General features: G+C 41.0%; 1 protein-coding gene across 4 annotated transcripts; it reads right to left on the bottom strand.

Annotated features, from left to right (window-relative positions):
• Positions 1 to 29,511: 29,511 nt before the first annotated feature.
• Positions 29,512 to 117,698, bottom strand: LOC307095780 (charged multivesicular body protein 1B2). 4 transcript variants are annotated; one of them, XR_013813230.1, is made up of 10 exons: positions 117,561 to 117,698; positions 82,075 to 82,172; positions 67,733 to 67,879; positions 64,841 to 64,909; positions 64,657 to 64,764; positions 60,245 to 60,288; positions 56,857 to 56,929; positions 56,383 to 56,439; positions 46,322 to 46,409; positions 29,512 to 30,148 (listed from the first exon to the last, which is right to left on the bottom strand). XR_013813230.1 is itself a non-coding variant. In XM_079765306.1 (9 exons), the coding sequence occupies exons 1-8, from the start codon at positions 117,574 to 117,576 to the stop codon at positions 56,395 to 56,397; spliced, it is 600 nt and encodes a 199-aa protein (XP_079621432.1). In that variant the 5' UTR covers positions 117,577 to 117,698; the 3' UTR covers positions 43,966 to 46,409; positions 56,383 to 56,394. The 4 variants fall into 4 exon arrangements, 2 of the variants coding, with proteins under 2 accessions (XP_079621432.1, XP_079621431.1); XR_013813231.1 differs by lacking the exon at positions 29,512 to 30,148 and adding an exon at positions 43,967 to 44,599; XM_079765306.1 differs by lacking the exon at positions 29,512 to 30,148 and having other exon boundaries at positions 43,966 to 46,409.
• Positions 117,699 to 144,179: the final 26,481 nt, after the last annotated feature.

Raw genomic sequence — 144,179 nt, 5'->3', positions numbered from 1 at the left:
AAGGGGCCAAAGAGCCACATGTGGCTCGTGAGCTGCAGTTTGCCAACCACAGACCTAGACAAAATGGACATATTCCTAGAGAAGTAGAATATTCTAATACTTAATCAAGAAGAATAGAAAAATCTGAATAGGCCAATAATTATGGAGGACATTGAAGCAGTGATAAAAAAAGCTTCCAGCAAACAAAAGCCCTGGGCCAGAATGCTTCACAGGGGAGTTTTACCAAGTATTCAAAGAAGAACTAAAACCTACCCTCCTCACTATTCCAAAAAATTCAAGCTCTTTCTATGAAGCCAGCATTACCCTAATCCCAAAACAAGGCAAGACACTACAAAGAAAGATAATTACAGGCCAATATCCCTGAAGAACATAGATGCTAAAATTCTCAAAAAAATTCTAGCAAATCAGATCCACCATTACATTAGAAATATCATACATCATGACCAAGTGGGATTTATTCCAGGGATGCAAGGATGATATAACATCCACAAATCAATAAATGTGATACATCACATAAACAAATTGAGAGATAAAAATCACATAATCATATCAATTGATGCAGAAAAAGCATTTGACAAAATCCAACATCCATTTGTGATAAAAATTCTTAGCAAAGTGGGAATAGAGCGATCATACCTCAATATAAAAAAAGCCTTATCTGACAAAACTATAGACAACATCATACTCAATGGGCAAAAACTAAAACCATTTCCCCTAAGAACCAGAACAAGACAGGGGTGCCCACTTTCACCACTCCTGTTCGACATAGTACTGGAAGTGCTAGTTATAGTGATCAGACAAGAAGAACAACAACAAAAAAAAGACATCCGAATTGGGAAAGAAGAAGTAAAATTTCCATTATTTCCTGATGACATGATATTGTACATAGAAAACCCTAAACACTCCACCAAAAAGCTACTAGACTTAATAAGTGAATTTGGCAATGTAGCAGGATATAAAATTAAAACCCAGAAATCTATAGCATTTTTATACACCAACAATGAACTCACAGAAAGAGAAACTAAAAAAAAAATCCCATTCACCATTGCAACAAAAAAATTAAGATACCTAGGAATAAACTTAACTAAGGAGGTAAAAGACCTATATGCGGAAAACTATAGGACACTGAAAAAAGAGATAGAGGAAGACATAAACAGATGCAAGAACATACCATGTTCATGGATTGGTAGAATCAACATCATCAAAATGTCCATACTACCCAAAGCAATCTATAAATTCAATGCACTTCCCATTAAAATACCAATGGAATATTTCACAGACCTAGAACAAACTCTCCAAAAATTTATATGGAATAAAAAAGACCCCCAATAGCTACAGAAATCTTGAGTAAAAAAGAACCAAGTTGGAGGGATCACAATACCAGACATCAAGTTATACTACATAGCCACTGTTCTCAAAACATCATGGTACTGGTGCAAGAACAGACACATACCAATGGAAAAGAACAGAGTATCCAGCAATCGACCCAAACTAGTATGCTCAATTGATATTTGACAAAGAACAATGGGGTCAAGACAGCCTCTTCAATAAATTGTTTTGGGAAAATTGGACAGATACTTACAAAAAAATGAAACTTGACCACCAACTTACACCACACAAAAAAATAAAATAAAATAGGACAAAAGACTTAAATGTAAAATGGGAAACCATAAAAATCTTAGAAAAATAAATATGCAGCAAAGTATCAGCTATAGCTCATAGCAATATGTTTACTTACACAACTCTTAGGACAATGGAAACAAAGGAAAAAATAAACAAATGGGACTACATCAAAATAAAAAGCTTCTGCACAGCAAAAGGAACCTCAACAAGGCAACAATAGAGCCCCCTGCATGGGAGAACATATTTGCCAATGTGACATCTGATAAGGGTTTAATCAGCAAAATATATAGCAAACTCATACAACTTAATAAAAGGAAGATAAACAATACAATAAAAAAAATGGACAAAGTGCCTTTATAGACACTTTTTGAAAGTGGATACACAGAAGGCCAAGAGACATATGAAAAAACTAGAGGCACAATGCACGAAAATTTGTGCAAGAGTAGGCCTTCTTTCCCTGGCTACCAGCACGGGCCTACCTCCAGCACCTGGGACCCAGGCTTCCCTCCTCCAGCTGCCAGCAGGCACCTGGGACCCGGGATGCTTCCCTCAAGCCACCCACAGGCACCCAGACCTGGGCTGGCTTCCCTCAGGTGCCCACAGGCACCCAGGACCCGGGCTGGCTTCCTTAGGGATGCCTGCAGGTACCCAGGACCCGGGCTGGCTTCCCTCGGTCCCCAGCTTCATCAGGAAGGACATACAGAATGACATCTGGAAGGACGTCTGGTCTAATTAGTATATTGCCTTTTTATTATTATAGACTAGAAACCCGTTGCACGAAGTTTCGTGCAATAGACTTTCACCTGGCTGCCGGCACCAGTTTTCCGCCAGCAGCAGTTTTCCTCTGACCACCCGAATCAATTGTCTGATTATTATGGCTAGAATTTCTAGTACTATGTTGAATAAGAATGGTGACAGCAGACATACCTATCTTATTTCCAATCTTAAGTGGAACACTTGCTATCGCCCATTGAGTATGATGATAGCTGTCATATATGTCCTTTATGTTCAGGTATGTTCCCTCTATTCCCACTTTGTGAAGAGTTTTTATCATAAATGGGTGCTGTATTTTATCAAATGCTTTTTCTGCATTTACTGATATAATGATATGGTTTTTATTGTTCAATTTGTTTATGTAGTGAATCACAACTTTTTAATGGATATTGTACCAACCTTGCATTCCTGGATTAAATCCCACTTGATCATGATGTATGATATTTTTAATATATTGCTGGATTCAGTTTGCTAATATTTTGTTGAGGATATTAACATCTATGTTCACCAGAGATATTGGCCTGTAATTGGTAGTTTAATGCTCTCCTCATAAAATTAGTTTGGGAGCCTTCGCTCCTCTTGAACTTTTTGGAATAAGTTGAGGAGGATAAGTGTTATTTTCTTTTTGAATGTTTGGGAAAAAATTCACAATGAAAGCCATTTCATGCAGAGCTTTTGTTTGTTGGAATTTTTAAATTATTATTACTGCTTCAATTTCACTACTTATAATCTGTCTATTCAGATTCTCTGATTTTTCCTGATTTAGTTTTAGAAGGTTGTATGTTCCTAGGAATTATCCATTTTTCCAGATTGTCCAATCTGTTGGCATATAGTTGTTAAGAATATTTTCTTACAATCTTTTGTATTTCTTTGATGTCAGTTGTTAGTTCTCTTTTATTTATGATTTTATTTATTTGTGTTCTTTCTCTCTCTTTTTTTCATAAGTCCGGCTAAAGGTTTCTTAATCATGTTTATCTTTTCAAAGAACCAGCTCTAGGTTTCATTGTTCTTTTTTTTTTATTGATTAAGGTATTCTATATGTGTCCTTTGTATTATTTTTTAAATGTATTTCATTTATATCTGTTCTTTTAAAAAATGTTTATTGTTGCAAGTATTACATAAGTCCACTTTTTTCCCCATTGACATCTTCCAGCCCGCCCCTGACCCCCACCCTAGGCCATAACCACCCCATTGTCTGTGTCAATGGGTTATGCATATATGCATAAAAGTTCATTGGTTGATCTCTTCCCATCCATCCTCCCCTGCCTTCTTTCTGAAGTTCTACAGTCTGTTCCATGCTTCTATGCCTCTGGGTTTACTTTTGTGCATCAGTTTATTTTGTTCATTATATTCCACATAGGAATGAGATAATGTGATACGTATCTGTCTCTGCCTGGCTTATTTTGTTTAGCATAATACTCTCTAGGTCCATCCATGCTGTTGAAAATGGCAAGAGGTCTTTATTTTTTACAGTAGCATAGTATTTCATTGTGTAAATGTATCAAAGGTTTTTTATACACTCATCTACTGAAGGGCACTTAGGCTGTTTCTAAATCATAGCTATTGTAAATTATGCTGCTATGAACATAGGGGTGCATATATTCTTTCTGATTGGTGTTTCTGATTTCTTAGGATATATTCCTAGAAGTGGGATCACTGAGTCGATTGGGAATTCCATTTTTAGTTTTTTGAGGAAACTCCATACTGTTTTCCACAGAGGCTGCGCCACTCTGCATTCCCACCAGCAATGTACTATGGATCCCTTTTCTCCACATCCTCGCCAACACTTGTCATTTGTTGATTTGTTGATGACAGCCACTCTGACAGGTGTGAGGTGATATCTCATTGACATTTTGATTTGCATTTCTCATATGATTAGTGACTTTGAGCATTTTTTCACATGCCTCTTGGCTATCTGTATGTCCACTTTGGAGAAGTGTCTATTTAGGTCCTTTGATGATTTTTTACTTGGATTGTTTGTCTTCCTTTCGTTAAGTTGTATGAGTCCCCTATATATTTTGGAGATTAACCCCTTATCAGATGTATCATTGGCAAATATGTTCTCCCATGCAGTGGGCTCTCTTGTCATTTTGTTAATGATTTCTTTAGCAGTGCAGAAGCTTTATAATTTGCTGTAGTCCGATTTATTTTCTCTTTAGTTTCCATTGTCCTAGGAGATGTATCAGTAGACAAATTGCTAAGAGAGATTAGATTTTGCTACTTTTGCTTTCTTCAAGGAATTTTATGGTTTCACATCTTACATGTAAGTCTTTTATACATTTTGAGTTTATTCATGTGTATGGTGTAAATTGGTGATCTAGTTTCATTTTATTTTTGCATGTATCTGAACAATTTTCCCAAAACCATTTATTGAAGAGACTTTTTAAAAAATAAATCTTTATTGTTCAGATTATTACAGTTGTTCCTCTTTTTTCCCCCATAGCTCCCCTCCACCCGGTTCCTACCCCACCCTGTGCCCTTACCCCACCCCACACACACACACTGTCCTCATCCATAGGTGTATGATTTTTGTCCAGTCTCTCCCGCACACCCCACACCCCTTTCCCCCTGAGGATTGTCAGTCCACTCCCTTCTATGCCCCTGATTCTATTATATTCACCATTTTATTCTGTTCATCAGGTTTTTTATTCACTTGAATTTTAGATTCCCTTGTTGATAGATATGTATTTGTTGTTCATAAGTTTTATCTTTACCTTTTTCTTCTTCCTCTTCTTAAAGAATACCTTTCAGCATTTCATATAATACTGGTTTGGCAGTGATGAACTCCTTTAGCTATTTCTTATCTGTGAAGCTCTTTATCTGACCTTCAATTCTAAATGATAGCTTTGCTGGGTAAAGTAATCTTGGTTGTAAGTTCTTGCTATTCATCACTGTGAATATTTCTTGCCACTGCCATCTGGACTGCACAGTTTCTGATGAGAAATCAGCTGACAATTGTATGGGTACTTCCATGTAGGTAACTAATTATTTTTCTCTTGCTGCTTTTAATATTCTCTCTTTGTCTTTTGCCCTTGGCATTTTAATTATGATGTGTCTTGGTGTGGTCCTCTTTGGATTCCTTTTGTTTGGGGTTCTCTGCACTTCCTGGACTTGTAAGTCTATATCTTTCACCAGGAAAGGGAAGTTTTCTGTCATTATTTCTTCAAATACGTTTTCAATATCTTGCTCTCTCTCTCTTCTTCTGTGACCTCCATAATTTGGATATTGGTATGCTTGAAGTTGTCCCAGAGGCTCCTTACACTATCTTCATATTTTTGAATTTTTTTTTCTTTTTGCTTTTCTGGTTGGGTGTTTTTTGCTTCTTTGTATTTCAAATATTTGACTTGATTCTTGCGATCCTCTAGTCTGCTGTTGGATCTCTGTATATTATTTTTTTTTAAATTTCTTTATTGATTAAGGTGTCACATATTTGTCCTCATCCCCCCATTCCCATCCCACACCCCTCCACACGGATGCCCCCACCTCCCTGTTGTCCTTAACCATTGGTTAGGCTCATATGCATGCACACAAGTCCTTTGGTTGATCTCTCCCCCCTACCCCCACCCTCCCCTACCCTCCCTCTGAGGGCCGACAGTCCGATCGATGCCTCCTTGTTTCTGGGTCTGTTCTTGTTCATCAGTCTATGTTGTTCATTATTTCCCCTAGATGAGTGAGATCATGTGTTACTAGAAATATACTTATAAGAACCGAATGTGAGATGAGCAATAATAGTTATGCTGACAGGCAAATGAATCAGTCTGTAGTGAGTTTCTTTCTGGACCAACAGTTCTTTTGAGACCCAATATCAATGTCCACCAGTTCCTTATGTGTACATGTCGGTACTGACTTTTCAGTTCTGGATGGTGGATAACTGGTGGTAATGCAGGTCCAACTTCCTCTGGTTTGGTCTCGCCCGGACCCAGGGGCACAGCCTCACCCGGACCCAGGTGCGCACGGCCTCACCCGGTCCCGGGGGCGCGTGGCCTCACTTGGATCCAGGGGCACGCGGCCTCCCCCGGACCCAGGGGTGCACGGCCTCACCCGGACCCGGGGGTGTGCGGCCTCACCCGGGCCTGGGATCCAGCCTCTCCCAGACGCAGGGGCACGTGGCCTCTCCTGGACCCAGGGGCGCGCGGCCTTACCCGGGCCCGGGACCCAGCCTCATTTGGACCCAGGGGCGCGTGGCCTCTCCCGCACCCAGGGGCATGGCCTCAGCCGGACCTGGGACCCAGCCTCACCCGGACCCAGGGATGCATGGCCTCACCCGGACCCGGGATCCAGCTTCCCCCGGACCCAGGGGTGCACGGCCTCACCCGGACCCGGGGGTGTGCGGCCTCACCCGGGCCCGGGATCCAGCCTCTCCCAGACGCAGGGGCACGTGGCCTCTCCTGGACCCAGGGGCGCGCGGCCTTACCCGGGCCCGGGACCCAGCCTCATTTGGACCCAGGGGCGCGTGGCCTCTCTCGCACCCAGGGGCATGGCCTCAGCCGGACCTGGGACCCAGCCTCACCCGGACCCAGGGATGCATGGCCTCACCCGGACCCGGGATCCAGCTTCCCCCGGACCCAGGGGTGCACGGCCTCACCCGGACCCGGGGGCGCGTGGCTTCACCAGGACCCGGGGGCGCGCGGCCTCACCCGGACCTGGGACCCAGCCTCACCCAGACCCAGGGGCGCATGGCCTCACCCGGACCCGGGATCCAGCTTCACCCGGACCCAGGGGCGCGCGGCCTCACCCGGACCCGGGGGCGCGTGGCCTCACCTGGACCCGGGGGCGCACGGCCTCACCCGGACCCAGGGGTGCGCAGCCTCACCCGGGCCCAGGATCCAGCCTCTCCCGGACGCAGGGGCGCGTGGCCTCTCCCGGACCCAGGGGCACACGGCCTCACCTGGGCCCGGGACCCAGCCTCATCCGGACCCAGGGGCGCGTGGCCTCTCCCGGACCCAGGGGCGCGGCCTCACCCAGACCTGGGACCCAGGCTCACCCGGACCCAGGGGCGCATGGCCTCACCCGGACCCAGGATCCAGCTTCACCCGGACCCAGGGGCGCGTGGCCTCACTCGGACCCAGGGGCGCGTGGCCTCACCCGGACCCGGGGGCACATGGCCTCACCCGGTCCCAGGGGCTCACGGCCTCACCCGGACCCAGGGGTGCATAGCCTCACCCAGACCCGGGGGCATGTGGCCTCCCCGGGCCCGGGTGTGTATATTATTTTTTATATCAGTGTATGCTTAATTTCTAGTTGGTCCTTTTTCATATCCTCAAGGGTCTCACTAAATTTATCAGCCGTTTCTAGAAAATTCTTGAAAAACCTTATAACCGTGGTTTTGAACTCTATATTCAGTAGTTTGCTTTACTCCATTTCTGTCATTTGTGACCTGTTTCTTTGTCTCCGAATTTTGGCTGTTTCCCTGTGTTCATAGAGTGGCTTTGTGTGCTAGGTGTCCTATAGGGCCGAGTGGCTCTACCTCCCCAGTTACCTAAGGTGGACACTCTTGGTGCACCCCTTTGTGGGCTGTTTTCACAGTCTTGTTGTAGTTAAGCCTTGATTGTTGTTGGTATCATTGGGAGGAATTGACCTCCAGGCAAATTGGCTGTGAGAATCAGCTGTGTCTATGATGGGAGAACTTCTGTGCCAGAGACACCCTTATGGGGCAAGACTTGCTTCAGTGGGGCTTTGGTGCTCACTGAGTCTGCCCCCTGAGTGTCCCTTATGGATCTGAGGAATTGTAATCTGGATGGTCCCACTTTGACCACTGGGTACACTGGCTCTTGGATCTCTAAGGATCCAGCCTACAACCAGGAATGCTCAGGACCTACTCAAGAAGGCAAATAATCCCTTCCACTAATATTTACAGGGTAAAATAAGATTGTTGTTAGAGTAATTAATTTGACAGTAAAATAGTAGTCAAGTTTTCAGGCAAATTTAAATTGGCTAGTTGAAACAAGAGAATATTCTAGAAAAATTAATTGTACTGGACAAAAAGTTGTTCCTAAAGTGTTAACTAAAATTTTTATTGGTACTTCATCTCATGATAAAATTGTGCACCATGTAATGAACTTAAAACAGTAATATTATAGTGCAAAAAATTAAAATTTAAAAGCCATCAAGATTACATTATAAAATTTTCAAAAGCCTCCTAACATTTAAATCAAAAAAGGAGGGGATAGTAGAAGAATATCATGTAAGGAAAAATATCCTGTAAGTAAATTACATCTAGAAAATTAATACTTTAGAAAATTAATTGTAAGGCTAAAAGCAAGACACCCATGAAAAACACACAAGTTGTCAAAACAAGCCAGAGGAAAATTATTTGGGCAAAAAATGCAATAGGATCCCAAGTCAAATTTATAGAAAATATTCCTTTATTAACTTTTGGTCGAGAATATGTTTGTATATTTTCAGAAAACAACTCCGAGACCATGTGGATTCCAGCAAGAGAGGAATGGACAGGACTACTCCAGCCATGAAGACAGAAGAGAATCAGTCCAGAGATGGAAGACGCTGATGTGGCCTTCCCATACTAGCAGTTAGCAGCTGTGCATCACTGAAGGTTGCCCAGGACCAAACCAGAGAGAGTCGGACCTGCATTACCACCATTTGTCCACCATCCAGAACTGTAATGTCAGTGTTGACATGTACACATAAGGAACTGTTGGACATTGAAATTGGGTCTCAAAATAACTGTTGGCCCAGAAAGAAACTCACTACAGACTGATTCATTTGCCTATCACCATAACCATTATTGCTTTTCTCATTTTCGGTTCTTATAAGTGTATTTCTAATAGCACATGATCTCACTCATCTAGGGGAAATAATGAACAACATAGACGGATGAACAAGAACAGAACCAGAAACAAGGAGGCATGGATCAAACTGTCGGGCCTCAGAGGGAGGGTAGGAGAGGGTGGGGGTAAAGGGGAGAGATCAACCAAAGGACTTGTGTGCAAGCATATGAGCCTAACCAGCAGTTAAGGACAACAGGGGGGTGGGGGCATCCGTGTGGAGGGGTGTGGGATGGGAATGGGGGGATGAGGACAAATATGTGATACCTTAATCAATAAAGAAATTTTTTTAAAAAAAGAACTTCACAGGTAAGAAAAAACTAAAGGAGTAGATCACCACCAAACCAGTATTACATGAAATTCTGAAGCGTATTATTTAATAAGAGGAAGAAGAAGATAAAAAGAAAAAATATAAACAATGAAGTGGCATTAAATATATATGTATCAACAATTGAATCTAAAAATCTACTAGTAAATAAATGAACAAGAAATCTGATGAACAAAATAAACTGGTGAATAAAATAGGATAAAAAACATGGAACAGACTGACGAATCTCAGAGGGGAGTGGGTATGGATGGGTAGAAAGAGATTAACCAAAGATCTTACTTATGGACACAGACAATAGATTGGTGAAGGCCTGGGGTGGGGCAGGGCAGGAACCGGGTGAAGTGGGGACAATGGGAAGAAAAAGGGGGGACATCTGTAAAATTAAAAAAAAATAACCTCTTTGTGTGTGTCAATATCAATTGGCTATTGTAATATGTAGCTGCCTAACTAGATTATTGCCTTTATTTACTTCTCTTATTCAGCCTTCATTTGTTTCTAGGCTATTGCTCCTAATATTGAGTTCTTTATTTGTGCCAAAATCATTTTTATGTCTCTAATACTCCTCACTTCTCACAGAATGAGGTTCAAAGTCCTTACATTGATATTCAAGTCTCCCGTTCCTCAAATTTGATATCATTTCAATTTTCTGAGTTCATTTCTTAGAGCTCCTTCACAAACAAAATGAATTACCTGCTATTCAAAAAACATACTGTGCAGTTCACTGTCTCTGTATGTTCTGGTAGAATTTGATTTCTCTTTCTGCTCTGCATTTTGTAACTCTTATCCTCTCTTCAATTTCCTTCTTGTAAATGGCTCTTTTAAACCTTCTCTGATTATCAGTGGCATATATCTTCTTACCCCAGAACTGCCCTCTCTTGCTTCTGAACTCCTTGATCACTTTATCTTCCTGTGTGTTTTTCTTATTTGTGTGTGTGTGTGTGTGTGTGTGTGTGTGTGTGTGTTGTTGTTGTTGTTGTTGTTAATCCTCACTGAAGGATATTTTTCCACTAATTTTTATAGAAAGTGGAAGGGAGGGGGAGAGACAGAGAGAGAAACATCAATGTGAGAGAGACAAATCAATTGGTTACCTCCTGCATGCCCCCCAACTGGGACCTGGGATCAAGCCTGCAACCAAGGTATGTGCCATTGCCTGTAATCAAACCCGGGCTGACATTCGCTAAACCACTAATCAAATCCAGTTAGTTTTGCTCACTTTATCTTAATGTTTCTTGTTACTTTACACTTTGTACATTGTATTCTAGTTATTTGTGCACATGTTATATTCCTCCTACTGCATTGTGACCTTCATAATTATGATAGGAAATATTAATACTTACTAATGCTTATTGATTTCTTATAGCTAAGAATGACTGAAAAGTAATATGAGACCAAGTATGTAAGAAAGGCTGAATAAGTGTTATCTATCATTAATGTTATTATTGTTGCTGCTCGTGTTTTAAACAAATACTCCCAAATTTATCCACTGCTTTTTAAAAAATACGCACCTTCAGAAGTCAAAACAATCCAGCCATGTTTTCATCATTTCAAATTTTTGGTGTTTATTTTTCTTTTGTGGATTTTTTTTTCTTGGACCTGTCTTCTTTTTAAAATTCTTACTGGTAGGCAGTAATCTAAGAGCCACTTTGCTTGATTGAATCCTGGCTTTGCCACTTCATAGTTATGTTACCACTCTGTACTTCAGTTTCTTTAACTATAAAATAAGGATAATAATAGTGCCTCCTTTATTTTTAAAAAATATTTTTTAATTTATTTCAGAGAGGAAGGAAGAGGGAGAGAGAGATAGAAGCATCAATGATGAAATGGACACAGAAAATAGATGGGTGAAGGCCTCAGCTGGGAGGTGGGGGGTGGGTTGGGAGAGGTCAATGGGGGAAAAAGGGACATATGTAATACTTTAAACAATAAAGAATTAAAAAAAAAGAAGACCCAGCTTTGTGGGGGAGGAGGGAAGAAACATCAATGATGAGAGAGAATCATTGATTGGCTGCCTCCTGCATGCCCTCTACTTGGGATTGATCCCACAACACAGGCATGTGCCATTGATGGGAATGGAATCCAGGACCCTTCAGTCCATAGGCCAATGCTCTATCTATTGAGCCAAACCAGCTAGGGCAATAGTGCCTACTTTATAGGGTCAATACAATTATATAAATGAATGAAAAAATGGCGCATAACAATGTTTGCAACATAATACTTACTATATAACTGTTAGCTATTATAATTATATTTGGAGTAATACTATGAAACAGGCACTTTGACATATATTGTCTCATTGAATCCTGAGAATAACTCCGTGAAGTTCCTCTGCTTGCTGTCTTTGCCTCTCAGGTACTTATTCATCCTCTATCAATGACCCTTCCCCTTTGTTTCTTTAACAAAATTATTTTGTCTTTTCTATTTTTAGAAAAAAATGAGTGAACTATGCGCCCCTGGGTATGAGTGTGGCCACATGCCCCTGGGTCCGGGTGAGGCCACGTGCCCCTGGGTCCGGGTGAGGCCACACGCCCCTGGGTCCGGGTGAGGCCACGTGCCCCTGGGTCCGGGGGAAGCTAGATCCCGGGTCCGGGTGAGGCCATGTGCCCCTGGATCCGGGTGAGGCTGGGTCCCGGGCCCAGGTGAGGCCACGCACCCCTGGGTCCGGGTAAGGCCACGCGACCCTGGGTCTGGGTGAACCTGGATCCCGGGTCCGGGTGAGGCCGTGTGCCCCTGGATCCGGGTGAGGCTGGGTCCCGGGTCCACGTGAGGCCGTGGGCCCCTGGATCCGGGAGAGGCTGGGTCCCGGGCCCGGGAGAGGCCACGCGCCCCTGGGCCCGGGTGAGGCCATACGCCCCTGGGTCCGGGTGAAGCTGAATCCTGGATCAGGGCGAGGCCGTGTGCCCCTGGGTCCGGGTGAAGCTGAAACCTGGGTCTGGGCGAGGCCGTGTGCCCCTGGATATGGGTGAGGCTGGGTCCCGGGTCCGGGTGAGGCTGTGGGCCCCTGGATCCGGGTAAGGCTGTGCGACCCTGGGTCTGGGAGAGGCCACGCGCCCCTGGGTCTGGGGGAAGCTAGATCCCGGGTCCGGGCGAGGCCGTGTGCCCCTGGATCCGGGTGAGGCTGGGTCCCGGGCCCGGGAGAGGCCACGCGCCCCTGGGTCCGGGTGAGGCCATGCGCCCCTGGGTCCAGGTGAAGCTGAATCCTGGGTCTGGGCAAGGCCGTGTGCCCCTGGATCTGGGTGAGGCTGGGTCCCGGGTCCGGGTGAGGCCGTGGGCCCCTGGATCCGGGTGAGGCCACTCGACCCTGGGTCTGGGAGAGGCCATGCACCCCTGGGTCCGGGTGAGGCCACGCGCCCCTGGGTCCGGGGGAAGCTAGATCCCGGGTCTGGGTGAGGCCATGTGCCCCTGGATCCGGGTGAGGCTGGGTCCCGGGTCCGGGTGAGGCCGCGCACACCTAGGTCCGGGTGAGGCCACGCACCCCTGGGTCTGGGAGAGGCCACGCGCCCCTGGGTCCGGGTGAAGCTAGATCCCGGGTCCAGGTGAGGCCGTGTGCCCCTGGATCCGGGTGAGGCTGGGTCCCGGGTCCGGGTGAGGCCGCGCACACCTAGGTCCGGGTGAGGCCACGCGCCCCTGGGTCCGGTTGAGGCCGCGCACCCCTGGGTCCGGGTGAGGCCATGCGCCCCTGGGTCCGGGTGAAGCTGGATCCCGGGTCCGGGTGAAGCCACGCGCACCTGGGTCCAGGTGAGGCCATGCATCCCCTGGGTCCGGGTGAAGCCGTGCCCCTGGATCCGGCCGAGACCAAATCAGAGGGAGTCGGACCTGCATTACCACCATTTGTCCACCATCCAGAGCTGAGGGGTCAGTGCCGACATGTACACATAAGGAACTGGTGGACATTGATATTGGGTCTCAAAAGAACTGTTGGTCCAGAAAGAAACTCACTACATACTGATTCATTTGCCTGTCAGCATAACTATTATTGCTCGTCTCACATTCAGTTCTTATAAGTATATCTCTAGTGACACATGATCTCGCTCATCTAGGGGAAATGATGAACAACATAGACTGATGAACAAGAACAGAACCAGAAACAAGGAGGCATCGATCGGACTATCGGGCCTCAGAGGGAGGATAGGGGAGGGTTGGGGGAGGGGGGAGAGATCAACCAAAGGTCTTGTGTACATGCATATGAGCCTAACCAATGGTTAAGTTCAACAGGGGGTTGGGGCATCCGTGTGGAGGGGTGTGGGATGGGAATGGGGGGATGAGGACAAATATGTGACACCTTAATCAATAAAGAAATTTAAAAAAATAAATATGAGTGAACTAATTTTTTCAGTAACTTTTATAATGTTCAACATAATGTACAACCAGGAATATGGTTTAATTCATTATCATTCATTTTTTAATTATTTTCAAGTCAGCTCAAACCTTGAGTTTCCTCACATTTTTTTCATTTAAAGCACAGTCTTAAATTCCTTAAACATTACCTAGATTGTATACAGGGTGTTCAATTGTCCTATTAATAGTATCTCAGACTTGTTACACGGTTTTCCATTTTGGCACATGGACTCATATTTCAATGAGACAGAGGTCACAACACAATTTTTTCCTTCCTTTTTGAATTTCTTTGGAGATGAGGTCAAGGAGCGGTGAAAACTAATTCAGATAGGAAATAGCCAGCAAAAATAATTTTCAAGTAACAAATTATCCAGACGGAGTGGAGTAGAGAGTATATGCTATATTATGATCATTTTCTTTCCCCACTAGTAATGTATCAAATGAAATTAAACAAGTAGAAATTGGCCTTCATGCTAGATAAGCTTTCTGACTATCCTTCTACTTCACCGTGTCTCGCTTTAATCCACTACCCAACATTTATCAAATATCTGGAAGCATCCAAGAGCAGTGCTTCATAATTCAGCACTGTAATTTACTGTCTAATTATTTCAGCTCCTGTTTATCTCTCATTTGGCTTTCATGTGGGGTAGCAGTGGTCAATCACCTTAGGAGCTGTGTGTAGGCCCTCCAGCTTCCATTTGTGATATCAGTCTATCCTTCTCCCTTTCCCCACAGACCTGCAAGATGTGTTCCTGTTCAAGAACATTGAAATGATCATTGATTTGCAGAAGCCCATTCTTCAGTTTCATTTAGGAGGTCATCTACCATGTTTGCTGCTCAATGTCAAAGGAATTTAAATTAACACATCATAAGTGTAGCAAAATCTCTAATGTTCAATATAGTTACCAGCTGTCTTGAAGCTTCTGGAACATCCAGTTCTTGGCTCAAGAATAATGGAAGAACTCTGCCAAGTTGTTTCTTTTTCTCTCAATTTCCTTTCTTCACCAGCATGATGAAAAATGGTTCAATTTGTGCACCTGAGATCCATACAATAATATGATCAAAGGGAGAAAAGAGTGAGTTCCTTTTGAAAGCAAAGCAAACTCTGAGAACCATTTAAAATATATATATTTTTTATTGATTTTTTAGAGAGAGGAAGGGAGAGGGATAGAGAGTTAGAAACATCAATCAGCTGCCTCCTGCACACTCCCTACTTGGGATGTGCCCGCAACCAAGTTACATGCCCTTGACAAGAATTGAACCTGGGACCCTTCAATCCACAGGCCGATGCTCTATCCACTGAGCCAAACCGGTTAGGGCTCTGAGAACAATTTAATGAACACCATGTTATTACCAAATCATGGACTAAACAGTGTGTCTGAGTATTGGTCGACATCCTTCATGCTATTTTCGGCCAAGAACAACTTATAAATCTGTAGCTTTCCCTGACTCCCAAGGTTCTTTGCAAAGTACTAAGATGATGTACATTTTTAATGTGTCAAATTGGGTTTTTAAATAATATTATATCTGGAAAACATTCCCAAGTTAAATATATACTCTCTCTATCTCTATGTGGTATCTATCCACATCTGAGATTCTCAATGCCCCCTTATTGGACGTGGTTCAAACAACAGTCAGTGCATTTTACATGAGGGTGAATGTAATAATGTATCTTTTTAAAAAAAGAAAGAATAAACAAATAAATTGTGATTCACTGAGTTCACTGAAACAGACACACCATATTTTGACAGTTCGTGTCTGGCAACATCTGGATCACTTTTATATTAAGAGAGTATTTAAGATGCATTGTGAATTAGCTTAAGGAGATAACTGCATTTGCTTCATTTGCTTGAAAATTTAGAAAAGCCATCATCTAAAGTGTTTTTTTTTCAACAAAATTAGAGTTTAAAGAAAAATATATCAACAGTACTTTCTCCTCAAATTTAGGATTCATTTTCCATAGGTTTCAAGTAAAAAAAAAATCCTTCAGATTAAATGCCATTACACTTACTTTTTAAAAAATATATTTTACTGATTTTTTACAGAAAGGAAGGGAGAGGGATAGAGAGTCAGAAACATTAATCAGCTGACTCTTGCACACCTCCTACTGGGGATGTGCCCGCAACCAAGGTATATGCCCTTGACCAGAATCGAACCTGGGACCTTTCAGTTTGCAGGCCAATGCTCTATCCACTGAGCCAAACCGCTTAGGGCTACACTTACTTTTAAACAATAAAATTAGAAGCAGAAGTCACAGGGTTTTGTCCCAGTCCTGTCAGTTTTCACCTGTATGGCCCTGGGACATGAAAATGTGAGCTATTGCTACAGCCTACTGTTTTAGTTGAAGAAAAAATACTGACTTTTTTCCAGATTAAAAAATGTTTTTAAATTTATTTCTCTCTTTTTGGTTTTCCTACTAAACGATTTGAGAGTGAGCTGCAAAAATTATAACTTTTCACCTTAAATATCAGTATTTCTAAAAAAAACAAATACAGTATCACATATAACAATAGTACAATTATCAAAATCCGGACAATTAACATTGAAGAAATTCTAGGATCCTGTGAATAGTCCATATTCAATATTGTTGCTAATTATAGGAAAGACTACTTTTAAATTACCTAAATAGAAGGAAGAAGTAGAAAGTACAGGTCAGAGAAGGAGGTATTATTGTAATAAGAATTGTGTGAATTTGAAAGGCTTCAGTTTGTCTCAATTTACCCTCATTTAAAATATTCCCTATAGTATGGGCAAATGACCCTCTTTCCCTTTTTTAATTTCTTTCTTCTCCTTTCCCATCAGCTAGAGTGATATTTTGTAGCAAGGAAAGGGGGCAACTTCTGATTAAGTAAAAATATCAGATAAAATTATTATTGTTTAAAGCTTAATTACCACATTGGTATTAAGAATTCACTGAGGCTCTAGCCTGTTTGGCTCAGTGGATAGAGTGTTGGACTGCAGACTGAAGGTTCCCAGGTTCAATTCCAGTCAGGGGTACATGCCTGGGTTGTGGGCTTGATCCCCAGTGGGGACGTGCAGGAGGCATCCAATCAATGATTCTCTCTCATCATTGATGTTTCTATTTCTCTCTCCCTCTCTCTTCCTCTCTGAAATCAATAAAAAATATATTAAAAAAATAATTCACTGAGGAGTGCCATCAGAGGAATGGCAATGTGAGAGAGTCCCTTGTCCTTTCCTTAAATTTCAACAACTTAACCAACTATAATTCAACAAAGAAATCCCTACTCAATACAGACACATGCCTGAGAGACCCTTGCATTGAAACATCCAAAGGTGGGCAACCGAGAATAAATGAGGTGACAAGAAGGGATGAAAGTGCAGATGGCCCACAGACACAGCCATGTATCTGGGAGTTCACCGCTTGGCCAGCTGGGAGGGGGAATGAAAACCAGCAGTAGTGGGTGCTTCCTCTGGCCAGGAGGAACAGAGAGCTGTGGGGAAGGGGGAGCTGTCCAACAGGGTGAGCAGCAAAGGAGCAAACAGTGTATGAATCAGAAGACTCCAGACAGAGCATGAAGTTATTGCTATGCAGTTCTCCACAATTAGGCTGGTGATGGTGTTTCAGAAAAAGAAACAGAACCACAGAGGCCTACAACCACTTGGACTCCCAAAACTCACTTCCTATTGCCCTTGGAGTGGGGTCCAGGAGCATATTATCTATAAATCAAAAACTATTACAGTATAGCCAGTGTATCCCTCTGTGACCAATCCCCAGGAGGGGTACTGGGGCAGAACTCCACAAAGGGCATGGGTCACCATTACTGTGAGAGCAAAACAAACCCAACCCCCAAGCAGCATGCCTGTACTGTCCTACAGAAGCTGCTGATATTCAAGACTGAAAGATCATAGAGGTAAAAAATCTTGCAATTCAGCACCATCTACTGGAAAATAGTAGAAAAACCTCTTCAGAGGTAAATGCATAGGCAAAGGAGGACAATAAATACCATGAATAACACAGTAACAAGGCTGACCCAAAAGAAAATGAAAAATCACCAGAAAACCAGCTGGAACACATGGAAATATGTGATATAAATGACAGATTTCAGATTGAACTTCTGAAAATATACAATGAGATGCAAGAAACTACTGGCAGGCAATTCAGTGCACTCAGAAAACATATAAATTAACCAAACAAGTACTTTACTAAAGATATTAAAACTTTAAAAAAGAACCAATCAGGTATCCTGGAAATGAGCTTGCAATTAAGGTGATTAAGAGTGAAGTACTGAGCATAGAAAACAGAACCAACCAAATGGAGGACAGAATTAGTGATATTAAAGATAGGAATTAAGAAATGATGCAAAGGAAATAAGAGAGAACTATGAATAAATAGAAATGAAATAAATCTATGAGACCTATCTGACTCCATCAGAAAAAGCAATACTAGAATTATTAGAGGCCCGGTGCACAAATTCATGCACCAGTGGGGTCCCTTGGCCTGGCCTGTGGGATCGGGACGAAACCAGCTCTCCAACATCTCCCAAGGGGTCCTGGATTGTGAGAGGGTGCAGGCCAGGCCAAGGGACCCCACTGGTGCACAATCGGGCTGGAGAGAGACACGGGAGGTTGGCCAGCCAGGGAGGGACTGTGGGAAGGCTCCAGGGCATGTCTGGCCCATTTTGTTCAGTCCCCATTGGCCAGACCCCAGCAGCAAGCTAACCTACTGTTTGGAGCATCTGCCCCCTGGTAGTTAGTGCACATCATAGCGACTGATTGACCCGTCAACTGTCTGCCCCCTGGTGGTCAGTGCACATCATGTTGAGCGGCCTTAGCATATCATTAGCATATTATACTTTGATTGGTTGAACGGCTGACTGGTCGACTGGACACTTAGCATATTAGGCTTTTATTATATAGGATAGGCATTGTAGAAGAGGAAAAGAGAGAGCATGGAATGGAGAGTATTCAAACAAATAGTGCATGAGAACTTCCCAAAATGATGGAAAGAACTAGATCCTCAAATCCAAGAAATAAACAGAATGCCTAGTTACCTCGATCCAAAGATGCCCTCTCCAAGGCACTTGGTATTAAAGCTGTCAACAATTAATGACAAAGAGAAGAAAGTGATGGCAGAATAGGCAGATGTGTTGTGCACTTCCTCCTGGGGCCAGGCAGAAAAAAACAACTACATTGGAGAACATCCACCCTGAATTAACAAATTAGATAGAGCTGAGGAGATAATTTTCAATAAGGAAGGGCAGAGGATGCCTGTATAATGCACTTGCCAGCCATAACCTTTATGGATTTACCACCGTGCTCTGGCAGTGAGTGGTGCAGTATCTCCCAGCAGCCTCCCAGATGTCTGCAGTGAACGCTCACCAGAGTGACCTCCTCAACAGCCCACTGAGACCCAGTGTCCCAGGATCCAGCTTCAGGACCCTGACATGAGTGCAATCCTTGGGGACCCCTGTGCCCCACCCACATCCTGGGCCCCAGAACCATGTGCCAGTATGACCTGAAGCCACCTGGCACTCGCTCCACCCAAGCCCTAGGACCTCCAGCTGGGGAAACCCAGAGCAACCCAGTGCATGCCCCATTCAGGCCCATAGGAGAGCTCTGACTGTGAAATCTAGAGCAACCCATGCCTGCTCTATTCCAGCCCCCAGGACAGTGCTGCCAGGGATACCTGGAGCAACCCAGGGCGTGCCCCACTCTAGGCCACAGGAGAGTGCTGCCAAGGTGACCCAGAGCAATCCAGTGTACCCAGCCATGGGCCACAGGACTTCGCTGCAAGTGCGCTGCCAGAGGGACCTAAGGCACCAACCTGCCACAGGTATTGGGACAACACAATGAATTGCATGCCAGAGGGCTCTGAGTCATCATAGGAAGTCACACATCAGAGGAACTGTGCACGCACCCCTGCCACCCCAAGCATCTGAAGTGGAAAACTGAGGGAACAGATCCATGGGAGAAGGGGATATAGCTCAAAGCAGAAACAATAAAGGTGTGAGACACGAGGTAGAAACAGACTATGGACTAATGGTTTCTGAACTCTCAAACCCCAAGCAGGGTGCACAGGGCAAGAAAGATACAGCAAAAGTGTGGAGACAAAGAAACAATCCCCAAAGGAAAGAAAAGGAGGAATCACCCCCCCCCCCCAAGGAACTAAATGAAATGGAGGCAAGCAATATGTCAGAAAAAGAATTCAGAGTAATGGTCATGAAGATGATAAACCATCTGGATGATAAATTCACCAACATATGTAAGAATCAAGAGGAAATAAAGAATGATATAAGTTCAATAAAGTACATAATAGAAGGTTTCAACAGAAGACTAGAAGCAGTGGAGGACCAGATCAGTAAGTTAGAATACAGGGTAGAAAAAAAAAAGAAACACCACCCAATCTGAACAGCAATTGGAGAAAAAAATTAAAAAGCAGGAGGAGAGTTTAAGGGAGCTTTGGGACAACATGAAAGGAAGCAAAACCCATATAATAGTTTTTTCCAGAAGGTCAAGAAGAGGAATAAGGATTAGAAAACCTATTTGAAGATATAATGACAGAAAACTTCCCTGACTTGGGGAAGAAAAAAGTAACACAAGCACAGAGTCCCAAACAAGATGTACCCCAAAAGACCAACACCAACACATGTCATAATTACCATGGCAAACGTTAACAACAAAAACAGAATTTTAAGGGCTACAAGAGAGAGATAGAAAGTTACCTACAAGGGATCTCCCTTTAGACTATCAAATGATTTCTCAACAGAAACACATCAGACAAGAAGGGAATGGAATGAAGTATACAAAGTGATAAAAAGCAAGGTACTGAATCCAAGAATACCCTATCCAGCAAGGCTAGCAATCAAAATTGAAGGTGAAATCAGGAGCTTCACAGACTAAAAAAGGCTAAGGGAGTTTATTACCACCAAGCCAGCAATGCAAGAAATGCTAAAGGGAATGCTGTAAAAAGAAGACATAGAAAGGGAAGAAATAACACAGGTATAAAGAATAAAAATGGCCACAAACAAGTACCTATCAATAATAACCTTAAAAGTAAATGGATTAAATGCTCCAATAAAAAGACATCAGGTGGCTGAATGGATAAGAAAACATGATTCATATATATGCTGTCTATAAGAGACCCACCTCAGAACAATGGACTCAGACTGAAAATGGAGGGATGGAAAAAACAACAAAGCTCAGGTAGCAATACTTACATCTGAGAAAATAGACCTCAAAGTGAAGGCCATAAAAAGAGATAAGGAATGCCACTTCATAATACTAAAGTGATTGATACAAGAGGATATAACTCTGGTAAACATATATGCACCCAAATACATAAAAAATAAACTTCTGGAAGATATTAAGGGACAAATCGACAGCAATACAATCACAGTAGGGGACTTTAATACCCCATTGACATCACTGCATAAATCTAGATAAAAAATCAACAAGGAAACAGCCTAAATGACTCACTTGATCAGATGGAGCTAATTGACATCTTTACAACATTTCACCCCAAAGCAACAGAATATACATTTTTCTTGAGTGCATATGGGACATTTTCAAAGATAGACCACATATTAGGACACAGGCTGTCTCTTCAAATTCAAGAACGTAGAAATCATATCAATAGCATCTTCTCAGATCACAATTGCATAAAATGAGAAATCAAGTACAATAAAAATAAAAGAAATCAAACACTTGGAGGCTAAATAGTATGCTATTAAGCAATGATTGGGTTACCAAAGAGATCAACGAAGAAATAAAAAGCATTCTGGAAACAAATTAAAACAGACAACATCCAAAAATCAAAGGGACACAGCAAAAGCAGCCCTGAGAAGGAAGTTCATAGCACTACAGGCCTACCTCATAAAACAAGAAAAACTGGTAGTAAATTATCTAGCCCTACAACTTAAAGAATTAGAAAGAAAGCAACAAGAAAAGCCCAGAATAAGTAGAAGGAAGGAAATAATAGAGATCAGAGTGGATTCCTGGTCAGGGCACATGCCCAGGTTGTGGGCTAGATCCCCAGTAGTGGGCGTGCAGAAATCAGCCAATCTATGATTCTCTCTCATCATTGATGTTTCATACTCTCTCCCTCTCCCTTCCTCTCTAAAATCAATAAAATCATATTTAAACAACAACAACAATAGTAATAATCTACTGTTCAGGATAAAAAATATTTGGTAAATTTAATCCTACTAAGGGAATGGTTCTCAAATTAGGGCATGCATCACAACCAATTACAGTAGGTCCTCGGGTTACGTTGGAGATCCATTCCTACGGCACGATGTAACGCGATTTTTGCCATAAGTTGGAACCCACCTACATAAGCACCTATGTCACTCAGATGGAGCACATACACAGCAGTAATGAAGTGAAACAGTAAAAAAAAAAATTAAAAGAAGGATAACAATCCCTGACCTTTACTTGTGGTAAATAAATAATAAAAAACATAAAGCACATATGTACATACGTCAAAATGACAGAACTTTTTAAAAAATATATTTTATTGATTTTTTTACAGAGAGAAAGGGAGAGGGATAGAGAGAAACATCGATGAGAGAGAAACATCAGCTGCCTCCGGCACACCTCCTACTTACTGGATATGTGCCCGAAACCAAGGTACATGCCTTTGACTGGATTCAAACCTGGGACCTCTCAGCCCGCAGGCCAACACTCTATCCACTGAGCCAAACCAGTTAGGGCGGAACTTTGTTTTTATATAAATAAATGGGAGATGGTGATGTAACCACGAAACAACGTACTTCAAGTCCAATGTAACCCGAGCACTGCCTGTATAGGCTTGTTAAAACAGATTACTTCTTCCACCCATACTTTAGATAGCTAGATAGATGATAGATAGATAGATAGATAGATAGATAGATAGATAGATAGATACATAGATAGATGATAGATAGATATACATAGATAGATAATCTTTATTCAGATGTATCCATATTCCCCCTTGCCCCACCACCCAATTCCCACCCTACCCCAGGTATTTACCACCTTATTGTCTATGTTCATGGGCAAGGCATATATGCATATAAGTTCTTTGGTTAATCTCTTCCTTTTCTTTTCTCTGAGATTCATCAGTCTGTTGCATGCTTCCATGTCTCTGGATCTCTTTTGTTCATCAGATTCCACATATGAGTGAAATCTTGTGATACTTGTCTTTCTCTGACTGGCAAAAATTTCACTTAGCATAATACTCTCCAGGTCCATCCATGCTGTCTCAAAGAGTAAGAGATCCTTCTTTCTTACAGCTGCACAGTATTCCATTCTATAAAGGTACCACATCTTTTTTATCCACTCATCTACTGATGGGTGCTGGGGCTGTTTCCAGATCTTAGCTATTGTAAATAACACTGCTTAGGTCTGAGGTGGCACCAATAATGTGGAATTCTAACAAATTTCCAGGAGATGGTAATGCTACTGATTTCAGCATTACACTTTGAGAACCACGGTTTGAACTTTACTAGTTAAGTTCCCCTCCAAAAGAGTGTTAATGTTTAATAAACCTCAAATATATTATTACAGTGGAATTTAACTCAGTTGACAGATAGTGTGGAGATACTCTGGGGCAACAGACATCCTTCCCTGTGCTGTTTTCAAAACAGTGGACAGCTGTCAGCCTGTTCCCTGTATCCATTAGTCTGTCTCCACTTCGTTCATTTATTTTGTTCTTTATATCCCACATATAAGTGAAATAATATGGTATTTGTCTTTCTCTGACTGGCTTATTTCACTTAGCATAATGATCTCCAGGTTCATCCATGCTGTCACAAATGGTAAGAATTCCGTATTTTTTACAGCTGCATAGTATTCCATTGGTTAAATGTACCACAATTCATTTTTATCCACTCATATACTGATGGACACTTGGGATATTTGCAGATCTTAGCTATTATAACTAATGTTGCAATGAGCATAAGGTTGCATATATTCTTTTGAATTAGTGTTTCTGTTTTCTTTGAATATTCCCAGAAGTGGGATCTCTGGGTCAAAAGGCAGTTCCATTTTTAAATTTTTGTGGAAAGTCCATACTGTTTTCTGCAGTGACTGCACCAGTCTGCATTCCCACCAAGAATGCACGAGGGTTCCCTTTTTCCACATCCTTACCAGCACTTGTTGTTTGTTGATTTCTTGATAATAGCCATTCTGATAGTTGTAAGGGAATATTTCATTGTGGTTTTATTTTTTTATTAAATTTTTTCTTTATTGATTAACATATTACATATGTGTCCTTATCACCCCATTGCCCCCCACTCATGCATTGTGGTTTTAATTTTCATTTTTCTGACAATTAGTGATGTTGAGCATCTTTGCATACATCTATTTGTCATCTGTATGTTCTCTTCGGAGAAGTCTCTATTTCGTTCCTCTGCCTAAGGTTCTGGGCTAGGTGAGAAGGGTGAAAGAATTAAGCAAAGAAAAAGAAAAGATTCATGGACATAGACAATAGTATGGTGATTACCAGCAGGAAGGAGGGTGGGGAAGGTAGAATCGAAAGTGGGGAATAAATGGTGAAGTAAGAAAACTTGACTTGATGTGGCAAACACACAATACAATATACAGATAATGTACTGTAGAATTGTATACCTGTAACCTGTATAATTTTATTAACCAGTATAAACCTAATAAATTCAATTTTAAGAAGTATTCTATTTTTGGGGGGTGGAAGAGGTCAATAGGGGCAAAAGTGGGCATATGTAATACTTTCAACAATAAAGATTTTAAAAAATAGTGTTATAATACTAAAAACATAGATATACAGGGTATTCAGAAAATCATGTGCATAATTATAATATGGAAAGGAACTATGCTTTTTTTAATAGCTTTTCACATGGCAGAATTAGGACCAGTGTATTAAAATTTATATTTAATAAGATTTTTTAGAGAGCTGTTTTAAAATGTATGGCCCAGACCAGAAAGATGGCGACTGGCAGGAAGGTAGGGAGAGAGAGAGTGTGAGTGAGGAACCCATAGAGGAGTGTGTATATGTGTGTGGTGTGTGTGTGTATGAGCTAGGGTCAGTTAGATTCTGCAGGTCTTCCAAGGGGCTGCCTAACCGGGCAGTCCAAGACGGCGGAGCCCCGCGCACAAAGCAGACAGGACACTTCTCGGCAGCTGGTGCGGACTCGAAGACCACGTCATCTTGAGAAACAGAGCTGCCTGAGACTAGGATCCTGGCTTCAAACACAAACCAGGACCCTGCAGCCACTGGGGACAGAGAACTGCTATCACAGCTTCAGACCAACAGACAACAAGAAGCCAGACTTCCCGGCAGATTTCCGTGAGTCAAAGAGCCTATCCCCCTCCCCACAGGCTTGCAGATAGCGCCATAGTAATGGATAGACCCGCCCCTCGCCCAAGCTGCAGAGCTTTGCACAGGGAGGCGCTCCCCTTTAGGGAATTTGGCGCTCGGGACAGAAGCAGCTCCCCTTCGGGGAAATCTGACAGTGCACACAAAGGGCTCCCCTTCGGGGAATTTGGGGGAATTTGGCTTGCGGGTTACAGCTCCCCTTCAGGGAATCTTAGAGCGCGCACAGAGGGGCTCCCCTTTGGGGAATTTGGCACGCAGGATGGACTACGCCACCCTTCGGGGAATCTGGGAGAGTGCACGGAGCCAGCTCACCTTCAGGAATTTGAGAGTGTGCGAAGCCCTAGCCAGTTTGGCTCAGTAGAGAGAGCACACACAGGACACAGCTCCACTTCAGGGAATTTGGGACGCTGGACACAGCTGCCTGGGATCCCTGACTCACAGTGCATTCACACTAAGAGCCAGTGACCCCAATTGTTGGTGCATGCACACACAGGGACCCTGATTCTCAACGAGAAACCGCACAAGGCAACAGAGACTCTGACACTCGATTCTTGGTGCAGACACAGGGAAACTCTGACCCCTTGCACATGCTAAGGATCTCATTTTCGGCACATACCAACAGTATGGTGCAGACAGGGCCCCTGATTCTAAGTGTGCACACGAGAACACACGGAACACTGGGGACACTGACCCTAGGCAAGTCTGGTTCCCAACAACCAAAGGCAGCAACACGTCCTAGTGTCAGAGCATTTCAGTGAAACTCGGGTGGAGCGAAGTCCCCACAGCACACGGCCGAGGTCCATGCAAACGGAAGCTTGAGCTTTCTGGTGATAGCCAGAATGGGGAAACGAAATAACTCACAGAGGAAAGAAAATGTGGAGTCGCCAAGAAAGGAAATTAGTGAAACTGTAGCTTGCAACATGACCAAAAAAGAGTTCAGAGTAATGGTTGTGTAATTTATACATCGGATGGATGAGAAAATCAACAACTTATGCAAGAATCAGGAAGAAATGAAAAGTGATATATCTACAATCAAAAACACCATGGAAGGTTTCAACAGTAGACTACAAGAAGCAGAGGACCGAATTAGTGAGTTAGAAGATCAGGTACAGAAACAAGCTCAATCTGAACAGCAATTGGAGAAAAAAAATGAAAAAGCAGGAGGAAAGCCTAAGGGAGCTTCCGGACAACATGAAACAAAGTAACATGCGTATAATAGGGCTGCCAGAAGGACAAGAAGAGCAGCAGGGATTAGAAAATCTATTTGAAGAAATAATGACAGAAAATTTCCCGGATATGGGAAAGATAAAAGTTACGCAAGTACAGAGAGTCCCAAGCAGGATCAACCCCAAAAGACCCACACCAAGACATGTCATAATTTCAATGGCAAGTATAAATGATAAAGAGAGAATCTTAAAGGCGGCAAGAGAGAGACAGAGAGTTACCTACAAAGGAACACCCATCAGAATGTCAAATGATTACTCAACAGAAACACAACAACTAGAAGAGAATGAAAAGAGGTATACAAAGTGTTGCAAAGCAAAGGACTGAATCCAAGAATACTATAGCCAGCAAGGCTATCAATCAAAATTGAAGGGGAAATCAGGTGCTTCAAAGACAAAAAAAGGCTCAGGGAGTTTATCACCACCAAACCAGCAATGCAAGAAATGCTAAAGGGAATACTGTAAAAAGAAGCAATAAACAGGTAAGAAGGAATACAGACACAAAAATAGATATGACTACAAAAAAATACCTTTCAGTAATAACTTTAAATGTAAACGGACTTTAAATGTAAACCTCTATCCAGGCTCATCAAGAAGCAAAGAGAGAGGACCCAAATAAACAAAATCAGAAATGAAAGAGGAGAAATAACAACAGATCTCGCTGAGATACAAAGGATTGTTACAAAATATTACGAACAACTCTATTCCGACAAACTGGACAACCTAGAGGAAATGGACATATTCCTAGAAAAATATAACCTTCCAAAAATCAATCAGGAAGAATCTAAACAGCTTAATAGGCCAGTAACTATGGACAAAATTGAAGCAGTCATCAAAAAGCTTCCGGCAAACAAAAGCCCGGGGCCTGACGGCTTCACAGGAGAGTTTTACCAAACATTCAAGGAAGAACTAAAACCTATCCTCCTCAGACTATTCCAAAAAATTCAAGAGGAAGGAACACTTCCAAGCTCCTTCTATGAAGCCACCATCACCCTAATATCAAAACCAGATAAAGACAACACGATGAAAGAGAATTACAGACCAATATCCCTCATGAACATAGATGCCAAAATCCTCAACAAAATTCTAGCAAATCAGATCCAGCAGTATATCAGAATGATCACACACCATGACCAAGTAAGATTTATCCCAGGAATGCAAAGATGGTACAATATCCACAAATCAATAAACGTGATACATCACATAAACAAATTGAGAGATAAAAATCACATAGTCATATCAATAGATGCAGAAAAAGCATTTGACAAAATCCAACACCCTTTCTTGATAAAAACTCTCAACAAGGTGGGAATAGAAGGCTCATACCTCAACATAATAAAAGCTATATATGATAAACCCACAGCAAACATCATACTCAATGGACAAAAACTAAAAACATTTCCCCTAAGAACAGGAACAAGACAGGGATGCCCACTCTCACCACTCCTGTTTGACATAGTACTGGAAGTATTAGCCATTGCAATTAGACAAGAAGAAGAAATAAAAGGCTGGAAAAGAACACGTAAAGCTGTCTTTATTTGCAGATGACATGATATTGTACATAAAAAATCCGAAAGACTCCGTCAAAAAACTAATAGACTTAATAAATGAATTCAGCGATGTAGCAGGATACAAAATTAACGCCAAGAAATCTATGGCCTTTCTATATACCAATAGTGAACTTACAGACAGAGAGACTAAAAAGGCAATCCCATTTACCATCGCACCAAAAAAATTAAGATACCTAGGAATAAACTTAACTAAGGAGGTAAAAGACCTATACACGTAAAACTACAGGACACTGAAAAACGAGATAGAGGAAGACGTAAACAGATGGAAGAACATACCATATTCATGGATTGGTAGAAGCAACATCATTAAAATGTCCATACTACCCAAAGCAATCTATAGATTCAATGCACTCCCCATTAAAATACCAACGGCATATTTCACAGACCTTGAAAGAACTCTCCAAAAATTCATCTGGAATAAAAAAAGACCCCGAATAGCCACAGCAATCCTGAGAAAGAAGAATGAAGTAGGAGGGATCTCAATACCAAATTTCAAGCTGTATTACAAAGCCACTATTCTCAAAACAGCCTGGTACTGGCACAAGAACAGACATATAGATCAATGGAACAGAATAGAGAATCCAGATATTGACCGAAACCACTATGCTCAATTAATATATGATAAAGGAGGCATGAACATACAATGGAATAAAGACAGTCTCTTCAATAAATGGTGTTGGGAAAATTGGACAGATACATGCAAAAAAAATGAAGCTAGATCACCAACTTATGCCATACACAAAAATAAACTCAAAATGGATACAGGACTTAAACTTAAGATGGGAAACCATAAAAATCCTAGAGGAATCCACAGGCGGCAATTTCTCAGACATATGCCAAAAGAACTTCTTCACTGATACTGCCCCTAGGGCAATGGAAGCTAAAGAGAAAATAAACAAATGGGACTGCATCAAAATAAAAAGTTTTTTTACAGCAAAAGAAACTATCAACAAAACAACAAGAAAGCCCACTGCATGTGAGAACATATTTGCAAATGGTATCACTGATAAAGGTTTAATCTCCAACATCTACAGGCAGGTTATACAACTTAATAAAAGATAAATGATCCAATAAAAAAATGGGCAACGGACCTAAATAGAATCTTTTCAAAAGAAGACAGCAGGAAGGCCAAGAGACACATGAAAACATGCTCAACGTCACTAATTATCCAAGAGATGCAAATCAAAACAACAATGCGGTACCATCTCACACCTGTCAGAATGGCTATCATCAACAAATCAACAAACGACAAGTGTTGGCGAGGATGCGGAGAAAAGGGAACCTTCGTGCACTGCTGGTGGGAATGCAGACTGGTGCAGCCACTGTGGAGAACAGTATGGAGTTTCCTCAAAAAACTGAAAATGGAACTCCCATTTGACCCAGTAATCCCACTCCTAGGAATATATCCTAAGAAACTGGGAACACCAATAAGAAAGGATATATGCACCCCTATGTTCATAGCAGCACAATTTATAATAGCTAAGATCTGGAAACAGCCTAGGTGCCCATCAGCAGATGACTGGATCAGAAAACTATGGTACATCTACATAATGGAATATTATGCTGCCATAAAAAAGAAGGAATTCTTACTATTTGCAGCAACCTGGATGGAATTGGAGAACATTATGCTGAGTGAAATAAGCCAGTCAATGAAAGAAAAATACCCCATGATCTCACTCATTTATGGATAATAAAGAACATTATAAACTTGAACAAAAAGATAGATACAGAGGCAGTAAAGCATCAAACAGTCTGTCAAATTATAGCAGGAAGGTTAGGGAGAGGTGGGGAAGATAAGAGATCAACCAAAGGACTTGTATGCATGCATATAAACATAACCAATGGACGCAAAACTCTGGGGGGTGAGGGCATATATGGGAGTGGGGTGGGGGGGCAATGGTAAGATATGTACACATATAATACCTTAATAAAAAAATTGAAAAAGAAAATAAAATTGAGCTATCAGCTGTTATAAATAAATAAATAAATAAATAAATAAATAAATAAATAAATAAATAAATAAATGTATGGCCCACTCTGGGAGGCAAGAGGCAGCCCATTACTGGAAGAATCCAAGTCGTATTGGTTGATTGCAGCTCTTGGTTCTTTTTAACTTGGGCAGGTCTTCCCCATCATTAACTGCATGTTATATGATTTATTTTTTTCTTTCCAGCAGTATTTTATGAGAGCTGTCATTTCCACTCCTTCACATTCCCCTGCAATTTGGAAAAGATAGCAATAAATAGGCACATGTTTATAGAAGGATTCAATAAATGTGTAAGCATATGTTAAGGCTTACAAAGCACATCAAGAAGATTGGGATCTGATTACTTCCCACTGAAAAGTGTTAGAGAAATTAAGGTGTTTTCCAGTGTGACTGGGGCGGTTATGGCAAATAGACTGAGGCTGGCTAATTTATGGCCCCGTCTTGAGAGCTACTGGGGTAATCAATTCTGGGATGACAGACTAAACCCAGTGGGTAGATTGACAAAGTTTGTCTCCAGCATACATTTCCTACATTCCCTTTAGTGACTCTGCCAGGGACTTCCCTCACATTGCCCAAACCTGGTATTCCAATTCTCCAACACTCTAGTTCTGAGCAGTGGGCATTACATGCATTAACCCTCACCCCAGTCAAAACCTATTTTGACTTAATTTCTATTTCTCTAATATCTAGGCTAAGCAGTTGACTTGCTGCTGTATATAAATAAAGAAATTCACACTGAATGTGTGAATATTTAATAGAGCTTAATGGAATATTTATTTCAAGGATTTTACATAAAAAGAAGCAACTCAAATGAATGTGTCAAATAGTGAAAAGACAGACATTGTGACTGATGGCAAAGTTTTATTGGTTTGACTTGTTTTAATATATATGTGATATTGAACCATTTCTCACATCATAGGCTCTCCATTTTGGGGATCAGGTAAGACAATTATCTTTTTAAAAAATATATATTTTATTGAGGTTTTTTTGTTTTGTTTTGTTTTGTTTTGTTTACAGAGAGTTAGAAACATCAATCAGCTGCCTCCTACACACCCCCTACTGGGGATGTGCCCGCAACCAAGGTACATGCCCTTGACTGGAATCGAACCTGGGACCCTTCAGTCCACAGGCCGACGCTCTATCCACTGAGCCAAACCAGTTAGGGCAATAATTACCTTGATAGACAGAATTTAAGCAATAGATGCTAACATTGTAGTATGGAGATAGCACTTTTTGAGATTGTTGTGATAAATATGAGGATGTTTGTGACATTCCCGGTACATAATAAGTGTTCTTTCTCAGGAAAGCAACAGACTCTGACACATGATGAGGAAGAAGGGTGATGGGTATTAAAAGGAAAGTTTGGACACCAGAGACAAACTTATGCCTTCTGGGCCTGATCTTGGATTTCAGTATTGTACTATTAAAATAATGGAAAAGGTGTAAGGACTCAGTACCATAAAAATGTTAATACACCAAAATATGGTACAACTATAAGTGGGCTTAGAGTCAGTCAATGTACAGGAAATGGCATTTAGGGTGTTTCTTATGTTCACTGTACTTTTCTGAGGATGTTCTTATCCTTAGGTGATCATCCCACTCAGATAGCATACATAATGGACTTTTCAATTGGCTATGAGAGTCTAAAATGAGAGTTTCAACCAGCAGGAGGCCTAGTGGAATGATGATCCCATCAGATCCTCTCTTGAATTTGGTGGTGAGGGAGAGGGATTAGGGGCATGATACACAGAAAACCAGATTGGTATGGCATTAATTGGTGCTGACTGGAGCAGTAGAAACAGGTAAGAGTAAGTTGATAATGGTGATCATTGCATCACCACAATGCTATAATATTAGAGGCAGGAGCAAAAGATATGTTTTTCATAATCCATATATCTTATTAGACTTCTAGAGCTCTATTGTATCCTGAGTATGTAAAGATTCCAATTATCTAGGACGCTTAGTTGTATGATTATAAAAATGGTGTTCTGACATGTGAATTTCTCTACATATCATTATAATAAATTCTCTTTAGCAGATGTCATCTGAGCTTATTTGGAGTCACTGAAAATGGAAAGAACTAAAAGAAATGCTTTGGTGTGAATTTCAGCCCTGCCCCTTATTAATTTCTTCATCTGTAGTATAGAAGTTGTGAGGACTAAAAGAGTTATGAATACATGGTAACATTTAGAAAAGTGTTTGGTAGAAAAATGGTGGCCAAATAGGCAGACCTTTCTTGTACCTCCTCCCAGAATCAGACTGGAAATAAAACTAAAGTGGGGAAAATACACCTGAATTACCAACTGAGGTCCAGCTGAGGAGTAGACATATATCAAGGAAGGACAGAAAACACCTGGAAAGCAGTAGGAGGGGCGAGGTCACGATGAGGGGCTGGCTCAGCTTCCAGGGGCAGCAGGCCAAGAGTGAGGAGAGAGCTCTCAGACACAGAAGGCTCGGTTCGCTCCGAAGATTGAGGCCCGGAATCCAGGCTGGGCTCCACAGCCCAGAGAACCAGAGCCTAGACTAGCAGCCCACGTAACATCCAGCTGTGAAATGCAGCAAGGCTGCTGGCCACAGTGGAGTCTGGAGATAGTAGACCTGAGCTGGTCAGAGAGAAAACCTCAGTTTCTGTTTTGTTGTTTTGTTTTGTTTTAACCCAGAGCACAGTTTTATTTGCAGCTACTCACCCAAGGCTTTGGTGCAGGGAGGGTGGTGCAGACTTGAGGTGCCTAAGGTGAGGATGGGGTAGGAAGCATTGGAGGGGTACATAGAAAAGCAGCAGCTGGGAGTCCTGAATTCAGTCATATCCCCAAACCAAAACAGCCATTTTTCATGAGAGGAGCTAGTCACTCCCAGAAGCCACAGCTAAGGACCAGGGAAAAACCCTGCCCTAGGTGATACTACCTTCCCCACCTACAGGAGCCCTGCCTGCCATACCCTACATTTTGACCTGTTCAGAGGACACAATAGCAGAGGCAAACCTATGGGTTTGAATAATCTCAGGAAACATCAGTGACTGGATTGGGAGTGGGGTGCTCTGCCCGACTATCCAAGGAACCTGACTGGTACTTTCCCCACAAGGGAGAGCTGATAGAAACTACAGATTTTCAGCTGGTCCCACTGGAGTGCATACAAGGATCTCTACCCACCTGAGGGTAGAGTAATATTCTGGGCCACTGACAGAGGAGTAGCTCTGGGACAGAGAAACACACCCACCTCTCTCCCTAAAATCTGAACTGCGCTCCCCCCTCATGGGAGACCCAGAGGTCTAGACTCCTGTTCCACCTAAAGCCCTTTTAGAAAAAGACATTTGAGTAATTAAGATTGACAGCTGGCTGGTAAGCGAAGGTGGGCAGAGACAGAGCTTAGGGAAACTGGGGAAGCTTACTGACCCAGCCCTAGGACCTATGCTGCTAACAAACCTACTTTAGAGGGCAGCTTGGACCCTCCTGCTTGCAGCCAAGTCCTGTGGAGACAGACACAAATTGTGGATCACTTGGAGCTTCAAGCAGGTTGTTGAAAGCCAAAGGAGGACAGTTTCTGACAGTGGTTAGCACCTAAGTACTGCAGGGAAGCCCATAATTGGCAGTCAACAGTCAGCCATAGTCATCTGAAGAGCAGGATCCAAAGGGAACTCCTATGAGGCACTAAACTCTGCTGAAAACCACTTCCCTTTTTCTTTTTTCTTTTTCGTAATTTCCCTTCCCTTTCTTTAACTATGTGCTTTATTGATTAATTTGTTATTATTTAGTCTCTATTGTTTCATTCATATATCTAATTTTCCACTTCCCTTTCCTACTAATTTTTTTCTTTTCTTTTTTGCCTGCTTACTCATTTTTTTTTTCCTTTTCTTATTTTGGGTTTGTCTGCTTTCTTCTCTATATTCCTTTTCAAAAATTTTCCTCCTTTATTTCAAACCACTTTTCTTCCCATTTTTCTTACTCTAATTCTTTATTCTTATTTTCATTATTTCACCTCTGCCACTTCATTAATTTTGTTTGTGTGTTTTCTCTTTGTATTTTTCCTTTCTTTTCTTCTATCACTCATGGTCTCTTTTCTCTTTGTTAATTCTCTCTTCTCTGGTGGTTGCTTTTGTTGTTGCTGTAGGGGTCTTGTGTATGTTTTTGTTTTGTGTGTTTTTTTTTTGTTATGTGTTTTGTTGTGTAGAATTTTGTTCTGTTCTGTCAGAACCTCCACAACAGCTCACACAATGTGGTGAGTGGTAAGTCACATAGTCAGCCTGAGAGCAGATTCCACTGATGAACAAGACAATAACATTCAAGACCAAATTACAACAGAAGAATCAAAATAACTCAAACAAGGGCATTCTTAGAGCACCCATTTAGGAGTGCTAAGAGACTGCATCACTGGGTCCCACAAAACACCTACTACATAAGACCACACCACAAAGTCTGGGAGGCATAGAAGTTTGATCTAATATAGAGAAACAAGTACAAAGTGAAATTAAAATAGGGAGATAAAGAAAAAAATCCCCAAATGAAAGAAAAGGAGGCATCAACAGAAAAAGGAACTAAATAAAATGGAGGCAAGTAACTTATCAGATAAAAAATTCAGAGTAATAGTAATAAGGGTGCTCAAATAACTCAGTGAGAACTACAAGTAACTTAATCAGAATTATAAGGGTCTTAATGAGAGGTACACCAACATGAAAAGGGAACCAGAAACAATAAATAAGAATCAATTGGAAATGAGAAATGATATAGTTGAAATAAAGAAGACCCTGGAAGGATTCAACTGTAGACAAGAAGCTGAGGACTGAATCAGCGAATTAGAAAACAAGGTAGAAAAAAAAACAACACCCATTCAAAGCAACAAATGGAAAAAAATTAAAAAGCAGGAAGAGAGTCTAAGGGAGCTTTGGGACAACATGAAATGTAACAACATTCTTATGAGAGGGGTACCAGAAAGAGAAGAATCTGAGAAAGAAATGGAGAACTTGTTTGAAGAAATAATGGCAGAAAATTTCCTTAAACTGGTGAAGGAAAAAGTCACATAAGTTCATGAAACACTGAGAGTCCCAATAAAGAGGAATCCCCAAAGACCCACACCCAGCCACATCATAATTAAAATAGCAAACATCAATGACAAAGAAAGAATATTAAAGGATGCAAGAAAGAGACAGAAAGTTACCTGCAAGGGAACTCCCATCATCCTCACACTCCGCCTTATAAGAATTGGGCTGGCTCAGGTATAGTACCACTTTGAGATTTATAGTAACAGGAAGCCTTCTTGGTCAGTTAGAAGAAAGATAAATTCAGGACCCTTACAACTGGAATGGTGTTCCTATCCTTACCCTAAGTAATGCCTGTTCTTCATGATGCTTACAATGAGTGCAAAACTAATGGGTATAATGAATTTGGCTCTGGATTCAATTTTCTCTCTTTTGTAAATAGTCAGTTCTACCTGGAGAATCTTAAAAAAAGCACACTCAACTGGTAAATCTCCATAGGTGTTTTGTTTTTTTCCCCAAATAATGGGAATCTATCTTTCCATTACTTGGAAAAGCATCCTCCATCACATTTCATGCCCTTCCCCCCAGTTTTATTGAGAAATAATTGACATGCAACACCGTATAAGTTTAAAGCATACAGCATGATGGTTTTATTTACATATATTGTAAAAATGATTACCATATTTGGTTCAGCTAACACTCACCTTCTTATATAATACAATAAAATAAAAAGAGGGAAAAAATCCTTGCAATGAAAATTCTTAAGATGTATGCTCAACAACTTTCCTATATATCAGAAAGCAGTGTTAGCCATCATGTTGTACTTATTTATCTGTAGTATTTATTTGTCTTATAATGGGAGGTTTGTGCCTTTTGACCACATCCCTCCAATTCCTCTCCCCCCACCCTCTGTCCCTGTGAACCACAAATCTGATCTTTTTCTGAGTTTTATTTTAACTCCACGTATAACTGGAATTATAACAGTATTTGTCTTTCTGTCTGACTTATTTCACTTAGCATATTGCCTTCAAGGTCTATCCAGGCTGTCACAAATGGTAGGTTATCCTCATTTTTTTATGGCTGAATAATATTCAATTGCATATATTTACCACAATTTCTCTTATTCATTCATCCATCCATGGACACTTACAAGTATGTCATTTCCATGTCCTGGCCATTGTAAATAATGCTGCTATGAACACGAGAGTGCAGATGTCTTTTTGATTTAGTATTTTTGTTTCCTTTGGATTCCCAGAGTAGAATTGATGAATTATTTACTAGTTCTATTTTTAATTTTTTGAGGATCCTCCATACTATTTTCCACAGTGGCTGTAACAATTTACAATCTCACCAGTAGTGCACAAGGGTTCCCTTTTCTCCACATCCTAGCCAACACTTGTTTGTTGATTTATTGATGATAGCCATTCTGACAGGAGTGAGGTGATATCTCATTGTGGTTTTAATTTGCATTTCCTTAATTACTAATGATGTTGAGCATCTTTTCATGTACCTGTTGGCCTTTCCTATACCTTCTTTGGAGAAATATCTATTCAGGTCTTCCCTCCCTTTTTAAATTGGATTATTTGGGTGTTTGTTGTTTTTTGTGTGTTTTTTTTTTTTTGCTATTGAGTTGTATTAATTCTTTTTATAATTTTGATATTAACTCCTTATCAGACATATGGTTTGCAATTTTCCCATTCCAGAGGTTTTCCTTTCACTTTGTTGACGGTTTCTTTTGCTGTGCAGAAGCTTTTTAGTTTGATGTAGTCCCACTTATTTTTTATTTCGTTGCTTGTGCTTTAGGTGTCATATCCAAAAATCATCACCAAGACCCATGCCAAGGAGATTTATTCTTGTTTTATTCCAGGATTTTCATAGTTTCAAGTTTCATGTTTAAGTCTTTAATCCATTTTGAGTTAATTTTTGTGAGTGCTGTGAGATGTGGGTCCAGTTTCGTTCTTTTACATGTGACTCCAATTTATCCAAGTACCATTTATGGAAAAGACTGTACTTTCCTCATTGAATATTTTTGGTCCCCTTATCAAATATTAGTTAGCTGTATATGCTTGGATTTATTTCTGGGTTCTTCATATTATCCTATTGGTCCGTTTGTCTGCTTTTATGCCAGCACTATACTGTTTTGATGATTATAGCTTTATAGTATAGCTTGAAATCAGGAACTGTGCCACCTCCTGCTTTGTTATTCTTCCTCAGGGTTTTTTTGTTTGTTTTTTGCCATGTGGGAATCTTTTGTGGTTTTGGGTAAATTTTAGGAGTAATTTTTTCTACTTCTTTAAAAAATGCCATTGAAATTTTGATAAATATTGTATTGAATGTATAGGTGGCTTTTATAATATTTACATTTTAACTATTAATTTTTCCAATCCATGAACATGAGATGCCTTTTCATTTATTTGTATCTTCTTCAATTTTATCAATGTCTTATAGTTTGTAGAGATTTTTTTACCTCCTTAAATTTATTCCTCAGTATTCCATTGTTTTTGATGCTATTGCAAATTAGAGCAATTTATTTCTTTTTCAGAAAATAGTATATAAGAATGCAACTGATTTTTGCATATTAACTTTATATCCTGCAACTTTACTGAATTCATTGATTAGAACTAAGTTTTTGGTTGTCTTTAGGATTTTTTAATATATAAAATCATGTAACCTGCAAATAAGTTGTACTTTTTTCAATTCTGATACCTGTTTTCTTTCCTTATTCCTCTCGCTAGGACTTCTAGTACTATGTTGAATAGGAGTAGTGAGAGTGGGTACCTTGTCTTGCTCCTTATCTTAGAAGAGAAGGTTTCAAACTTTCACCACTGAGTATAATGTTAGGTGTGGCTTGTCACATATGGCCTTCATTATGTTGAGCCATGTTTGTTTTGTGCCTAATGTTTGTTTGTTTTTAAATCATGAATGGAGATTGAATTGTTAAATCCTTGTTCTGCATTTATTGAGATAATCATATGATTCTATACTTTCATTCTATTAATGTATCACATTGACTGATTTGACTATGTTGAATCATCCTCCACCCCAGGGATAAATCTCACTTGATCATGGTGAAAAATACATTTAATGTGCTGCTGAATGTGGTTTGTTAGTATTTTATTAGCATTTTTGCATCCATATTCATCATGGATATTGGCCTGTAGTTTCCTTTTCTAGTAGTGTTGTCAGAATGATTCTGGCCTCATTAAATAAGTTTGGGAATGTTCCCTCCTCTTTGATCTTTTGGAAGAATTTGAGAAGGACTGGTGTTGATTCTTCTTTAAATGTCTGGTCAAATTCACCAATGAAACCATCTGGTCCTGGGATTTTCATCACTGGAAGACTTTTGATTACTGATTCAATCTCTTTACTAATAATCAATCTATTCAGATGTTCTATTTCTTCCTGATTGCACATTTCTAAGATTTTTTTCCCTTTTCTTCTAGATTGTCCAGTTTGTTTCTAGTAGCCTGATATTAGTCTTTCAACTTCTCTGGTACATGTTTTAATGTCTCATTTTTCATTTATAATTTTCTTGATTTGGGTCCTGTCTTTTTATACCGTAGTTAAGTCTAAGGTTTTATCATTTTATTTTTTCAAAGAACCAACTCTTAGTTTGATTAACCTCTTTTATTGTTTTTCTGTTCTCTAATTTGTGTTTGCACTGTTCTTCATCAGCTTTCTTATGCTAATTTTGGGCTCATTTTGTTTTTATTTTCCAGTTCCTTAAAGCATACTGTTAGGTTGTTTATTTGGGATCTTTCTTGTTTCTTAATGTATTTATTGCTATGATCTTCCCTCTTAGAACTGCTTTTGCCACATTTCACAAGTTCCGTGGGTGTGTTTTTTTTTAAATATATTTTATTAACTTTTTACAGAGAGGAAGGGAGAGGGATAGAGAGTTAGAAACATCAGCCGCCTCCTGCACACCTCCCACTGGGGATGTGCCTGCAACCAAGGTACGTGCCCCTGACCGGAATCGAACCCGGGACCCGTCAGTCCACAGGGCGACGCTCTATCCACTGAGCCAAACTGGTTTAGGCTGTGTTTTTTTTAAATTAAATTTACTGGGGTGATATTGGTTAATAAAATTATATGTTTCAGGTATACAATTCTATAAAATAAAACATTATCTGTATATTATATTGTATGTTCACCTCCCCAAGTCTCCTTTCATAACCATTTATCCCCTTTTCACTCTTCTACCTACTCGCACTCTTCTTTCCCTCTGATAATCACCATACTGTTGTCTGAGTGATTTTTTGTTTTTGTTTTATTTTTATGACCCCAATTTTATTTTTTAAATTAAATCTTTATTGTTCAGATTATTACAGTTGTTCCTCTTTTTTCCCCCCATAGCTCCCCTCCACCCGGTTCCCACCCCGCCCCCTGCCCTTAGCCCCCACCACTGTCCTCATCCATAGGTGTATAATTTTTGTCCAGTCTCTTCCCTCACCCCCCACACCCCTTTCCCCCCAAGGATTGTCAGTCCACTCCTTTCTATGCCCCTGAATCTATTATATTCACCACATTATTCTGTGCATCAAATTTTTTATTCACTTGATTTTTAGATTCACTTGTTGATAGATATGTATTTGTTGTTCATAATTTTAATCTTTACCTTTTTCTTCTTTCTCTTCTTAAAGAATACCTTTCAGCATTTCATATAATACTGGTTTGGCAGAGATGAACTCCTTTAGCTTTTTCTTATCTGTGAAGCTCTTTATCTGACCTTCAATTCTGAATGATAGCTTTGCTGGGTAGAGCAATCTTGGTTGTAGTTTCTTGCTATTCATCACTGTGAATATTTCTTGCCACTCCCGTCTGGCCTACATAGTTTCTGTTGAGAAATCAGCTGAAAATCATATGAGTGCTCCCTTGTAGGTAACTAACTGTTTTTCTCTTGCTGCTTTTAATATTCTCTCTTTGTCTTTTGCTCTTGGCATTTTAATTATGATGTGTCTTGGTGTGGTCCTCTTTGGATTCCTTTTGTTTGGGGTTCTCTGCACTTCCTGGACTTGTAAGTCTATTTCTTTCACCAGATGTGGGAAGTTTTCTGTCATTATTTTTTCAAATAGGTTTTCAATATCTTGCTCTCTCTCTTCTTCTGGGACCCCCATAATTCGGATGTTGGTATGCTTGAAGTTGTCCCAGAGGCTCCTTATACTATCTTCATATTTTTTGATTCTTTTTTCTTTTTGCTTTTATGGTTGAGTGTTTTTTGCTTCTTTGTATTTCAAATCTTTGACTTGATTCTTGCAATCCTCTAGTCTGCTGTTGGATCTCTGTATATTATTTTTTATTTCAGTCAGTGTATGCTTAATTTCTAGTTGGCCCTTTTTCATATCCTCGAGGGTCTCACTAAATTTATCAGCCTTTTCTAGAAAATTCTTGAAAAACCTTATAACCGTGGTTTTGAACTCTATATCCAGTAGTTTGCTTTCCTCCATTTCTGTCATTTGTGACCTGTTTCTTTGTCTCCGCATTTTGGCTGCTTCCCTGAGTTGACAGAGTGGCTTTTTGTGCTATGTGTCTTATAGGGCCCAGTGGCTCAGCCTCCCCAGTTCCCTGCAGTGGACACTCTTGGTGCACCCCTTTGTGGGCTGTGTGCACAGTCTTGTTGTAGTTAAGCCTTGATTGTTGTTGGTATCACTGGGAGGAATTGACCTCCAGGTTGATTGGCTGTGAGGATCTACTGTGTCTACGATGGGAGAACTTCTGTGCCAGAGACACCCTTATGGGGCAAGACTTGCTTCAGTGGGGCTTTGGTGCTCACTGAGTCTGCCCCCTGCGTGTGTCCCTTATGGATCTGAGGAGTTGTAATCTGGATGGTCCTACTCTGACCCCTGGGTACTCTGGCTCTTGGATCTCCAAGGAGGTGCTAATTTAGCCTCTGCCTGAGGCCACCCAGCAGGAGCTATGGAGAGATCTGCAGATTCCTCTTCTTTGTTTGGGTTTTGGACGTGCCCAGATGAGGCCCAGCTGTGAAGCAATGCAAGCTGCAGTGTTGTCTTGGGCCTTCTTTTGGATGTTCTGGGTCTCTCTGACTCAGCTGCAGTTTGTTAGGTAAGTTTAGATTTCAAAGGACCAGGGCATTCATATGCAAAAGCCTCTGCACATAGCTTGGATGGGATGGAGTCTCAGGGTGGAGCAAACAGCAATGGCTTCCCGTCAGCCCTGCCCTAAGAGGCCCCTGGGTCTCAGTGTCCCTCAGTAATCGCTGCAAGCACCTCTGACAGAAAGCCGCCCTCGAGTTCCGCCCGATGCCAGACAGTCCAGTTTCTCCCCGTATGAGTCTGGGTCCCCAGAGTCTCATCCAGAAGTGGAGTTCAGAGCAGTCAGGAGCTTGTGTCTCCCTGCAGATTGAAAAAGCCAGCCACATACTCAGTTGCCAGGCCTCTCCATATGTGCACCTCCATACCTCTGCACTTTACTTCTGCAGCTCCTCTGAGTCTCAGGGTGGTTTTCTCTTTCCTTCTAGTTGTAGAATTTCCACTCAGCCAGCCTTCCTGTGGTTCTGGATGATATCCTTTTTATCTTTAATTGTAGTTTTGAAGTGGTTGTACGAGGCAGCAAGTTCAGGTGTTTACCTATGCTGCCATCTTGGTTTCTTCTGATTTTTTTTTCTTAATCCCTTCACCTTTTTCACCTAGCTTCCAACCCCCATCCTCTCTGACAGCTGTCAGTCTGTTCTTTGTATTTCTATTTTGTGTTTTGATTTTTGTCTCAAATTTTTTTTTTCATTTTCTTTTTATTGTTGCACTGGTTGTTTAGGACAGTGTTATTTAGTTTCCATATTTCTGTGAAGTTTAGTTTTCCCCTTATTGATTTTTAGTTTCATGCCATTGTGGTTAGAGAAGATACTTGGTATGATTTCAATTTTAAGTTTGCTAATACTTGTTTTGTGGCATAACATATGGTCTATCCTAGAAAATGTTTTATGTAAAAGAATGTATATTCTGTTGTTGGATAGAATTCTCTGCATATGTCTGTTAGGTCCACTGGTCTATAGTGTTCAAGTTCACTGTTTCCTTATGGATTCTGTCTGCATGATCTATCCATTCTTGAGAGTGGGTTATTAAAGTCCCCAACTATTACTGTATTACTGTGCACTTCTCCATCTAGCTATGTTAGATTTTGTTTTGTATATTTAGGTATTCTAATATTAGGAACATAAAAATTTACAACTATTATATCTTGTTGATGTATTGACCTCTTTATTATATAATGACCTACTTTGTCTCTTTTTACCATTTTTCGTTTAAAGTCTATTTTGCCTGATATCAGTATAGGTACTCCTGCTTTTTTTGGTTAAAATTTGCTTGAAATGTCATTTTCCAGTCTATGTATCTTTCAAGACTAAAGTGAGTCTCTTATAGATAGCATGTTATTGGGTCTTGGTGGTGATTTTTTGGTTTGTTCTTGTGTTTTTTGTGTTTTTGTTTTGTTTTTGTTTGTTTTTTTTACCCATTCAGCCACTCATATCTTTAAGTTAGATATTTTAATCTGTTTATATTTAATGTAATTATTGATAGGTAAGGCTTTACAATTAACATTTTGTTGTTTTCTGGTTGTTTTGCAGATCCCTTGTTCCTTGTTTATCTTTCTGTCTTTTTTTTGTGTGTTTTGATATCTTTAGAAATCAGTATGCTTGGACATTTTTGTCGTGTTATTTTGTATAATTACTAGAGGATTTTTCCTTGTGGTTTCTATGAGGCTTATATAAAATACCTTAAACTTATAATACCTATTTTAAATTAATAACTTCAACAGAATTTATAGACTTTACACTTTTACTTCTCCTCTTGTTACAATTTACATTTTTGTATTAACTATTAAACTAGAGATGTAAAGTAATTATGCACTTCTATTACCATATTGCAGACTATATATCCACCATTAACATGAGATTTGTACATTTTTATGTTAACATTCTTTTACTTCCACTCAAAGAACTCCTTTTAGCATTTCTTATAAGGATTGAAAAAAATAATATTGTTTAAAAACCAACAATATAGGAGGTGGGACTGTGATTTGGCTCCTTGCTTGAGTGTGGGCAAACCTGCCTCTAAGGCAGGCAAATTAATTGTTTGAGAATCCAAATGAGGCAGATTTGCACCCTGCCAAGTTCCCTGGTCAGAGTGCACCATGGACTTTGTTCTGAAGATGAGCAAAGCAACTGGTTGTGATTACTACTTTGGCACTGCGGGTAGGAACTTGGTCTGCCAAGATTTTTGTGCTGGTTGTTGCAAGCCCCTACCCCCTCTGTGACACTCAGATTCACAGTGATTGAGCCCCACACATTCCTCTAAATTCCCTGTGATGCAAGATTTGAGTAGGGGTTCCCACAAAGCAACCTACAATGCTGGGAGGGGGGGGGGCGGGAGCTGATTGGTCCCTGGGTTCTCGTTTCCTAATGGAGAAAGCAGAGGTTCAGGGGAGACCTCTCTGCATGGTGCTGGCATGGGGAATAGGCAATGTGGTTAATGTGGAGCCACTTCTCTTACTCTTCTAATGCAGTCTGTCTTGGTCTCTGTGGTGCGGGAGTGGAGGGGTGCTTCAGCCTCATACCCATGTTCTAGAATTCTCTCCGTGGTGTTTTGTCCTTGAATAATTGTTATTTTTCTGAGGGGACACAAAGTCAGGGGCAACCTATGTTTCCATTTTGGGGATCTCACTCTCCCATTACATCATTCATTTAATCTCAATAGCTCTTAGACTTTGTTTTATTGAATCTAAAGAAGAAATGATTAAAAGTCCATATAGAAAGGCTTTGTTAATTATTGTGTTACTTCGACACCAAAACCCCTTTTGTAAGTGATATAAAATCACCACATGATAACATTTTCCAAAATTTTTAATCTTTTTCCTCCCAATGATTTCATGTAATTTTTATAAAGCAAAAGCTAAATATGTCTATTGCTGACATGATCAAGTTTAAATAAGATTTCTTAGAAATAAACAGAGTTCATTTTATAACCTTTCATTTGGAACATGGGACCCAACTTCATATTAATAATCAAGCAACATATAAAATGAAGACATTTTCCTTTCTAAAGTTGAGAACACATAAAAAATAAAATTGAGAACATAAAACAAGTAACTTATTTTAGTAGACATAAATTTCCTTGGACTTTTCTAACTGAAGGTTGGAAGGTTTTTAGTGATCTAGTCAGTGGTGAATATATACTTATTAAATACCACAGGCACATTAGTCATTTATTTGTAGTCAGGCATTTTCAAAAACATCATACCTGCTACTACAGTAAGAAAGTAGTATATTTACAAGAATATAAACAGTATTCATCAGTTGGCTGCACAGATTTTATTTTTGCAATTTCAGGCTAATGATTTTTACCAATTTATCTTTTTGCTTGGAAACTTTTTCCAGTTTAGGTTTTAATCTCCAAAATTTACATAGAACTCATACAACTTAACAAAAGGAAGATAAACAATCCAATGAAAAAATGGGCAAAGGATCTAAATAGACACTTTTCGAAAGAGGACATACAGAAGGCCCAGAGACATATGAAAACATGCTCAAAGTCACTAATCATCTGAGAGATGCAAATCAAAACAACAATGAGATACCATCTCACACCTGTCATAATGGCTATCATTAACAAATCAACAAACAACAAGTGCTGGCGAGGATGTGGAGAAAAAGGAACCCTCCTGCACTTCTGGTGGAAATGCAGATTGGTGCAGCCACTGTGGAAGACAGAATGGAGTTTCCTCAAAAAGTTAAAAATGGAACTCCCACTTGACCCAGTAATCCCATTTCTAGGACTATATCCAGTTTAGAAAATGAAAAACTTGAGTATGAATAAAACTTAGCTGACTTTGTAACAAATTAATTCCATTTGTTAACTTATGGAAAATGGCTATGATTTCCAAATGGGAAGAAATTTATATTTTTCTGATAGCTCAGATGGGTCAGGGGAAAAAATCAATTCTTTCCTAAGAACACTCTGATAAACACCTCTTTGTCTCGAGGTGAACTACCTCTAAGTCAAGAATTTATTAGTATCTTTCACCTAAATTGTGGATGAAGTATAAAAAGATTTGCTTTGTGATTCCAGTTAGAACCCAGGTGTAGTAGTGCCATGAGCACTAGATTTGAAGTGAGACACATTTGTAATAAAATCCTAGCTCTGCTTTTTAGTAATTGTATAAATCTTGGTAATTTGTTCAAGCAACATTTCCTATTCTCTAAATATCAGGATAACAATAATCTACCAGCTCATGCGATTCTATTGATGATTAAATAAACCACAGTATATCAAAGTACCCAAAACCATTCTTAACACACAGTAGATGGTCAACAAATACAGTAGATCTAAATCTCTTTGTTCTCCCCTTCAGTAAAAATGGTGGTGGAGCGAACTAGATGTTCTCTAGGTTTCCTGAGACAGAAGATTCTAAGACCAATAACACCTTAATAAGGCATCTGGAATTATTTTGGGGGTATGGAAGAAAACAGAGAATAGAGGGAATGTACCATACTACAGCAACTCACTTCAATTTACACAACAAATATACAGCAGGTCCTCAAATAATGTTTTGTTTCATTATAATATTGATGCAATGCTATAAGAACTTAACTCCTGTTTATATCAGTTAGCCTATAGTACTGATTTTCAACCTTTTTCATCTCATTGCACACATAAACTAATTACTAAAACTCTGTGGCATACCAAAAATATAATTTTCGCTGTTCAGACAAAAAAAAATATAGGTATAGTTTTGATTCATTCACACCGGATGACTATTGTTGTATTGTTGTCATTTTTTATTTGACAATCTAAGGGAAAAGAGGTCAGTGCCCCTGACTAAATAGTCAGGTATTGCATATTTTATAAATTCTTGTGGCACACCACTTGAAAATAATTGGCCTATATATAGTAAAATAGGTTTTGTTAGATCTCTTTTTGCTTAAAATTGCAGAAGTACTTATGAGTTTAAATACGGACCTATTGTACTCTGAAAAGATTTGTAGAAAGGGAATCAAGGCCCAGAACGGGGTTAAAGAATAATCCAAGTTAGAAGATAATATCAGAGCTGGGGCTACAAACCCATATCAATCACTGAAGATTGGATCCAGGGCTTTTTCCCTCCACTGTCTACACTAGAGCCAATTTAAAACTATCTTGGAGCTCTTATCTATCAACTTAAGTAAATGCATAAAAAATTAGGCTGTTTGTCTTTGGCATCTTATCAATCACTGTGTTCTTATTTTCTTTATAGATATAATACCTTTAGATTCGCTTCAGATAGTCTGGAAAGAGGTTCCATTCCCATAATTTTCTAAATTATAAAGAAAACACATGTCTTATCATAATTTACCTGTCCTATCTCCTGTTCTTGTTTCCTCTCTGTGCAATGACTGGTAATAAATTAACCAGACAAAATAATAAAGCCCATGATGCTTACCTAAGTTGATTCACAGGTGCCAGAAACCAATTCTAGGATGTCAGCAGGGCTGAATCATCTGGAGATGGCTGAGGGCATTTCCCCACACCTAAAAGATTTGCACAGATGAGTGCTTGCTGCCAGACAGCTAAGGGCATCTTAATCTACATGTTACTGCCTCCTGCTGGCCAAACACCTGAACAGCTGAAGGCAGTTTATCCCAAACCTGATAATCTGACAATGAATTCTATGTACTAAACCTTGGCCTTTGAAGTGTATATCTACCTTGCATTAGGACAATTTGTGTTAATAAAAAGCAAGGGGTCCTGAGACAAGGAAGAACTTAATTCCTTTAAATAAGTCTTCTCTGACCCCCATAATGCCTTCCAAAATTATGTTTCATCTCTGGACTCTTTGTTAATTTACACACAGCGCTTCTCCAGATTTCTGAAATCTTCTATATGCTGTATTAAGAACCCTGCCATTAATTGGCATCCAAAATATGGACATTTGGAGAAGAAGAATTTGCCTGAGCGGATAAAACAACACTGGTATGGTGGTAAGATTGAACTATGTGTAAACCTTGTACCAAGCTCTGGAAGTCACGAAACCAGAGTGGGCAAGAAAAGTCTTTTGTTTTAAGTCAGATTATAATGGGGAAGAATTCGGCTAAAAGGCAAAATTCATCTTTAATGTGGTTTCTTGTTCAAATTAAAATCCTAATTCGTATTTGGAATCACAAATCTGTAATAAGAAATAAAGCCCCACTGCCGAATCTGCCTCTGGTGCAGAGAGATTCAAAGGCGGCTGGAAAGGGTGGAGCTATCAGCTCTCTTGCAAAGAGATTCTCTAATACTTTGTTTAAAAATTACCAAAGAACACGTTGGGATAAGCAAATGATGGCGAAAATTACTCTAAGGGCTAGTCATTACTTTGGAAAGAGAAATAGGAAAAAATTTAAAAATCTGTCTTTTTCTATTAAGCATGCCTTTAATTGGGAAAAGAAACATGGCCGAATCAGTTGTTGAATTCCCCCCCCCCCAAAACAAGCAGGATATGGGGGAAGGGAGACACGTGGTGATCCTGTATGGACACACACTCCCCGAGTATGTTATTTTAAAAAGTCTCCTCATCATGAAAAGTTTTACAAAATTTAGAAATATGTCTGGGATTTCTGTGCATGTGTAGAGAGAGAAGCTAGCTAAAAACAAATGTGCACAACTGTCCAATTTCGGATTTTAGAGTTTTGAGCTAAACTTGACTCTCTTTACAAATGCTACAGAATAAAACCCCAAAGACGGTTTTTTCCTCAGAAAGATGGCGGATTTGACCCAGGAAATGATACAAACTGGTTCTAGCAACAAGACTGGTATTTCCATAATGAAAGGTAGTTTATTTAAATAATAATGGACCGCATTCAAAAGTTAACCTTAAAGCCACCAAGAAAATCAGTAAGTTGTCTCTGTTACAAAAATTTGCCAAAGAAAATGCCTTAAAATAATTATAATTGGATTTGAATCTCAAAAAATTGTTGAAACATAGATAAATAATATGTTAATTATAAAAATATAAGTAGCCCAGGTGAAGGCTGGCTATACCATTTGTTAATTAAGAAGGCTGACTTCCCATGGCAATCTCTAAGGAAGGAATGTGACGATTTTGCATTTAAATAGCTACAGACTTCCTGCAAACTCATTTGGCAGCTTAAAACTTTGGTAGTTTGCTAAATTAATTAAACCATAAAATTTTTAAATAAATTTGCCTTATGAAAAATCTAGAGGACAGAATTAAAGCTATTGATTGATTATGTCTTGTATTTTTAAAATTTATTCTTTAAAATATAAAGGTGTTACTAATCTGAGAAATGCTGAATATTTGACTTGCCAGCTTTAAAAGTTTAAGGTTCAAATTAAATTGAGAAAAATTATATAGTTGTGGTAACTAAATACCTAAAATATAAAAATTTATTTTTAAGAAAATAGTTTTTGTATTTTCTCTGAAATAATTAGGAATTCAAAATATATTACTTATTGGTCTAATTGAAAAAGAGGATTAATTCTATGATCCCAACTGAATTTTTTTAAAACAAAAACTAGTTTAAATTTAATTGATATCCTTTAAGATAATTATAAAAAGTATATAATCTATAAATCATATATATATTTGATGGTCTTTCCAAGTTACATTTCAAGGCTATAACCGATAATAACTTTTAGAGCATTTCACGGGCCCTGAAATGTTTTCAAAGAATTTTTTCTCTTCTTAAAAGAAAAATTTTTTGAAACTAAACTGATTTAATATACTTGAAAACACATGGAAAACTTTATCAAATAAAAATTAATAACTATATTTTACTTATATACATATATTTTAAAAATTATGAAGGTTTTGACCTATAAGAAGGGCAAAATAAAATAACAATATATTTCTTAAATACAGCCAAATTTTTCAGCAATGGAAATTTAAAAGACAATAAGCCTCTAGCCGCCTGGAGGTGGGGCAGCGTTTGTGCCTTGTGAATCAGATGTATAAGTTTACTAAATTTACTTGCTTTGCTTTTTTAATAAAGATCCCTACTTTAATTACTTAATAAATTAGCTTTTCAAAATATAATCAAGGTCTCATATAAATTAAGTTATATGAGAAGCCAATATTTTTATAATCAATTGGATCCTAGTAAAGTCTAAGAAAATTACTGAGGCCTCCCATAATCCCTCTGTATATGCAAATAAGCCAAAGGGGATACTCTTTAAAAATATAATTTTAAGCTTAATAAAAAGGAGAAATTTTAAAATTTTGAAATCTCTTCTGCTAATATTTACAGGGTAAACTAAAGATTGTTGTTAAAGTACTAATCTGACAATAAATAGTAGTCACCATAAATGTAACGGGAGTTGTTTAATGTGACTACATGGCCAGGCAGTATTGGTAAGCATCCAAAAATCAACCATGTTTGTTACATTCTTTTGCTTGCTGTAAAAGAAAAAGATGAAAGCTTTTAAGAGGAACTCTAAAAGCTGGCCTGGAAATTATTCTGGAAGGAAATAAAGAGACTTACTTCAAATGCCTGGAAAACTATAATTAAAAGTCAATATATTGGGCCCCATAAAGAAAATTAAGTAATTTGTGGTTTTGCCTTCTTAAAAAACCTTATGTAAAGTTACTGAAAGACTAATAGCAGAAACTTAATGTCATTTACTGTCCATAACCTAGGACAAGTAAAGTTTAAAAATTAACCTTAGCCGAAACTGGTTTGGCTCAGTGGATAGAGCGTCGGCCTGCGGACTCAAGGGTCCCAGGTTCGATTCCGGTCAAGGGCATGTACCTTGGTTGTGGGCACATCCCCAGTACGGGGTGTGCAAGAGGCAGCTGATCGATGTTTCTAACTCTCTATCCCTCTCTCTTCCTCTCTGTAAAAAATCAATAAAATATATTTTTTTAAAAATAAAATAAATAAAAATTAACCTTATTTCAGATTGATTTAAATTGTCTAATTGATATAAGTGAATATTCCAGAAAACTTAATTGTACTGGGCAGGTAACTGTTCCTGAAGCATTAACTAATTTTTTACTGATGGTTCATCTCATAGTAAACTTGCTTAACATGCAATGAGTCCAAAACAGTCATGTTTCTGTGCAGAAAATTAAAATTAAAAATTATCAAGACTGCACTGTTAAGATTTCCAAAGGCCTTCTAATAATATTTAAATGACAAAGGGGGGGGGGGAAGTAGAATAATCCCCTGCAAGAAAAATATCCTGTAAGTAAATTACATCAAGCCTTAATTGCTTTAAATTCTTTACTTTGAAAATTATTTTTCATTTGTAATGCTAATGGCAAGACACCCATGAAAACACAAATGGTGTCAAAATAAGCCAAAGGAAAATCGTTTGGGCAAAAATGAAAGGACCCCAAGTCTAGTTTATAGAAAAGATTCCTTTATTAACCTTTGGTCGAAAATATGTTTGTATATTTCCAGAAAACTCCTCCAAGCTCCTGTGGATTCCCCCAACAATGGATCCCAGAGAGGAACTGACCATATTTCTCCAGCCACAAAATAGCAGTGGCCCCCAAGACAAGAGGAGAAACAGCCCAGAGATGAAGACAGTGAAGACGCCTTGCCATACTAGCAATCAGCAGCTGGGCTTCACTGCAGGTTGCCCAGGACCAAACCAAAGAAGGTTGGACCTGCATTGCCACCGTTTGTCCACAATCCAGAACTAGCATATCATTGCTGGCATATACACATAAGAAACTGTTGGACATTGAAATTGGGACTCAAAGAACTGTTGGCGCAAAAAGAAACTGACTACAAACTGATTCCTTTGATGCCTGACAACAATTTAAAGGGTCTTGATAGAACTCTATCTTTTCCATTGAATTTAAAAATCTTAATACATACAGTCTTGTTAAATTTATAAAATCAAAGAGGGTGAGATGGCAGAAGCCAATTCCAGCATGTCAGCAGGGCTGAATCATCTGGAGATGGCTGAGGGCATTTCCCCACACCTAAAAGATTTGCATAGATTATTGCTTGCTGCCAGACAGCTAAGGGCATCTTAATCTACATGTTATTGCCTCCTGCTGGCCAAACACCTGAACAGCCAAAGGCAGTTTCTCCCAAACCTGATAATCTGACAATGGATTCTGTGTACTAAGCCCTAGCCTTTGAAGTGTATATCTACCTTGCATTAGGACAATTTGTGTTAATAAAAAGCAAGGGTCCTGAGACAAGGAAGAACTTAGTTCCTTTAGCTAAGTCTTCTCTGACTCCCCATAATGCCTTCCAAAATTATGTTTCATCTCTGAACTCTTTGTTAATTTACACACAGTGCTTCTCCAGATTCTTTAACCTTTCTAGATGCTGGATTAAGACCACTGGCATTAACAGGAATGTGAAAAATTTTAGGAATAGGATCAAGGATATAATTTTTGTCAAGGACACTTTTTATGACCTCTTTATAATAATACTAGAGGCCCGATGCACAAAATTCATGCAAGGGGCTCGGTCCACACAGCCATGGTGGCTGCCTCGGCCCTCGCAACCCTGGCTTAGTCCGGAAGGTTGTCAGGAGGATGTCCAGAAGGTCGTTCGGCTGTCCGGTCTAATTATATTATGCTTTTATTATTATAGATCCAGAGGATTAAAAATGGTGGCAGAGTAAGTGGATGCTGCACGGACATGCTCTCAGGAACAAATTGGAATTACAACTAAAATACAGAAAAGTGTCCTAAATAATCAGTGGAAAACTCACAGGAGAGAAACCTGACACCCAAGGACTGAAAGTGGAGACCAAATAGAGACTGGTAGGAGGGACGGAGGTGCGAAAGGGCTGCTAGGCACCCACAGACAGCAGCTGAAGTCATGGAGAGATATCTCAGTGGTGGGGGATTGCCACTGAGAACTATGGGATCTAATCCCCAAGTTGGGCCCCCCAGAAGGGATCACCAAAACTGAGGAGGGTACCCACATAACATCTGGCTGTGAAAAGCAGTGGGGTGCTGTCAGGGAGTGACAGCTGAAAATTCGGGCACCCTCTTAAAGGGCCAATGCACAAAATTTCCTGAGGAGCCAACCACCTTGTGATCCAGCAGAGGGAGGGAGAAGTGGACTGGAGCTGTAAGAGCAGAAGCAAGGATTGGGGATTTGGGGAATAGAGCTCAGAGGGCAGACACTCCAAGTTTCCTGGACTGATTCATTCCCTCACACAGCAGAGAACATCTTTCCCACACAGACATTTTCCTTGCTTCGGGGGAAGACAATTAACACACACCCTATTGGAAAATACCTTGCCCCGAGGTCACTTAAGAGATTAAAAAGAACAATTAGCCTCCAGGCAGAAGCAACTGCCCCACCCTATTAAAAAAAACTCTTGACACACAGGAGGACGATTGCCTGGAGGACAATTCAAGTTGGAATCCTATCAGCCTGTAGGCAGAGGCAGTCTCTGGAGGCTTTCAGTCTTTGTCTGATCTAATTAGTCAGAAACAGCCTTTAATACTATCCTGCACTAGTGATTGAGAGGTGTAGAGGATCTACCTAATACATAGTCACAAACCCAAACAGCCAAAATGAGGAGACAAAGAAACAAACCCCAAATGAAAAAAACTAGAGAATTCTCCAGAAGAAGAGACAAATGAAGCAGAGATAAGAAATTTATCTGAAACAGAGTTCAGAGTAATGATGGTAAAATAATATCCATACTGTCTGTAGGGTGCAAGTGCAGTAAAATGTTTATGAGCATTTGACTTTACATATTCTATCAAATGATATAGTCAAATACTTAGGAAAACATCAGGAGGAAATTTGTTGATTTTTACAGAGAGGAAGAGAGAGGGATAGAAATTTAGAAACATAGATGAGAGAGAAACATCGATCAGCTGCCTTTTGCACACCCCCTACTGGGGATGTGCCCGCAACCAAGGTACATGCCCTTGACCGGAATCGAACCTGGGACCCTTGAGTCCTCAGGCCAACGCTCTATCCACTGAGCCAAACCGGTTTCGGCTCAGGAGGAAATTTGATAAGGAACTAACACTGAAGGTAAATGAAAGGTGCTATGATATCCACTTTTCAAGACAGTATAATCTGGAATGTGTTACTTTTCAATTATCAAATCACTTATCAAACTAGAAATGTAATTTATACTAACAAGACCAGCAATCTGGTCTAAGAATAAATTGCAAAAAATAAAATTCTGCTATATGTATAAGGTAATCAATAAATCCAAAAGTAAAACCTGGTGTCTATCAAAGAACAATATATATATTTTTTAAATCTGATATGGCTATTAAGCAAAACTATGAACATTTATTTTTAGATCAGAACAATATATTTTTCTAGACTTAATTAATCCATATTCACAATTAACACTTTTTATTGAATTTAAAAGAACAAAAGCTACAATTCCCACCAAAGGAAAATGAGATAACTATTTCATAGATATTTTAGTCTGTAATAATCTCTTCTATGCCACCCAGGATGTTCCAATATGAACAAACTTACACTTTCAGTAAAAAGGACAAAGCATCTATATATATAAAAGCCTAAGTGACCATCGCAACCAAGTGGAGGACTGAACAGGCTGTGTGGGGTGATCAGGCCAGCAGGGGTGTTAGTGAGGGGCTACCAAACGACCGAGGAGCAGGCTGCGTGGGGCAAAAAAGCCGGCAGGGAGGGTTAGTGAGGGCTGACCAAATGACTGAGCAGTGGGCTGCGTGGGGTGACCAGGCTGGCCGGGGGTGGTAAGGGACAACCAAACAACTGAATAACAGGCTTCATGGGGTGACCAGGCCAGCAGGGTGGGCAGTTGGGGGAGACCAAATGACTGAACAGCAGGCTGCGTGGGGCGACCAGGCCTGCAGGGGGGGGGGGCAGTTGGGGGCAACCAGGCCAGTGGGGGTGGGAGGCAGTTGGAGCCAATCAGGCCAGCAGGCAGAGGCAGTTAGGGATGATCAGGCAGGCAGAGGGGCTGTTTTGGATGACCAGGCCAGCAGGGGGCAGTGAGGGATGATCAGGCCAGCAGGAAGAGGTGGTTAGGGGTGATCAGGCTGGCGGGTGGGGGCAGTGAGGGGCAATCAGGCAGGCAAGCAGGTGAGCGGTTAGGAGCCAATAGCCCAGAATTGTGAGAGGGTTGTCCGACTGCCGGTTTAGGCCCGATCCCTGGCATCGGGCCTAAACCGGCAGTTGGACATCCCCCAGGGGTCCCAGATTGGAGAAGGTGCAGGCTGGGCTAAGGGAACCCTCCTCCCCTGTGCATGAATTTCGTGCACCGGGCCTCTAGTGAATTATAAACAAAATGGAAGATTACCACACTGAAGTCATACCATTTAGTCAAGTACCAAGAAAGTTAAGTAGGTTTAACTGAAACTTAGCAAAAGAGTAATTTCTAATTTCATTACCCAGTGAAAATAATTGTCATTTATACACTCTCATTTACAATAGGAAACATATGTGAGTGGTGAATACTTAGGAAAAAAGTCTCCATAATTGCACTTTGAATGACTTAACAATGGGTCTGCTCTTCAACAAAACTTAATGAAATATAAAAATTCATTCATGAATCAATCATGCAGTAAGTAATGAAAAACACTTTACCTACTTAACATAGATTAGTAGTATACCAGCTAAAATATAACTTGGTTACTTCTCCACATTTGAGACTGTTATAGGAGAAAATTGCAAGCATTTGTTCCTTTTAGTTGTGTAAAACAGAACTATTTCTGGAGAGATGAAAAATTGTACAATTGGCCATCAAATGCTTTCCCCCAAGGATCCTGGCCTTCCAGAGTTTAGTCTTTTTTTGACGTTAGGACTTTTCTGTGTTCCAAGCTCCTACATTGTACACCCAACTTCCATTGCTCTGGAAGTTATTCTCATGGCTAGCAAAACATTTTATTACAACATTTAGTTCTATTTCATTTCTTCCAGTTATTAAAGAGTTTTTTTTTTCTTAAAAAGACAAATACATTTAACCAGGGCTTATGGTAGTTGTAACTTGAATTGATTCAATTTTGTTTTCTCTGTTACTTTTTGTTGGTTGCTTTTAAAATCTAGGCTAAGATTTTCAAAAAGCAATAAACAATCATATGAAAAATGTAAATGATATTAAAGCCTTGTAAATTAATCTTTCAAAATACAGTGTATCAAGGGTAGAGTAAAAATAAGGAGAATCATTTAAAATGTGTGTCAATTTCATTTGAAAGTATGAAAGGTTAAATTTCTCTGAGTCTTAACAATAGTGATTTAGCAAAGAAAAAATTTAAAAACTGAGCAAACTTTAATTTCTTTAATTTAATGGTGTATATTTTTTCTAGTTATATTGGAAAATTATCCATGATTTTTTTTTTAATTTCAGAAATTCAGGATAATAGTAATTAAATTGCTGGAAACCAAGATCAACAGTAATTAATATAAATGTGAGAAGTCCTTCAGAAGGCTGACCTGGGCTCCTTTGATATTCACAGGGTGAATTTGTATTTTATTACCTACTGCTGACTCAATGGCCCAAAGCAAACTCCCCCCTAACCTGATAACCTTACTATTTACTAAACAATCACCTTTGATATGTCTGTTTGCATTCCTAAAAGGCAATTGTGTATTCTAGTAAATAAAAGCAGACAGGAAGGGAGACTCAGTGGAACTTGACTACTACAGTTAAGTTTTCCCTGGCTTCCCCCCATAATTTCAAAATTTTTATTTCTTGTCTTGTGTTTTAATTTGCGCATCAGCTCTTTCTCCAAGCCTTTGAACCCAAAACCCACACTGACCATGGCTTGTCACATTAAATTACTGGTTAAAAAATCCAATAATAATCTAAATTTAAAAGCTGATTAACACAGAATAAAAGTCAACTGCATTTGTGCTTGAACAGCAAAAATAAACACAAAACATAAAAGAAAAAAATAGCTTTGTCTCCCTGTCTGGTGTGGCTTGGTTGGGCATCTTGCCATGCACCAAAAGGTTGCTGATCCGATTCCCGGTCAGGGCGCAAGCAGGAGGCTACCGATGGATGTTCCACTCTCACATCGATGTTTCTCTTCTCTCCCTCTCCTTTCCTCTCTCTCTAAAAATAAAAAATGCATTTAAAAAAAATAGCATTGCCCATCATATGACACTAAATATGGTATTTTTGGCTATGTAAGCATGTTAAGTAAACTTGGTCCCCCTGCTTTTATTTTTATGCATCACATGTGAATGCAGAGATTTAAAACAACTTTGAATTAAAAGAAACCAAAATATTTATTCTATACTTTCTTCTGTAGTACTTTGTTGCCAGATTATTTATGCAATTTTTGAGGAGAATGTTTCATATACAACAAATTAATGCTAGCTTGGTCAAAGTCATCTAAAAAAATGTCCCTCACATTTTACAATATAATATACAAAACTATAAAATATGCCAAGGTGGAAACTCTCTGGAATTTCTTAAAGTATTAGAAAGTACAACATGGCAAAAGAAAGCATTATAAATAGCATTTAAGCATTCTGTAACATATGGTGCTCTTAATGTAACTAGAGTACAACTTATCTATATATACACATGAAGTTTTTCAGAAGTAGGTGAAGTAAACAAAAGCACCAGTTCTTTAAATTACACTTGATCACGTAGACGAGCAAGTCTCTGTGATAGTTCATCCTGAAGAAAGTTAAAATTTAAAAGTTAGAAGGCTGCAACAAATATAAATCACTAATATTTTAAATAGCTCATATTTTAAATAAGATTAAAATATTGTCTAAAAATTCACACAAAAACTAACATTAAGAATATACTTTTAAAAACATTTCAGAATAAATTGAGAACTAAATAAAGCAGAAGCTATGAAGGGAAGCAATTCAATCTTTAAATAAAATGTGCATGCAAAGAGAAAATGTTCATCATTGAGGAGTAAAGGTTAACTAAACACAGTTTGCTAATTTATGATGATGTCATATTATAGTAGAAAGCACTCTATAAAAAAGATATATATACATTACTTATGTATAAATATATATACAATGTCTATTTAATTCACACATCAAGTTCATACTAATCAAGACAAAATACAACTTCTACCTGTTCCATGGAAGCAACACTGGTGCCAACAGATCCTGTCTGACCCTGTGGTAGTTCCATATTGAGATCAAGGCTACAATTTTAAAATAATTAGCATAAATAGATGTTAATATAGGCATTTTACTCCTTATATAATTATAAACGTAATGAAACAGGATTATTGCAAATTTGAATATTCTACCTAGCATTTTACCTTAATTTAAATAAGATAAAACTGGTTACATTTTATAAATGTAAATAGAAAAGCTAATAAAAGGAAGGAAAATTATTGGTCATCTGAACAAAAGACAAAAATAAAAATCATACAATGTATTCAATTTACTGAGGTTACTATATGACTCCTATTATAAAGGTAATTTAATATGCCAAAAAAAGATAAAACAGATTAGATAAATGTAGCCTCAGGATCCATATCTAACATTTGAGTTAACTTCAAGTTCAGTATTCTAGCTCCTGAGCTACCCTTAGCAGGAATCATTACTTGCATCCATCTCACACAATTGAAGTTTAAAAAAATTAAGCTCACTTGCCCAAGATCCACCCTAGTGATAAATAGGATTTGAACTCAGAATTTTCTGCCTCCAAGGCCTGTGATGTTAATCTATATTTTACCTACTCCTCTAAGATATAAGCTAGCCTTTCTGCTTGTATCTATACCAGTGTATGCCAACATCAGTTTGAAAACACTACAGAGAACACAGTAACTTTAAAAGTCATTAGGAGAGTCTATAGACAGATTGTTACTTAAAAGGTAAAGATATGCTATACTAAAATTTTGTCGAGGGAATCACAAACTCAAACAGAATTCGGATACTTAAATATCTTTAAGGATGGGCATCAGTATTTCTACATCAGTGATTCTATCTATTTCTACTGTTCCAGTCGCCATCCATTATTGACATAACTCATTTCTCTTGATTTTGGCCCCCAACCTTCCCCCCACACCCCTGTCCCCAGAAATATCAGACAATGCCTGGATGCATTTTTTACTGTCACAATGGGGTAGGGATGTTATCTTTTGGGTAGAGATCAGAGATGTTGCTGAACATACTACAATTTATTGGACAGCCCCAAGGATTATGTAACCCAAAATGTCAATAGTGTCAAGGTTGAGAAATCCTGTTCTAAATCTTCTCAAAAAGTTATCTAATAAACTTGATTTCCATTGAGGGTCAGAAAGGCTGTAATGTGGCAATATTCATTTTATAAGACCTTTGCTGTACTTTCAAGCCCAATCTTCTTATTTAGTTTTTGGTAAGAACAGAAATAAGTCCTTAGCTTCATGTTACTAAGATGGAGTCTTCTGATACACAATGCTTTGGTCTCTTAACTACTTAACAAAAATGACCTACATCAGGAAACAAAGCAAAACAGTGTACAACTTACTTGCCAGTCCTATTGTCAAATATGGCAAATCTGATTTATTAACCTGGGTTTTAATTCACTATTGACATATTAGTTATTTAAAGAGCTGATAAACTTATCTGTTCATTCTAATCAGGTATTAGCTTACACATTAAAATAATATTCATCAACTCTATTTTCTAGGTGTCTTCAATTCTTCCCTTTCCAGGAGAAAAGGATAGAGTATATAGAGAAAAGGATAGAGTATATAAACCCTATTTTAATTTATTACTCTACCTTTGAGGATAAATTATAAAACTTCAGTATCACCTAGTTTTCATCTTTATTTTTGAAAAAAGAAAATTCTTTACCTACAATCGTCTCTTGAACTAAATATAGTGGAACCTTGGTTCTTGAACTTCATTTTTTCCAGAAGTCTGTTTGAGAAGTGATTTGTTCAAAAACCGAATCATTTTTTGCCCATTAGAAATAATGTAAGTTGAATTCATCTGTTCCAGACCCCCCAAATGATTCCCCGTTTTAACCTTTCTTAATTGCCTGTGATCCTTTTTTCGTACTTCCACACCCTTAACAACATCAGCACTCTTGATGGCTGCTTTATGTTTTAAAATTGTGCTAATTATTGATTTCCCAATGCCATACTTGGTAGCCAGATCAGACACTCTATCATACTATGACATTACAGTTTTTTCTTTTTTAAGCTCTAACATTGTTTTCACAACTTTCCTTTTCACTTTGCTGCTATCACTAACCTTCTTAGGACCCATGATGACTTACTGTATACATTTAATAATAATAAGCAGTAACAAAAGCAAAAAAAAATATTCACAGCACAATTTCCTGAGATCTTAACAATGCAAGGTTTAGCAGTAAACTGACTCATACTTGCACATTCTCTCCTTTGTTGCCCGAGAGACACATGACTGATCATACAGGTATCTGCATGAAAGGGTTGTCAGGTGGAGAACTGAACTTTTAAAATTTTGTATGACAAACAGACATTTTTTTCATCAACAACTTGGTCAAGAACCAAACTGTTCGAGATGGAAGATGTTTGAGAACTGAGGTTTGATTGTTATATACTAGAGAATACTGATATAACATGACTTCTATAGCACAGACATTATCATGGGCAAGTCATTCCCCTCAAACAAAAAAGGGCCTGAAATAAATACCGTATTTTCCGGCGTATAAGACGACTGGGCGTATAGAAGATTTTCCTGGGTTAAAAAGTTGTCTTATATGCCAGAAAATATGGTAGTCCATTAATAAATACCCTATTTCTAATAACAGTACAACACAGGGTGTCAATTACTTATTTAAAAATATATATATGATCACCCTAGCAGGTCTGGCTCAGTGGTTAGAGTGCTGGCCCACAGACTGAAGGGTCGCAGGTTCGATTTTAGTCAAGGCAATGTACCTCCATAGCAGACTCAATCCCTGGCCCCAGTCTGGGTGTATACAGGAGGCAACCAATCAATGTGTCTCTCTCACAGGATGTTTCTCTCTCTCTGTCTCTCCCCCTCCCTTCCACTCTCTCTAAAACTCAATGGGAAAAAATATCCTCAGGTGCTGCCATCTTTTAAAACCCTTGGACATTTTGCACATCTCGCTCAATTTGCAGGACTCAAACTGGGCTTAACATAGAATTGTTTTTGAAAGACACTTTTTGTAAAAAGAATCCAAATATTTGCTATATCTGATAAATAAGAAGGTATTGAGAAAATGTTTGAACACTCCTGCCTCTCTCAATTACCTTCCTCCATTTCTTATTACAGAATAAATGAATGTACTGCCAGAGATTTTTAAGAAAATACTAGAATGATCTGAACAAAATCACATTCTTATGAGCATAGCAAAGAGATGGATATTTCAAAGGCCCTTCCAACACTAACTTCTAGAGTCAAAACCCTAACTCTGACCATCGGTGGCAATGACAAATATTTTTATCCACACTACAAATTTTAGGACTGCCAGATATTAAATCAAGATTAACTAAATCCCCTGAATAATTTCTTACCCAGCTTCATCTGCCATTTCTTGAAGCAGCATATCCACTTGGCTCTAGAATAAGAATATGAGAATTTGTATTTTAATGACAATTGCTTTTTGGGTGGTTTCTGTTTTTGATTTTGTTTAAAAAGGGGAAACTGGTCTGCAATTTTTAAAATAAAAACTTTTTAAAAATATTTTTTACCACCAGAGGGAGCTGATTTCAAAAATATTTATTTCAGAATAATGTTAAATAATAAAGCCTTAAACTATAAGGTTATGTTAAAAATATCAGCATGGATGGCACTGGAGAAGATTATGCTAAGTGAAATAAGCCAGTCAGAGAATGACAAGTTCCATATGATTTCACTCATATGTGGAATTTAATGAACAAACTGAACTACCAAGCAAAATAGAGACGGACTCAGAGAGAGCAGGCAGACAGCTCTGGTTGGAGGGGAGGTGGAGTGTTGGAGGGGATGGAGGGTTTGAGCAAAAAAGAAAAAAATAAGAGAGAACTCATGGACATGGACAATAGTGTGGTGATTGTGTGTGGGGGGGGAGGGTGTGTGGAGGTAGAAGAGGGCATAGAGGGGATAAATGGTGATGGGGAAAAAAACTGAGTTCCCAGGCATTTATGCAGTGATATTCACATATAATTTGAAACCTGGGTAATGTAGCTCTCTTTAAGAAAGTGAACCAATATATAAAGCTCTTTATTTTTTTTTTTAGAAAGTATTTTTATTGATTTCAGAGAAGGAGGGAGAGGGAGAGATAGAAACTTATCAATGATGGAAGAGAATCATTGATCAGCTGCCTCCTGCATGCCCCAGACTGGGGATGGAGCTTGCCACCCGGGCATGTGCCCTGACTAGGAATAAAATCATGACCTCCTGGTTCATAGGTCAACGCTCAACCACTGAGCCACGCCAACTGGGCTATAAAGCTCTTTTCTAACTCACTTTGCTTATATTTGAAGTGTAATAGATTTGAATTTTATATTAATTACATTTGTTCTTTCTGCTAGTTGATACAACTTTTATATTAAGGATTACTCTTTAAAAATATTTAGAGATGAAGAAAATATAAGTATATTGAGATATTTACTACAGTACAGGAGTTCTCAGGAAATAGAGTCTGATTAATCAAAACAACTCTTGTTTTTTACTTAGTTGTTAAAAAATATTTTGAACATATTGGTGGGAGTTCTAAGATATAGTCCAAGTGCTACCATTAACAAGGTGTATGATTTTAAGCAACTCACTAATCTTGCTGTTGGGCCTTAGTTTCTCTTGTTCTCTTTCATTCACTTATTAATTTTCATTTATTTTTCTTTTTTATTGAATTTATTGGGGTGTCCCTAAAGTACAGGAAAAGTTCAGAAAATAATAGATTGAATACTTATGTGCAATTACATTTTGTTGTCTTTAGTATATCTAACAGCATTATTTATGTTTACTAGAGGCCCGGTGTATGAAAATTCATGCACTGGAGGGGGGATCCCTCAGCCCAGCCTGCCCCCTCTCACAGTCCAGGAGCCCTCAGGGGCAGGAGGCAAGCTGGTGATCAGGGGAAGATGATGCTCCATCACCCCTCTGCTGCTGCCACTGCCACCAGTGCAAGTCTCAGCTGGCCCTGGTTACCTGAGCCTCAGGCTGGCCCTGGGCTGCTGGGGGGCTGAGGGGACTGGGGGATTCTGGAGGCAGGTGCACGGAGCGGCTGGGCCCACCTGGGGGCAGGCCTGGCCTTGCCACACGCCTGCCACCCCAGCGGGGCTGAGGGGACTGAGCGCCACCATCTTGTGGCTGTGGGAGCCACCATCTTTGAGGGCATGGCAGTCAATTAGCATATTTCTTCCTTATTGGCTGTTGGTGCCACCATCTTTGAGGGTGGGGTAGTCAATTAGCATATTCCCCCTTATTGGCTGTGGGCACCGCCATCTTTGCAATGGTGTGAGGGTCAATTAGCATATTTCCTCTTTATTAGATAGGATAAGATTTACTTAATAGTATTATACTATGCATACTATTCTGCAACTTACTTTTCTTATTCAAACTTGTAAGATCTAATTCTGTTGAGATCTAGTTCATTCACGGTCACTCATGTGTAATACTACAGTATAGAAATACATTCTATTTCATTTATCCATCAATTGCTGGACATTTAGATTTCCCCCCTAATTTGTCCCAGTTATAGATAATGGTGCCATGAACATTCTCATGTATAAGTATCTTTGTACATACACATGGGTTTCTTTGTGAATATATTTGGAAGTAAAAATACTATCTTATAAGTTACATGTATTTTCATATACTTTGATTACTTCAACAAATATTAATTGAGAACTATTTTATGCCAGATATCACTTTAAGTGCTAGGAATGCATCAATGAACAAAAATGATAAACATCCCTGCCTTTTTAAAAATTGATTTTTAGAGAGAGAGAGGAAGGGGAAAGAGAAGAATAGGGAAAAGGGTGGAAGAGAGAGAAATATCGATTTGTTATTCCACTTATTTATGTATTCATTGGTTGATTCTTTTATGAGCCCTGATCAGAGACTGAACCCACAATCTTAGTGCATAGGGACAATGCTATAACCAACTGAGCTACCTGGCCAGGGCTATCCTTGCCTTCCTTAAGCTTACATTCTAGAGTGTGCACATGAAGGGGAGCAAATAAAAAGTTTTAAAAATTATATGGTATATTAGAAGGTGATAAGTACTATGAAGAAAAATAAAGCAGGGATGTGGAGCATATAGGGAATGGTGGGTATGCTCTTGATGTACTTTTAAGTTGGATGGTTAGGAAGACCTCATTTAGAAAATGACAAAGAACTGAAGAAGGTGGGGAGTTGGCAATGAGGATATCTGCTAGATGGAGGAAGAACATCCAGGCAAAGGAAACTGAAAGAGGAACAGCTTTGAGACAGAAATGTACTTGGTGTGTTTGAGAATTAATAAGGAGGCCAAGTGCCTGATAGAGTGCTAAGCAGTAACAGGAGATAAGGTCAGAGAAGCAGGGAGGAGCAGATCCCATAGGGTATTACAGGCAATTGTAAAGAATTTGTTTTTTATTTTTAGGGAGATGTGGAGCCACTAGAGGATTGTGAGCAAAATATTTGCATGATCTGACAATTTTAACAGGATCACTCTGGCTGTTATGTTAAAAACAGACTGTAGATATTACCAAATTGCCTTTCCAAAGTGGATATTCCCATTTAAATTTGAACTGCTCATTAGCAGGTTATGAAAATGTAGGTAACTAAGTGTGTTCAACCAGATCCCTTTCTGTTTCTGTTGGAATGTTTTTCATATATTTGACTATCCCCAGCACCTAGCACAATACCTTAAACACAAGGTGTTCAGCAAATGTTGGGTGAATAAATCTGAAGATTTTTTCAGAAGTAAAAGGCATTTTCATATCATTGGTTCCAAGCCCTAGATTTTATAGCTACATATACTGAGGCCCATGGTTGTAAATATTTTAAGGTTCCAAAGTTAATTAGTGGTAGAGTGGGGAATAGAAATCCAAGTGTCCTGACTTCAAGTCATTTTTCCAATTTACTTGTGTTTCCTAAACTTGTGGGCATAAGAAAAACTTACACTGAGAAGATGCTATCTGAACATCATGTAATCACCTGGGGATCACCAATTCAAGACAGAGCTTCTCAAACGTGGTACATAAAAATAACCTGGGAATCCTGAAAAATGATTCTGATTCAATGGCTGTGGAGGGGGTGGTCTAAATTTCTGCATTGCTAATGAGCTTCCAGATGATACAAATGTTCTTGATTCCTGAACCACATTTGGGGGATCAGGGCTCTAAAGCAAACATGTCAAACTCAAGGCATGGGGCCCATCAGCCGCGAGTTTGACATGCTTGCTCTAGAGAAAGTATAAAAGTAAAGGCTAAATATATATGCTCACTATAGGATATACACATGAATTCTTTCTTTCTTTACTCTAAACCTAAATATAAGCTTGTTCTCTTATTATTTATCTTTTTGTGAGAAGAGAATTAGATATCAATGTACAGTTGCTGATTTTAGAATTAAAATTAAAATATCAATGTACAGTTGCTGATTTCTTCCTAACCTATTCTGTAAATTACATTTTCTCCATATTAGCAAAGTAGTAGTACTAAGTTCTTTCTTTGTTCATTTGATTAACCAGGTAGAACCAAGTTCCAACCTCTCTAGACATATAACCTAGTATAACTTTTAGAATTTCAAAATAAGATAGGGAATAGCATCTTCCAACATGTCCTCAGGAATCCAGGGGCAAAGCATAACTTCCTACTTGCATTTTGGGGATACACCATGTTTACTTCACATTCTAGAGATGATTTTGGCTCACAAAGCCATTATATTATGAACTCGGGTAATTTTTTTTTTCATGTAATTTTTAAGAAGTAATTCTAAGTAAAGAAACTATTCTTACTTGTGGTGTTGTTAGGGTTGTAGTACTACTCATTGTGTCTTCCATTTGTTGTGTTTGAACATCCAGAGTTTCAAATTGGTGTTCAAATTTGTCCATCAGGGCAGAAATCTATAAAAAGAAATATGGTCATGAGAAAAATTTATACAGAAAAGATGCTATCTGAACATTAAATATATTTTTTTACCTTTTCAAGGTTCATACTCCTCAAAGTAGCATCCATAGATTTAACTACACCTGCCATGGACTTGGTTACCTATTGGAAGTATTAAAAAAATAAAGATTAAGCATGCTGTAAGTAATCTCAAACTCCAGGTATTCTCTTAAATATATTATTTACAGATCAACCTATAAAATTTGCCTAACTTTTCTTTAACAGTAAAAGTACAGTATGTATGTTTGGTCTTTGATTCTTCATTGGAAGACAACTCATAAATCTTACTTTAAAAGCCACTGTCAAAATCACTTTCCTTACTAAGTACTTTGACTAGGTCTCTCTTGCCCATAAAGGCCTTTACTAGCGATCTACAGCACCTTCCATTGGATTTAGATTTCTGGAAACTCCTAATACTCTCATTAAACTTAAATCAAGAGTTCCCAACATGACCAAGTGGGATTTATTCCAGGGATGCAAGGTTGGGACAATATCTGCAAATCAATAAATGTGATACATCACATAAGCAAATTGAGAGACAAAAATCATATAATCATATCAATTGATGCAGAAAAGGCATTTGACAAAGTCCAACAAACACACTTTTTGAATAAAAATGCCCAGCAAAGTGGGAATAGAAAGATCATACATCAACATAATAAAAGACTTATATGACAAACCTACAGCCAACATCATACTCAATGGGCAAAAATTAAAACCATTTCCCTTAAGAAAAAGAACAAGACAGGGATGCCCACTTTCACCACTCCTGTTCAACATAGTACTGGAAGTACTAGCCACAGTGATCAGATAAGAAGAAGAAATAAATGACATCCAAATTGGAAAAGAATAAGTAAAATTGTCATTATTCACAGACAACTTTAGGGTGTTCTATGTACATAGAACACCCTAAAGACTCCATCAAAAAATTATTAGACTTAATAAATGAATTCCGCAATGTAGCAGGATACAAAATTAATGTCAAGAAATCTATGGCATTTTTATACACCAATAGTGAACTTACAGAAAGAGATTTAAAAAAAACAATCCAATTTACCATTGCACAAAAAATTAAGATACTTAGGAATAAACTTAACTAAGGAGGTAAAAGACCAATACTCAGAAAACCACAGGATGCTGACAAAAGAGATAGAGGAAGACATAAACAGATGGGAGAACATACCGTGTTCATGGATTGGTAGAATCAACATCATTAAAATGTCCATACTACACAAAGCAATCTATAGATTCAATGCACTCCCCATTAAAATACCAACATCATATTTTACAGACCTAGAATGAACTCTACAAAAATTCATCTGGAAGAAAATAAAGTCCCCAAATAGCTGCAGCGATCCTGAGAAAGAAGAACAAAGTAGGAGGGATCTCAGTACCAGATATCAAGGTGTATTACAAAGCCACTGTTCTCAAAACTGCCTGGTACTGGCACAAGAACAAACATATAGACCAATGCAATAGAATAGAGAACCCAGAAATCGACATAAACCACTATGCTCAATTAATATTTGACAAAGGAGGCAAGAACATAAAATGGAGTCAAGACAGTATCTTTAATAAATGATGCTGAGAAATTTGGTCAAATACATGCAAAAAAAAAAAAAACCACAACTAGACCACCAACTTACAACATACACAAAAATAAATTCAAAATGGAAAAGGGACTTAAGCATAAGATGGGAAACCATAAAAATATTAGAGGAATCCACGGGCAGCAAATTCTCAGACATATGCCGAAGCAATATCTTCACCGAAACAGCTCCTAGAGCAATGGAAACTAAGGAGAAAATAAACAAATGGGACTACATCAAAATAAAAAGCTTCTGCACAGCAAAAGAAACCATCAACAAAACAACAAGAAAGCCCACTGCATGGGAGAACATATTTGCCAATGTTATCTCCGATAAGGGTCTAATCTCCAACATTTACAGGGAAATCATACAACTTAACAAAAGGACGATAAACAATCCAATCAAAAAATGGGCAACGGACCTAAATACTTTTTGAAAGAAGACATAAAGAAGGCCAAGAGACATATGAAAACATGCTCAAAGTCATTAATCATCTGAGATATGCATATTAAAACAATGCGGTACCATCTCACACTTGTCAGAATGGCTATCATCAACAAATCAACAAAGGACAAGTGCTGGCGAGGATGCGGAGAAAAAGGAACCCTCGTGCACTGCTGGTGGATATAGACTGGTGCAGCCACTGTAGAGAACAGTATGGAGTTTCCTCAAAAAACTAAAAACTGGAACTTCCATTTGACCCAGTTATCCCACTTCTAGGAATATATCCCAAGAAACTAGAAACACCAATCAGAAAGGATATATGCACCCCTATGTTCATAGCAGCACAATTCACCATAGCAAAGATTTGGAAACAGCCTAAGTGCCCATCAGCAGATGGGTGGATTAAAAAACTGTGGTACATCTACACAATGGAATACTATGCTGCGCTAAAAAAGAAGAAACTCCTACCATTTGCAACAGTGTGGATGGAGCTGGAGAGCATTATGCTAAGTGAAGTAAGTCAGTCAGAGAAAGATAAATATCACATGATCTCACTCATTTGTGAATTATAATGAACAACATAAACTGATGAACAAAAACAGATCCAGAGACAGAAAAGCATCAATTAGATGCTCAAACCTCAGAGGGAAGGTAGGGGAGGGTGGGGGTAAGGGGGAGAGATCAACCAAAGGACTTGCATGCATGCATATAAGCATAACCAATGGACACAGAAAACAGGGGGTGAGGCTGAGGGCATGATTGGGGGGGCGGGCAATGGGGAGATAAGGACACATAGGTAATACCTTAATCAATAATAATAATAATAATAATAATAATAAAATTATTACATGGAAAAAAAGAGTTCCTACTGTTTATAGATATTAAGCCTTACCTTGCCCATTGTTACTGCAGTTTGAACTCTGGCTGCCACAGCATCAACCCTAGCACTCATTCTCAAGAAATTAATTGCTTGGTTCTTCTGGCGGATTGCATTTTCAGCATGTATTCTTGCAACTTCAGTATTCCCTTTCTGAATAGCCTGTTTCACACAGAGCAAGAAGTAAATAGTGGTGAAGACAATTTTTAATAATATTTAAGAGTTTTCATAATTAGTTTTTAAGGAAATAAAATGAGAATTTATAGTTCTTTAAGTTTAAAATCATACTTTAAAAATTCCTCACAATCCCATCACTGAGCCATTACCACTGTTAATATTTTATTTAGTGTTATAGTATTCCAAGTACATAAACCTATTTATTACAATATAAATTTATTATAAAGTAAATGCATAAGACATACTGTTTTTTCATTTAATTTAAAAAACACATCTTTTTAAGTCAAATATACTATAACTACTTCAACATTTCTAAAGGCTCAATGTACCACTAAGCAGGGCTTTCCTTGTGACTGGTACAAACACTACAGAGAGTACATAAATTTACTTTGGATGTACACAAGACAACCATCTTCACTTTAATTATGCATTTATTTAAATGTATTATTTGAAATAAATATAACTAACACAGATCTAGGCTTTTCTTGCACTAATAGCTTTGGCCAGGGCTAAAGTTAAAAGTCAGTTTAGAAGAAAATATTAAATAGCTCAGATAGACCTCCACAGAAGCAAAATGGAGAGGGTACAAAAGTAAAAAAAAAAAAAAAATGAGAACATGCATAGATTAAGATCCTGGTGGGCACATAGTACAATATACAGATCTTGTACCATAGAAATATTCACGTGAGGGAAATCGAAGATGGCTGTTGATGGGAAGGCAGGCTGCAAGATAGTGTGTGAGTGAGAGAACGAAAGGAGAGTGTGTGGACATAGGGGGAGTGTCTATTTGTGAGTGAGGGACAGCTATATTCCAAGGGACTGTTGGGGACTGCCAGACCGGGCTCCCCTGACTGGGCAGCCTCCACCGCTGCTGAAATCTCTCCTGGAGTGACTGGCTCTGCCACAGAGACTGTGTCATCTTGAAGGGGAGAGTGGCTGTGATCATAAAGCCTAGCCTTACCTTCAAGTGGGAAGAATCAGATACCTGCCGGGACCCTACAACCACAACACGCAGGGACCAGCTGCAAACCCACGAACACCGGGTCTCAAGCAGCACGAATACATGGACTAGAACAAGCTCTGCACCTTCTCACGGAAAGGTCAGATTTCTCCCAGAGAAAGGTGAGGTCTGCGATCTAGACTGGAGGGAGAAATGCGCGCAGTGGGCTCTAAAGCAGTGGTTCTCAACCTTTCTAGTGCCATAACCCTTTAATACAGTTCCTCATGTTGTGGTGACCCCCAACCATAAAATTATTTTTGTTGCTACTTCATAACTGTAATTTTGCTACTGTTAATGAATCGTAATGTAATATCTGTGTTTTCCGATGGTCTTAGGCTCTACAGCAGCAATTCTCAACCTGTGGGTTGTGACCCACAGGTTGAAAACTGCTAGCAGGGTCTCCCAAGACCATCTAATGGTTGCAGCATTAGAAAGGTTGAGAACCACTGCTCTAGAGGTACAGAGGAAGTCTGCGCCCACAAAATCCGCAGCCGTTGGGGCCAGTGTAGTTCTCAAATGTGGAAGGGGGTCCACAGGGCTGCTGGCAGAAGGGAACTCTAGAAATCAACCCATAGCTGGGCTGGGCACAAAAAGGCAGCCTGAAGTGTTACCAGTATACCAGCTGCGCTGTGCCAGGGGAAGAAGACGTGCGCAGAGACACACGCAGAGTTGCGTGTAGTGCCACGGTGAAAAAGTCGCGAGTTTGCGTGCTTACTCTGGCTCTTTTTTCTCTTTAAATCCTTGCTTTTAATTACTAAGCCCAGTACATTGGATCACCCAATTAAAAACACTCTCAGAGACTGCAGGGGAAAGTTGTTTTTGTGGAACCTGGGGATCAGAGCGGGGATAAACAATCAGACAACCAGCTCTGGGGCAGTCCATTCCCCCAAACCAGTATTAAGTGTGGCAGGGAAAACAAAATCTAAATACTGGGTAGAGAGGACTTATAGCCCCGGATGTCAATACAGTAACACTGCCACCCAGGGGATGTGTGAGAAATTGACTCTTGTGTAAATACAACTAAAGACAGGCTGAGAAACAAAGAAATACTGACTGCTTAAAAATAGGATTGTGGTTTATGACACAGAGGAGCAGTGGAAAACAGGGAACTTCAATACTGTCCTGACTACCTGACAGGAAACAGGCATGCCAAACAGAAGAGTAGAGGAAGTGAATGACCTTCACTACTGCACATTTTTATTTTTTATCTTTTACTTAAGAAAATAATTTTTTCTCACTTGATTTTACCTTTTTAATTATTATATTTTTATTTTTAAACAGTATTATTACTACTACTAGAGGCCCAGTGCATGAAATTCGTGCATGGGGGGTGTCCCTCAAAATGGCCTGCACCCTCTACAATCTGGGGCCCTTTGGGGGATGTCTGACTGCCAGTTCAGGCCCAATCCCTGTGAACATCCCTCTCACAATCCGGGACCACTGGCTCCTAACCGCTCGTCTGCCTGTCTGCTTGATTGCCCCTAACCGCTCTGCCTGTCTGCCTGATCGCCCCCTAACCGCTCCCCTGCTAGCCTGATTGATGCCTAATTGCTCCCCTGCTGGCCTGATCGGCCCCAACTGCCCTCCACTGCTGGCTTGATAGCCCACAACTGCCCTCCCCTGCTGGCCTAATCACCCACAACTGCCCTCCACTGCAGGCCTGATCACCCACAACTGCCCTCCCCTGCTGCGACCTGCCTCTTCTGCTGGGATTCACCTCCTCCACACAAGGTGGCGGAGATGTGGGGACCGGCCTCCTCCATGCTGCACAGAGCCATGGGACCCCCAGGCCTTACAACACGGAGCAGCCACCAGGCCACTCCTCCACTGTGCACATGGCCATCTTGTGGCGATCATTTTGTGACGGCGTCACGCGAGGGCCTCGCTCAAGGGTGTGATGCCATCTAGGCTTTTATTATATTGGATTATTTTACCTTTTTTTAAAGTTTCATTTTATTTTCTCTTTATTTTATTTTGAGATTAATGTTCTACATTCTATTTTCATTTTTCCTTTAGCATCATTTTACTCTATCTCAACTTTACCTTTATGCCAACACTCTCTTCCTCACTTTTCCCCTTTTGCTGTCCTGTTTCTCTTACCCTATTCCTGCTTTATATTTTCACTATTCTTTGATTTTACCCCGTTAAAAATTCATCCTACTTATATATCTAATTTCTGATCCCCTGCTCCAAGTCCATACACACTTCTCTATTCTCTTTCTTCACTATCCAATTTTTTCTCTCTCTTCCCATTTTTCTTGTTTGTTGTTGTTTTTTTGTTTTGTTTTCTTTTATGGTTTTTGTTTTATTTTGTTTGGTTTTGCCCTTCTTTCTCTCTGTCCTATTGTTGTTGTTTCTTTGATTATTGATTAGATTGTGGGTGTTTTTTGGTTTGTGTGATTGCTTCTCTCATTTTTTTTTGCTTCTGTTTTTCCTCTCCTTGCTTGTTATTAGTTGTTGTTTGTAGTTTGCATTCATCTCTGGATGTTAGTTGTTTGCATTTTTTTGGATTAGTTGTTGTTCTATTGCGTTTTATCCACATATAGTTTCCCCCCTTTTTATTCTCTTTCTTTTCTCTCTTACTTTTTTTCCTTTCCTCAATATCATTTTTGCACTCTCTCTTTTTATTATCCCCTAATTTTCTTTTCTCTAGTGGTCACCTTTATTTGGGGTTATCAGTATCGTGAATACATTTGTGTTCAGTGCCTTGTGCATTGCGCCATGTTGTGTTGTATTTTGTGCCTTTCAGGCAATGCAGGGGAGGCAGAGCTACATAACCAGACACCCGGAGAGAAGAGATCACAGGTAGACAAAGAAACAGACCACATACGAAAGAAACGGAGGCATCACCAGAAAAGAAAGTAAACTAAATAGAGGCAAGCATTATGTCAGAGAAAGAATTCAGAGAAATGGTCATAAGGTCGCTGAAAAGGTTAGAAGACAAATTCAACAATATGTGTAAGAACCAAGAGGAAATGGAGAACCAAGAAGAAATGACAAATGACATCACTACAATAAAGAACTCAATAGAAAGCATCAATAGTAGACTAGAAGTAGTGGAGGACCACATCAGTGAGCTAGAAGACAAGGTAGGAAAAAATACCCAAGCAGAGCAGCATCTAGAAAAAAAACTTAAAAAACAGGAGGAGAGCCTAAGGGAACTTTGGGACAATACGAAACGAAACAACATCCGCATAATAGGGGTATCAGAAGGAGAAGAAACTGAGTAAGGAATAGAAAACCTGTTTGAAGAAATAATGACAGAAAACTTCCCTGATATCAGGAAGAAAAAACTCAAGAAGCTCACAGAGTCCCAAACAAAATGAACCACAAAAGACCAATGCCAGGGCACATTATAATTAAACTAGAGGCCCGATACACAAAGATTCGTGCAAGAATGGGCCTTCCTTCCTCTGGCTGCTAGCACAGCCTTTGCTCCGGCTGGAGCCGCCTTTATGCCTTTGCTCCACCCAGAGACACCTTTCTGCCTTCCCACACTGCCCAGAGGCCTGGAGTGGCTGGGACGGTGCAGAATGCCTGCATCATTGCCATGGCAACAATGCAAGTATCCCGCCCCCAGCTGCTCAGCACCTGTGTATACAAATTAACCTACCATCTTTGTTGAGTTAATTTGCATACTCACTCCTGATTGGCTGGTGGGCGTCACGAAGGTACAGTCAATTTACATCTTTCTCTTTTATTAGTGTAGATTGGCAAACACCAATGACTAAGTAAGAATCTTAAAAGCATCCAGAGAGAGACAGAAAGTTACCTACAAAGGATCCCCCATCAGACTAGTGACTGATTTCTCAACAGAAACACATCAGGCCATAAGGTAATGGAATAAAATATATAAAGTCATGCAAAGCCAGGGCCTGAATCCAAGAATACTATACCCAGCAAGGCTATCAATCAAAATTGAAGGTGAGGGGTCGGAAGATGGCGGTGGGCAGGATGGAAGTTAGGGAGGGTGTGAGTGAGTGAGGGGGTGAAAGGAGACTGTGTGGATGTGAATGGTGTGTGTGTGAGTGAGGGAGGGACAGTTAAATCCGGCAGGAGTAGCAGGGGCTGGCAGACCAGGCTTTCTTGGACAGGGAGAGACTACCACTGCTGCCGGCACTCCCCAGACTGCGGGATTTGGGCACAGAGCCCACACCATCTTGAAGGGGAGAGTGGCCTCTTCTAGGAACTCATCAACACCACCACCCAGACAGGCCTTGGACACTGCCCGAGACCTGGCAGCCACTCCAGCTAAAATCCTGCTGCCCCACCCACAGACCCACAGACCCTGGGACCTCCACCTCCAAGGATGCATGCTCCCGCAGCAGTAAGTGCAACTCCCCCCTCCCCAGTGGCTGAACTCCTGATGTCACAGTCGCGCTTCTCCAGCACCATAGTTGGTTTTTCAAGAGCACATGCTGCCTGAGCCCACCACTCCACAGGCTGCAAGCGAGTGCTCCTGTGGGGCACACTCTTACCCAAACAAGGGCTATCTGGCCCTGGCAGTAGAAATTCTGGATTCCCCCTTCCTGGATACCTCCCCGCAGCCACCTCGGTCTGCCAGGGCTCCTCTGGGTGCCTGAGCACACCGCCACTTGGCCCATGCAAACCCAACCAAGGGCATAAGGCCCCAGCAGTGGAAATACAGACTTCCCCCACTCCCGGCTGCCTGCCCAGGGACGCCTCAGTCATGTGGCTTCAGTACAAGGGCCTATCTGAGTGCACCGCCCTGGCCATCAGCCCCATGGTACCCCTTGGAGCCACCCCTGGGCGCACGCAAATTCAACTAGGGGCACAGCAGCAAAAACTGAGTATCCCCATGCCACAGCTACTGATATCTGGATGCCACAGTCGTGCTATGCCAGCGTGCAGGCCCCCTCATCCCAAGGCCTAAAAGGTGGCTCTTGGGTGCCTCTGTGAGCCCCTGCTGGGCACGCTCTTATCCAAACAAGGTCCCACTGCTCCAGCAGTAGAAATTCTGGATTCCCCCTTCCTGGATACCTGCCCACAGTCATCTCCATTGTGCGGCTTTAGCGCCAGGGCCCCTCTGAGTGCCTGAGTGTGCTGCCACTGGGCGCAAGTGAACCCAACCAAGGGCATAAGGCCTCCGCCAGTAGAAATTTGGACTTCCCCCACTTCCAGCTGCCTACCCACGGACACCTCAGTCACGCGACTTAAGCATAAGGGCTTATCTGAGCGCGCTGCCCTGCCTATTGGTCCTGTGGTACCCCTGTGAACCACCACGAGGTATGCGTGAATTCAACCAAGGGCACAGCAGCAAAATCTGAGTTTTCCCACTTCACAGCTGCTGACCTCTGGACACTACAGCCACGCTTTGCCAGAGCACAGGCCTCCTGAGCCCAAGGCCACAAAGGCAGCTCTTGGGTGCCTCTGTGAGCCCCCGCTGGGCACGCTCTTATCCAAACAAGGGATCACTGATCCAGCAATAGAAATTATGAGTCCCCCCTTTCCAGATACCTGTCCACAGACTCCTTAACACACGGCTTCAACGCGAGGGCCACGCTGAGTGCACCACCCTGGCAAACTACTCCTGGGTGCCTCTGTGAGCCGCCACTGGGTGCGCATAAACCCAACCAAGGGAAGAAGGCCCCCGGTAGTATAAATTCAGATTTACCCCACTCCTGGTTGCCTACCCAGAGACACCTCAGTCACGCAGCTTCAGCACAAGGGGCTCTCTGAGTGCACCGCCTGGCAAACAGCCCCGGGGTACCTCTGTGAACCATCACTGGGCACACTCAAATTAGACCACCAAACACACAGCAGCAAAAACTGAGTCTACCCAATTCACAGATGCTGACCTTCAGACACCACAGCCACGCCTTTTCAGAGCGCAGGCCTCCTGAGCCCACTGCCCCAAAGGCGGCTCTTGGGATTCACTGTGAGCACTCGCGGGTCGCATTGTATGTATACAAACAAGGGTGCACAGCCACAGCAATTGAAATTTTGACTCCCCCCTCCCTTCTGGCTGCCTGCCCATAGACACCTCGGTCACGCCGCTTCAACGCAAGGGCCACGCTGAGTGTGCCACCCTGGCAAATGGCTCCTGGGTGCCTCTGTGAGCCATAGCTGGGCGCACACAAATCCAACCAAGGGCACAAGACCTCAGCAGTAAAACCTGAGTCTTCCCACTCCACAGTTGCCAACCTCAGGACACTGTAGTCACGCCTTTCCAGAGCACAGGACTCGTGAGCCCCACCACCCTGACAGACGGCTCCTGGATGCCTCTGTGAGCCCCCGCTGGGCACGCGCGATTTCAACCAAGGGCACAAGGCAGCAAAAATTGGGACATCCCCCTCCCCAGCTGCTGACCTCAGGACACTACAGTTGCGCCTTTCCAGCACGCAGGCCTTCTGAGCCCGCTGCCCATATAGGCAGTTCCTGGGTGCCTCCTTGAGCCCCAGCTCAGCATGCTCATATCCAAACAAGGGCGCATGGCCCTGGCAGTAGAAATTTGGACTTCCCCCTTCCCGGCTGCCTACCCACAGACATCAGACATGGCGTTGCATGGTTTCAGCACACAGGCCCCCTGAGGACACTGCCCCAGCAGGCGACTCCTGGGTGCCTCTGTGAGCTGCCACTAGGCGCACTTGTATCCAACCAAGGGCTCAAGGCCTAACAGCAGAAACTCGGATTTCCCACTCCTCAGCTGCTGACCTTGGTCACTGCAGTTGCACCCATCCAGTACGCAAGCCCCCTGAGGCCACTAAACTGGCAGGCGGCCCCCAGGTGCTTCTCTGAACTGCCACAAGGCACAACCCCGGCCACTGGAATCCAGTCACAAGGGCCTCCTGAGCCCATTGCCCCACCAGATGGCGCCTGGACGCCTCTGTAAGCAGCCATTGGGCATGCATATCCAACCAAGGGTGCACATCCCCCGAAGCAGAAACCCGGACTTTTCCCTCCACGGGGCTGGTGGCACACCACAATCACTCCAATCCAGTGTGTGGGCACCATAATATCACACCCCCAGCAGAAGGCGCCTGGGCTCCTTTGTGTACTGCCACTGGGCATGTGCCTCTCCAACCAGGGGCACACAGCTCCCTCAGTAGGATCCACGACATCCCGCTCCCAGCTGCCTACCTCTGGACAGCTTGGTGAATTACTGAGGACTTGCCTCCCTGGACGAGGTCACATTATTTCAGCCACAGACCTTGAGATTCCCACATCCCCAGCCACAGGATCCTGAACCCTCTTGTGATTCAGAGCAGGAAATCACTTTGGCCAGAGTCCCATTGCCTCAATCAGAGACTAGGAGACATCTGCTCCCCCCTGCACTGTCCTGGGCTCAGTGCCACTCCCAATGAGTTGCAGAGTGATGCTAATCCAGCAGGAGTCACACCACACTGGCCAAAGTCACAGTACCTGAGCCTCAGACCCCGGGACTCCTTCCTTCCAGACTTTGGATTCTGGGAACCCACAGTGATAACATACTGATAACACAGCGAGACCTCAAACAACCTTTGCCACCAGAGCCGGAACCACAATCACATCCAAAACAATGTGCACAACGAAGCTGGGGGAGAGTCACATTGCCAACCTAAGACGAGAATTCATCCACGAATAAGAAACTAACATTCAAGATCCAACTACATCAAGAGAACCCAAATAGGTCAAGTAGGGAGCTCTGCAAGATCACCAAGACATCTTCAGAACATTTCACCACAAAGCCACAGAATATATATTCCTCTCAAGTGCAGGGGTCATTTTCAAAGTAGACCATATATTGGGACACAGACAAAGTCTCTTCAAATTCAAGAAGATAGAAATCATATCAAGCATCTTCTCAGAGCACAATGGCATAAAATTAGAAATCAACTACAATAAAAACAATAAAAAATCAAACACCTGGAGGCTAAATAGCATGCTATTAAACAATGACTGGGGTAAGAAAGAGATCAAAGAAGAAATAAAAAGCATCATGGCAACAAACGACAATGAAAACACAACAATCCAAAATCTATGGGACACAGTGAAAGCATTCTTGAGAGGGAACTTCATACCTAGTCTACAGGCCTATGTCAAAAAAAAAAAAAAAAGAAAAGAAAGAAAAAAGAAACAATGGTAATAAATTATCTAACCCTACTACTCAAAGAGTTAGAAAGAGAGCAACAAGAAAAACCCAGCATAAGCAGAAGGAAGGAAATAATAAAGATCAGAGCGGAGATAAATGACAGAGACCAATACAACAACAACAACAACAAAAAAAAAAAAATACAAAAGATCAACAAAGCCAAGAGCTGGTTCTTTGAAAAGATAAACAAGATTGATGAACTCTAGCCAGACTCACCAAGAAGCAAAGAGAGTGGACCCAAACAAACAGAATCAGAAATGAAAGATGTGAAGGAACAACCGATCCCACAGAAATACAAAGGATTATTTAAAAATACTATGAACAACTCTATTCCAACAAAATGGATAACCTAGATGAAATGGAATATTCTTAGAAAAATACAAGCTCCCAAAACTCAACCAAGAAGAATAAAAAAAACCTGAATATGCCGATAACTACTGAAGAAATTGAAGAAGTCATCAAAAATCTTCCAGCAAACAAAAGCCCTGGTCTGGAATGCTTTACAGGAGAGTTCTACCAAGCATTTAAAGAAGAACTAAAACCTATCTTCCTCAGACTATTCAAAAAAAATGCAAGAGGAAGGAACACTTCCAAGCTCTTTCTATGAAGCCAGGATTACCCTAATCCTAAAACCAGATACAGACACCACCAAAAAAAGAGAACTACAGGCCAATATCCTTTATGAACATAGATGCTAAAATCTCTAACAAAATTCTAGCAAATCGAATTCAGCAATACATTAGAAAGATCATACACCATGACCAAGTGTGATTTATTCCAGGGATGCAAGGATGGTACAATATCCAAAAATCAATAAATGTGATACATCACATAAACAAATTGAGAGACAAAAATCACATAATCATATCAATTGATGCAGAAAAAATATTTGACAAAATCCAACACCCTTTCTTGATAAAAACTCTCAGCAATGTGTGAATAGAAGGATCATACATCAACATAATAAAAGCCTTATATGACAAACCTACAGCCAACATCATACTCAATGGGCAAAAACTAAACCAATTTCCCCTAAGAACAGGAACAAGACAAGGATGCCCACTTTCACCACTCCTGTTTGACATAGTACTAGAAGTACTAGCCATAGTGAGTAGATAAGAAGAAGAAATAAAAGGCATCCAAATTGGAAAAGAAGTAGTAAAACTGTCCTTATTCGCAGATGACATGATACTATACATAGAAAAGTCCAAAGACACCATCAGAAAACTACTAGACCTAATAAATGAATTCAGTAATGTAGCAGGATACAAAATTTAAACCCAGAAATCTATGGCCTTTTTATACACCAATAATGAACTCACAGAGAGAAATGAAATAAACAATCCCATTTACCATTGCACCAAAAAAATTAAGATACCTAGGAAGAAACTTAACTAAGGACATAAAAGACCTGTACTCAAAAAACCACAGGACATTGAAGAAAGAGATAGAGGAAGACATAAACAAATGGAAGAACATATCACGTTCATGGATTGGTACAATCAACATCATTAAAATGTCCATACTACCTAAAGCAATCTATAGATTCAATGCAATACCTATTAAAATACCAATGGCATATTTCAAAGATCTAGAACAAACTCTCCAAAAATTCATCTGGAATTAAAAAAAAAAGACCCCGAATAGCTACAGCTATCCTGAGAAAGAAGAACAAAGTTGGAGGGATCACAATACCAGACATCAAGCTGTATTACCAAGCCAAAGTTCTCAAAACTGCCTGTTACTGGCACAAGAACAGACATATAGACCAATGGAACAGAATAGAGGACCCAGAAATTGACCCAAGCCATTATACTCAATTAATATTTGACAAAGGAGGCAGAAGCATACAATGGAGTCAAGACAGTCTCTTTCATAAATGATGCTAGGAAATTTGGTCAGATACATGCAAGAAAAAATGAAACTAGATCACCAACTTACACCATACACACACACACAAAAAAAACAACTCAAAATGGCTAAAGGACTTGAATGTAAGATGGGAAACCATAAAAATCCTACAAGACTCCATAGGGAGCAAAATTGCAGACATACACTGAGTGGCCAGATTATTATGATCTCTGAACACATAATAATCTGGCCACTCAGTATATATACATATATACTAGAGGCCCGGTGCACAAAATTCATGCACGGGGGTTTGGGGGGGTTGTCCCTCAGCCCAGCCTGCACCCTCTCCAATCTGGGACCCCGCGAAGGATGTCCTGCTGCCGGTTTACAGGGAGGTTTACAGGGATCGGGCCTAAACTGGCCGTCGGACATCCCTCTCGCAATCCAGGACTGCTGGCTCCTAACCGCTCACCTGCCTGCCTGCCTGATTGCCCCTAACCACTCTGCCTGCCGGCCTGCTCACCCCCAACTGCACCCCACCGCTGGCCTGCTCGCCCCCAAATGCCCCCCCACCAGCCTGATCACTCCCAACTGTCCCCTGTGCCAGTGTGCTGTCCCCAACTGCCTCCACCGCCGGTCTTCTCGCCCCCAACTTTCCCTCCCCCCCCCGCATGGGTGGGGTCCGGCCAGCCTGGCCAGGAGGAAGGGACATGGGCGGTTGGCCAGCCTGCCTGTTGGTCGAACTCCTGGTCGAGGGGACAATATGCATATGAGCCTTTTATTATATAGAATATACACTGAGTGGCCAGATTATTATGCGTTCAGAGATCATAATAATCTGGCCACTCAGTGTATGTCATAGCAATATCTTTACAGACAGAGATCCTAGGGCAAGAGAGACTAAAGAGAAAATAAACAAATGGGACTACATCAAAATAAAAAGCTTCTGCACAGCAAAAGAAACCACCAACAAAACAACACATTGCATGGGAGAACATATTTGCCAATGTTATCTCTGATAAGGGTTTAATATCCAACATTTACAGAGAAGTCATACAACTTAACAAAAGGAAGATAAACAAAGGACCTAAATAGACACTTTTCGAAAGGACATATTCAGAAAGCCAAGAGACACATGAAAACATGCTCAAAGTCACTAATCATCAGAGATGCAAAACAAAACAACAATGAGGTACCACCTCACACCTGGCAGAATGGCTATCATCAACAAATCAACAAATGACAAATGCTGGAGAGGATGCGGAGCAAAAGGAACTCTCCACTGCTGGTGGGAATGCAGACTGGTGCAGCCATTGTGGAAAACAGTATGGCTTTTCCTCAAAATTTTAAAAATGGTACTCCCATTTGACCCAGTAATCCTACTTCTAGGAATATATCCCAAGGAAACAGAAACAGCAATCAGAAAGGATATATATACCCTTATGTTCATAGCAGCACAATTCACCATAGCTAAGATTTGGAAACAGCCTAAATGCCCATCAGCAGATGAGTGGATTAGAAAACTATGGTATATCTACACAATGGAATACTACGCTGCTATAAAAAAGAAGGAATTCTTACCATTTGCAGCAGCATGATGGAACTGGAGAGCATTATGCTAAGTGAAATATGCCAGTCAGTGAAAGAAAAATACCACATGATCTCACTCATTTATGGATAATAAATATTATAACCTGATGAACAAAACGATAGATACAGCGGCAGAGATGCATCGAACAGACTGTCAAATTACAGTGGGAAGGCTGGGAAGGGTTTTGGGGGGGAGTTAAGAGATCAACTGAAGGACTTTTATGCAAGCATATAAGCATAACCAATGGATGCAAGACACTGGGGGGGGGATGTGAGGGCCTGTGCTTGGGGGTAGGGGAGGCCGGGGGAAGGTCAGTGGGGGGAAAAAGGAGACATATGTACTACTATTTGTAATACTTTAAACAATAAAAAAAGAAAGAAATATACACTTGAAACCTATATCATGCTATTAATCAATGTCACCCCAATAAATTTAACACAAAATTTTAAAAATCCCTTAATGCTGGGAATTTAGTTTCTTTCCAATTCTTCAATAATATAAAGAGCAATGTAATAAAGATACTGGAACATGCAATTTCACACTTTCCTTTTTTTTCTAGTCAACATCCATCACCACACACAGTTATAATTCTTTTCTTGTGAGAACTATTAAGATCTATTCTTTTAACTTTCATATATACAATACAGTATTATTAGCTATAGTCACCATGTTGTACATTAGGACCCTAGGACTTAATTATTTTATAACCAGAAGTTTGTATACTTTGACCATTTTCTCCCTTTTCACTCACCTCCCATCCCCCTCCCCTGGATACCACCAACCTCTTCTTTATCCATGAGTTGTTTTTAAGATTACATATAAGTAAGATCACATGTATTTGCCTTTCTCTGTTTGATTTATTTTTAGTTAGCATAATACCCTCAAGGTCTATACACACTATTGCAAATGGAAGGATTTCCTTCTTTTTATGGCTTTTTATTGTTGATTTTGCTTTGATCCTTTTAGTGTAAAGTACACCATAGCCATGAGTACAACTATTGGCAGTTCAACCTCCTAGCAAATACACAAACACAATACACATTAATACTATACACTACTTAGATATAAAACTTCAGAGACTATAGAAATTAAAATGAACCAAAAAACATTAAATTTTATTCTTACATATAGGCTTTGTACTTCTAAGAGTAGTTTGGGTTACAAACCAAAGGACAATCTTTAGACGTAGGTAACAGAACAGTTATACTCTGTATGTGAGCCACACTTGAACATGTAAGTAGTAAAAAACAAAAAGGAGCCATTATTAACTATGTCAGATAATAAATAATTTATTTAAATATATATTTGGTTTAGAATACTAAAGCCAGAAATCTTTCTTTTTTTAATCTTTATTGTTGAAAGTATTCCAAATGCCCCCCACTTTTTCCTTTTCTCCCCCACCACCCAGTTCCTCCCTGCCCCAGGAATTCTTCAGTCTGTTCCATGTTTCCATGTCTCTGGTTCTATTTTATTTATCAGTTTATTGTGTTCATTAGATTCCACATATAAGTGAGATTACGTGATATTTGTCTTTCTCTAAGCCAGTAATCTTTCCTCAATGTAAAATGAACTGAAACATTCACTTTTGCATGATTAATTGTGCTATCATGAATTTTAAAAAGATAAAAATAATAAAAGTAGCTTACCTTTTTAATCTTAGCCTTTTCAGACTTTTCTTCTTTATCACATTTCTTGGCATTCCTATTAAGCTCTTTTGCAGCAAACTTCAAGTTAAATAAGTGTTCTATAAATATATGTTAAGGCTACTCCAAAAAAGTCATTTCCCAATAACTAACTGCAAATGAGATGTTAAATTTATAAAAATTATCAGATAAAATTGTTATTTAAACCAACTATTCACAAAGTATTAGAGAAAACAGAAAAACTTTTATCTATTACACATTTTTTTTTATTTAAAAACTTCATTACAAAGATGGCTGCCAATGGGACGGCAGGCTGCAAGATAGTGTGTGAATGAGAGAGCTAAAGGAGAGTGCGTGGACATGCGGGGAGTGTCTGTATTTGTGAGTGAGGGACAGCTATATTCCACAAGACTGTTGGGGACTGGCAAACCAAGCTCCCCTGACCAGGCAGCCTCTACTACTGCTGAAATCTCTCCCAGAGCGGCCAGCTCTGCAGCAGAGACCGCACCATCTTGAAGGGGAGAGCTGCTGTGATTGGAAGCCCAGCCTTATCTTCAACGGGGGAGACCTCGGATACCTCCCGGGACCCTACAACCACATCACCCAGGGACCAGCTGCCTCAGCTGCGAAACCATGAACACCGAGACTCCAGCCTACATGATTGTGGGTGCCTAAAAAGTTTGTCTAGGGCAGGCGTCCTCAAACTACGGCCCGCAGGCCACATGTGGGTGTTTTTGCCGTTTTGTTTTTTTACTTCAAAATAAGATATGTGCAGTGTGCATAGGAATTTGATTATAGCTTTTTTTAAACTATAGTCTGGCCCTCCAATGGTCTGAGGGACAGTGAACTGGCCCCCTGTTTAAAAAGTTTGAGGACTCCTGGTCTAGGGAGATACAAAGTGGCGCCAAATTCACGGATGGGCCCTGCGCCTTCTCACAGAGCAGATAGAAGGAACAGCTGCATTGAATAACATCCACCTGGAATTGGTGAATGAAACACAGCTGGTGAGGCAATCCATGGACGAAAAGGTCAGAGATCACCTAGAGAAAGGTGAGATCTGGGATCCAGGGTAGAGGGAGAAATGCGTGCAGCAGGATCTAGAGTCTCAGAGGGAGAGTGTGCTCCACCAAACCCGTGGCCCTTGGGATCAGTGTAGCCCTTGAAAGTGGAAGGGGGTCCACTGCTGGCAGAGAGGGACTCTAGATATAAGCCCACAGCCATAAGAATCTGTGCCCAGAAAGGCAGCCTGAAGTTCTATACCAGCTGTGCAGTGCCGGGGGAAAAATATGTGAGTCGGTGAGGTTCCTTTGTCTTTTTTTTTTTCCCTCCATGCTTTTGCTTGCTAAGTCCAGAACATAGGATCTTCCAATTAAAAACAGTCACCGAGAATGCAGGGGAAAGTGGTTTTTGTGGAAACTGGGGATCAGAATAAGGAGAGATGAACAGGAAACCAGCTATGAGCAGTCCATCCCTCCAACCCATTATTAAGTGTGGCAGGGAAAGAAGAGTCTAAATACTGGGTAGAGGGGCCATTTAGTCCCAGATATTAATACAGAAACACTGCCACCCAGGGGTTGTGTCAGAAATTGACTCCTGTGTAAATACAACTTAAGGCAGGCAGAGAAAGTGAGCAGAGAGATCCCGCCTGCTTGAAAACAAGGTTGTGGCCTATGACACATAGGAGCAGCGGATCGCAGGAAACATCAACACTGTGCTGACTACCTGACAGGAAACAGATGTGCCAAGCAGAACAGTAGAGGAAGTGAATGACCTTCACTATTTCACTTTTTTGGTTTTTTATCTTTTACTTAAGAAACTCAATTTTTTTCTCACTTGATTTTACTTTATTATTATATTTTTATTTTTAATTATTGTAATAACTACTATTAGTTTACCTTTATTAAAGTTTTATTTTATTTTTCTTTGTTTTATTTTATTTTGGGATCAGTGTTCTACATTCTATTTTTCTTTTTCTTTTAGCATTATTTTATTCTATCTCAATTTTTCTTTATGCCAACACTCTCTTCCTCACTTTTGCCCTTTTTCCTCCTGTTGCTCTTACCCTATTCCTGCTTTAGTTTTTCTCTATCCTTTCTTTTTATACCCTGTTAAAAATTTATCTAACTCATATATCTAATTTCCTATCCCCTGCTCCAAGTCCATGCACACTTCTCTCTTCTCTTTCTTCACTACTGAAATTTTTTCTTCCTTTTTTCCCTTTTTCTTTACTTCTGTCTTGTAGTTGTTGTTTGATTGTTAGTTTGTTTCTTTCTCTCTTTTTTGCTTCTGTTTTTCCTCTACTCGCTTGTTCTATTCTTCTACTCCTAGCTTAATTAATTCCAATCAACAACTCATGCCTATCTACTCTCTATCCTCCATTTTAAATAACATATGAATACATAGATAGATTAAAGAAAGGGATATACGGGCCCCTGGATCCGGGTGAGCCTGGGTCCCGGGTCCGGGTGAGGCCGCGGGCCCCTGGATCCGGGTGAGCCTGGGTCCCGGGTCCGGGTGAGGCCGCGGGCCCCTGGATCCGGGTGAGCCTGGGTCCCGGGTCCGGGTGAGGCCGCGGGCCCCTGGATCCGGGTGAGCCTGGGTCCCGGGTCCGGGTGAGGCCGCGGGCCCCTGGATCCGGGTGAGCCTGGCCCCGGGTCCGGGTGAGGCCGTGGGCCCCTGGCTCCGGGTGAGCTTGGGTCCCGGGTCCGGGTGCGCCTGGCCCCGGGTCCGGGTGAGGCCGTGGGCCCCTGGATCCGGGTGAGCCTGGGTCCCGGGTCCGGGTGAGGCCGTGGGCCCCTGGATCCGGGTGAGCCTGGCCCCGGGTCCGGGTGAGACCGTGGGCCCCTTGATCCGGGTGAGCCTGGGTCCCGGGTCCGGGTGAGGCCGTGGGCCCCTGGATCCGGGTGAGCCTGGGTCCCGGGTCCGGGTGAGGCCATGGGCCCCTGGATCCGGGTGAGCCTGGCCCCGGGTCCGGGTGGGGCCGCGGGCCCCTGGATCCGGGTGAGCCTGGCCCCGGGTCCGGGTGGGGCCGCGGGCCCCTGGATCCGGGTAGGCCTGGCCCCGGGTCCCGGGGGGGCCGCGGGCCCCTGGATCCGGGTGAGCCTGGCCCCGGGTCCGGGTGAGGCCGCGGGCCCCTGGATCCGGTTGAGCCTGGCCCCGGGTCCGGGTGAGGCCGCGGGCCCCTGGATCCAGGTGAGCCTGGCCCCGGGTCCGGGTGAGGCCGTGGGCCCCTGGCTCAGGGTGAGCTTGGGTCCCGGGTCCGGGTGAGCCTGGCCCCGGGTCCGGGTGAGGCCGTGGGCCCCTGGATCCGGGTGAGCCTGGCCCCGGGTCCGGGTGAGGCCGTGGGCCCCTGGATCCGGGTGAGCCTGGGTCCTGGGTCCGGGTGAGGCCGTGGGCCCCTGGATCCGGGTGAGCCTGGCCCCGGGTCCGGGTGAGGCCGCGGGCCCCTGGATCCGGGTGAGCCTGGCCCCGGGTCCGGGTGAGGCCGCGGGCCCCTGGATCCGGGTGAGCCTGGCCCCGGGTCCGGGTGAGGCCGTGGGCCCCTGGCTCCGGGTGAGCTTGGGTCCCGGGTCCGGGTGAGCCTGGCCCCGGGTCCCGGTGAGGCCGTGGGCCCCTGGATCCGGGTGAGCCTGGCCCCGGGTCCGGGTGAGGCCGTGGGCCCCTGGATCCGGGTGAGCCTGGGTCCTGGGTCCGGGTGAGGCCGTGGGCCCCTGGATTCGGGTGAGCCTGGCCCCGGGTCCGGGTGAGACCGTGGGCCCCTGGATCCGGGTGAGCCTGGGTCCCGGGTCCGGGTGAGGCCGTGGGCCCCTGGATCCGGGTGAGCCTGGGTCCCGGGTCCGGGTGAGGCCGTGGGCCCCTGGATCCGGGTGAGCCTGGCCCCGGGTCCGGGTGGGGCCGCGGGCCCCTGGATCTGGGTGGGCCTGGCCCCGGGTCCCGGGGGGGCCGCGGGCCCCTGGATCCGGGTGAGCCTGGCCCCGGGTCCGGGTGAGGCCGCGGGCCCCTGGATCCGGGTGAGCCTGGCCCCGGGTCCGGGTGAGGCCGCGGGCCCCTGGATCCGGGTGAGCCTGGCCCCGGGTCCGGGTGAGGCCGTGGGCCCCTGGCTCCGGGTGAGCTTGGGTCCCGGGTCCGGGTGAGCCTGGCCCCGGGTCCCGGTGAGGCCGTGGGCCCCTGGATCCGGGTGAGCCTGGCCCCGGGTCCGGGTGAGGCCGTGGGCCCCTGGATCCGGGTGAGCCTGGGTCCTGGGTCCGGGTGAGGCCGTGGGCCCCTGGATTCGGGTGAGCCTGGCCCCGGGTCCGGGTGAGACCGTGGGCCCCTGGATCCGGGTGAGCCTGGGTCCCGGGTCCGGGTGAGGCCGTGGGCCCCTGGATCCGGGTGAGCCTGGGTCCCGGGTCCGGGTGAGGCCGTGGGCCCCTGGATCCGGGTGAGCCTGGCCCCGGGTCCGGGTGGGGCCGCGGGCCCCTGGATCCGGGTGGGCCTGGCCCCGGGTCCGGGGGGGCCGCGGGCCCCTGGATCCGGGTGAGCCTGGCCCCGGGTCCGGGTGAGGCCGCGGGCCCCTGGATCCGGGTGGGCCTGGCCCCGGGTCCGGGGAGGCCGCGGGCCCCTGGATCCGGGTGAGCCTGGCCCCGGGTCCGGGTGAGGCCGCGGGCCCCTGGATCCGGGTGAGCCTGGCCCCGGGTCCGGGTGAGGCCGCGGGCCCCTGGATCCGGGTGAGCCTGGCCCCGGGTCCGGGTGAGGCCGTGGGCCCCTGGATTCGGGTGAATCAGTGCCCCTGGGTCCGGCCGAGACCAAACCAGAGGGAGTCGGACCTGCATTACCACCATTTGTCCACCATCCAGAGCTGAGGGGTCAGTGCCGACATGTACTCATAGGGAACTGGTGGACATTGATATTGGGTCTCAAAAGAACTGTTGGTCCAGAAAGAAACTCACTACAGACTGATTCATTTGCCTGTCAGCATAACTATTATTGCTCCTCGCACATTCAATTCTTATAAGTATATCTCTAGTGACACATGATTTCGCTCATCTAGGGGAAATGATGAACAACATAGACTGATGAACAAGAACAGAACCAGAAACAAGGAGGCATCGATCGGACTATCGGGCCTCAGAGGGAGGATAGGGGAGGGTGGGGGGAGGGGGGAGAGATCAACCAAAGGTCTTGTGTGCATGCATATGAGCCTAACCAATGCTTAAGTTCAACAGAGGGTTGGGGCATCCAAGGGGAGGGGTGTGGGATGGGAATGGGGGGATGAGGACAAATATGTGACACCTTAATCAATAAAGAAATTAAAAAAATAAAAAAAATAAAAAAAAATAAAGCGTTGGATGCCAACGACTTATCATCCAGTAAAAAAAAAAAAAAAAAAAAAATTAAGAAAGGGATATATATATATATATATATATATATATATATATATATACATTTTCATTTATATATATATATTTTAATATATATACATTTTTTCTTTTTTTGTATCTTGCTTTTTACATTTTTGCTTATACACTCATTCTCTTTCTACCTCCTCTATACTGAATTGTGGCTATTTCTCAATTCATTCAATTCCTTGACCTTACTTTCTGGAAATAAGCTCTGCATCCTCAGATTTATCTGGGTGTTTGTTGCTTGGGTGTTAGATGTTTGCATTTTTTGGATTAGTTGTTGTTTTCTCCCCATATACATGTATTTTTCCCCCTTCTTTTTCCTTCTTTTTTTTTCCCTCTTACATATTTTTTTCCTTTTCACAATATCATTTTTGCACTCTTTTCTATCCCCTAATCTCTTTACTCTGGTGGTCACCTTTATTTGGGGTTATTAGTATCATGAATACATTTGTGTTTAGTGCCCTGTGTGTTTTGTCTTGTCGTGTTGTATTTTGTGACTTTAGGTCAACACAGGAGAGAGAGAGCTACATAACCAGACTCCTTGAGAGGAGGAAGAATGGGGAGATAAAGAAACAGCCTGCATGCTAAAGAAAAGGAGGAATCACCAGAAAAAAGAAGTAAAGGAAATTGACACAAGCAATATGTCAGAGAAAAAATTCACAGCAATGGTCATAAGTACACTAAAAAGGATGGAAGACAAATTCAACAATATGAGTAAGAACCAAGAAGAAATGAAAAATGATATCACTACAATAAAGAACACAATAGAAAGCATCAGCAGTAGACTAGAAAAAGCAGAGGATCACATCAGTGAGCTAGAAGACAAGGTAGGAAAAAATACCCAAGAAGTGCAGCATTTAGAAAAAAACTTAAAAAACAGGAGGAGAGCCTGAGGGAACTTTGGGACAACACAAAACGAATCAACATCCATATAATAGGGGTGCCAGAAGGAGAAGAAACTGAGCAAGGAATAGAAAACCTATTTGAAGAAATAATAACAGAAAACTTCCCTGATATTGGGAAGAAAAAAACTCACACAAGCCCAAGAGCTCAGAGTCCCAAACAAGAAGAACCCCAAAAGACCGACACCAAGACACATTACAATTAAATTAGCAAACACCAAAAACAAAGTAAGAATCTTAAAGTCTACCAGAGAGAGAGAGAAAGTTACCTAGAAGGGATCTCCCATCAGACTATCAACTGATTTCCCAATAGAAACACATTCAGCTAGAATAAATGGAATGAAATATATAAAGTCATGCAAAGGAAGGGTCTGAATCTAAGAATACTGTACCCAGCAAGGCTATCAATCAAAATTGAGGGGAAAATCAGGAGCTTCACAGACAAAAAAGGGCTAAGGGAGTTTATTACCACAAAACCAGCAATGCAAGAACTGCTAAAGGGACTGCTGTAAAAGTAAGAAATAGGAAGTGAAGAAAAAACAAAGAATAAAAATGGTGACAAAAGAAGTACCTATCAATAATAATTTAAATGTAAATGGATTAAATGCCACAATAAAAATCCATAGGGTAGTTGAGTGAATAAGAAAATATGACCCACATATCTGCTGTCTACAGGAAACTCACCTCAAAACAAAGGACTCACACAGACTGAGGATGAAGGGATGGAAAAAGGTTTTCCAGGTGAACAGAAATGAAAATTTAAAAAAGCTGGGGGTAGTAATACTTATGTCTGACAAATTAGACCTCAAAGTGAAGGCCATAACAAGAGCTAAGGAAGGCCACTTCATAATACTAAAGGGAGCAATTCAACAAGAGGATATAAATCTGGTAAACATATATACACCCAATAAAGGAGCATCAAAATACATAAAAAACTTCTGGAGAATATCAAGGGAGAGATTGACAGCAATACAGTCATAGTAGGGGACTTTAATACCCCACTAACACCACTGGAAAAATCCTCTAAACAAAAAATCAGCAAAGAAATATCAATCCTAAATGACTCACTAGATCACATGGAATTAATTGACATCTTCAGAACATTTCACCCCAAAGCCACAGAATATACATACTTCTCAAGTGCACATGGGTCATTGTCAAAGATAGACCACATATTGGGAAACACAGACAAAGTATCTTCAAATTCAAGAAGATAGAAATCATATCAAGCATCTTCTCAGATCAAAATGGCATAAAATTAGAAATCAACTACAATAAAAAATCAAACACCTGGAAGCTAAATAGCATGCTATTACACAATGACTAGAGTACCAAAGAGATCAAAGAAGAAATAAAAAGCATCATGGCAACAAACGACAATGAAAACACAATAATCCAAAATCTATGGGACACAGTGAAAGCATTCTAGAGAGGGGACTTCAAAGCTCTACAGGCTTATCTCAAAAAAACAAGAAACAATGGTAATAAATTATCTACCCTGCAGCACAAAAAGTTAGAAACAGAGCAACAAGAAAAGCCCAGCATAAGCAGAAGGAAGGAAATAATAAAGATCAGAGCGGAGATAAATGACATAGAGACCAAAAAACAATACAAAAGATCAACAAAACCAAGAGCTGGTTCTTTGAAAGGATAAACAAAATTGATGAACATCTAGCCCAGCTCACCAAGAAGCAAAGAGAGTGGACCCAAAAAAACAAAATCAGAAATGAAAGAGGTGAAGTAACAACCGATCCCATAGAAATACAATCGATTATGACATAATACTATGAAAAACTCTATTCCAACAAAATGGACAACCTAAGATGAAATGGACATATTCTTAGAAAAATATAAGCTCCCAAAACTCAATCAAGAAGAATGAAAAAACCTGAATAGGCCTATTAACTACCGAAGAAATTGAAGCAGCAATCAAAAAATCTTCCAGCAAACAAAAGCCCTGGTCTGGACTGCTTTACAGGAGAGTTCAACCAAGCATTTAAAGAAGAACTAAAACCTATCCTCCTCAGACTATTCCAAAAAATTCAAGAGGAAGGCACACTTCCAAGCTCTTTCTGTGAATCCAGCATTACCCTAATACCAAAATCAGAAAAAGACACCACAATAAAAAAAAGAACTACATTCAAATATCCTTGATGAACATAGATGCTAAAATCCTCAACAAAATTCTAGCAAATCAAATTCAGCATTACATTAGAAAGATCATACACCATGACGAAGCGTGATTTATTCTGGGGATACTAGGATGGTACAATATCTAAAAATCAATAAATGTGATACATCACATAAACAAATTGAGAGACAAAAATCACATAAACATATCAATCGATGCAGAAAAATCATTTGACAAAATCCAACAACCTATCTTGATAAAAACTCTCAGCAAAGTGGGAATAGAGGGATCATACCTCAACATAATAAAAGCCTTATATGACAAAACTACAGCCAACATCATACTCAATGGGCAAAAACTAAACTCATTTCCCCTAAGAACAGGAACAAGACAGAGATGCCCACCTTCACTACTCCTGCTCGATATAGACTGTAAGTGCTAGCCATAGCGATCATTCAAGAAGAAGAATTAAAAGGCATCCAAATTGGAAAAGAAGAAGTAAAACTGTCCTTATTCACAGATGACATGATACTATACATAGATAACCCCAAGGACTCCATCAAAAAAACTATTAGACCTAATAAATAAATTTGGCAATGTAGCAGGATACAAAATTAAAACCCAGAAATCTATGGCCTTTTTATATAGCAATAATTAACTCAGAGAAAGAGAAATGAAATAAAGAATCCCATTTACTATTGCACCAAAAACATTAAGATACCTAGGAATAAATTGAACTAAGGACGTAAAAGACCTGTACTCAAAAAACCACATGACATTGAAGAAAGAGATAGAGGAAGACATAAACAAATGGAAGAAAATACACCATGTTAATGGATTGGTAGAATCAAAATCATTAAAATGTTCATACTACCCAAAGCAATCTACAGATGCAATGCAATCCCCATTGAAATACCAACGGCATACTTCAAAGATCTAGAACAAACTCTGTCGGAGACCTGCTCAGACAAAGAACAGGGTAATCCTGAAAGTAGGAGACGGTGACGAAGAAGAAGAAAGAGAGAGAAGCAAAAGCGGGGGTCAGGAGGTCCAACAGCAGTGATGCTGCTGAAGGCAAGTTTATTCACAGAGAGCAGTACATTTATATCTCAAATTTTGGCTCCCCTCCTGAACTCCCGGGCGTCGTGCTATAAGTCTGGGCAGCGAGCCACACGCACCTCCTTGTGGAGACAAAGCAATCCTTGAGTCATGGACTCTCAATCCAATCTTCCTTGAGCAAAGTTCACTCCAAAAACACTTAATTTCAATATCTGTTACTATTACAGTTTGCTTAAATAACATTCATGTGACCCCTTTCCAAGGACAGGCAATCACGCAGCTGCCTTGGAATAAGAACACCAGTTAGAGACAGACCCTTTTCAAGGCCCGTCTATCCAGTGCCCTTATAGGAAGGCCCCATGAATTTTTCCCACAAAACTCTCCAAAAATTCATCTGGAATAAAAAAAGACCCCCAAGGAAATCCATGATGGCGGCAAAGTTAAACAAATGAACTGCTCCGTGCACAGCAATTTCAAAAATGCAACTAGAGGACAGAGGGTCTGCCACCCAGAACCACAGGAGAACTGGCTGAATGGTGGATTTACAACTAAGAGGGAAGAGGAAAGAGCAAACGCAGAGGGGATGAGGTGCGGAGGCGCGTGAATCGGGCTGATGGCGGGGGAAGGGACGCACGGCTTTTTTTCCAACCCGAAGGGAGATAAGCTCCCCATCACTCTGAAATCCAGTTTCTGGGGACGCGCAGGAGACCCAGACACCTACGTGGAGAAGCTGGACTCTCGGCCATCGTGTTGGAAAGTGAGAGCGACTTTCTTGCAGAGGTGCGCCCAGCAATCAGTGTTTACTGCGCTGGAGCACGGGATGCGGGGACTTGGAAACGTAGAAAGGCAGAAAAGGCAGACTTGCAGCCATTGCTGTTTGCCACACCCTAGCCTAGTGATGCCCTGAGACCCCGCCCCGCCCTGAGACCCGCCCCACACATTCTACAAACCCGCCCAGGCTCCAAACAGCAGCTTTTGCATATAAATGGCCTGCCCTGTGGCAGCTTAAACAAATAAACTGCAGTTCCAGTCAGACTGCTCCAAAACCACTCAAGCAGGAGGAGAAAACTGCAGTTTTTGCTGTAACTCCTGCTGAGTGGCCTCAGACAGTAGCTGACCTGCACCCCATTGGAGACCCAGAAACGAGGGTATCTAGTGGTCGGTGTGAGACGACACCAGATTTCAACCACTTGCATAAGGGATACATTCAAGAGGCAGACTCAGTGAGCGCCAAAGCCTTACTGGAACAAGTCCCGGCCCATAAACGTGTCTCCTGCACAGCAACTCTTCCTTTATAGATACAGCGGGTCCTCACAGCCAATTGGCCTGGAAGAAAATTCCTCCCAGTGACACCAACAACAATCAAGACTTAACTACACAAAGGAGGACCAAGATGGAGGCATAGGGCGGACGCCTGATTGTTGCCTACCACAACAATTTTGAAACTACAACGGGAAAACAGAGCAGACACAATCCGGAACCACCGGAGGGCTGGCTGAGCAGATGCTCTACAACTAGAATAAAAGAGAGGGGTACGCGGGATGATGCTGATGCCCGTGAGCCAAAGATCACACTTTAAGAACTACGGCTCTGGCGACACAATGGCGGCCTGGAACGTGCTCGGCACAGTTCCCCCGGCAGTCTCCGGCTGAGGGGATGGCTCCACTCGCTGCTGAGCACAGACAAGCCCCTGGGAGACATGGGGTGGGAGACCCCGTGCTTGCTGACCTCCGAGTCGTTCGAGAATCTCAGTGCCCCGAAAGCGGCCAGGTGCGCACGCCCGGCGACCGGCCGCCGCTGCAGGCCCGAGCGCTGACGCAGCGACCCCGGACCAGCCCGCCACCGTGCACTGGGTGCGCCGGAGCTTCGCCGAGCCCGCTGCCCAGCGAGTTCCGTGGCAGCCGCCCCGGAGCTTTGAGAAAATGGCCGGAGGAATTGCTGAGAAGGAATTGACAGATGAGAGATGGGATCGGGAAGACGAGGCCCCGCTGGGTCCTGGATCCAGGAGTGCTCGCCCAGCGACTGGTCGCTGCTGCAGACCCGAGTGCCATCGCAGTGACCTTGGACTAGCCCGCCGCCGAGAAACAGGTGCACCGGAGCTTCACAGAGCCCGCCGCACATCAAATTCCGAGGCAGCCGCCCCGGAGCTTTGATAAAATGGCCGAAGGAATTTCTGAGAGGGAATTGACCGACAGGAATTGGATCAAGAAGACGAAGCCCCGCTGAGTCCTGGGTCCGGGTGAGGCCGCGCGCTCCTGGGTCCGGGCGAGGCTGGGACCCGGGTCAGGGTGAGGCTGAGTACCGGGTCTGGGTGAAGCTGCCCGCCCCTGGGTCCGGGCGAGGCTGTGCGCCCCTGGGCCCGGGTGAGGCCACACGTCCCTGGGTCTGGGGGAGGCCTCACACCCCTGGGTCTGGATGAGGCTGGGTCCCGGGTCCGGGTGAGGCTGTGCCCCTGGGTCCGGGAGAGGCCACGCGCCCCTGGGTCCAGATGAAGCTGGATCCTGGGTCCGGGTGAGGCCGTGCGCCCCTGGATCTGGGAGAGGCTGGGTCATGGGTCTGGGTGAGGCCACCCCCCTGGGTCCGGATGAGGCTGGGTCCCGGGCCCAGGTGAGGTCGTGCGCCCCTGGGTCCGGGAGAGGCCATGCGCCCTGTGTCCGGGTGAGGCCACGTGCCCCTGGGTCTGGGTGAGGCCACGCACCCCTGTGTCCGGGTGGTGCCGCGCCCCTGGGTCCGGGAGAGGCCACGTGCCCCTGGGTCCAGGCGATGCCGTGCGCCCCTGGGTCCGGGTGAAGCTGGATCCTGGGTCCAGGTGAGGCCATGCGCCCCTGGATCCGGGTGAGGCTGGGTCGTGGGTCTGGGTGAGGCCGCCCCCCTGGGTCCGGGAGAGGCCGCACACCCCTGGGTCCGGGTGAGGCCACGCGCCCACGGGTCCGGGCGAGGCAGGCGCGCCCCTGGGTCCGGGTAAAGCTGGATCCCAGGTCCAGGTGAAGCTGGATCCAGGGTCCGGGTGAGGCCGTCCGCCCCTGGTTCCGGGTGAGGCCGGGCGCCCCAGGGTCTGGGCAAGTGCGCGCACCCCTGGGTCCGGGTGAAGCTGGATCCCGGGTCCGGGTGAGGCCGCGCACCCCCGGGACCGGGCGAGGCCACGCGCCCCTGGGTCCGGGTGAAGCTGGATCCTGGGTCCGGGTGAGGCCGTGCGCCCCTGGATCTGGGTGAGGCTGGGTCCTGGGTCTGGGTGAGGCCGCCCCCCTGGGTCCGGGAGAGGCCACGCGCCCCTGGGTCCGGGTGAAGCTGGATCCCGAGTCGGGGTGAGGCTGTGCGCTCCTGAATCCGGGCGAGGCTGGGTCCAGGGTCCGGGTGAAGCCACGCACCCCTTGGTATGGGAGAGGCCACACGCCCCTGGGTCCGGATGAGGCTGGGTCCCGGGCCCGGGTGAGGCCATGCGTCCCTGGGTCCGGGTGAGGCCGTGCGCCCCTGGATCCGGGTGAGGCTGGGTCCCAGGCCCGGGTTAGGCCACGCGCCCCTGGGTCCGGGTGAGGCCACACACCCCTGGGTCCGGGTGAGGCCACGCGCCCCTGAATCTGGGTGAAGCCGTGCCCCTGGGTCCAGGCGAGACCAAACCAGAGGGAGTCGGACCTGCATTACCACCATTTGTCCACCATCCAGAGCTGAAAAGTCAGTGCCGACATGTACACATAAGTAACTAGTAGACATTGAAATTAGGTCTCAAAAGACCTGTTGGTCCAGAAAGAAACTCACTACAGACTGATTCATTTGCCTGTCAGCATAACTATTATTGCTCGTCTCACATTCGGTTCTTATAAGTATATTTCAAGTAACACATGATCTCACTCATCTAGGGGAAATGATGAACAACATAGACTGATGAACAAGAACAGACCCAGAAACAAGGAGGCATCGATCGGACTGTCGGGCCTCAGAGGGAGGGTAGGGGAAGGTGGGGGTAGGGGGGAGAGATCAACCAAAGGACTTGTGTGCATGCATACGAGCCTAACCAATGGTTAAGGACAACAGGGGGGTGGGGGCATCCATGGGGAGGGGTGTGGGATGGGAATGGGGGGATGAGGACAAATATGTGATACCTTAATCAATAAAGAAATTAAAAAAAGACCCCAAATAGCCACAGCAATACTGAGAAAGAAGAACAAAGTTGGAAGGATCACAATACAGATATCAATCTATATTACAAAGCCACGGTTCTCAAAACTGCCTGGTATTGGCACAAGAACAGACCTGCAGACCAATGGAACAGAACAGAGAACCCAGAAATAGACCCAAGTCATATGCTCCATTAATATTTGACAAAGGAGGCAAGAGCATACAATGGAGTCAAGACAGTCTCTTCAATAAATGGTGCTGGGAATTTTGGTCAGATACATGCAAAAAAAATGAAACTAGATTACCAATTTACACCATACACAAAAACAAACTCAAAATGGCTAAAGGACTTAAATGTAAGACGGGAAACCTTAAAAACTCCACAAGACTCCATAGGCAGCAAAATAGCAGACACATGTTGTACCAATATCTTTACAGACACAGCTCGCAGGGCAATGTAGACTAAGAAGAAAATATACAAATGGGACTACATCAAAATAAAAAGCTTCTGCACAGCAAAAGAAACCATCAATAAAACAAGAAAACCCACTGCATGGGAGAACATATTTGCCAATGATATTTCATATAAGGGTTTAATCTCAAAAATTTCCGGAGAACTCATACAACTTAATTAAAGGAAGACAAATGATCCAATCAAAAAATGGGCAAAGGATCTAAATAGAAACTTTTTGAAAGAGGACATACAGAAGGCCCAGAGACATATGAAAACATGTTCAAAGTCACTAATCATCCCAGAGATGCAAATCAAAACAACAATGAGATACCATCTCACACCTGTCAGAATGGCTATCATCAACAAATCAACAAAGGACAAGTGCTGGGGAGGATGTGGAGAAAAAGGAACCCAGGTGTACTGCTGGTGGGAATGCATACTGATGCAGCCACTGTGGAAGACAGTATGGAGTTTCCTCAAAAAGTTTAAAATGGAACTCCCATTTGACCCAGTAATCCCACTTCTAGGACTATATCCCAAGAAAACAAAAGGCCATTCAGAAAGGATATATGCACCCCTATGTTCATAGCAGCACAATTTACAATAGCTAAGATTTGGAAACAACCTAAGTGCCCATCAGTAGATGAGTGGATTAAAAAACTGTGGTACATCTACACACTGCAATACTATGCCGCTATAAAAAAGAAGGAACTTTTACCATTTGCAACAGCATGGATGGACCTGGAGAGCATTATGTAAAGCGAAATAAGCCAGTTGGAGAAAGATAAATATCACATGATCTCACTCATATGTGGCATATAATGATCAACATAATTTTTTGAACAAGAATAGATCCAGAGACAAATGGTAGGGGTGTGGGTTAGAGAGCAACCAAAGGACTTGTATGCATGCATATTAGCATAACCAATGGACACAGACACTGGCGCGGTGGGGACTTGCCCAGGGTGGGAATGGTTGGGGTGGGGGTCAATTGGGGGAAAAGGAGACATATGTAAAATTTTAGACAATAAATAAAAATTATAATAAAATAAATTTTTAGAATATATTAGAAATAATCATTATTTACAGATTTTTAATACTTCCTACAACTTTTGTGATATTATACAATTTTAGTACAGTTTTGGTAATATTATTATATGTAAAATATTTTTTCTTGAAATATTAATTTTATTGCATGTAATATTATATTTAAAATCATTTTCTTGCAATATTAAGGTTTATTGCATGTAACATTATTATACTTAAAATCATTTTTCTTGAATTTAAAAAAACTACTAGACATAATAAATGAATTCTGCCATGTAGCAGGATACAAAATTAACACACAGAAATACATGGCTTTTTTATACACCAATAATTAGCTCACAGAAAAAGAAACAAAACAAAACAAAACAAAAATCTCAATTTACCACTACACCCCAAAATTAAGATACCTAGGAATAAACCTAACTAAGGAGGTAAAAGACCTGTACTCGGAAAACTAAGGACATTGAAAAAAGAGATAGAGGAAGACATAAACAAATGGAAGAATATACTGTGTTCATGGAAGAATCAACATCATTAAAATGTCCATACTACCCGAAGCAATCTATAGATTTAATACAATCCCCATTAAAATACCATCGGCATATTTCACAGACCTAGACAAACTCCCCAAAAATTCATATGGAACAACAACAACAACAAGACCCCGAATAGCTGCAGTAATCTTGAGAAAGAAGATCAAAGTTGGAGGGATCACAATACCAGATATCAAGTTATATTAGAAAGCCACTGTTCTCAAAACTGCCTGGTACTGGCACAGGAACAGACATATAGACCAGTGGAACAGAACAGAGAACCCAGAAATTGACCCAAACCATTATGCTCAATTAATATTTCACAAAGGAGGCAAGAACTTACAATGGAGTCAAGACAGACTCTTCAATGAATGGTGCTGAGAAAACTGGACAAGTACATGCAAAAAAAAAAAAAAGAAAGATACTAGACCACCAAGTTACACCATACACAAAAATAAACTCAAAATGGATAAAGGAGTTAAATGTAAGAAGAGAAACCATAAAAATCTTAGAAAAATCCATAGGCAGCAAAATATCAGACACAGGTCTTAGCAATACCTTTTCCAATACAGCTCGTAGGGCAATGGAAACTAAGGAGAAAATAAACAAATGGGACTACATCAAAACAAAAAGCTTCTGCACAGCAAAAGAAACCATCAACAAAACAACAAGAAAGCCCACTTCATGAGAGAACATATTGGCCATTGTTATATCTGATCAGGCCCTAATCTCCTAAATTTATAGGGAACTCTTAATAAAAGGAAGATAAACAATCCAATAAAAAAATGGGCAAAGGACTTAAATAGACACTTTTCGAAAGTGGACATACAGAAGGCCCAGAGACATGAAAACCTGCTCAAAGTCACTAATCATCCAAGAGATGCAAATCAAAATGACAATAAGATACCATCTCACACCTGTCAGAATGGCTATCATCAACAAATCTACAAAAGATTAGTGCTGGCACGGATGTGGAGAAAAAGGAAACCTCATACACTGCTGATGTGAATGCAGACCAGTGCAGCCACTATGGAAAACAGTATAGAGTTTCCTCAAAAAGTGAAACATGGACTTCCATTGGACCCAGGATTCCCACTTCTAGGAATATATCCCAAGAAACCAGAAACACCAATCAGAAAGGACATATGCACCCCTATGTTCATAGCAGCACAATTTACAATAGCTAAGATTTGGAAACAGCCTAACTGCCCATTGGCAGATGAGTAGATTATAAAACTGTGGCACATTACACAATGGAATACTACGCTGCTGTAAAAAAGAAAGACGCCTTACCATTTGCAATAGAATGGATGAACCTGGAGAGCATTATGCTAAGCGAAATAAGCCATTCAGAGAAAGATAAACATCACATGATCTCACTCATTTGTGGAATATAATGAACAACATAAACTAATTAACAAAAATAGATACGGAGACAGAGAAGCATGTAACACACCATCAATCTTCAGAAGGAAGGCAGGGGAGAGGGTGGTGGGTAAGAGATCAATCAAAGGACTTGTATGCATGCATATAAGCATAACCAAGGAACACACACACTAGGAGGTGAGGGCATGAGCTGGGGGGTGGGGATGGCCGGGGAGAGGTCAATAGGGGAAAAAGGAAACATATGTAATACTATATGTAATACTTTAAACAATAAAGAATTTAAAAAAATTAATACAGCCCTAGCCAGTTTGTTCAGTGGTTAGAACATGAGCCTGGGCTCAGAGGGTTTGCAGGTTTGATGCCCAGTCAAGGGCACATACCTGGGTTGCCAGTTCGAACCGCATCCCCAGTTAGGGTGTTTGTGAGAGGCAACCAATTGATGTGTCTCTCCCACAATGATGTTTCTTTTTCTTTCTCTCTTTCTGCCCCTCCCTCCCTTCCACTTTCTAAAGATCAATGGAAAAAATATCCTCGGTTGAGGATTTTTTAAAATGATAAATAGTATATTTACAAGTTGTTTAAATAATTCTAAATGTCTGTGTTCCTCTACATAGCCTCAAAGTATCTTTGTGTATACATATATAAAACTGACAGCCCACCCAGTATGAGCATTGACCCAGGAACCAAAAGGTCACTGGTTCAATTCCCATTGAGGCACATGCCCAGGTTATGGGTTTGATTCCCTGTAGTAAGGGGTGTGTAGGAGGCAGCAGATTGATGATGTTTTTCTCTCATTAATGTTTCTAACTAACCCTCTTCCTTCCTCTCTAAATATCAATAAAACCATATAAAAAAAGGAAAAGAAAACTGACAAAGTGAAAATGATCAAGCTTGGGAGATTTTAACAAAACTATCTCAGTAATTGACAAAATTAAGAAGGGAAAAGTTACAAAATACCCTATTAAGCCCTAGCCGGTTTGCCTCAGTGGCTAGAGCATTGGCCCTCGGACTAAAGAGTCCTGGGTTAAATTCCGCTCAAGGATTTGAACATACCTTGGTTCCTGGCTCAATCTCTGCCTTTGGTTGAAACTCCTGTGGGAGGCAACCAATCCATGTGGACTCTCTCACATCAATATTTCTCTCTCTGTCTCTCCCCCTCCATTCCAGTCTTTCTAGAAATCAATGGAAAAATAGCCTCCGGTGAGGATTAACAAACAAAAAAATACCCTATTAAGAACCTTAATTTAATAAACACATAGAGAATTATAGCCAATCCTGTACCCAATAATTTGAGAATACACATAATTTTCAAGTATATGAGACATTATGAAAACTAATCATGTATTAGGTCAAAAAACAAATCTGAAATAACAAATATCAGATGGACTTGCTGTATTACCACAACTCCATGATGAAGTAATTAATATGGGAATTGTCTTCACAATTTTTCTGTAAGAATTTAAAGCTGTTCTAAGATTAAAAGTTTATTAAGGTATATATTCAGAAATTAAAAAAACAATCCTATCTAATAAAAGAGTAATATGCAAATTGACCATACCCCGCTACACCCACAAGCCATGCCCACCAGCCAATCAGGAGTGAGTATGCAAATTAACCCAACCAAGATGGCTGCAGCCACAGAGCAAGCAGGAGGCTTGGGTTTCCCGAGTAATGGGGGAAGCCAAGCTTTCCGCACACCCTGGCCAGCCTAAGGCCTCCACTCAAGGCCAAGATATAATTTATCTTCAATTATAGAAGATAAATCCCAACAGAAATGGCTGTGGCCACGGAGCAAGCAGGAGGCTTGGCTCCGCTCAAGGATACAAAGTTTCAATTATAGAAGATAAATAAACCCCAGATATCAGGGCCTCTGCTTGGGTCGCTGGGGGATGTGGCCAGCCTGCAAACCACCAGAGGCCCCTTGCCCAGGCCGCCCCATGCCCCAAGGGAACCCCCACCCTGATCTGGGACACCCTTCAGGGCAAACCAGCTGGCCCCCACCCATGCACCAAGGCTCTAACCTATCTATTAAAAGAGTAATATGCAAATTGACCATCACTCCAACACACAAGATTTCTGCCCCCATGTGGTCAAAGATGGCTGCCCCCATGTCGACACAAGATGGCCACCACAAGATGGCCAGCAGGGGAGGACAGTTGGGAGGGACCAGGGCTGCAAGAGAGGGCAGTTGGGGGCGATCAAGCCTGCAGGGGAAGGCAATTAGGGGTGACCAGGATGGCAGAGGAGGGAAGTTGGGCGCGACCGGGCCTGCAGGGAAGGGCAGTTGGGGGAAACCAGGCCTGCAGGGGAGAGCAGTTGGGGGGGACCAGGCCTGCAGGAGAGGGCAGTTAGGGGTGACCAGGCCTGCAGGAGAGGGCAGTTAGGGGCAACCAAGCCGGTAGGGGAGGGCAGTTAGAGGCAATCGGGCTGACAGGGGAGGGCAGTTGGAGGTGACCAGGCCTGCAGGGGAGAACAGTTAGGGGCAACCAGGCCGGCAGGAGAGGGAAGTTTGGGGTGACCAGGCCAGCAGGGGAGGGCAGTTAGGGGCAATCGGGCTGGCAGGGGAGCAGTTAGGCGTTGATCAGGCTGGCAGGGGAGTGGTTAGGGGGTGATCAGGCTGGCAGGCAGAAGCGGTTAGGAGCAATCAGGCAGGCAGGCAGGCAAGCGGTTGGGAGTCAGCAGTCCTGGATTGTGAGAGGGATGCCCGACTGCCCAGTGGGATCGGGCCTACACAGACAGTCGGATATCCCTTGAGGGGTCCCAGATTGGAGAGGGTGCAGGCTGGACTGAGGGACGCACACACCCCTGTGCACGATTTTGTGCACCAGGCCTCTATTATAAAATAACTGCTCACTCCCCAACACTGTTTTCATATATTCTGTTCCTAAACTTTAAGTACATAGGCACACCTCAGAGATACTGTGGATTCAGTTCCAAACCACCACAATAAAGCATGTATCAGTATAAAGCAAGTCATAATCTTTTTGCTGGTAGAGGGTCTTTGCCTTCAATTTTTAAAAAACGCAATATCTGAATCACAATAAAGTGAAGGATAATAAAACGAGATATGCCTGTACTCTTTAGAAACAAAATTTGAAGTTTAGTATCAGTAGCCACTTACTCTGAATTCCCATGCTACTTTACACTGAGTGGCCAGATTATAATGATCTCTGAACGCATAATAATCTGGCCACTCAGTGTATACCCTATATAATAAAAAGTTAATATGCAAATTGTCCCCTTGACCAGGAGTTCAACCAATAGGCAGGCCGGCCAACCGCCTATGTCCCCTCCCCCTATCCAGGCTGGCCAGTCCCCACCCATGCACAAATTCATGCACCGGGCCTCTAATATATATATACTGAGTGGCCAGATTATTATGCATTCAGAGATCATAATAATCTGGCCACTCAGTGTATATATCATGATGAGCATTTTTTCTGTACTTTTTTATAACTCCATGTCTAATTCTTCACCTAGATTATGGACACCTTGAGAATAAGAATGAGTCCCACAGGGACAGGCTTGAAGGGGTCAAAGTTACCATCTCATGGTATCTATATACTCTTAATTAACTTCACCTTACATTTAAAATACATTTTTATACAAAAATCATGTAACTTTAATCCTCACTCCCCCCAAATGTACCAAAAATGTAAAATTTTTCTAGGGGATATACCAACAATATGTAATACTTGCAACAATAAAGATTTAATTAAACAAAAAAGAATGAGTCCCAATCATCCTTATATCATAAGCCTAATGCAGTGCATAATAAAAGTACTCACTAGCTTTAAGTAAATGAATAGTAAAAAAGTATTTTTCAGGGGAAAATGATATACTGGGGGAAAAGCACCACTGCTGCTGGACAAGAGAACTCAATTACCCATTTCCACTTAAATAAGTTTATGTTAATACTAGAGGCCCAGTGCACGAAATTCGTACATGGGGGGGGTCCCCTCAGCCCAATCCGGGACCCCTCGGGGGATGTCCTACTGCTGGTTTAGGGCCTAAACCGGCAGTCAGACATCCCTCTCACAATCAGGGACCACTGGCTCCTAACTGCTCACCTGCCTGCCTGCTTGATCACCCCTAACTGCCCCCCCTGCTGGCCTGGTCACCCCAAACTGCCTCCCCTGCCGGCCTGGTCGCCCCCAACTGCCCCCCTCCCGCCAGTCTGGTTGCCCCTCACTTCCCCTCTCTGCTGGCTTGGTCGTCCCTCATTGCCCCCCCCCCCTGATGGCCTGGTTGCCCCCAACTGCCCCCCCCATCAGCCTGGTTGCCCCACACAGCCTGCTGTTCAGTCATTTGGTCGCCCCTCACTGCCCACCCTGCCAGCCTGGTCGCCCCACGCAGACTGTTCAGTCATCCATTCAGTTGTTTTTGTTGTGACGGTAACTTAGGATTTTACATATGTAGATTAATACAATGCTGTTTATATTATTAGGATTCCATATAATATTTCATTCAGGAAAAAAAAGGGGCTCTGCCGCTTAAAGAGTTAGAAAACCAATGTCATAGCAGATGCCACACTTTTTTAATTTCATGAACTGGTATAATTAAAAGAACATTTCAACACAAAAAATACAGGAAGGAGAGTCTCAGAATAAAGGACAGCTTCTAAAATTGAATTTTAAAGTTACATTTAGCTTTGGAAAATGCTTTTTACACTGTCCTGTTTTAGTTTTCCTATTTGACTTGATCTTGAAATCTCATCACAGACCAGCAATATAACAATCTATATATATAAAAGACTAATATGCTAAGTGTCTGACAGTCTGACTGGTTGCTATGATGCACACTGACCACCAGGGGGCAGATCAACACAGGAGCTGCTGTGACACGCACTGGCCATTTACAGAGAAACGGCACCACAGACCTGGAGCCAACAAAGCAACACTTGGCTTCCCCCAAGTTGGACACAGGCCCTGCCACCACCCCAGAGTGATAGCCCACCAAATTGCAGCTGATGCTGCCAAGACTCCCATGGCGCAAAATGTGGCCCACAGCCCAGCCCAGCCCAGCCCAGCCCAGAAATGGTGGCTGTGGGTGCCTGGTAATGATGTAACATAGCAACGCCCGGTTTCCTCTCCCTAGCAACTAGCTTCCTTGGAGTTTCTTCAGCCTAGGAACATGACTTGCTTTAGAGCCAGGTGTAAACATTTTACACTTTAACCAAATGTCTGTGAAGTGTTTTCCTGTGCCTCATCTCATTTGATCCTCACAGAAGTCCTGAAGTAGGTAGATAGGAGACTCAGTGGAATCCTATTTTCTTTTCATTAGCCAGAAAATGGAGATTTAGAAACTTGACCCGACTGAAAAGAAATGGTGGACCTTGAAAATGACTTCAGATTTTCTCACTGTGCAGAATATAGTCAAACACTGCTGCAGTTAAATATTTTAACCTTTGTTCTCCCTGCATGATCTACAATAATAATCTGCTTTGTGTTGATATTTACTGCTGTGTTGCTGACAATTACCTGAAAGAGAAGTTGGGGTTCTTCACTGGGCTGGAAAAAGTTTACCTAATTAGAAAGCAGGTCTAATTAAGTTTATTCTATATATATATAAGGCTAAGTTGACTTGTGCATGCACGATATATATAAAGCTCTTGCTGGCGCCAATTGCACATGTGTTTCGATCTGTCATTGTCAATCGTGAATTTGGTTGACACTTCTATTACAGAGAAAGGGCAAATAGCAATATTAAACTATTTCTTCTAATTAATTTCCTTTCAATGTGCATGAATTCATGCACATTGAACTAGGCCACTAGTTAACCAATAAAACTCTTTTAAAAATACAGAGTTCTGAACCTAACCTCTGGAATGTTCAATTTGGTAGATCTGGAATGGGTCTCTGAAATCTGTAGTTTTTAAAAGCTCACTAGATGATTCTCACGGACATCTAGGTTTAGAAAATACTGATTTAGTTATCTTCTTCCACAGGAATAGTTGAAATATCATGGATCTCTATTTGATTCTTATGATATACATATATAGTCTTATAAATACGTAGGTATATATTGAAATGCACTGTTGCTCTTTCTTCCCTTCCTTCCTCCTTCCTATCTGTTTATCTATCTCCATGATCACTTATCCACAATCCAAAATTCAAAAAGTTCTGAAAACTGAAAGTTATATATAATATTTGGTAGCAAAACATGACCTCACTAGAAAAATTTAATGACAAATCTTGATCTCAACAAGTAACAGTCTTTAAATTATCATATGTTTCAGTGTAGAAATATTGTGTGTGATTATGATTCCCGAAGCAACCAAGATATAATGCAATATATGGAATATGTGCCTTATTGGCATTCTAAAATAAAAAGAAGTATAATTTTGATTTGAATATTAAAACAAATGGCAACTCAAATAAAAAAACCTGTGTCCCTGTGTATGGCAATTTTCTCAATTACCCATTACATGAAATGGCTATTGTTTAAAATGTTCACACCATGCCCTAGCCAGTTTGGCTCAGTGGATAGAGTGTTGGCCTGCGGACTGAAGGGTCCCGGGTTCAATCCCGGTCAAGGGCACATGCCTGGATTGCAGTCTCAATCCCCAGTGGGGGGTCATACCAGAGGCAGCCGATAACTGATTCTCTCTCACATCATTGATGTTTCCATCTCTCTTTCCCTCTCCCTTTCTCTCTGAAATCAATAAAAATATTTTTAAATAAATAAATAAAATGTTCACCCCTTAAAAGTATAAAAGTACCTAAGAATGAGGAATAACACAATTTTTAAATGTTCCTTTTTGGAAAAGAGCTGTATGTAAACAGTTACTAGGTTGCACAATCAAATTATAAGTTCCTAACAGAAATATTTTCTCTTTGAAAACATATGGGGCTTAGTAAATAGTCTAAAATTTAATACTCTTAAATACTTATAAATTAAATTATAAAGGAACTCAAATGATTTAAAATACAATTTACTTTTAGTTGCCAGCAGGAATATTTTAACTATGAAAAGTCCTTCATATAATGCAACCATGATTAGTGAAATAAAGCATGAGATTTGATTATATCATAATTACTAGCAGTTCGGAAAATTACACTTATAATAAATTCAGAGTTAGCAATTCAATCCCATAAAAGTAGAAAATGTATGTGTGTACACATTCATTCTCATTCTCTCTTATTCTCTCTCATCTTCCCTCCATCCCTCCCTCGCTCCCTCCCTACCCTCTTCCTTTCCTCTAGCCAAATTCCTTTTTAAATTTAAGAAATATAAACTATAATGAGGCTAAATGTACATTAAGGATATGTGAATTTTTACCAGTTCCTATTCCAAATAGTTCTATACAGAAATGAGTCAGGAGATGAATTCCCTGACCTCAACCTTACAAAAGAATATGGCAGAGACAAGATTACCAACAGTTTTAATATAGTTTAAGTAGAAATAAGTATAATCACATGAATACACATAGAAGGACTACATATCTTAGACTATCACCACTGTCAAATATATTCATGTGTGTCTATGTAGTTCAGACAACTTGTAACACCAGTGTTTTTCTGATAAATATTTTGCCCCAGGCCAGAAATCAAAATATCACTGAACTAAAACCTTACCTCTATAACTCTTGGGTAATTTTTACATGCAGAGCACAAGATTCTTAAATTCAGGTATCTGCTATTCAAATTATCATCCTTTGTGTATACTACAATAAGTGAATATCCTCTATACTGAGGTGGGGGAATTGATTGCTGATGTGGAAAATAATGGAATCAATTCAACTACTAAATTGAACTATGAACCAGACTTGATACGCAGTGCAATATTTTAAATACTTTAGTTGGCTATAAATTCCAGGAGTATTTTTTCTATTTGGAAAAATAACACTGGCAGAATAATCTCCTTCACTGACTACTCATAAATTCAACTTGGCAAAGTGGTTGCTATTAAGACAGCTTTTGTTTTTCCTTGCCCACTGAAAAAGCAATGGCTGAAATACTTTATTATTGATTGACTGAAAGTTTAGAAAGACTGAACAGTAATATTTATTAGCATGTATAGAAAGAAGTATAAGGTCCTAGACTAGATGTTGAGTTATCCCAGGCTCCAGCAACCTGTGCATCAGTGATGTTGGTCTCCATTGGTTACCTCCAATGGTTCCTTTGTCTAATGTACCCTTCTTTTCACCCGCCCTACCATCCTACACTTAATCCCTGTGAGGTTTAGCACTTAGCACCAGGCTTGCTTTGTAGCTAACATAAACAATATCACTCACTCTGAAAAACTAATCTCAAATACTTCCATTAATGGCAAAAGGTTTCCCTCCTCCTGTCAAAATCCATGCAAGAGCAAAAACCTAATTTACCTGGTCCTTAGGATTGATAAGCAAATAATAAGAAAATCAAATTAATCATGTGAACATTTCAATTATTTCTAATTTTCTCAAAGTATTAATTCCCCACCTTCCAATTCGACTAAATTAAAATTTAAAACATTACATCAAGATGAACCTTTTACATATTTCAAAGATTTAGAACAAACTCTCCAAAAATTCATCTGGAATTAAAAAAAAGACCCCGAATAGCCACAGCAATACTGAGAAAGAAGAACAAAGTTGGAGGGATCACAATACCAGATATCAAGCTATATTACAAAGCCACGGTTCTCAAAACTGCCTGGTACTGGCACAAGAACAGACCTGCAGACCAATGGAACAGAACAGAAAACCCAGAAATAGACCCAAGCCATTATGCTCCATTAATATTTGACAAAGGAGGCAAGAGCATACAATGGAGTCAAGACAGTCTCTTCAATAAATGGTGCTGGGAAATTTGGTCAGATACATGCAAAAAAATGAAACTAGATCACCAACTTACACCATACACAAAAACAAACTCAAAATGGCTAAAAGACTTAAATGTAAGACAGGAAAACATAAAAATTCTACAAGACTCCATAGGCAGCAAAATAGCAGACATATGTTGTACCAATATCTTTACAGACACAGCTCGTAGGGCAATGGAGACTAAGAAGAAAATATACAAATGGGACTATATCAAAATAAAAAGCTTCTGCACAGCAAAAGAAACCATAAACAAAACAACAAGAAAGCCCACTGCATGGGAGAACATATTTGTCAATGATATTTCCGATAAGAGTTTAATCTCCAAAATTTACAGAGAACTCATACAACTTAACAAAAGGAAGATAAACAACCCAATAAAAAAATGGGCAAAGGACCCAAATGGACAGTTTTCGAAAGAGGACACACAGAAGGCCCAGAGACATATGAAAACATGCTCAAAGTCACTAATCATCCCAGAGATGCAAATCAAAACAACAATGAGATACCATCTCACACCTGTCAGAATGGCTATCATCAACAAATCAACAAATGATAAGTGCTGGTGAAGATGTGGAGAAAAAGGAACCCTACTGCACTGCTGGTGGGAATGCAGACTGATGCAGCCACTGTGGAAGACAGTATGGAGTTTCCTCAAAAAGTTTAAAATGGAACTCCCATTTGACCCAGTAATCCCACTTCTAGGACTATATCCCAAGAAACCAGAAACAGCAATCAGAAAGGATATATGCACCCCTATGTTCATAGCAGCACAATTTACAATAGCTAATATTTGGAAACAGCTTAAGTGCCCATCAGCAGATGAGTGGATTAAAAACCTGTGGTACATCTACACAATGCAATACTATGCTGCTATAAAAAAGAAGAAACTTTTACCATTTGCATAAGCATGGATGGAACTGGAGAGCATTATGCTAAGCAAAATAAGCCAGTTGGAGAAAGATAAATATCACATGATCTCACTCATATGTGGGATATAATGATCAACATAATTTGATGAACAAGAATAGATCCAGAGACCAAGGTAGGGGAGGGGGGTGGGTTAGAGAGCAACCAAAGGACTTGGATGCATGCATATTAGCTTATCCAATGGACACAGGCACTTAGGCAGTGGGGGCTTGCCTGGGGTGGGAATGGCTGGGGGGGGTCAATTGGGGAAGAAGAAAACAAATGTAAAAATTTAGACAATAAAAAAAACGTACCATTTAATAGGAAATATCTATGATCCAGATTTGTCTTCATGATCATCTAAGGTAGGCTATCCCTAAAGTGATTATGGAGATTCATGATTGTTTACACTCTTTTCAACAAAATCCCAAGTGGAATGTCAATATATAGAAAAAGTAGCTCTATATAACCCTGGGACTCTATCAAACACAACAGAATTTCACTGCAAGTTGTGGAGTTACTGTGCAAAAGCAAACACAGCAGAGATTTTTGAGATCAGGCCAGATCCTTTACTGTATGCTTATAAGCTTCTGGCTTTCTTAGCTTTAATTTCCTCTTCCATAAAATTAGGGTTCTCCCAGTGTTGTTGAGAGTTTGAGATAATATATACAAAAGCCCCAGCACAAAGTTTGGCACATAGTAGGTGTTCAATAAAGTATCATTACCACTTCATGACTTTGCTAAGTGATCTATCTTAATTAGGTAATGTGGTTAGTCAGGGAATAAAAAGTCCCATTGTCTGTTTAAAACATTCTATGTGGTTTCATTTGTTTTTAATTACACTACTGAGAAGCAAAGGATGAAAATCAATTATGTCTTAATAGATTATTGCTTTAAAATTTAAATAAATAAGACTCACTAGGGTTCAACATATTCATTTTGTATACAGAAGGAAGCCTTGCTTTAAGATTTCAATCTGCTTCCTCAAGATTCCTAGAAGAAATTCATGGCAGAAATCTCAGGTCCTGCCTGCCTCTCTGAAGTGGGTGGAGCAACACCAAGTAAAATAAGTTATTCAAACACAGTAGGACAGAAAGCTCTTGGATTCCAAGTGCCAAAAGTAGGATTATGTAATCATTTGGGCACAGGAAATTAGAGGAAGGAAAAAAAAAGGAGGTAAGAGGAAGGAAATAAAAATGTTCCACTAGCACCTGCCTGCTCCAGAATAAAGCAGTGGTACCAATACCACAGAATGTTTATATATACATTTTATGAGAAGTGCTATGATATATCTACATTTCCCCATTTTCAGCTATCTGCATCTTGTTCATCCCTGTGTGTTTCTGGGAGATAGAGTTGGGGATCACAAAAACACAGGGAGAACATCAGAATTGAAAGGAACCCTAGCAATCACTTAACTTTCCTCATTTTACAGATGGGAAAACTGAAACCTAGAGATGGATAATTGAGGAGTAATTGCTGAATAAAAGAATAAAAAGGAACACAAATCCAGCTCAACTTATATTTCTGTTTGCATTTTAACTTTCATAGCAAATTGCTCAGAATTAGTACTCAAATGACATTAAATGATAAACCATAAGTAATCCTTACTTGCAATACTTCTTATAAGACACAACATCCTAATAGCTAGTCAGTCCATAAATTATAAGACTACAGTCACATCTAATCTAATAAAGAGGGAATATGCAAATTGACCATCACACTGCCACAAAGATGGCGGCGCCCATAACCACAAGATGGCTGCGCCCAGTCCCCTCAGCCCCGCCAGAGTCCCCCAGTCCTTTGAGCCCCGCTGGGGGGGGCAGCCAGAGTCCCCCAGTCCTTTGTGCCCCTCCAGGGGGGCAGCAGGAAAGTGGTGCGGCCAGATCCACCCCTGGGCGGGTCCAGCTGCACCGTTTGCCTGCCACCGCCTGGAGTCCCCCAGTTCTTTGAGCCTCCCGAGGGAGTGGCCAGAGTTCCCCAGTCCTTTGAGCCCCACCAGGGAGGCAGCCAAAGTCCCTCAGTCCTTTCCCCCAGTCCCTCAGTCCCCCTTCATGAGGCTGGATGCTGCATCCCTCTGTGTGGGCACAGCCACATGCAAGTGGGCTGGGACTTGACTCTGGGTATCCCAGTGCAGGTGGACTTGATGCTGTGTCTCCGTGGACGCTGGCCCAGACTCTGACAGCAGGGAAGAGGGAGTCACACTCCCAAAGAATCAGCCAGAATCAGCCGTTAGTCAGACAACTCACAGCCAGGACTCTTATTCACCTGCATCTCAGACCCTGACAGCAGGGAGATGGGAATATGTCTAATGAGCAAGTATTGATACAAGGTAGCTCTATAGCCAAAAGAAGCCAGCATTATTGACAGAAAATATCAGAAGACCAACGTGCCTCTGATGCTGAAAGAAGGTGGCGTTGGTGACAGAATGTATCTGAAAAGCTACTATTGGCAAAACATAGCTCTGAAGCCAATCAGAAAATGTTTAAAGACCAACGTGCCTCTGAAGTTGGAAGAAGGAGGTGGCGACGACAGAATATGTCTAAAGAGCAGAGCAGTCATCAATAAGTACTATCAATACTGGTAGGAACTGCCTTCTCAGCAAAAATGGAGTACATGAGGATGCAATTCTCAAACACAGTTGTGGTGGAATGACTGTTAGATGTCAATTTTGCCTATCACTGAATTTCTCTGATGAAACACTATCTGATGGGAAATTTACTCAATGTTGTAGCAAAGGTAAAGCCTGTCCAAATGATATACATTTTCCAGAATACCCGGCATATTTAAAAAGATTAATGACAAGTGAAGATTCTGAAAGTAAAAATTTCATGGAAAATATTCGTTCCATAAATAGTTCTTTTGCTTTTGCTTCCATGGTGCAAATTTCGCATCACCATCAGGATATGAGCCATACTGTTTTAGAATACATGGACAAGTTTATCACCATACTGGAACTTTACATCCTTCAGGTGGTGTTTCTTGGAAGTTTGCTCAACTCTATATTTTGGATACAGCCGAAGTGACCAGTAAAAGATTATCAATGCCAGAAAACCAGGGCTGCTCAGAAAGACTCATGATCAACATCAACAACCTCATGCATGAAATAAATGAATTAACAAAATCGTACAAGATGCTACATGAGGTAGAAAAGGAAGCCCAATCTGAAGCAGCAGCAAAAGGTATTGCTCCCACGAAAGTAACAATGGCGATTAAATACAATTGTAACAGTGACCCAGGTAGATATAATTCTCCCGTGTAACCGAGGTTGCTGTCATATTCAGAAATGAAAATGGAGAACCTCCTTTTGAAAGGGACTTGCTCATTCATTGTAAACCAGATCCCAATAATCCAAATGCCACTAAAATGAAACAAATTGGTATCCTGTTCCCTACATTAGATGCAATGATATATCCTATTCTTTTTCCACATGGTGAAAAAGGCTGGAGAACAGATATTGCATTGAGACTCAGAGACAACAGTGTATTCGACAATAATCCTATATAATAAAAGGCCAGAGGCATCATGACAGAAACGACCAGAGACCAGGCCACCATGTCCCCTCACAGGCTGGCCCTGCCCCTAAGCAAGCAGTTAGGGGAAATCAGGCAGGGATGCAGAGTAGTTAGGGGTGATCAGGTAGGCAGACCAGCGGTTAGGAGTGATCAGGTAGGGAGGCAAGTAGTTAGGGGCAATCAGGTAGGCAGGCCAATGGTTAGGGGTGATCAGGTAGGCAGTCCAGCGGTTAGGAGAGATCAGATAGGCAGATTGCCCCTTACCGGGCTGACCTCGCCCCCAAGCAAGCAGTTAGGGGTAATCAGGCAGGCAGGCAGAGTGGTTAGGAGTGATCAGGTAGGCAGACCAGTGGTTAGGGATGATCAGGTAGGCAGGCCAGTGGTAGGGGCAATCAGGTAGGCAGGCCAGCAGATGGCCCCTCACCAGGCTGGACCTGCCCCCAAGCAAGTGGTTAGGGGCAATTAGGCAGGCAGGCCAGCAGTTAGGGGAGATCAGGTAGGCAGGCAAACGGTTAGCAGCAATCAGGTAGGCAGACAGCTACTTGCAGGGCTGGCCCCACCCCCCAGCAAAGAAAGAGGGAGACCCAGGCCAGCCAAGCCATCACACCCTAGCCTGTCACCTGCAGAGGGAGCCCACCAGTGGCAGGGTAGGGGGGGCTCTGCTGCACAGATGGCAAGCAGTGGCAGCAGCGGGGATGGGGCCAGCTGCCTGCAGCCGGGGGAAGCACAGCCCCGATAGGCCCTGATCTCAGGCCAGGTCTAGGGACCCTACCCAAAGGGGTCCCGTATTGTGAGAGGGTACAGGCCAGGCTGAGGGACCCTCTCGAGTGCATGAATTTTCATGCACCGGGCCTCTAGTACTAGATAAAATGTAAGGACATGAATCACACAAATGCAGTATTATGGAGTTCATCTCTCTGTGCAGGCCACGTTCAATCCTATTTTAAATGCAAGAAAATTAACTCAACAGTTTATTGTGGATTCATATTAAAAAATGGAGGCCAATCAGATAAATTTCATTAAAGCAAACCAATCTAAGTTGAGAGTTGAAAAATATAGTGGTTTGATGGATTATCTCAAATCTAGATCTGAAAATGACAATGTGTCGATTGGTAAAATGATAATACTTCCATCATCTTTTGAGGGTAGTCCCAGAAATATGCAGCAGCAATATCAGGATGCTATGGCAATTGTAATGAAGTATGGCAAGCCCGATTTATTCATAACCATGACATGCAACCCCAAATGGGCAGATATTACAAACAATTTACAACGCTAGCAAAAAGTTGGAAACAGACTTGACTTGGTAGCCAGGGTTTTTAATATTAAGCTGAATGCTCTTTTAAATGATATATGTAAATTCCATTTATTTGGCTAAGTAATAGCTAAAATTCATGTCATTGAATTTCAGAAACGCGGACTGCCTCACGTTCACATCCTATCTAATAAAGAATCCTATCTAATAAAGAGGGAATATGCTAATTGACCCTCACACCATCACAAAGATGGTGGTGCCCAGAGCCAATAAGGAGGGAATATGCTAATTGACTGCCCTGCACTCAAAGATGGTGGTGCCCACAGCCAATAAGGAGAGAATATGCTAATTGATTTCCCCGCCCTCAAAGATGGCGGCACCCACAGCCACAGGATGGTGGCACCCAGTCCCCTCAGCCCCCCAGCCTCCCAGAGCTGGCCCGAGGAGCAGGCAAGCCTCAGATGGCGGCTGCCCAGCTGCCCAGAGCCACCCGAGGCTCAGGTAACCAGGGACGGCCAAGGCTTGCGCTGCCGGCAGTGGCAGCAGCAGAGGTGTGATGGGGGGCATCGCCTTCCCCTGATTGCCGGGTCACCTCCCACCCCTGAGGGCTCCCAGACTGTGAGGGGGGCAGGCCGGGCTGAGGGACCCCACTTTCAGTGCATGATGCACTGGGCCACTAGTAAAATATAAAATATTATTAATATCCTGGTCTAAAAATCACAATACATTTGTCAACACTAGCAATGCCTTAGAGATTCTGATAAGTAATTAGTTCTGCTTTAGGATATAAAGCCATTCATAATGGTTAACAGACATTTTTAAGATAACTAACAATATTTGCCTAAAACACAGTCTCATCTATATGGGAGACTACAAAAGGAGACAATGATACCAGTCTAGTTCAGAGTCCTTTCTGTACTCTCAGAACATATGCAGTACCTATTATCTACTTTATTATTTCTCAACCTTTTCAGGTTAGAATCCCTTGGAGAAACAGATGTCAGCTATAGATATTTCCCGCAGGAAAAAGGCACATAGTAACAGAAAATTTTGCATACAATTTCAAGGAGTTTAGTAAATCCACACATGGGATCAAGAATCACTGTTTTAGTATTCATCTAAGTTAGTATGTGCTACCTTATATTGCTATTTACCTGCCTTCTCCCCGTCCCCACCCCAAGTGTGTCCTGGCTCAGTTAGATCAAAAGTTGCTCAGCCGAAACCGGTTTGGCTCAGTGGATAGAGCGTCGGTCTGTGGACTCAAGGGTCCCAGGTTCGATTCCGGTCAAGGGCATGTACATTGGTTGTGGGCACATCCCCGGAGGGGAGTGTGCAGGAGACAGCTGGTCGATGTTCCTCTCTCATCTATGTTTCTAGCTCTCTGTCCCTCTCCCTTCCTTTCTGTAAAAAATCAATAAAATATATATATAAAAAAAAGTTGCTCAGAGTTGGGAATGGGTCTTATAATCCTCTGTATCAACAGTCTGGCTACATTGCTCAGCCTACAGAAGAGACTCAATATATACTCATAATTAATGCTTAACAGAAGATCATTTACCTACTTTGCATCTAAGTTCTGTGCAAGGAAATGAGAATTAAAAGACTAAATAAGGACCATGTCCCTCAAGTAACTCAATTTAATGTAAGAGATAGATAAGCAAGCATCTGATTACAATAGTGGGAAAATGGCTACAATGGAAGGGAAAATATGGGAAAAGAACCACAGAGTAGGAACTGGTGCTCTCAGATTTCTAGTTTGTTGGGGATGGTGGGTTAGATTAGAAAGATGACATGGAAACCTTCCTGAAAACGAAGCATACTTGATCCAACAAAATGCCAAAAGAGGGATAATAGCAGAGAGAAGCAAAAAAAACATAAAATAAGAGCATGGAGTAGGGGACTAGGAAAGTATCCTTAATTATTCCTCTTTTATTGTATAATTCCTATAGTTAATCAACACTACTCCTGAAACACACTGTATTAATACTGCACACATATTGCTATTAGTTATATACCTGTAAAACACCTATATGAACATGTTACAACAAATAAATTTGGTCATTCCATTGAGTTTTTTAAAGTGAGATTTTATCTAATCCACCATGATAAATTCAGTGTGTTTTAACTGTCCAAACACTGAAGTCACAATTATCAAGCTAATTCCATTGCTAGCACATTTAATCTTTTTATATGCTGTAAATATTCTTATATTCTGCATTAAATATAGGCAACAAATAAATATTACTCAAGTTTCAGTTCAAGTTAGTTATTTATGAAAGACAGGTCTGAGTCAGTATGAAATTTCCTCCTCTATACTATAAGAAAAAGGTCTGGATTCTACAAAATGGAACCAAGAGAAGTAACCATTGACAGATGATATAAGTCAAGTTACACCTCCTCACTTCTTCTGACAGACTGAAGGGTAGCTAATAGTTCATTTTTAAGGTATAAACTATTGATAACAGTACCATTGATTTTAATTATGGTCAGACATACATAAATTTCAGCAAAAGAATTAGTAACCAATTATCTTGTTATTGGAAATCACATAGGGTAGGGTTAGGTAGAGAAAAATTAATTTGCATTATTAGAATAGAAAAAGCAATTTTAGAGCTATTACCTCAAATCCTTCCAAAAGTTCTGGGGAGATAGCAATTAGTACTCTATTTCTTAATATTTAACAGCATGTTCAAAACTTTATGATTTAGTATGCCCTTCCATTTCATTTTATCTTTATAACATCCTTATAAGGTTGACAGGTCGGTTAGTATCTTTACAGATTAGTCAACTTTGCCTGCAGAGGCTATATGACTCCCTCTAATTCATGTTTCTTACGAGGCAAAACTGGGATTAGAAACTGGTCTTCTGACTTAGTCCAGTGGTCTTTCCTTTATGATACTGCTTTAAAAAAAATCATTTAATAGGGCTACATTTTCATAAATTATATCCTTTAAAGTGCAGTGATAACTGGGCCTTTTAGTCATCTACTCTGTTCATAAAACGACCTATTCTGCACCTTCTCACACTTTATTCTTGGTTTATCTTGGACAGTTCAGCCTAGTATGTGTTATCAATATTCCCAGTATGACTTATATAATGTAATCCTCTCACCAAAAGTCTTTCTATACGTATTTCAGACTTACAAACTAATAAAGGCAAAGAGCTTTAAAATGAGCTATCAAACAAAATACTATTATCTACATTTTGTCATTTTGCCAAGTTTCTTTCAATGGCAAGATACCAACTTACTCTATTTTCTATAATGCCAACGCCTGGAATAAGGGAGGCATTACAGCGACATGGAAAACCTGAGATGGTATTTCAGTTGTGAAAAGCAATTTCATCCTTCTTCAATTCAGGGTTTCACACAGCTTGGTTCCTAATCCCCTTGCTTCAGTAGGAATGCAGGTGCAACTGATGAATTTTTAAAGCTTTAGGTAAGGATGAGTTTCCTCATATGCTAAATCAGATTACTAACACACGCATTCAACTGACTTTGAAGGGGTGATATGAAGCACTTTACCTTGTTATCAAGTCACCTCCATCCAGAAAAAGGAAGAAGTTCCACAGAAGCTACTGCATTCAAAACCTATACCTTCGCTCCAAACCTCTGGCAAACTCCTGCAGCCTGTTTCCACACCATCCTCTCGGATTTATTTCTAAGAAGTGGATAGTTCCACTGAAAGAACAGGTGACAGAACGAGGGAGGATTCAAGCTCAAGAATGTTCTCAAACCAGTCCAGTGACTCAGTTCCAAATTCCCTGATTGTAGGATGGCCACGGCTACCAGAAGACAATAACAAAACAAACAAACAAAAACACACCAAAAAAAGCTGCTGGCGCTTACCTTGCCCTTCCACAACTAGACCTAAAAGATCACGCCACGGAGCTCTTCCCTGGGCTCCAGCCCCAGCCCTCTCCCCTCTCCCCCTGCACACCCCCCACTTTTCTTTCCCTAAAGCCCTAGCAGCAGTTTATCAGACGAGAAAGGATACTCTCCATGTTCGACATGGTCCCACGACTTTTCTTAGGAGACGACAGCCCGGACAGCGGCACGGATTTGATGAGAAGACGATCAGAATTCCGTCCAGGTCTCGACCTGCGGCTGGCCTGGCATTTGGGTTTGAGATCCCACTTCCTGTTTTGCGCAATGCCCACTGGGAGGCGGAGCTGTCAGTGCTCCAGGGGCGGAGCTGGGGTTACGCCAAAATGGCTGCCACCAACGAAGGCGGTTAGGGTGGGCTGCTGTCGCTGGGGGGCGTGGGAACTCCAGGGCAAGTGGTTACGCCCCTCCCCCTCCGGTACCTTAGACAAACGGGCGCCTAACGGTTTTCCCCGCTCTCTCAGCTAACCTAGTTCCCAGCTCTTCTTAACCTTGCGTCCCACCTCTTCCCTCAGATATCTTACTATCTTTGGCCCCTCAATTCTGTTCTCAGAGCTTAAATCTTTCGGATGAAGGAAAAAGGTATAGGGCTTTTAAGTACTTTTTTTTAAAAAAAAAGCTATAATCATATGAAATAAGAACCTAAGGGATAAGCGGGGTTGGCAGTTTTGAAATGTGATGTTCATTCAGTTGAAGTTTTAAAAAGGATCGTGATCCTTAAACTTTTAGGGCAGGACAAAAAAAGTAAACTTAGTTTTAAGAGGTAAACTTGCTGTGAGACATATATTCGTAACAAAATGATTATTTTTTTTACAATAGATGGTGTAAAATATGAAAATTACTAAATATCTCTAAACTGTAGTTGGCGGAGAGGTTAATCGAAATACTAAATAGCGGTTGGTGGTTTATATGTGACTTATTAAAACAACCAAATATAATTTATAAGACGCCATCTCTAGATTTATAGGAAGGAAGGGGATCTTTGACGCTGGTGTCACTGCATTTCAGAATTCTTGGAAAGTCCAAGGAAGAGCTAAGATATATTACTTTGGGGAAAATATCTAGGATAATTATTCTCTTACTGAGGGATTTTATAAATTTGGCTTTAAAAATTTCCTAATCTTTAAAATTTCAATATGTGGGGACAATAATGAGTACATAATGGGCTGAGCTTCTTTTTATCTTTAGGAAAGTTTCCTATTGAATCAAAGTGGTTCCAAAAGCTGCTGTTTTACTTTTCTGTTAATGATGATTGGTAGGCTTCAGACTGTTTCCTAATTACAAACCCTTGATGCTGGGAAAACAAACCTTTTTTAATATTAGGTTAATCTGGAAACCACTTCCATAGGAGAAACAGTATAAATATTGTTTTTATTTTTTATCTCTTTCTGTGTGTGAATGGGTATTTGAGAAGTAACATATATTTCCCAAGGGACAGACAAAACTTGGTAGATCTCATTGCTTCATCACTTTCCATGCTAACCAATGTATTTCACCATTTGAGAAGTATTTTGGGGATAAAGGTTAAAAAATGTTTTTTACAAGTTATTCCCTAGGAACCTAATATTTATTAACACAGCTGTTTGAATAAATACACATATAGACCAGAACAATCCACTAAAGTTTAAGCATTTCCAGGTTTTATGTAAAGATTTTGTTGTTATAATTAGGTAACCAATAAGAACAAGTCTTTTAAAAATATTTTAAAGTGCTTTTGAATATTGTTGAATTTCTTAAGAGATGTTTCCTTAGGGATAGGATTAGGTTTTTAGTAAAACCAAGATCTGAAGATATTTGTTCAGTTAGGAAATTTGTTATTTATGCCCATCTTAAGTGAAAAAATATATACATAGCCTTTATCTTAAAAGATTAAGAAGTTTTAATTTATGAGTTCTGAACTAATTTTTAATTCAAAAATTGCTTTAATTTTTATTGGAGATCTTATTTCTAAAAGTTAGATTTAGATTTTTATCTTAAGCATAATAATAAAACTAAAATATATGTATATTCTTTTGTAGCTGCTGCTGTTGAAAACAATGAATTGAAATTTGTTAAAATCATAGTTGTTTTATTACAAGAAAATATAAAAGGAAAGACATCAAATTTTGTTAAATATTGAAAACCTATAAAATAATATTTGCAAATCACGAGTACAGAATAAACAAATGCAATACAGCAATCACCTGTGACCTGTCACCCAATTTAAGAAAAGAAAATGAGCATTCCCTTTAAATTCCCTTGTGTACCCCTTTTCCTAATCATATTCTTTTCCTTCCCTCTTTATAATTTTCCTGTTTTTATTTATTGTTTTACCATATTATTTGCATCCCTAAATATTATGTTATTTAGTGTTGCATGTTTTTGAACTTTGTGCAAATGAAACCATATTGCTTTTTCTTCTTGACTTGCTTTTGTAACTCATCATGAGGCTCTTTATCTGTGTTGTTACATATAACCATAGTTCATTCATTTTCACTGCTCTAAAGTATCCCACTGTATGAATATATCATAATTTATTCATCCTTTCTCCATTCTCCAACCCATCCATTTGGGTTGTTCCAGGTTAATATAGTCTCTGAGAATATATTGTTATTATTATATATTCTGATTACACATTTAGATCAATAGCATTAGTCTCTTAAACAGGTTAGGATGAAATCTGGAAATTTATTCAAATTTCTCATTGTTTTGGGTTATCTTGGATCTTAGCTTTGTTTATTCCACTCTATAAGATTTAGTAATAATGCCTAAGCTGTCTCACCTAACAGGCAACTACTTTCTTCTCCTTTCACCTTTATAACAGGGCTATAATGATAAAGACGATAGGTATAGGACCTCCCAAATTGTTATTTGGGGATTTAGCTAACTCTAAACATGAAGGTTTAACTGAAGAAACATCAGTCACATATTGATAAACTCAGATCACCTATGGATACTTACAAATATGTGCTTTAAAATACTTGTGAAGTTTTACTGGGATAAATGAGATGTAAAGAACCAATGCAGTATCTTAACTCAGCAACTACTGAATATGCTAATGTTTGGTATGAATGAAGTTAATGTGGTAAATTATAATAATTCCCCCCAGGAAATTGAGTTATTTGCATGATTAATGATTCTTAGTTCTCTAAATAATTTACAATCGACTGTTACACATAATGAGCATTGCTTTTTAAAATTAAAAACAATTATAAAATAGTTTCAGTTGAAATATAAATTATTTAATTTTTAATTTTAATTTGGGTTGTTTTATGACAATACAAGATTTTTGTTACTTTTTAACAAATTATTTCAAGATGATTAGAAAATTAAATGGTACGTAACAGTTAAACTTTCACTGACGTATGAAGGAGCACACCAGAAACGCAAATGGTGTAGTATTATATAGTATTTGTCAAGTTGCTAAAAATAGACATGGCTTGCCTCGCCTCTATAGTTTCTGATAGCATAAGTTTGGAATTGAGCCCAGAAGTCTATATATTGCCTCCGTTTGTGTAATGGAAATGAACATTCTAATATAGAGTAATATCAATCCTATATTGCCTAATGTAGCTCAATTTGGATGGAATTTCATAGTTTACAAAATACTTCTTATACGTGAAGTAACCTGAGGCAGCCTGGGTAGGCTTTATCCTCCTTTTCCAATTTAAAAAAAGGGGGAAAAACAAAGTACAGATAAATAATATTTGCTCAGGCAAGTTTTGAGGAAATGGAATCTATATTCAATTCAGACCTCCTTGATTCCTAATCCAGTACTTTTAAATGTATATAGCAGATTGGCAAGGAAGAATCATAAATAAGGCGACTTCTGCTTCTTGCTTTCTATAGTTTAGGTGCCCATCCTATCTAATAAAGAGGGAATATTCTAATTGACCCTCATGCCATTGCAAAGATGGCAGCGCCCACAGCCAATAAGGAGGGAATATGCTAATTTACTGCCCCGCCCTCAAAGATGGCGGTGCCCACAGCCACAAGATGGTGGCGCCGAGTCCCTTCAGCCCCGCTGGGGTGGCAGGCGGTCCCGGCCGCTCTGCGTGCCTGCCTCCAGAGTCCTCCAGTCCCCTCAGCCCCCCAGCCACCCAGGGGCCAGCCCGAGGAGCAGGCAAGCCTTGGATGGCAGCTGCCCAGCCACCCAGGGCCACCCGAGGCTCAGGAAACTAGGACCGGCCGAGGCTTGCACTGCCGGCAGTGGCAGCAGCAGAGGTGTGATTGGGTGTCGCCTTCCTCTGATCGCCAGGTCGCCTCCCGCCCCTGAGGGCTCCCGGATTGTGAGAGGGAGCAGGCCGGGCTGAGGGACCTCCCCCTCCAGTGCATGAATTTTCATGCACCAGGCCTCTAGTCTACTATAAAAGTAAAAGGGAGAATTCTAGCTGACTAGCATTCTTTCTAGTTTCCATAAGAAAATTTCGTTTCCTAGAAATCCTAAAGTGGTTAAAACTAAAGGTCTTTCCTGTTCATGAAGGAAAAATTGTTTCACTAGGCAAGCAGAGAACAACTTCCTGATTTCATTGTTCTGTTTTTTATTTGATTTGCAAAATGTTCTAGCCTAGAACTCTTCAAGTGGCAGGTGAAAAAGATTGGAGCTGCAGAAGAGGTAAAACTATGAGCTGAGGCAAATAGAAGATGAGGCAGGAACAGATGTTTAAAGACAAGAAGAATGGGTTTGAGTGCCTTCCATAGGTGATCAGAAAAATTATTGAATTTATAATTAGGAAGTGAGAGATGAGCATAAGGAGACAAGATCAGAAACTGAATGCAAGATTCAAGTGATTAGGAACATAATGAAAAAATATTCTTGGATACTTAAGAAAAATATATACACATCTTTACCATTTCTATAATGATTTCTAAGATTTCATTGTTATTTTAATAATAAATGGTGATGTTTGGTGATTATAATATGTAGTTATCAGCCTCCTCAATGTTAGAAGGAAATATTCATTATTTTTAACAAGTTTAATAGCATATTATCTCAATATTACATGATTTTCTGTAGTTTTGTAAGAAATTTTAATTTTATGATAAATTTTCTAAATATAAAAAATATAAAGAATAACATATGTCTTCACCTCCACCAAGAATTTACAATGGTTAATATTTTGTCACATTTGTTTCAAGTCCTTCTTAAAATAAATAAAACATTATAGATGAAGATGAAATCTCTTTTGAGCATGTTACCCAGCTTTATTCTCTGTTCTCCTTTCTGCAGACAACTACTTTCATGAGGTATTGGGTATTCTTTTCCGTGCATACATATGTATTCACAGGTAATAGGTAATATGCATATGTGTTTTGAAATTTACATATTGTACTTAATATATGTCTAGTTTCCATGCTTTTTACTCAACATTTATTTTGAGATCTACCTATGTTAATGTACCTACATTTGTATACATATGTAATCATCTATCATGTGAATATGGTGCATTTTATTTATTTCTAGCTTGATAGATATTTATAGGTTACTTTCATTTTTTTCAGTTATGAGCAATGCTATAGTGACTCAATGTGTCCTACTGTACACATTTGCAAGAGTTCTCTAAGGTATATACTGGAAGTGGAATTACTAGGATATAGGGTAGAAATAGATATTTTTGTTTATTTTTTATTTAAGTATAGTTGGTATACAATATTATATTAGTTATAATAGTTTCAGGTATAAAATATGGTAATTTGACATTTTTATACATTACAATGTGATCTCCCCACTAATTCTAAGTAATCATCTGTCACTGTGCAAACTTATCACAATATTATTGACTATATCCCCTTTAATCTTTTTCAACTACTCCCCACCCCCTCCCTTCTGGTAACCATCCCTTTTGTCTCTGTTCCTATTTTTGTTTTATTTGTTCATTAGGGTTTTTTTTTTAGATTCCACATATAAGTGAGACCATATGATATTTATCTTTGTCTGACTTCTAACACTTAGCATAATACTCTGTAGATTCATTCATATTGTCACAAATGGCAAGATATCATTCTTTTTATTGTTGTATAATATCCTATATAATAAAAGGCTAATATGCTAATCGACCAAATGTTGGAATGACTGGTCACTATGACACACACTGACCACCAGGGGAAAGATGCTCAACGCAGGAGCTGCCCCCTGGTGGTCAGTGCGCTCCCACAGGGGGCACACCGCTCAGCCAGAAGCCTGGCTTATGGCTGGCGAGCACAGCGGCAGTGGTGGGAGCCTCTCTCGGCCTCCGTGGCAGTCCTAAGGATGTCCAACTGCCAGCTTAGGCCCATTCCCCAGAGGGAGCGGGCCTAAGCTGTCAGTCAGACACTCCCCAAGGGCTCCCAGACTGTGAGAGGGCACAGGCCGGGCTGTGAGACACCCCCCTCAGTGCACAAATTTTATGCCTCTAGTTCTATTATATCCTATCTAATAAAGAGGGAATATGCAAATTGACTGCCACACCATCACAAAGATGGCAGTGCCCAGTCCCCTCAGCCCTCCCAAGTCCCCCAGTCCTTTCAGCCCAGCCAAGTGGGGTGGCAGGCGCATAGTGCAGCCGGACCCGCCCTCAGCTACCCAGATGCCCAGGGCCAGCCCGAGGCACAGGCAAGCCTTGGATGGCGGCTGCCCAACCACCCAGGGCCACCCGAGGCTGAGGTAACCAGGGCAGGCTGAGGCTTGTGCTGCCGGCAGTGGCAGCAGCAGAGGTGTGATGGGGGCGCTGTCTTCCCCTGATTGCCAGGTCGCCTCCCATCCCTGAGGGCTCCCAGACTGTGAGAGGGGGCAGGCCTGGCTGAGGGACACCCCCTTTCAGTGAATGAATTTTCGTGCACTGGGCCTCTAGTGTGTGTGTGTGTGTGTGTGTGTGTGTGTGTGTGTGTGTGTGTGTGTGTATATTATTCATCTGTGGATGGACACCTAGATTACTTCCATATTTTGGCAAATAATGGTGCAATGAATAGAGGGGCATGTATATATATATGTCTTTTTGAATTTTTTTCTTCAGATAAATACCCAGAAGTGGAATTTCTGTGTCATATCATATATCTATTTTTAGTTTTTTGAAGACTCCATACTGTTTTCCACAATGGCTGCATCAATCTGCAGTACCTCCAACAGTGCACACAGATTCCCTTTTTTCCATATCCTCCCCAACACACATTATTTGTTGACTTTTTGATAATAGCCATTCTGGTGGGTGTGAGGTGGGTATCTCATTGTGATTTTGATTTGCATTTCCCTGATTATTAGTGATGTTGGACATCTTTCATATATCTGTTGGCCTTCTGTATGTCTTCTTTGGAGAAATATATTTTTGTGTCCTATGCCCATTTTTCCATTGGATTGTTCATTTTTTTGTTACTAAGTTGTATGACTTGCTTATATATTCTACTCTTTAGTAGGTTTTTCCTTTTCAGTTTGTTAATGGTCTCCTTCATTGTGCAGAAGCTTTTTAGTTTGATGAAGTCCAATTTGTTTATTTTTGCTTTTGTTTCCCTTGCTCATGTTAATGTATCCAAAAAGATAATACTCAGACTGATGTCATATAGTTTGCTCCCTATGTTTTCTTCTAAGAATTTTATGGTTTCAGGCCTTACATGTAAGTCTTTAACCCATTTTTTTATATTTTATTCAATGTATTGTGTGACATTGGTTAATAAAATTATATAGGTTTCAAATATACAATTCTAATGATTCATCATCTGTATATTATTCTAGAGGCCCGATGCATAAAATTCATGCAAGAGTAGGCCTTCCTTCCCCTGGCTGCTGACATCTGCTTCCCTCTGGCTGCCGGCAGGAACCTGGGACCCAGGCTGGCTTTGCTCTGGCCGCTGGCAGGCACCCAGGACCCAGGCTTCCCTCTGGCACCAGCTTTGTCCGGAATGCCATACAGAAGGATGTCTATTTAGCATATTACCCTTTTATTATTATTATAGATTGTTTTCAAATGTTTTAAACTACAATGGCAGTTTAATACATAATTTTTTAATATATTTTCATTGATTTCAGAGAGGAAGGGAGTGGGAGAGAGAGAGAAACATTAATGATGAGAGAGAATCATTGATTGGCTGCCTCCTGCATGCCCCCTACTGGGGACTGAGCCCACAACCCAGGCATGTGCCCTTGACCAGAATCGAACCCAGGACGTACAGTCCTCAGGCTGACGCTCTATTCACTAAGCCAAACCAGCTAGGGCAATACATAATTATTGACTTCATAATTTACCAATTACTGCATTTTTCTAACTTAATCATATTAATTTAGAAGGCACTGAATATAAAAACAAATTTTTCTGTTGAATTAATATCCTTAACATAAAATAGGGCATGGTAGTCATTTTAAAAAATATATCCAGGTTAGAGCAGAATTTGATAAATGTTAAAATTTTATCTTTATTGCCATGAGTCATTCCTTTGTTTTTTAAAAAGTGACTTCAATGTCCAGCTGTCATGGCTCAGTGCTTGAGCATTGACCTATGAACCAGGAGGTCATGGCTCCATTCCTGGTCAGGTCATATGCCCTGGTTGCAGGCTCAATACCCACTGTGGGGTATGCAAGAGGCAGCCAATCAATGATTCTCTCTCATCATTGATGTCTCTATCTCTCTCCCTCTCTGTTCCTCTCTGAAATCAATAAAAAATATATTTTTAAAAAGTTACTTCAAAGGTACATTATTTTCATTTATTTTTTCTTACAAAATGTTTCAGTGGCCTTAATTAAATGATTTTTTTATAAACCACATATTTCACTGTCCATTAATTGAAATATGACAAAAATTTAGCCACACCCTTGGGTTTTTATTCTTTAATTTATTTTATTTTTAATTAAAGTTATTGGAGTGACATTGGTTAATAAGACCATATAGATTTCAAGTGTACAATTCTATGAGACATGATCTGTATATTGCATTGTATAACCACCACCTAAATCTAATCTTCCCTCACCATACATTTGGCCTCCTTTAGCCTTTCTACCTCCCACCCCCCTTCCCTCTGTAACTACCATACTGTTATCTGTGTCTATGAGTTTTTGTTTGTTCATTTGTTACTTTCAGTTTCATACCCTACATATGAGTTAAATTATATAGTTCTTAACTTTTTCCATCTGACTTAGCATGATATTCTCAAAGTGGATCCATGTTCTCACAAATGGTAGTATTTCATCTTTCCTCATGGTGGAGTAGTATTTCATTGTATATTTTGTACTACATCTTTATCCAATCACCTATCGAGGGACACTTTGGTTATCTCCTTGTCTTGGCCTGTCACACCCTTGTTTTTAAAATGCTTTCTTTTCTTAGTATCCATGGTAACATATTCTCCTTGATTTACTCATTCCTCTTTCTCACTCCTCAATCTCCTTTGCTGGTTCCTCTTTGTCTACCTGCCCTCTAAAATTACAGTTCAGCCCAACCAGTGTGGCTCAGTTGGTTGAGCATCCTTCCATGCACCAGGAGGTCACTGGTTTGATTCACGGTCAGGGCACATGCCTGGATAGCGGGCTCGATCCCCAGTACGGTGCATGCAGGAGACAGCTGATCGATTTTGATGTTTCTTGTCAATGTTTCTATCTCTTTCTTCCTCTCCCTTCGTCTCTCTGAAATCAATAAAAACATATTTTTAATAAATAAATAAAATTAGAGTTCATGAAGCATCTCTCTTGGTTCCTTTTCTTTCTATATGCTCTCTTCCTTGATTGGCTTTTCCATTTCTATAACTATTAATACCATCTATATACAAATTACTCCCAAATTTAGAACTTTAGGCTCAACCTCTCCTCCAAACTCTAGCCTCAAAAACCCACTGCCTATTTTATAAGCTGATGTCTCTTAGGCATCTCCTATTTAACATGTCTATATGTGAAATAGTGATTACCCCCATTGCAATGCACACACATGCACCAACACACTAAGCCTGTTTTGTCTCTCTTTACTCCAGTTCAGTAAGTAGCACCAATTGCCCATATTGCTCAAGCCAGAAAGAAGGGATTAATTCTTCACTCCTTCCTCTTTCTTATATTATACACTAGCGCCCTGGAGCACGGATTCCTTCACATTGAAAGGAAAATAATTAGAAGAAATATTTTAATTTTGCTATTTGCCCTTTCTCTGTGATGGAAGTGTCAGTGCCGCCCCCTCACCTGCTCCACCATTCCGCCTGCAGGGCAATCAATCGGGGACCGGGCCCCCCACCTGGCTCCCTCAGTGCCTGGGAGCCAGGCAGTGGCCCTGCCCCCTGCTGCCACCACTGGTCACCATCTACAGGGCAATCAGCAGGGCGATGGGCCCCACTCGCACTTGCTGTGGCCTGGTGCCACCCGCTCACCTGCTCCACCATCCTGCCGTGGTCCTGCTGTTGTTGGGGCCCATTGGGCTGGCAGCGCACCTCCACTGCTGCCTGCTGTCAGCGCCTCATCTCCGCCACACACCATGTTCCGTGCTGCCTCCTGGTGGTCAGTGCACATCATAGCGAGCAGTCAAACTCCCAGTGGAAGAAATTTGCATATTAGGCTTTTATTATATAGGATTGAATCTGTCACCAAGTCCTTTGGGCTCTACTCAAAAACATTTCTGGATTTGTTCATTTATCTATATATGAAATGAAATAATATTAAAAAGTGTCTGTTAGATTTCTCAATAGGTACTCTGTGCATGAACATAAGAAGAGTTTCAGTGTACTTAGGGTAGGAGAGATAGAAGCCAAATGAAGAGTTAAAAGTGAGTGAATAGGGTGGTTGTAGAGGAGGATGAGAGATCAGGGACCTCTTTTGTTTGCTTATCTTTGTTTTATTTAGTTTGAATAAATAGGCTCAAAGTGAAAACACACACACACACACACACACACACACACACACACACCACATATATGTCTGTCTGTTTCCATCCCATTTCTGTCCCTCACTGTCTGATCTGTTTCCTCCTCCACCAATAAGTAACATATTTATATTTGGTACTTTTAAATATCCTTCCAGAGATTATGTTTGCAAATATATATACTTTATCTCCAAAAGAAGATTCTTCCTTCCCGTCCCTCCATCTCTCCTTCCCTTCCTCCTTTCCCTCCTTCCTTCCTTCCAGATAGAAAATCTTGTATGTGAACTCACTGGTAAGGTCCTCACTTCTTGAAGCCACTTTTCTTTATCAGGAATACTTTGGTACCTTCCTTCAACCTGGCCTCATTTATTCTATATCAAACAGAAATTCCTCAAAATTTTTTTCTGGTATGTAGGTATCATTCCAGAAATTTGTGATGATGCCAGTTTTTTTTCCCTCTCTACATATTTATTTGGCTATTTTTATGAAATTTTGGGAATATGGTACTTATATGCTGGTACTCAAATTTGGTCTTAGCAAAACATTGTAGAGTAGACTTTATAACTAAAATTTTGAGTACCGTATTGGATTACCAGGAATTACATTTTTAAATTTTCAAAGTACTTTTTTTTTTAATGATTCAATTAAATTAGCAGTATAGCTAATATTAAGGAAACTTGCCCGATACAGAGTAAGTATTCTGCTCATTTTTTTATGTAAGAATATTGGAATTATCCAATGTATAAATTCCATGGCTTGGCTTTTGTTTTAAAAATTTGTGAAAGAAACAAGATTTTTGGGAAATTATATATTTAATTTATAGCAGTCTAAAACTAAAGCTTCTAGAGATATTAGGAGGCAGTAAAAGTTAGTTTTGTTTTTTTAAATGTGAGCCTTAGGTTTTGTTTTGTTTTATCCTGACTCTGACACCTATGACTTTTTGCAAGTTAGTTTCCTCATCTATAAAATGAGGGTAGTTATACCTTAATCACAGTTATTATAAGGATTAAATGAGATAATATACTAAATAGAACAGTTGTGTGCCACATAACAATGTTTCAGTCAACAACAGTGGTCCCATCCTATATAATAAAAGGCTAATATGCAAATCGACCGAATGGTGGAACGACCGGTTGCTATGATGTGCACTGACCACCAGGGGCAGATGCTTAATGCAGGAGCTGCCCCTGGGTGGTCAGTGTGTTCCCACAGGGGGAGCGCTGCTCAGCCAGAAGCCAGGCTCATGGCTGGCAAGCACAGTGGCGGTAGTAGGAGCCTCTCCCGCCTCAGTGGCAGCACTAAGGATGTCCAACTGACAGCTTAGCCCCGATCCTCACAGGGATTGGGCCTAAGCTATCAGTCAGACATCCCCCAAGGACTCCTGGACTGGGAGAGGGCACAGGCCGGGCTGAGGGATCCTCCCGAGTGCACGAATTTTATGCACCAGGCCTGTAGTCTATATAATAAAAGCCTAAGCGACCTTTACAGTAGAACAACCAGAATGATTGGCCACTATGATGTGCACTGACCACCAAGGGGCAGCACAACAAGTGCAGCAGTGGTGGCGGGAGCCTCTCTCATCTCCTCGGCAGCACTAAGGAGCAGGGAGCCGAGCAGTATGGAGCAGCGAGCAAGCAGGCAGTAAGGAACGAGGGCTCCCGGACTACAAGAGGGATGTCCGCCTGCCGGCTTAGGTCCGATCCCTGCAGGGAGTAGGCCTAAGCCGGCAGGCAGACATCTCCCAAGGTGTCATGGACTGCGAGAGGGCATAGGCCAGGCTGAGGGACCACCACCCCTCCTCCAGTGCACAATTTCATGCACCGGGCCTCTAGTAAGATTATAATGGAGCTGAAAAATGTTTATTGCCTAGTGAAATCATAGCCATCATGCCATAACAAAATGCATTACTCACATGTTTGTGGTGATACTGATGTAAACCAATTTACAGGACTGCCAGTCATATAAAATTTAGATACACAATTGTGCTACAGTTGCCTACAGTATTCATTCAATACAGAAACATCCTGTACAGGTTTGTAGCCTAGGAGCTATAGGCTATACTATATAGGCTAGGTGTGTAGTAGGCTATACTGTCTAGGTTTTTGTGTTTTGTGGTGTTCACACAATGACAAAATTGCCTAACAACACACTTATCAGGATGCATCTGTGTCATTTAAGGATATATGACTGTATATAGCAGATCACAAGAGATAGAACTAATGTTCAATTTAAGAGAGAAGTTATTATCATTAAGAGAAACAACATCAATAGTAGAATAATTATAGTAGTAGTACTGTTATTCTTGTCACCATTGTTTATAATAGAAATATGTTATAGCATCTGTGAAATCACTTTAGTAGACATTTAGTTCACTAATTCATAAGTCTCACTTGTGCTGTTTAATAGTTTATTATATGCATTTTTAAAATGTTAAAAAATGTTGATAGTATTGTCAGTGTCATTATTTATTTATAACACTAGAAAGCTCTAGTGGTCGGTGAGTGTATGTGTGTATATTCCTTATGGAAAATAAATTCCATAAGTGCATTATGAAACCTTAATAATGAAATAAGTATTATCATTGAGAAAATAGTAAAATGTCTCATTTTTCTAGCACTTTGGTTTTAATATTGATCTTAATGTTATTTACTGTACAAGGTAGGGCAAAAGTAGGTTTATGGTTGTGAATACGCAAAACACAGAGTTTATTCTTTTATTAGAGGCCTGTTGCACGAAGATTCGTGCAATAGGCCTTTCTTCACCTGGCTGCCGGCACCAGTTTTCCTCCAGTACCCTGGACCCAGGCCTTTGCTCTGGCCACCGCCTTCTGCCTTCGCTCTGGCCAGAGTCTTCGCTGACTCAGCTGGAGTCTGCAGGTGTCTTGCTGACTCCAGCCAGAGTCTACAGTCTTTGCTTCACTCCGGCTGGAGTCTTCGCTTTGCTCTGGCCAGAGCGCTGCTCCTGTAGCTCTCTCCACCCCCCGCCCTCCCCCACATAGCAGGCATCCTGCCCCGCCCAGCCATTCCATGCCTGAAGCGTCTGGGGGGGTGAGTTCTCCGCCATCTTTGCCCTTTTAATTTGCATATCCCCTCCTGATTGGCTGGTGGGCATCATGGAGGTATGGTCAATTTACATATTTCTCTTTTATTAGTGTAGATTGTTATTTATTAATTACTAATGGCCCAGTGCACGAAATTTGTGCATGGGGGGGCGGTGTCCCTCAGCCCAGCCTGCACCCTCTCCAATCTGGGACCCCTTGGGGGATGTCCAACTGCCAGTTTAGGCCCAATCCCTGTGTACTGCTCACCTGCCTGCCTGCCTGATTGCCCCTAATCACTCTGTCTGCTTGCCTGCTCTCCCCCAACTGCTCCCCAACTGTCGCCCCCACCAGCCCTCTCACCCCCAAATGGCCTGATCACCCCCAACTGCCTGATCACCCCCAACTGGCCTGATCACCCTTGCTGGCCTGATCACCCCCAACTGCCCCCCTGCTTACCTGCTTGCCCCCAACAGCCCCCCACTGCCGACCTGCTCACCCCCAACTGCCCCCTCTGCCAGCCTGCTCGCCCCCAACTGGCCCCCCCACTGGCTTGCTCACCCCCAACTTCCCTGCCCCCGCCGGCCTGATCACCCCCAACTGCCCTCCCCTCCTTGCCTAATCACCCCTAACCACCTCTACCTCGGCCCTGCCACCGTGGTTTTGTCCAGAAGGACATCCGGAAGGTCTCCCAGTATAATTAGCATATTACCCTTTTATTAGTATAGACTATATTATTTTCCATACAAACCACTGTAAATCTACTTTCCCCCTACCCCATATAAAATAAATTCAGAATTTTGCCCTTTTATTACAATGCACTTAAAGAAATAATACTTTCAAAAAAAGTTAGAAAGTAGTATTTTAGCTATAGTTTATTATTTCACATTTTTGATAATCACTTGCTCAGTTATCCTTTGTCTCACAAAGGACACAAGAGCTGAAAGTTTTTAAAGTGGCATACCTTTATATGCCACTTTATAGAAATGGCAATTACCAATTTGTTTACTGGTAATTGGGTACAATTACTTTTCTATAGCATTTTATAGAAAAGACAAGAGTCATATATATTCCATTTGATTTTTAGGCAAGGGTAAGAGAATGGGTGTTTTATTGAATGTTCACTTTGCTTTTTCTCTTAATCTTCCAACAGCCATTGAAGTGTATCATCATTAACCCTGATTCTAGAGATAAAAAACTAAGGTACAAAGATTAAATAATTTATTCATAGTAACATAGTTTATACATTACAAATATTCTGATTCAAGCCCTGGTATAGTAGGATTCTGAGACTATCATATTCTTTTTCTGTTACATCATGCTACTTTCAATATTTATTGAAGGCTCTATAATGTTTGAGGTACCCATGCTGGGCATATTACATAGTATATTTTCCCATTTTAATTTTTCTTGTATCCATGTAGATAAAAATTATATACATTTTATTAATGAACAGTGTGAGACTTTAATAATTTATGTAATTTACCCATGACTCCATAGATATTCAGTGGCAGAGCTGGAATATTAATCTATATCAGTATAGCAATTCCAGAGCCTAAAAGCTATCATACTTTTTAACCTAGATAGATAATGAGAAATGACCACAATCCAATAATTCTGTATGTGTTACTAATCATAATGTAACATGATCCCGTTTATTGTGAATTTTAAAATTAGTCTTACATTAACCATTCAATTCTGGTTAGAATTCAGATTTTATATTTCTTAATTCATTTTGACATAGTACAGATATTAATACCTTAAGAAAAATTACTCCAGAAGGATTATCACATATATCAAGTTTCTTTTGATTTACAAAAATAGTTTGTTGATTATTTTAGAGGCTATTCAGTATTTTCCAACATTCCTATATGTGTTATGCATAGTAGTCTAAACATTTTTATGCACAGTGATAAAACACCCATTAATCAAATCCAGTATAAAAGTACAAAAGTTACAAAAATTAAGAAATACAATATGAGAATATGAGAAATAATGAATTCCTAATATCCTTAATCCTTTCTGACCTTGAAATTTGAAATTATAAAATAATAAACCTAAAAAAATTCTAAGAAAAATATAAAGTATTTTAACATGCTTTTTTTCTTATTACTGAGGATTTTAAGAAATATCTAAATCTATTTAAATGCCAAAATATGTCTAGTGCTCTGATACATATTTACTCTGTATGCTTTCTGCCTTCCTAACATACTTTCTATTGTTGCTTTACTCTGACATTTCCTCACCCAGTAATTTAATTGTTTTGTTTTGTTTTTCTTTATTGATTAAGGTATTACAAATGTGTCTATATCCCCTCTACCCCCCTGAGGTATAAAAAATTGTTCAAAGTTAGGTGGTTATTTAAGTATATACTAATTTCCTGACATCCTATATTTTCTAATGTGTGAAAATTGTTCTGCTTCATAGTAAAGTATACTTGATTACAAACATTATTATAACAGCTGTAAATAATAGCAGCTAAAAGGGGATTACAAAGTCTTAATTTTTATTCCTATTCTTTTGAGCATTTTGCATTCTTTTCTATCTGAATTCTATGTATCTACTTACACACACATACAGTATTCTTAATATTAATGTAATTCAGTGGTAATTTACTTTAAAGATTAAATGTTATTGCTCACTGAGTTCTGGAAGTGTCAGAAATCTTCACAGAAAGAGCATAACTAAAACAAAGGCATATGCAAGCTTATAATGGATAGAAACTTCCTGGTAGCAGAAAAATTTCTCATCTGTCTCCAAATCCTATAGAATTGATCAGAGACTAGTAACAGGCATACATGCCTATAGTTGATGGCTTTGGTTGGAATTTCTACATTGGGAGAAGTATGGCAAAGATAGAATGTCTACTAAAACCAATTTGTTTACTGGTAATTGGGTACATTTTCTCCTGTGTTATTGAAGTTCTGTGTTTGAATAAAAGCTTTTTCCTATTTAAAAAAGGGGATTCTCATACTAAATTTCAGCTTCTATAACTGTATTTCACTTGGCTATAGTTATCCCTTACTGTTGATTGCTTTATTTATTTATTTACTTATTTATTTATGTATAGTCGATATACAATATTATATTAGTTATGTTAGTTTTAGATATACTATTTAGTGATTACCTTACAATGTGATCACTTCACTACTTCTAGTAATCATTTTTCACCATGCAAACTTATCACATTATTATTGACTATATTACCCTTTACATTTTTCACCTATCCCCCCTCTCCTCTGCCAACTATCCTTTTGTTCTCCATGTCTATGAGTCTATTTTGGTTTTATTTGTTCATTTGTTTATTGGATTCTTGTTTTTGTTTTTTAGATTCCACATATAGGTGAAACTATGTGGTCGGGTATTTGTCTTTATCTGACTTATTTCATTTAGCATAATACCCTCTAGTTCCATCCATGTTGTCACAAGGAGCAATATATCATTCTTTTTATTGCTGTATAATATTCCATTGTATATATGTACCACATCTTCTTTATCCATTCATCTATGAATGGACACTTAGGTTGCTTCTATATCTTGACTATTGTAAATAATGCTGCAATGAACATAGGGGTGCATATACCTTTTTAAATTAATGTTTTCATTTTCTTTAGATAAATACCCAGAAGTGGAATTGCTGGGTCATATGATAGATCTATTTTTAGTTTCTTGAGGGATATCCATACTGTTTTCCATAGTCACTGCACCAATTTGCATTCCCACCAATAGTGCTCAAGGTTTCCCTTTTCTCCACATTCTCACCAACGTGTGTTATTTGTTGACATTTTGATAATAACCATTCTGACTGGTGTGAGGTAGTATATATTTTAGAGAGTGACAGTGAAATATTGAGGATATCAAGGATTTAAAGAATACACTTGCTAAAATAATATAGCCCTTTAAGAAAAAGAAATGGAATAAGAAGATCATTTTATTCACATTTTGGGCCAAGTACAGGTACCCAACAACATCTTTAAAGTGGCAAAGAATAGTAATAAAGTTTCATAATGTCTAGAGAGATCAAAAGATTTAAAATTTTCAAATTGAAATTAGAGAGTTTGCTTACTATTAAAGTAACAACAACAACAACAAAGATAAGAGTAACGATAGGAAAACAAAGAAGTCTTCAGAACTAGCTATGAGGATTTACCCAAATAAACATAAAGAACAGGATAAGAGTTAAAATTTAAAAAACATCCAAATTATAAGTACCCAGGATGAAAAACAGAAATAAGATTGGAAAATATTGAAAGTATTAACTTTATAAAGAATAGTTGAAATACCCAAAAGTTATAGGGATATAGATGCATATAATCTGCTGAACCTGATAGCTGATTTTCTAGATAGGCCCAGGAAAGCACATTTCCAAAATGAGAGGGCTAGAACTAGGTATGAATCATGAAATAATTCATTGATGTTTGCTAGAATTATATAGACTAATTGGTCAGTAAACAATGAGAGCACATAAAAACAGAAATATATAATGTAATATAATCCTATATAACAAAAGCCTAATATGCTAAGTGTCTGACAGTTCATTCGACCATTCGACCAGTCACTATGACGTGCACTGACCACCAGGAGGCAGATGCTCCAACCAGTAGGTTAGCTTGCTGCTGGGGTCCAGCCGACTGGGACTGGGCAAGATGGGCGGGACATGCCCTAGAGCCAATCTCCCATGGTTCCTCCCCAGCCTCTAAAATATTTCTTGTAATTAATTTCCTTTCAATGTTCATGAATCCATGCACTGGGCCACTAATATAATATAATATAATATAATATAATATAATATAATATAATATAATATAATATAATCCTATCTAATAATAGACAAATATGCAAATTGACCATACCTCTGACACACCCACAAGGCACGCCCACCATCCAATCAGAGCAAGTATGCAAATTAACCCAAACCAAGATGGCTACAGCCACAGAGAGCAAGGTTTCCTAGGTAACAGAGGAAGCCAAGCTTTCCGCCAGCCTTTGCAGGCCTAAGCCTCCACTCAAGCTACAAAGTTTCAATTATAGAAGGTAAACAAATTCAAACAAATGGCGGCAGAATGGAGCTTGAGAGAGCAGGCCAGGGTTACCGCTGGCAACAGGGGAAGCAAAGCTTTCCGCACACCCTGGCCGGGCCCACCCGCTTAAGGCAACAAAGTTTCAATTATAACCCCAACACAAATGGTTGCCGGCCTCGGAGGGAGCCCCAGGCTTGGCTCTGCTCCAGGCTACAAAGTTTCAATTGTAGAAGGAAAATAAATTCCAGATACCAGGGCCTCCGCTTGGGTTGCCAGGGGGTGTGGCCCTCCAGCAAACCACCACAGGCCCCTCGCTCAGACCGCCCCACGCCCCAAGGGAACCCCACCCTGATCAGGGACACCCTTCAGGGAAACCAGCTGGCCCCCACCCCTGTACCAGGCCTCTATCCTATCTAATAAAAGAGTAATATGCAGATTGACCATCACTGCAACACACAATATAGCTGCCCCCATGTGGTCAAAGATCCTGCCCCCATGTGGACACAAGATGGCCACCACAAGATGGCCAGCAGGAGAGGCAGTTGGGAGGCACCTGGCCTGCAAGGGAGGGCAGTTGAGAAGGACCAGGCCTGCAAGGGAGGGCAGTTGGAGGTGATCAACCCTGCAGGAGAGGACAGTTAGGGGTAACCAGGCCGGGAGAAGAGGGAAGTTGGGGGCAAGCAGGCTGGCAGCAGAGTGGTTAAGGGGTGATCAGGCTGGCAGGCAGAAGCGGTTAGGGGCAATCAGGAAGGCAGGCAGGCAAACAGTTGGGAGCCAGCAGTCCTGGATTGTGAGAGGGATGTCCGACTGCCTGTTTAGGCCCGATCCCAGGGATAGGGCCTAAACGGGCAGTCGGACATCCCTCAAGGGGTCCCATATTGGTGAGGGTACAGGCTGGGCTGAGGGACAACCCCCCTCCGTGCACGAATTTCGTGCACTGGGCCTCTAGTATAATATAATATAACATAATATCATATCATATCATATCATATCATATCATATCATATCATCCTAATATATAAAAACCCTGGGTTCGTCACAACTGCAACAACAAGGAGGCTCGACCAACCGGAAGTCAGTCCTGCAGTCAACGCTGACTGCTGAGGGGGCTGCGAGTCAGGCCTGGAGAGAGGCCTGAAGAAAGAAGCACGGTCTGATGGGCAGCTGTTGATCAGCACTTGCCTCTCTCTTTAGCTCCAGGCCTGGTCAGCAGCCATGCCACCATTTCTCTCCAGGCCTCCACCAGGGCTGATGATCAGCCCCACCTTTCTTTTTTTAAAAATTTCTTTATTGATTGTGGTATTACATATGTGTCCTTATTCCCCCATTACCCCCCAACCCCGCCATTCATGCCCTTATTCCCCTGCTGTCTGTGTCCATTGATTAGGCTTATATGCATGCATATAAGTCCTTTGCTTGATCTCCCTCCCTTACCCCCACCCTCCCCTAACTTCTCTGAGGTTTGAGGTTCTGATTGATGTTTCTCTGCCTGTGGATATGTTTTTGCTCATCAGTTTATGTTGTTCATTATATTCCATATATGTATTTTTCTTCATTGTCCAACAAATTGGTAATGTAGGCACCTAACTACATGGGAAAAGCTCCATAATGAAAGGAACCCATGTCTATTTTTTCCACCACTCTATGCCCAGTATATAGTATCATGCTTGGCAAGTAGAAGACAATAAATATCTTGAACAGATAATGGAATTTATGGACAACTGCAATCTGGTTTTCCTTTCCACTTCACAGAAACTGATAGTTATCATTGCTGGGGGTTATTTATCTAATTTCCAAGTTTGATGAACATTTTTAAATGTGTTATCTTATTACATAACACAACTTCATAATACTTACTGCATTTTTCTCTTTGAACCTCTCCACTTCATAGCACTGTTAAACATGTTATTAGCTTCCTTGTACATATGTAACTGTACTTTGTGAATTTCATGGACTCTTATTCTCTCCACTGTCTAAATGTAAGTGTCCCCAGGATTCTTCTATGCAACTATTTTTTATGATTTTACACTCTCTTCTTGCGTGAACTAATTTATACTTTATCTTCTATTACCTATGTGATGACTAACAAATGTATAGTTCTACCTCACATTTCTCTCACTTGAGCTTCAAACCCCATTCTCTAACTCTTGCTAGATATCTCTGTCTCACAGGACAGGAAAAATAGATCTCATCATTTTTCCCACAAAAGAGCTCTTCATTCAGTATTTTGAATTTCATTTGGTGACTCCATTTTTTTTATTCAAACCAAGATTTGTCTTTTACTTCTTATCTTTTATATTTCACATTTTATCAGTCACTGTGCCCTGCTGATTTGATATAAATATTTTTATTAATCTTTTCCTTTCTACTCCTAGTACTATAATCATAGTTCTGACTCTCACTGTCTTTTGTCTAGACTACTACAGCTTCATGCATTCAGCCAGTCATTTTAGTCAACAAATATTTTCCTTACCTCTGTTCGTATTTCTTTCAAATCCGTCTACTATACAGCTACCATAAAGTTCTATATAAAGCAGAAGTCTGATTATACCATACCTCAGCTTAAAGCCCTAAATGGTTCCCCCATTCTTTGTAGCATAAGATTCAAGCTCCTTAACATAATAGCATAAGGCCCTTCATGATTAGGCCTCTTTGTATCTCGTTCAGGCTTATATTCTACAATTGCTTGATTTATACATTATTGTACAGTAACAATCCAGAGCTTTGTCTCCAAGTCCTTTTGATGCTAGTTATCACCTCTGTGGCTTTGCTTTGAGCTGACATTAAACCTGAAATGCCATCATCTCTTAAACTCCAGTAACTCCCATTCTATATTTAAGATTCGGACCAGATCTGATAAGAACCTTTTTTTGACACTTCACTACCTCCCTGTATAATTGTCATTTTTTTACTGGCAGATTGCATTTATAATTTTTAGTTAGTATTTCTCACTATATTGAACTTTTTAAAGGTAGGTATTCAATCTATCTTTTATCATCTAGCCCTGTTATAGTGCCTGACATCTAGTAGGTACTTCAAAAATATTTATTGTAATCAATTGATTTAAATTGTATGTGTATCTTGGGCAAAGCTATATACCTATGAGCAGTAATTCTCTGAAGGACCAAGAGCTCTGAGTTATTGCAGGTGATCCACTTTTTGGAATTGACTGTAATTTTAATAAAGTCCTTGAAATGCAATTATTTAAAGTGTTATTGATTTTATCAAAGTTACTGTCATATAGTTATTTAGTCAGTGACACTAAACAGGGCAATTACTGTCATATGGGTTCTGGGAATCTTTTTGGTATTACAAAGGAGTCTTCATATTCAAAAAGCTTAAGGACCATTATCTTATACTATAAATCATAGAATGTAGGTACTAATTTTTTCAATTAACCTTTTTTTTTCTTAAAACACTAGTAATTGGCACTAGTGAATGATAATAAATAAACATTATAGCTATGTTATTTCAATCAGTGTTAACTGAGCTCTTCTTTTTTGCCAAACCACTAGGTGCTGTTAAAGGAACCCAGAGATATAAAAGGTATGTGGACTTACTCTTGTGAAAACACCTAGTGATGATTTTTGCTTCAGTTATCTGATAAAATCAGATATTAGTGATTTGGGGGGCTTGGATTGTTCAAATAGTATCTATTTTGCTTGAATGCTATTTCACTTTGTTAAACGCATCGTAACCAAGAATCTTAAAAGGAAGTTTTTCATGGTCATGAATATTGTTCATTTGTTATCTGACTAAAAGGAAGGATGTTTCATAGCTAATACAAGTGTTCTCAGATAGATATTCAAAGTAAAAATCTAAATTTAAGGAGAAGTTTTAGTATTAAGAATTGTACTTAGATTTTTTTATTAAGTTATTATATGTGTACATATCTTACCATTGCCCTTTTTTTCTGAAAAAATATTCTATGTCTGAAATGAGAGGGATTTTGAAAATACATCAACAAAATATAAAGACAGAAATATGATAGACCCCTAACATTTGATATAATGTTATCTATCATTTTGAAGGAAACTCTATGTACCAATTAATAAATTTTAAAGAAAATTGTTCGTGAATATGGTTATCCTTAGTACCTGGCATTATGGTTACTACTTTCTCCATAAAAATTTATTTAAAAATTAAGAGTTATTGAATAAAATTAAAGTTATTAAGAAGCAAATGAAAACCCTGCAAAAGTATTTGCATTCAGCTCTGATATGATATATTACAAGTAAACCTCAAGTTGATGATGAAATTATTATATACTTTTTATTGATTTAAAATACTTTCCTGATTATAAATATATATAGTATATGTGAATGTTATAAAATTTTTAAAATGCCAAAAATGTTTTTAAAAACTGAAATATTATCACCCAAAGATAACCCAATTTATATTTTATTATTTTACTACCCGTATGTGTATTATGTATATCATAGTTTTGTTATTTGGATTAAAGTATGTAAAATTTTGTATCTAATTTTAACATCTTGAACATTTTCTAATTCTATTAGTTATTTTAAAATTATTTTAAAAGTTTCTTAATAGTCTATTATCTCTGATGTATCTTACATTTCCTTTATTGAATATCTTTGTTGAATATATCTTTGTTTTCCATCTTATTTTTTAAATTGCCATTTTGAGCAAAAATACTATCTCATTGTTATTTTTCTTCACTTGGTATGTTTTAAGAATTATTAGATGTTAGGAATGAAAGATAAGCTGTGCCTCAACCTCTGAGATTTGAGGGCCTAATGAAAGAGGCAGTCATGAAAGCAAATAATATGATAATACAATATGAAGTGTTAACAATATGAAGTAATACATATATGTAGAAAGTGCTATGAAAACCAGAAGAAGAATCAACTATAACGCTATATGGAACTAGGTATATAATTCTGTGATTTAATTTTTCCAGCAGTATCTGCATCACCTAGGAAGTTACAAATTCTGTCTGCACTACAACCTTTCCAATAAAAAATTCTGGGGGTGGGGTAACATCAGTCTACATTTTAAGAAACCTTCCAGGTGACTCTAATGCAGGGTAAACAACTGTTTTAAATAAAACAATTTCTATCATTCTCCTAGTTACCCAGGCTTGAAATTTTAAAGCCATCAAATCATGGAATTATTTTGGATTTGGACTGAACTCTAGAGAATATTCTCATTATAATAGATAAGAAAACTGAGGCACAGAGGTTAAATAATCAGAACAAAGCCACCTATCTACTCTTGGTTAGTCCTTTTCTCCTGACCTCTCATATATATTCACCATCAACTGTGATTCATTCTAAAGTTATGTTTGGCATCTCCCATTCTTCTTTCGGTTTTCTCATTGCTGTTATAATGCTTCCTGGCTTCTGCCTCTTACCCAATTTAATTCACTTTATGTGCTGTTTCTAGATTAATCTTCACAAAAATAATAAATTTTAACATTTTACTTTCATACTTAGTTTAATATTTCCCTATGGACCAACATCTATATTTTAAATTTATCTACTTTAATTCTTCTACATTGTATAAACCAATCTGTTTTGTTCATTGCTTCCCATGTGCATGCCCTGTGTATTTAATTTCTTTTCCTTTGTTACTGTTGTCCTTCACATCCTATTTCCACTTTTATTCTTATAGTTTTTTCGTCCTAGAATATTCACTCCATCCTCATTACTTATTTGTCAGAATCCTATGTATATTTAAAAATAAAACTTAAGGTCCATACCTAGAAACCATGTTCTCATCACATCCAGTCTCTCCATTCTCTCTACTCTTATGCTCATTTTATGTGTAGTTCATTGAGTACTTAATTATATATACTGTTTGCATGGCTAGTTGACCTTCTAGATGAATATATCTTATTTTCCTTGCTAAGTTGTAAATTTTTTATCAGGAGAGATAGTGCTCATGATCCTAAAGTAATGTAATAGGTGCTCAATAAAGCTGGTCATTTGTGATATTGCAGAAATGATAACTTCATAAGTTTTGCTTCAGTGAAAAATTCCTAACTATACACTGGTTTATAATTATATTCTGTACAATTTGTACATATATATTTTCAGTAACTAATTCCAGTGACCTTTTCACCTATTTGTTTTGTGATTATATTTGTGTTCTACCACGTTTCTACCTCCTTTCTATTTGTTTTCGACCTCCTGTCTGTGCTCATTTCTGGAAGACAAGAAAGCACTCTGTGGCCCTGGCCAGTGTGGCTCAGTTGGTTTGAGCATTGTCCCATACACCAAAAGGTCGGGGGTTCGATTCCTGGTCCAGGCACATACCCAGATTGCGGGTCAATCCCTGGTCTGGGTGCGTACTGGAGGCAACCAATTGTTGTTTCACTTCACATCGATGTTTCTCTCTCTCTCTCTCTCTCTCTCTCTCTCTCTCTCTCTCTGAATATTCATGCATAGTATTTCTGAAAAAGTAGAAATCTTTAATGACAATGTTAAAACTCAAATCTCTAGCTTATAGGGATCTGAGAAAATAGCCCTGTTTGTAGAGTACTGGTATTATTTTTCACTAGAGGCCCAGTGGGTGGGGTTCCTCAGCCTGGCCTGCACCCTCTCACAATCTGGGACCCCTTGGGTGATGTCGGAATGCCAGTTTTGGCCCAATCCCTGCAGGCCAGGCCGAGGGACCCCACTGGTGCACAGATGGGCCTCTAATATGCATATAAGATCTTTGGTTAATCTCTTCCCACCCTCCCCTCTCCCCCCTTCCCTCTGAGATTCATTAGTCTCTTCCATGTTTCCATGCCTGTGCATTGAGTGTCTGCCCCTGGTGGCCAGTGCGCATCATAGCTACCTGTCAAACAGTTGGACACTTAGCATATTAGCGTTTTATATATAGACTAGAGGCCTGGTGCACGAAATTCATGCACAGAGGGGGGGCGTGTCCCTCAGCCCAGCCTGTACCCTCTCCAATCTGGGACATCCCTCTCACAATCCAGGATTGCTGGCTCCCAACTGATCACCTGCCTGCCATCCTGATTGCCTCTAACCGCTTCTGCCTGCCAGCCTGATTACCACCTAACCACTCCACTGCCAGCCTGATTGATGCCTAACTGCTCCCCAGCCAAACTTTTTGCCCCCAGCTTCCCTCCTCTGCCGACCTGGTAACCCCTAACTGCCCTCCCCTGTAGGGTTGATCACCTCCAACTGCCCTCGCTTGCAGGCCTGGTGCCTCCCAACTGCCCTCCCCTGCTGGCCATCTTGTGGTGGCCATCTTGTGTCCACATGGGGGCAGGATCTTTGACCACATGGGGGCAGCTATATTGTGTGTTGCAGTGATGGTCAATCTGCATATTACTCTTTCATTAGATAGGATAGAAGCCTGGTGCATGGGTGGGGGCCGACTAGTTTGCCCTGAAGGGTGGGGGTTCCCTTGGGGCATGGGGTGGCCTGAGCGAGGGGCCTGTGGTGGTTTGCAGGCTGGCCACGCCCCCTGGTGACCCAACAGGAGGCCCTGGTATCTGGAATTTATTTACCTTCTACAATTGAAACTATGTAGCCTGGAGTGGAGCCAAGCCTCCTGCTTGCTCTGTGGCCAGCAGCGATTTCTGTTGGAGTTAATTAATCTTTTATAATTGAAACTTTGTAGCCTTGAGTGGAGGCTTAGGCTGACAACAGGAGGCAGAAAGCTTGGCTTCTATTGTTACCGGGGAAACCAAGCCTCCCTCCCGCTCTCTGTGGCTGTAGCCATCTTGGTTGGGTTTATTTGCATATTTGCTCCTGATTGGCTGGTGGGCATGGCTTGTATAGCGGAGTGAGGGTTAATTTGCATATTACTGTATTATTAGGTTAGACTAGAGGCCTGGTGCATGAAATTCGTGAACGGAGGGGGGTGTCCCTCATCCCAGCCTGCACCCTCTCCAATCTGGGACCCCTTGAGGG

The sequence above is a fragment of the Cnephaeus nilssonii genome (genome assembly GCF_951640355.1).
Source record: "Cnephaeus nilssonii genome assembly, chromosome: X".
NCBI classification, from domain to species: Eukaryota; Metazoa; Chordata; class Mammalia; order Chiroptera; family Vespertilionidae; genus Cnephaeus; species Cnephaeus nilssonii.
Note: the sequence above shows the minus strand (reverse complement) of the source record. Positions and strands in the feature narration are given on the sequence as shown.

Bases quoted from the DNA above. Each gene is read 5' to 3' on its own strand.
- LOC307095780 (XM_079765306.1), bottom strand. The intron at 60,289-64,656 runs GTAAGAATAGTT...TTCTTATTCTAG, and splicing joins CAACCCTAACAACACCACAA to AGCCAAGTGGATATGCTGCT. The intron at 56,930-60,244 runs GTAAGAAATTAT...TTAAAATTGTAG, and splicing joins GAAATGGCAGATGAAGCTGG to CCTTGATCTCAATATGGAAC.